Source organism: Cajanus cajan, chromosome 9, assembly GCF_000230855.2.
Source record: "Cajanus cajan strain Asha chromosome 9, NIPB_CcT2T_4, whole genome shotgun sequence".
Lineage (NCBI taxonomy): Eukaryota > Viridiplantae > Streptophyta > Magnoliopsida > Fabales > Fabaceae > Cajanus > Cajanus cajan.
The window spans coordinates 51,535,800-51,679,978 of NC_138525.1; the positions used below are offsets into that span (position 1 = coordinate 51,535,800).

The following is a 144,179-nucleotide window of genomic DNA, read 5'->3' on the forward strand; positions in this document are numbered from 1 at the left end:
ACCCAGCTCATGAGCTAAATAAGATAAAAATATTGACTCACTTTTTCGCAAGTTCTTTTGACCCAACTCATTTAACCAACAAGTTGTACCAAGCTATGTTGATGCATTTTTATATTTTTTTTAAAAATTATTTGTTTCCTTAGGAGAGCCAGGGAAGGAAGGGTTGGGGAAAAACAAGAAAAAGAAGGCACTTCTTTACTCACACATGTATTCCCAAAGATGGTTGAAGAAAGAGATCATGACAGGTGCCCTTACATCAACCGTACACTCAACGAACTCAATCAAGTATTGTGTAATCCACCATTGCTTCCAATAATTTTGAGATAAGTCAGCACTACTCTGATTCAACAAAATTTGTTTGAAGACTGTTGTAAGCGGAACCAAATAACCAACTTGCATTGTCGACCAAAAACAAAAAAAAAATGTAACCAATTACATTTACGATCACAGATTTGGAGCAAATGTAATACGTGAGGACTAACTGAGTCTTAAACCCGCGCAGGAATGCTGAGTTTGGTTAGTTCATGCACTATATATGACCATTGACCAATCTGGATTAGACCAAAGTAAGTTCTGTTTATAAATTTGTATCACTCCACGGGTATCTATTCGACATACAAGATGCAACTGCAAGAAAATCTTGCTCTTATAAGTCACAAAAGAGAAATTGAATCCCTTTGTACCTTAGCACTTAATCATTATGTTTTGACATTAGTGATAAGGAATGCACTGAGACAACCAATAATTACAAGTTTTTTTGACAAATGAGAGGTTATTTGTTTATTACTTTATTATAATAAAAAGTGTCGCAGGCTAAGTACTATTATTCAGACAGAGAACCAGATATTACCACACAAATGGTTCCTCAGAAGCACACCTCGGAGCTTGGTAAGTTCAGATATTAGATTTGCCGCCCTCTGTGTACACAACAGAATTCCAAGATGGGTTCCGGGGAAGAAATGTGTCCTGCCATTGCCAACAGTATAAAATGTTACAACTTACAACAGCACAACACTAAAACAAAAGCACCGAAAAGATCAATAGTTGTGAGTTGTGAGTAATTTGTTTCTAGGCATAGAGATTACTAAAGTAGTTTTGTCTGTCCTAATAAAGTTATGTCTATACATAGTTAGGGTTTAGAAGAGTAGTATGATTTAAATAGTGGAAAAGTGGGAATGAACTATGAAGCATGAGAGATGAGAAGGGAGTTACAGAGACATAGGAGCAGGAGGGGACGATGGATAAGGAGCGGGATTGGGCGTGGTGAAAGGCGGCGACGCAGAGGAGGGAAGCCAAGCCGAGACCTCTCTTGGAAGGGGGAACGAAGGTGTGGACCAAATCCATCACCTTTCCCTTCTCTCTCAACACGTACTGCACGAACGCCTCCTTGTCCTCCGTCTCGAATCTCTGCTCCGCTTCCTTCCATACGATCTTATTGCCACCACCTTCTCCTTCTCCTTCTCCTTCTCCCTCTGCTTCTGCTTCTGCTTTGCTCCTCGTCGCCATTTCCCCTCTGCCTCCTTAGTCCCAACCAATCTGCTTAATGTCTTTGCAAACCACTCTTTAACTTAACCACTCATTTTGATCATGTCAAAGTTACAAAATCTATATGCCATATACAATTTAGTTTTGTAAAAATAATGAATCGTTTTTATATATTATTATAAATATTTTTTTATTAGTTTAAATTCGTTGAAAATATAAAAATATTAATAATTTAAAACCAATCACATTTATTAATAATATAGATCATAAATATTGTGTACAATTATTTTATTTTTTATTTTTATATTTTTTATATAATCATCCAAATTTTTAAAAAAAAATATATATCTTTTATTTATTAGTATTTAATTTGTGCATTTCACATATTAAATATTTATTATATATAATTAAAATTTATAATTATATATACACAAATAAATTATGTTTTAAATTTAATATAAATAGCTTATCTTATAACAAAAAATTATTTTTAATTATTGATATTATTTTTAAAATATTAAAATTTAATTTATAAATAAATATGATAAATAAGAAAATTAAATTAAATAAGAAATTAAAAGAGTTTTTACAAATATTTTTGTCAAAACATAGCTCTTAAAATATTTTTGCACAAAATAACCATTCGCATTTAATGTACCGGAGTTATTTTATTAAAAAAAACTATTTTATTTTGAGGCAAACAAAATATATTTAAATAAATTTGTGTAGAATTGAGAGTCTCACACCTATTAAAAATTACCTTTTATGATAGGGAATTGTTGTGGAATTCACTCGAAAGATAAATGTAACCCTCAACATAATGTATTATGTTAGGTGGGTAATGCATTATCTTACTAATTATATTTGGATATACTACTATATTATTTTAATTGACGTTAGTTACTGAGCTCACAAATATGTCAATATTTGATTTGTTTGCTTTATTTGCATCAGTTACTGTAGACTTGGAAAAATGCAAGTTGTAATATCTGCAAAACACGTTAACTCATATCTAGAGTACACGGGCGATATGCATGTGAATACATGCACAGTGGCATGATGACAACAGATGCTAAACAAGCTAGTTAAGCTAATAATAATCAAAGCTCAGTTAACAAGAATGAAAGCACCATGTTTGAAGCTTTTACACAAGTTTGGAAAAACTTGTCAATAAATACACAGAAGAGGAAAATATAAGTGAAAAAAATTAAGTTTCTCCCACAACTTCAAATTAACTCATGCATTTCAACTTTAATAAAAATTCTCTTATTTAGCTTTTCTAAAAACTTGATTCATGCATAAGTTAATTTTATCTCATGAAAAAACCTCAATTCACTTAAAATGTGTTTTACTGAGACATTTATCTAAACATGACCCATATCATTATGCAGTCATTCAAATAAGTAATCCGAAGGAAAATGCTTCATAGAACATATAGAATTCTGAGACAGGGATCTGTGTACGAAAACAAATGAAATAATAGTAATAAACTAAGGACAAGTATCCCCCATTTCAAATACAAGCGTGATATTAAAATATACTGGACTACCAAGTATCGCCAAGTTGGCTTCATTTCAATCAGCACGAGATTGGCCTGCCCGAGATGAGAGGATGATACCCACAATGAGGCCATACAGAGCAAGAGCTTCGGCGAAAATCAAGATAAGAATCATACCAACAAACAGCTTCGGTTGCTGGGCATTAGCTCTGAAAAAAAAAAAATGAAAAAAAAAGGGAATCATCTCACTCAGCATCCAAGTATTCAGTTAACAAAAACATATATATGCATAGATCTATGAAACAAACTAAAATTTAGTGAGAAAAGCAAGTTTCTGAACATATGCACACAACTTGAAGACGGGAAGGCATAAAACTACTAAAGCAACATGGCGAAACAGCCCAAGAGAATATATATCAAATGGACAAATCTCATGAAGAGAAGAACCAAACAAGTATTAAGCATCTGAAAATGGTCGCAGAGTTATTTACATCATCCTTCCATTGTCAACATTTATATAAAAAGAGTTGGGCAGCTGTTTACAGTCAATACTCAATATTTCTTTTATCAAAATAACATGAAATAAAGTGTAAAATCCAAAATGAGATTATAAAATAGAGAAATTATCTCCAGCGCTAACAGTCTAACACATAATGGTATGAATTTGCCTTTCTAATAACAATCACTGGAAAAAGGCAAATGTAGGTCCTCGTTCACGTAACACAAGTGATGTAACAAAAGTCAACCTAGCCGTCGACCTTCCTCATTAGGTTGATTAGCATTTTTACCCTTTCCACCTAAGAAAATGTTGACTAGGGAGAGACACAGCATATTTTTTAAAACAAAAAAACTATAACAAAACTAAAAGGAAGCGTTTTACAAATAAATTTCATTAGCTCAATCTACGTTATCAACACAAGGAACATGCATAAATTTTTTTCAAGTCCAAGACAACATACGTTCAGACATATTACACTCCAACAACATACAGTGAACACGCAAATACACAACATTGGCAGCAGGAATTGAACTGAGCAGCAACTTTCACAAACAGATATTTTGAAAAGGTTAAATATGCCTATTTATCCAGCATTAGCTATCACTCGTTTCCACATCACCAAAAGTATGCTCCACAGCGCCAGTGCAAACATGTATATAAATGATTGTACAAAATTCATAATAAATAACATAATATGTGCAATGCAGCTAACCTTAGTGGTGAAGAACACTGCAAATTTTTCACATAAGTAAAATAGCACTCTTGAAAACGTTTCTCACTCACAGTTTAGTCCCTGATTTTAATTAAGTTTATGATTCAACACCTAAATAACACAAACAAAATTGTGGTGGTAGACCATTCTTTAAACCTTGAATTGGAGAACAACATTCATAATACCTAACATGTAGGTTTTTACTAATTTTTTTCAGTTTAAATATGTTTTTAGTCCCTCAAATTTAAAGTAAATTAGTTTTTAGTCTCTCAAATTTAAAATTGGTCTGTTTAGCCCAAGTAATTTCAAAAAATCTTGTTTTAGTTTTTATACTCAATTCTTTTAGAAAAATTGTCAAATACTATTACATAAAATCTAACTATTAGTGTTCCTGTTAGTAAAAACATTACATTAAACCTAACTAATACTACGTAACTGTCTCAATTTAATATTTTCAAATATGTTATTGGACTTTTAGATACATTATTAATGACTGAAGGACTAAAACAAGATTTTTTATTTATCCTAAATTTGAGGAACTAAAAACATATTTAAACATTTTTTTTATAATCAACCTATTGAAACAAAGTATCCACCAATTTCGCTAATCTCTCAGAACCAAACTGACCACTTTTAGTGGAGTCTCTCATCCCAACTACATTTTTTCAATCCAGAGACTCCAACCTCCAAAACCTTACTTACGAGTATCAAGTTTGGTACCAATCAGACACCAACGACATGTACTATCTTAAGGCCTTACTCCAGTTTGGCCATAGCATAGGCATGAAGGATGATGCTATGAACCACAAGGCAACACATGGGGACTTATGTTGGATCATAATTATCTCTCTGAATGATAAAAAAAAATAACAGCATAGGCAATGGCATGATGATGAGTTAATACCTGACACCAGCATCACCAACAATTCCAATGGCCATTCCAGCAGAAAGACCAGCAAGGCCACAGGCAAGGCCAGAGGACAAGTGAGCATATCCATCAAAGAGATAGTAAGACTTAGCCTTGGGGTTTATCCCAGTGCTGATGATAACCGCAATAATCAACCCATAGATTCCAAGCACGCCAGCCATAACCACCGGCACAATCGACTTCATCACAAGCTCCGGCCTCATCACACCCATCGACGCCACTCCCACCCCACTCTTCGCTGTTCCGTACGCTGCTCCCATACCTGTCATCAAAATTCAAAAATCATATTATTATTATTATTATTAAATTGGATAAATATTTTTTAACGATTGAGATTGAGAGTGTGGCGCGAACAGGAGAAGACCAGCGCCGCCGCGGCACCGAGGAAGCCGAAGAAAGGAGCGGTTTCGTCGCCACTGAAGCCTGCCATCGTTGATGAGATTTTTTTTTTTTCTCTCTCTCTCTTCTTTGTTCTCGCGGAGCAAAGAGAATGGAATTGATTGGGTTGTTGTGAGATCAGATCAAAGCGAAATGTGGAAATGGAAAAAAAAATTAAATTATTTGGATTGGTACAGAAGGAGACAGGTTGCAGTGTGAGAGAGAAGGATCGTGTTGCGTCATTTTACCATAATGCCCTTTTTCTCTTCCCAGGGTTTCCTTTAGGTTTTCTGTTGGGCCCGCTTAATGCACTTGCCAGGCTGGGCTTTGGCTGGGCTTGGCCCTTTTCTTTTTCTTTGGACTAATTATTGTGCAAACTAACTTATCATTCCCATATGACAAAAGCAAGCAAACAAAGTAAATTATATTTTTCTTTTCTTTTACACCATTAAATTTTTCTTTTTTGGAGGGACTTTTAAAATAGAAAATATATTATTTTATTAAAGGAGAAATATGTGTTATATTTGAATTTTTTAAAAAATAAATGTTTTTTTTGATGATATTATTATGTTCTTTGTAATTTTTTAACATTGTTAATAACTAGTTTCAAATTTTCACTATTCAGTTTTTGGATTTACTTAGATAAAATGAAATTTTAAGTTTTAAAAATTGTCTCAAACAAATAATACGAGAGTATGAACCACTGTATCACCGAGAATTAGGTAGAATCACGAGAACTCAAGTTTCATTCTCAATCTTTCTTACCGATTAAAAAAATAATACGGGAGTTTAAAATTTTGTCATTTTGTGAAGTCATAAGAATAATAAGAGTAAATTACAATATTATCTTTTGAGATTATGATATTTTTTAAATAGCTTAAAATAATGTACTAATTATATGAAACAATTTTACATGGTCAATTAATTATATGTTATTGTTGTTATGATTTTTTTTTTTTATCTATTTCTAATAAAGTCAACACTTTGTCATGATAGTTGTTTGTAAAATTATTTTGCATTATTAGTGCATCACTTATTTTTTATTTATAAAATACATGAATTTTACATTTAAATATTCTCTTGTGTTAACAATTACACTTTCTCTTTTCATAATTCAGAATATATAATATTTTATTCTTTCAAAATTAATATATAAAAGAATACAAGCAGAACGGATCGTTTTAGTCTCAGAACGGACCGTTCTGATTTCAGAATGTGTCGTTTCAGATCATTAAAGAAGGGGATGAGGAGTCATGCCACCTATACATCTACGTGGCATTCACGTCATCACATTTAACATCATTTGTGAAATTTAGACAGAAAATCTCACATTGACATTTTTTAAATTATTAGAGATCAAATTAAAACAAAAAATTATAGAAAAACGAAATTAAAACTATTAATTATTATAAGAGACTAAATTAAGTATTATACATTTAAATATTTTCTTGTGTTAACAATTACACTTTCTCTTATTCTGAATATATAATATTTTATTCTTTCAAAATTAACACATAAAAACTGCTTTTAGAATGGGCCGTTCCAGATCATTAAAGAAGGGGGTGAGGAGGCATGTCACCTATGCATCTACGTGACATCCACGTAATCACATTTAACACTAATTATGAAATTTGGACAGAAAGTCTCACATTAACATTTTTTAAATTATTGGAAACTAAATTAAAATAAAAAATTATAGAAGAACGAAATTAAAATTATTAATTATTATAAGAAATCAAATTAGTTATTTTGCCATATTAATTTGATAATATAAGAAAAGTAATAAATTTGAGTGACAGTATGAGAAGAAATGCATAAAATATATGCATAGATTAAAGGCAACGATGAATGGCTTTAGAAAGTTGGATGGTTTTGAAGTAAGATGCTTTTAGACACAGTCCAACCCTGGTCTCTCTCCTGTGTGTCGCGCGAGTGTGGTTGATTACCCTTCTTCGCTCTCCTTAATTTCCCAATACCCACTATCCCACATGGCCGATTCGAAGGTGGAGACGATTGCCAGATTAGCCCAATGGAAAATCGACAACTTCGGACCCTGTTCCTACAAGAAATCAGACCCCTTCAAGCTCGGAATTTGGAACTGGTACACCTCCCTCTACGCTACCTTTGTTAATGCCTTTGTCTTTTCAGTGGTTGTGCCTCAATGAATTGTTATCTATGCGCAGGTACATATCCATTGAACGGAACAGGTACCTCTACATACACATCTTTCCAGAACCTTCCAGGGTTTCTAAGGAACAGCCACCTGTCGCTCGTTTCATTCTCCGAGTCTCCAGTAACACCGGATCTTCCCGCAAATTTTACATTTCCCCTGGTCCCTACTACTTCTCTTTCCTCTTTTCTTTTCTGTTGCTGTTATTGAATCTTAATATTCAGACCTTGGGAATGTGTGTGTGGAATAGTATTTGTTAGGAGAGCTGAGTTTCTTAATGGTAATTTGGGGAATTGGGTTCTGATCTTGGGCACAAAAAAAGAATCTTTGTATTCAGATAGTGAGACTTCGATTGATCGTGTGAAATTATGTCATTTTGAAGTCCTTTGAGTTGATCATGTGTTTTTGTTTGAGTTGTGAGTGAAAGAGAGGGAACTTGGGGATGTTGATTGTGGGGAGATATGACGGAACATTTGATGGAGGCTATACTTTTAGGATAAGATTTTGAATTTTGAATTTTGTTTTTAAGTAGTCATTATGATGTGGCTATTATTAAGGAATGGAATCCTTGGTTTTATGTAAGTTTAGGCTCCAAGAGAAGAGGTGAAAGTTTTGGGTGATGTGATTTAAGAAAATAGTATATGCACTTTATATTGTTAATCAATAAAAAGTGAGTTAATCACCTATACACTGTCAGTGTAAAGTTTTTTTACACTGGCAACCAATTATATCCTTTAATTGTGTCATGTCACTGATAAAAGTAAATTTGCTTATAATGACATGGCACAATTAAATGATATAATTAATTGTCAGCGTAAAAAAACTTTACACTGACGGTATATAGGTGATTAATTCATAAAAAATTATTGTGTATGGCAAGTTTGTTGATTTTTAATAGAGTTAATCACCTATACACTGTCAGTGTAAAGTTTTTTTACATTGACAACCAATCATATCTTTTAATAGTGTCATGTCAATTGCTCATTTAATGAAATAAAAATAAAATAAAATAATTTAAAAGATATGATTGGTTGCCAGTATAAAAAATTTTATACTTACTTAATAACTACTTAAAATGTGATGCCAGTATGATTTCTGATTGGCTGACAATGCATATAAGTCAATCTCAAGTGATTTGATGTTGTATGGGTATTATATTACAGAAAGTTGTAGGTGATTACAGAATGCTGTAAGGAATAGTAACTAGCTTTTAACAAACTACTGCATCATCTCACTGCTCATGTAATGCATTCTGCTACACATGACACAACTATGCTTCCTCTCCTCTATTCAAATTTTGGGCAATATTGGTATGAATCTGTTTAATCAAGATTGGACATAAGAATCCAAATCTTTTGGCTCGCTCTTAGTGTGCTTAGGCCTTGTGTTGTGCTGCTTTGTTGGGCTTTTTCTTCTAGGTCTATCAGTCTGATATCATAGGCAGACAGGGACCAGCGGGTGGGAAATGCTTGAAACTTGAAAGGTGATTTGGTTATTTTTGCTTTAGATAAATTGCCATGATTCTTTTTTTGGAGATTGGATTATTTGGTAATGGAGGACTGTGGTAGACAAAATAATAATGAACAGTTCCAACAAATTAGATAAGTGGCTTGGAAATTATGTGGTTATTATAAAAGAAGGGTAGTTGGGAAATCTACAAAAATAAAAAATAAAAAAAATTGTTAGCTGTAGTAAAGTTTAGGTCTATGCAATATTCAAGTTAGCAACACAACCTTGAAGTTTGCTTCCCCCAATTTTGGTTATTTGTTCATGGGGGATTTCCCTTATAGCAGAAGTTCCATTTTTGACATCACTGCATCAGCTGTTTTGTACGCATACACTCCACTTCTGTTTACCAACAAGAAATAGGGTTCGATTTGCATTGCCACCTCAAAATGGCAACCATGAAGATTAAAATTGCATTTACCTGTAGCAACTTCAGGATTGTATGATGAAATGCTGACACAGGTTATGCCTTCATTTGTATGTGCTTGTAATTTTCAGTTCATGAAAGGGTGCTTAGGACATGTGATGACTTTGTTTGGCCTGTTGATACTACATTCCTTGGTCGCTTCATTATTGATGTTGAATTTCTTGACCTGAAGACCTGCCCCGCCAATGTGAGTCCCTAATTGTTATAATCATTATTCAATGTAAATAAATGATTTTATAATTTATTCTTAAATATAATGGTGCATTTTTTCCCTCTAAATATCCATCTGTTTATAAATATATTGGTCAATGGTTTGTATAAGTTATTAGATTGTTGCTTCTTAACCTTTGATCATTTCTTTTGAAAATCAGGGCGGAGAAGCCAGGTCTGTATGGCCATCTGATGGAAAACTGCAAACTGTTGCAGCTCAAAGTGCTCTTCGATGCCTGTCTCGCATGCTTGATGAGGCTATACATGCTGACCTCACCATTATCACTGCAGATGGTACCCTGAGGGCTCATAAGGCAGTTTTGTCTGCCAGTTCTGCTGTATTCCATGGCTTGTATATTCACAATGGTGATGAAAAAGAGACGTCTACGATCCACATGGAAGATATGTCTCAAGAATCCTGCATGTCCCTTCTGAGTTACTTGTACGGAACTATAAAACAAGAAGATTTCTGGAACCACAGGCTTGCATTGCTTGGAGCGGCCAATAAATATGAGATCGGTGATCTCAAAGATGCCTGTGAGGAAAGCCTGCTGGAAGATCTCAATTTTGGAAATGTTCTGGAGAGGCTAAATGATGCTTGGCTCTACCAGTTGCACAAGTTAAAGAAAGGATGTTTCACATACTTGTTCGATTTTGGTAAGATATATGATGTTAGAGAAGAAATCAACACCTTTTTCCGTCATGCAGATAGGGAGCTAATGCTGGAGATGTTTCAGGAAGTGCTTACAATTTGGAAATAGGTTGCCATGGAACACTTGGCACTCTTGTATCTTGCTAATGATGGATCTTTTTGTATAATCCTGTTTTTGCTTTTTAGTACTATGTAATATCATGTAGATAATACCAATCTACCCTCTTTAACAACCTAGTTGTTAAAATGTCAAGTGAGGTGGTACATTATTCTGTATATAATGGCAAGTTGAGTTTGATGGTTTTTCTATTTCTGGTTTTCTGCTTTGTTCATTAATCGAATCCTATCTTGGGACCCATAACTACTTGTAACTCTAAAAGAGGACACATCTATGGCTCCAAGATCGGGACGCTCGGGCTAACCTAGTCGAATTGCTGTTGAAGAACAAGTGGCATACATGTTTAGGAAGTTAGATGTTGCTGATATCAATGAACATGGTCTGAAATAAGATTAACACAGAAAAATAATGAAGGGAGTTGCCCATCAACTGAGAACGGTTTTCATTTTAAGAATAGTTTTTTTTTCTTTCATTTGTATAACCACCTAGTGGATAGTAGTTTTGACCTCAAGATTTTCAACCACATATGTTGTTGGTTACTCATTTGATAGTCATAAAAGGGTCATTTCTTATCTATCATTTTATTAAAATAAATAAATAAGAAAACCTAAGATGAAATCTGGATCTTAGTACTGGGGAGAGTGGTCAAATTCTTTTTCTTCCACTTTAATTACTTAAATATTAAACATTAAACAATGTGTCTGTAGATTAAACCTTACAAATGATAAACATTTATGAAAACTTCATAATGTTATTCTTTATATGTTTATTGAAATTTTTCGTTACATGTTTTCAATTAATTTTTTTTCAAACAATTTTATACTAAGCTACCAACAAATAGATGAAATGTCTATTACTTGCCCTCCTCTAACTTAGTTTTCGTAACCGTGGCTTTGATATCATGACAAAATCATATGTGAAGAGAGATTGAATATCTGAATTGTATTTGTATATTTGACATGTGTTTGCAGAAAGATTTTACATAGATTTCAACTCATGAAATAAAGGAAATCAGATCACATTAAATCTGTCTAATTCTAATCAACATAGAAATAAATCCTCTGTAATTATAGAAACAAGTCTATTTAATAACAGAATCTACACTAAATATAAACAATAAGAACTAATGATATTCTTGTAAGCTAGTGAAATAGAAAAAAAAAGGAAACAAAATCAACAAGATAATTTTTAACAGAAAGGTAAAACATGTAATGAAATCTGAATTATTTTGCCTGAGTATAGATTATAAAACACCAATTACATTCACTGAGGAAAAACAAAAAGAAAAAAGAAAGAAAAAAGCGTAGCAAAAGGTTAAGTGAGGTTTTATCTTATTTTAGGCATGTCAATGTCGATGTTATTCTTGTCGGTAATTGCGGTGGGCGCGTGCTGAAATACAGCGTGTGCGAGTGCACGCGCTGCGGTGAGCGCGTGAACTTGGTGGACTACGACATGGTTCACAAACTCTTCTACTTGGTTCCCGTGTGGCGCTGGCCGGCGAGAGACCCTTTCTTTTATTGCGCCAATTGCCACCGCTCTCTGCCGTCCTATTACTCCCCGCCGCCCGCCGCTCCCCGCCGCCGATCCAGCCACTCTCAACTGTTGACACGTGTATGTGGAAAGGTTTTGGAAGTGAGAGTTTGTTAATTACTTGTTATTTTTTGGTACTATAATTACTTTGTTTTGATAAGTACTGTACCATGATTATTATTATTATTTTTTTTTTTTTTACTTTAGTGACAATTTATTTTTACGTTAGTGATGTTAGAATATAGAAATTCATGTATACTGTTCCAATCTTATCCTGATTGATTCTGATAGTTATTATTATTTTTTTATTTCTTTAGAATTTGCTGTGAAGTTTGACTCAATTTATTTTTAAATATAATCGTTTCGTTTATTTGTATTCATTTATTGAAATAAAGCAGTTATTTTTATTTTTTATTTGCACTAAATATGTACGAATGTATGAAATGTGGGAGTACCTCTTTTACACCAGTATATAATTATTTATATATAATTTTTATTTCTCTTTATGACATAGTTTTTTTATATATTTTTATTCATTTTTATTTCGGGATATACAGATCAGTTTGATTTTTTTTTTCAAAAAAAAATTTGATCCAATTCAATAAAATGTGGTTTGGGCTCAATTATATTTTTCAATTTTTACTAATAAAATGCGGTGTGCCACTCACATTTAGAACAACATGGTGATGAAAAATAGGGGTGATTGTATATTAGATTAGAACGGAAGAAAAAAATCATTCGATCTAATTTTTTGATTTTTTTATTAATTATTCAATTAATTTGATATAAAATTAAATTTAATTCAATTCAAATATATTTTGAGAGTGGTTTTTTTATTTTTTAAACATAACTATAATATTTTCATAGGTAAAAAAATTAAATATTTTATAAGCAAAAATGATTATTAATATCATTATCATTAATAATAAAAATAAAAATAATATAAGTCATAATATACAAAATTACGAATTGAAATAATATATTAATATTTAATAACATGATAAAATTACTAACTTAAAAAAAAAAATAAGTAAATCAATTTTTAATTACTCAACTCAATAGTCAATATATTATTTATTAAAATATAAAATATCAAACGAAATCAAAAAAAGTATCAACTAAAAAAGAGGGTAAAAGACAACATAAATATTATTAGAGAGAAAAGTTGTGAATGATCTTTACATTGTCACAAGTCTTCGTCACTTATACTTATAAAGTGAGATGAAAGATGTTTCATTTAATGACCAAAAGGTTAAGAATAACTTTAAGAAGAAGAATCCGTTTACTTTAAGAGTACGTCTAGTTAAACTTATTTTATTCAATAATTCATATTTTACATTAAATTTTAATGATCTAACTGTTAAATTTAAAGTTCTTAATACATTAATGAAATCTGCAAATTAAAAAAATTTGAAAACTATTTGATACTTTGTTTCATTAATTCAAATTAATGTATAAAATGATTTTATGATTACCCGTTAATTTGAATTAATGAAATGAAGTAATAAATGATTTTCAAAATTTTTAAAAATATACAGATTTGATCTATGCATTAAGAACTTTATATTCAACGGTTAGATAATTGAAATTTAATGTAAAACATGAGTTATTGAATGGAGTAAAGTTGGCAAATGTGTCATATCTTGATAGACCAATGAATCAAAATTGTTCAATTCAAAGTATCATAATAGTTCAGTTTAATGACACAAAAAATAGTTCAATTCAGTTCATGTGAACTAATATTCAGTTTAGTTCAATTCATGAGAACTACTTTTAAGTTCAATTTTTATAAATTCAATTCAGTTCATTTTGCCCACCCTTATAGAGAATAACATTTATTTATATATTCTTGTAAAAAGAATTATATATATATATATATATAGGAAGGATCCTTTTACTTCAGGAGTAAGTCTACCTAGACTTATTCCATTCAATAACTCATGTTCTACATCAAATTTCAACGATCCAACCGTTCAATTTCAAGTTCTTAATACATAGATCAAATCTGTAAATTTTTAGAAAATTTAAAAATCATTTGATACTTCGTTTCATTAATTTGAATCAATGTATAAAATAATTTTATGATTATCCGTCAATTTGAATTAATAAAATGAAGTATCAAATGATTTTTAAATTTTTTAAAAATTTGCACATCTGATCTATGCATTAAGAACTTGAAATTGAACGGTTGAATCGTTGAAATTTGATGTAGAATATGAGTAATTGAACGGAGTAAGTCTAGGTAAACTTACTCCTAGAGTAAAAGGATCCCTCCTCATATTCATATATATATTATTTAACATATAGTTTATTTTGCAGCTATGTACGGTTATTTTGTTGATAGTTAATTAGAAGATGAAATGAAAAAATAAATTGTCAACATAAAAATTGATTTTTTATTATTATTAATATAGATATAAATATATAATATTGATATCGATAATAATGTGGTATTATTGATTCAATTTCAGAAATACTAAAAAAAAATGGAACTGTATAGACGGGTTATTTAAAGATCGTCTAAAATAATCGAATTGGATAGGTCTTTGATTATTTTGGTTGGATTTGCACTTCTTTTGGATTGAATCTGAACACGCCTATTTCTTCCCTCATCTTATGTATAATAAATTGTAAAAATATAATAATAATAATAATAATAATAATAATAATAATATATAAGAGAAAGAAGCATAGAAAAAATTGGCTTGACTTGTTATTAGAGTTTGAAACCCATGGCAGTATGCGCATCATCTGATCGCCCATTGTTGTAACTACTACATTGTTTTTAAGTCGATTGTACAAAACAAATCACTACAAAATAAAAATAACACTTATTTAATTCATTCATAAAAGAGTGGCATTATTTTACCCTAATTTTATTTTATTTTTATTTCTCTTATTATTTTATTTTATTTTTTAAAACGTACGACATATCTATTGTTCAGATTTAAATGTGAGGATACTCGTGGTGACTTCGCTAGCCATCTTCATGTTGCTCTATGCAGAAACAACATCGAAACATACATAGACTACGGGATGCAGAAAGGAGATGAGGTTTGGTTAGAACTATTGAAAACCATTAAAAGTAGATATATTACAAAATAAAAAATAAAAAATAAATAAAAAGATAAATGACTCGATTGCAATTATTTTTTTTTAGAGATCTAATTAAAAATTTTCAAAAAATTCACAGACCAAACAATACATTAAACTTTTAATCGAAAATAATATGTTTTATTTCATTAAAGAAATAACAATGTTAACAAATTTAAAGTAGATATATTATATTTTTTATCTAATTTACTTTTATACTATCATTTATTATAAAGTATTATATAAATATTAAGGATCAAAAGTAATGCATCTTCAAATTAGAAGGATAAAAATACATTGAGAAACTAGAACCAAATTCAAAATTTTTTAGAAAGATTAAAAATATATTATCATTTTATAAATATAATACTTAAAAAATTAACAATAAAGATAACAAGATATTATAATCATATCATTTTATATTTAAAATGAAAAATAAATATAAGAAATGATAATTTTAATTTATTTTTAAAAATAAAAATATATAAAAAACTATAACACAATTGTATAGTTTAAAAAAAAAAAAGATAGGTCCTTATTGATCATGGGCCCTGGATAGTTGTCCCTGCAATTAAGGGCCAGTCCTGTTGCTACTTCCACCACTATGCTCATCACTCCCACCATTCTTTTTGCTTCTAAACCATCACATTATCAAAGCTAAAGAAAAAGGAAAAGGTAACAGAACTAGGAAAAAAAAACACAAAATGAAATATGAAAGTAAAAGTGGAAAATAATTTTTTTGAATGCGCAATGAAGAAGGGAACAAAGAAAAGGAAAAGGTAACAAAATCAAAAACAAAAGCCTGGTGTTGAAACACACAAATTGCATTCTATGAAATTTTAAACCATTTTTTATCTTGTGATAATTTTTTTTTCTATTTTGAGTGTTATTCACTCGTTAAAAAGTTAATCTTTTTCAACATATTCTATAACGGATGTTGACTTTAATATAAAAAATTTATTAAATTTTTTTTAATCATATTTAAAACTCTCTCGACATAAAATCTCTGTCATAAAAATTTTAGAGTTTATTTATTAACTTTTTTTATTAGTAAAAAATAATTTAAGATGACAATTTTCGAATTTATTTATTAACTTTTTTTATTAGTATAAAATAATTTAAGATGAAACTATGGAATAGAGGGAGTAATGTTTATTTGCTAAGTTACTCTAAGTAATTTTATTCTTCTGTATAATCTTTGTATAGGACTGAATCTGACTTGATTGAAGACATTATCAAAGTTATTTTTCCAAAGCTAGATCAGAAGTACCCGCATGACTTTAGAGGCCCTTTCATATATGATGAAAATTATACAAACATTTTTAAAAGAGGGGAGGGTTTAAATAGTAAAATAGGGGGTGTGAATATTAACTTACATTGATGGAACTTTGCGAAGCCCATATAACGGAAGCCCAAATCTGAAGAAATCGCAAGAAAGCTCCAGAGATTCGGAAAAGAGAAGAAAGCGAATTTTTAACCGACTTTATTATATTAGACAAAAGAAAACGCAGAAGAAGGTTGAGAGAGAGGTTACAGGTTAGAGATATACCGTTTAAGAGATGTTCTTTTTCTTTGTGGGAGGGTTACAGAACGAGGTGCGGCAGGTGGTGAAATCCGGTGTGGGCGGCTGCACGTACTGCGGTAGGCGCGCGGATCTCGTGAACTACGATAAGGTTCTCAAGCTCTTCTTCGTTCCCGTCTGGCGCTGGCCGGCCAAGGATCCTCTCTTGTATTGCGCCAATTGTAGGAACTTCTTTCCGCCCGCCGCCGCCGATTCCACAGCGCCGCCGCTTTACGACGCCTTGCGCTGCCGCTTCTGCGACCGCGCCGTGGACGCCGATTTCCGATTCTGCCCTTTCTGCGGCTCCGAACTCTGAAGACATATCACAAATGAAATTGAGAGTGCGGTGTAGAACTCTTCCGGCTTAATCAAGTATGTCTTATAACTTATAATGATCATGCTTTTTTTTTTTTGTTGTGAAATTGAAAAATAATTTCAGAGCTTGTACTTGAATTGAGTGCAACATGACTTAAATACGTGTGAAATCACTGTAAAGTTTGGCTCACTTTATTCGTTGAATAAAAAACAATCGTTTATTTCTTTCTAATCAAAATATTTATAGTTAGGTTTAATTAATTATTTGTGTCTATAATTTTTTTAAAATTTGCGTTTTTGCATTTAAAACGTTTCATTTTAATATATATATATATAATGTTTTATTTTAATTTTTTATATATCAATTTTTTATTTTTACTTTCTATTATTACATGAATTAAAAGTAAAAACTTAATTAAAATTAACATGTTTAAAAATTAAAATATAATATTTTAATAATAAAAATTAAATGATAAAATTATAGGAAATAAAGATATAATTAAACCTTATATTTACTAGCAGAGAAGAGACTTCATGCGTCTTTCTATATTTATTTTTGAAAATTTTTATATGAAGATGATTGAAGTCTTATAATATTAAGAATGAATGTAAAGTTTGACTAGTTTTTTGGTTTAAATTCTAAATCTACTTTTTTTTAACTGATTAATTCTAAAGTTTTGTTAAATATAAGCAAATAGTAATATATAATAGATTTAAATATATTTTTAAATTTTCAAATTTAAAATTATTTTTAGTCTTTTAAATTTAAAATAATAATTTTTAGTCTTTATAATTTTTAAAAATTTTACTTTAATCTCTCAATAATATATCTAAAAATCTAAAAATGACATAGATAATTATATTATATTAACATAAAAATAGTAGATAAATTTTATATATCATTATTTAGTAAATTATTTAACAAAATTTGAGTATAAAAATTAAAATATTTATTAAAATTATAAAAACTAAAAAAATCGATTATTAAAACTTAAAATATATTTAGATCTACATAATAAATATTTAGTTAGATCAGATTAAATTAGATTTTCAACATTTAAATCCGAAATCTAATACGAACTTATGCAATTTGCATTTTTCAATTTGACATGAGCTAATTCAATTTTTTTTTGGGTTTGGAATCATCAGTTATTTGAATTTTTTTATATTTTTATTGATGCTGATTCGTACCCACCCATAGCGTGTAGTAAAAATTTAAGAGTAAAATCTTAATAAAAGATGGGGGGGAAAATTTGTTACTAAAACATATATCTTTTTTTTATAACGTGTATAGATAATATACTTGTAGTCAGACATTTATGGGTGTGATGATACCTATTACTACTTCTATGAGAATATTTGAAAAAAATATTTATCATTTATTAAACTCTTTAAATTACTTTTTATTAAAATATAATTATTTTAGAATGCTTTTAGTCAATAAACAATGAGTATTGGAAACTACTAAGATAATTTACATAAACTCTATTTTCTCTCCAATATAAAATAATTATATAGAAAAAATAAGATGACAAGTCCCAATTATATTATGTTGAATTGGGAACTCCAAACTAACATTGTAAACCTAACATCCCATTCTTATTGCAATCTATGGTGGGCATATATACAAGCCAGGTCTTAAATAACTGTCGTGCTTTTATTGCAAGCCTTGATGTTGTCAAAAATTGAAGACAAATGCAACCAACGTGATCGCAAGTTGCAGTTTCAGAAATTCTAAAATCTTTGAAGTTGCTGGTGCACACCAATTTTTAAAACCTAGCATTCGCAATAAAAGCAATTAAGGGAAAAAAGAATATAAAAGTATTCAAGTTGTAGTAAGTTGTAACCCAAACCAATCAGGAATTCTGAATTAACATTGCCCTGAATGTTGTGTCATACAATACACATGCCCCTTTGTTTAAGGGTGAGGTTAAGGCACCAGGTGAGCGGTGCAGACATCACAAGGGGAAAAAAATGATTTGACACTGTACAAAAATTATTAAAAAAAATAATAATGAAAAAAGGGTGAAGGTGTCAAGACTCTAGTATTTTTGGGAAAGGAACACAGCCTCTGATGAATACAACAGTTCCCGGATGGTCTTGTAATGATGAAGCCTTGAGTTGAAAAAGAAAAATTCCTTATTGGATTTAAGAAGCATCACTGACTGACAAAAAGGAAAGAAAAAAAACAGCATCTTTTACTGTGTACTCGAATCTATGAAGTGAAGGGTAGTTGCTTATCTCCTCGCTCCAATGCATCTCTCCAAAGTCTGTATCTCACCCCAAGCTTGTCATATGATACAGGCAAATTCCATACGTTTGCACCATTGTTCATTCGTTCTTGCTGCCCCACCACTAGCCGTAGATCCTCATTTAAAACCTTATGTAGGACAACATTAAACACATCAATTAACACAAGTTGGAGAAGACAATTATACAGAGATCTCATTTATTTGAGTACAAAACATACATCAAATTTTTCATGTCCTTGTTATTAATTTCTCGAATTAAATTATGAATTCAACTTGATTATCTTAAGCAAAGTCTCAAGTTTAAATATTGTGAATGAAAATAGTGTAATTTGGAGGAGAGAACTGACAGTGAACATAAAGAGAACATAATCACTTAAAGTTAATTTTTGTCTTTTATTTCACTGAAGAATAGAAATTTAGTATAAATCAAAACTAAAAATTTAAACCATATTGAATTATAGTCTGAATTATGTCTTAGGTTTTCAAGACTTCCTAGTTCCTATTAGTGTTTATTTATCCTCTCTGCATGTTAAAATACCCGAAATCTATGAGGATATCTACAACAAAACTAGTATGCCTTTTGAGGCATAATTTAATTTTTTACTTCTGTTCTTCCTCCATAGTTCACAGTTAATTATGAATTCATGATTCGGAAAACACCCTACCTGTTCTGCGAAATGCTTCCACAGATATTGCATTAAAGGTATATGCTTAAGCAGAGGAGCGAAATCCAGTGACATTCGGTATAGCAATCTTGTCTTTTGTTTTGAAGATGGTAGGCAGACATGAAGCTGGTGCAGGTGTGTTGAACATTCACGGGTATTTTGTCCCTCCAATTTCCCAGGCTTTGAAATTCCAATGGTTGATAGCACCATGCACGGCGGTCGAAACTCCATATCGATAGGATAAGGATCCCAGTATCCTTGCAGGCCAGATGAAGGTGTCAAGAATTTCACCAAGCTGCAAGTTCAAATTCATGAAAAGAGACTAAGTGAGCTAGAAACTTATTATTTCATAAAGCTAAGACTTGTAACAAAGTTGCTGAACTACTCCATTCATGCACAATTCAAATATGAAACTCTGATGCACATCATGCACTGACTACTTTATTATATTTGAACCATCAACCCCAGAAAAATATCACTCCTGAATGCCTTTACCATAAAATGGTCAATATAAAAAGGCTTCTAAGAGTGCATTGTTAAAACATTAACTATTTTCAAGAACATGAATGAATTTAACTTATTGAATCCTCCGTGTGACAAAATTCCAACTCTATATTGAGTATTACTTTTTGCCTTGTCTGAAGAGTGTATTCTAGAAGCAAAAAAATTTCAAGTGAGATTGGAGGAAGGGGGAAGAAGTTTTCAGTCAATTCAAAACAGCTGAACTGCAACATCCCAAAAGGCATTTTGATACCCTTGCCACAAGTTACCGCTTAATGACAATTGCTTTCAGTTTTAAGGGAATAAACCAAACAAACCTGGGAACACTCCATCCCTTTGCGAATGTTGAAGTGTGAGTAAAAGGGGCATGTGCAAGATCCAAAAGATTGTCCAAAAGTAAACCATGTTCAATTGGAAGTTCCATCACAATCTGTCACAAGTGAAAGAGCCACCGAGTAAGAACACAGGTTTCTTTATCTTTCAATCACTCATATAATTATAATTCTTTTATCTTGCATCGAACACAATACCTAATGGAACAGATTATATTCATAACATACCTCGGCATGGATTTCAAATCCAGAAGGAGGTAGTAAAGATGGAAGTGTGGCTGTTGGTGCGTCATTGCCAGGCCAAATCCAGATCATCCCCTCTTTTTCAAAACATGGAACTGACTTTATTTTCACATTTAGCAGTCGAGTAGATGGCATTTTCTCACATTTTCCATCTGTGGTATATTCCCAGCCTGATATCCAACCATTTGGTAATTTTAGAGTCTTTCAATTTTAGTGTACAAAAATATGTAGGTTGTGTCATGTGTAATTACACAAGTACCAAAAGTGCATAAAACCCATTGCTACGACATAATCATTTGTTTCGGCAACTACTAACCATGGTAAGGGCATTGGATACGACCCTCGTTTACTGAACCAAGGTGCAGAGGACAGGCTCTGTGTGCACATGTATTCTGGACACATCCAGGCTTCCCATCTTTCCCTCTGAAGATGACCCAAGGTTCCTCGAAACATTCTATTGGAATCTGAGATAGAAAAGGAGTAACACATCAGAATTCATTCTTAGCTTAGAGTATGTCCATCTTTTCAACAAGCTAATTCAAATAAAAATTCATTTTGATTATATAACAATAATCAATAATACATATAATTGATTATTGAAATAATTTAACTTAGCTTTCTCAAACACACTCTTAAGTATATGATAGATACTTTTTTAGAGAAAGACTCGTATTGACTTACCATGGTATCATCCTTTAGGTCACTAGAGAAAGCAACAGGGTACCAGAAATTCTTCAAGAGGGGATGGTATGACTGAACCGGGCCTGATACGTTCAAGCTTTTCCGTGGCTGCCTTTTCTTTTCTGTATCTAAATATTTCGCAGAAGTACTGGGAGAAGAGGATGTTTGAGCAACTTCAGCAGTGCTTCTGTCTTGCAACAGCCTATCGCTCACCAACTCTTCCATGTAAGCAAGTTTATCTAAAGCAGTAGTAACCCTTGCTTCAGATATGTGAACCTGTGGTTATTCATTAAGTTACATAAATATAGTGACAGATTAATAACATATTGACAAGTTTCTTCCAAGTTATATGCATGTTTGGTTTCTCTTGTGACGACAGTAGATTCACATCAAAACAGAAGTAGCTAGTATTTGCTTCTTCAATCATTTTATAATTTGACATGTATCTCAGATCAATTGACAAGTATCCAAACGCAGCATAGATCAATTAATACCACTGCTAAAATTCTATACCTGTCTGTGTGCTTGGGCCAATTCATCCTGCAACTCAGCTAGCTCCTTCTTCAGGGTGCCAATAGATTTATATTCGCGAGCTAGAGGATTAAGAACTTCAACCACCTACACCCATAATTTTTGGAGGTATAAATCAACACATGATTAGATGCATAGCTCAATGAGTAAAAGGGGGTAGTAAAACAAAAACTATATTGTTGTGAGACTCTAATCTGATCCATTGACCAAGTTTGTATAAATCAGGAAAATTCACAAGGGCTAAACTAAACATCAACAAACACCATAATGCATTCCAGCATCAAAATAACAGTTACTAGAATCAGTTGAAACCTTTTCATGGAGGAGCATGATTGTAAGCACATCTTGCCGAGCTCGCCAATCTAAGTATTGAATATCATATCTGGCCACTTCAAGGGCTTGATATACATCCAAAAACTTCCCTTTATTCTGTGGAATCTTAGATCTCGGATCCTCTACATCAAACAGCGCACCCCATGCATTTTTCTTCTCTACTTCGCCAAATACAGCAAACACTCTAAATCTACCTTTCAAATCCTGAAATTTAACATGCCCAAAAAAATGTGAGCTACAGAGAACAAACCTCACTCCTTTAGCATTGTAATTACCCGAAAATGTAGCTCCAACAAAGGAGAAACTTTCTATATATTATTAACCACTCATACACAAAGGTTTAACAAGCGACAGACGTAGGAAACTACTAACTAATAAAACCTGCAAGAAAAATTTTAAATTTAAGTCATAGACCAAGCATTGTACCGCATGCCACAATTGAGATAAAAACTAAATCCACGTGTCCAATTTTCATTTTGAACTCAATTGCATGGACAAAAAATAATCTAAAGTGCACTAGAATCAACAAATTTCCCACCATGCTAGTATATGTAAATGCCCTTTTAAGTTCAAGCAGTTAAACTAAGTAACAAACACCAATTAGCAATAGCAACTAACTTCATGACATTAAATAACACAAATAAAATTTAATTTTACAATTAATTTAAAAAAAAAAAGTGAAGCATGCAGAACAAAAAAAGGTTACCCTTTTGGTGTCGAGTTTGGAAGCTCTAAGGAAAATGGGAAGAGAGAGAGCTGAGGCAGTGGCAATGGCATGCATGGCTTTGAAGAGGTGACAGTGAGTGTGAAGAGAGGAGAAACGTGAGAGAACATTGACGAGGAGGATTTATTGCGAGGATTTTGTTGATAAGAGGTTGGTGTTGCGCGCGATCTCGGTTGTCCTTCCTCAGAGCGCCACGTGGAGTCGTTGGGTTGACACGTGGCCCGTGTTTCCTCCACATGGTTGGTTAAGGGCTGTGAGAGTATCTGGCGCGTGTGCCACGTCGGAGTGGAAGATATGTTGTCTATCCTCTCGGCGCTGTGTCTTTTGTCCGTTGGTGGGAATTTTGATTTTTTGAAAAAAGGGTGTGTGGGCATTAATTGCGGCTTCAGATTTTTGTGTAAAAGTCCTTCATCTATGGGTGTGGTTGATGCAGATATTTTTTTAAAATTATATTATTTTAATTTTTTTTTTCGTCCCTGGAGTATCCACCGTTGATAGTAGTAATTAATCTTCTCGCTACGTTGGAGGCACCTCAAACGGTGTGATAGCTGTAGGGGTAGCAAAAAAAACTAAACTGAACTGAACTGAACTGGTGATGAACTGAACTGTACTATAAAAAACTGAGCTCTTTGTAAAAAAACTGAACTGAACTGTTTAAAAAAAACTGAACTGAACTGAACTGTTGAAAAGTTAACTATACTGAACTATAAAACTGAACTGAATTATAAATGGATTAACTCGATAGTCTAATAACCAAAACTTTAAAAAAAAAGTGATAAAAAAATTGTATCAATTTTATCGAACCTAACGGATTAATTGAGCTATGTTGGATTACTTATTTTTACGCTTAAAATCACTGAGTTTGTTTGACTTAATTTTATATTTTTTTTCTTTGAAAAATTTAAATAAAATGGAAAATAAAGTAAAGTTGGCAAACGTGTCCTATTTTGATAGATCAATGAGTCAAAATTGTTCAATTCAAAATATCATAATAGTTCAGTGCAATTTAAATTGCAGTTCAGTTCAAGTTTTTATAATATAGTTAAATTCAGTTCAATGACACAAAAAAATAGTTCAGTTCGTCTGAACTAATATTAAGTTCAGTATAGTTTTTATAAGTTCAATTCAGTTCAGTTCATTTTGCCCACTCCTAGATAGCTGACCCCAAGATTTAACGCGGCTGCATATACAAGGCAGGATTCGAACCCCTGACCTTGCTTAAGCGTGGATCAACCCCTCTTGCTGAATCACACGCTTGGGATTTATATTATTTCAATGTTTGATGATGGTTATAATCAATTACAATAAAAAAATAAATATGGATTTTGTTGATGAAAGATTTTAAGATGCTTATTTTATATACCAGGAGGGTTTAAATAACACCGATGTAACTTTTACTTAGTATTATACTGTTCAATAATTTTATATTATATGTGAATTTTATAAATCTAACTGTTAAATTGAAAGTTCTTTACTTTTATATTTTATATACAAAATTTTATATTAATCCAAGATGATTTGATACTTCATTCTTATAAAACAAAATTGACATAATATATAAATTTCAAAATATAATAAAATATGAACATTTTAATTACCTTCAAGTTATTGTTCAATTTTAACAAAATTTGATATAAATATAAAAAGTGATATGAACTTTCAATCTAACGGTTGAATTTATAAAATTTGCATTTAATATAAAGTTATTGAACGATGTAATACTTAATAAAAGTTACATCAGTATCATTTAAACTCTTCTCTTATATATATATATATATATATATATATATATATATATATATATATATATATATATATAACAAAACAATTAGTTTTTATGTAGTAAATCAGATAAAGAAAGAAATAAAAAATTGTTATAAAAAATCATAAACTTTAAACTTTCAGCTTCTTAAAAATAATTTATATTTTAAAAAAATTGAAAATTTAGGTTATTATTCCAAACATACAACTTATTTTGTAAATATTTTTCTTCCTAAAAAGAATTTGAAACCGAAAATAGTAATATTACTCAAACATGCTCTAAGTTCTTAATATCATTTTGGTTAAAAATATATATCAATATTATTATTTTAATAATACATTTTTTTTTATTTTGGTTTAACTTTTAAATATGTATTTAACAATTTTTTAGTTTCACACACTAATATGACAATGTTGCAACATCTCTCAAATTCAAAGACCAATTTAATTATTTACTCTTTAAAAATGAGATTGGTTTTTTTGTTTTGTTTTTTTATCCGTCAAAAAATAAAAAGTAAATTACATTATTTTCTTCTACGACATATTCTAATATATGACATAAAACATATTTTTTAAAAATTTTATTAAAATTTTGTTAACTTATGTTAAAAAAAAGTTAAGGTTAAATAAATTTTCAATCCTCCAACTTTTTAAGAATTCGATTTTTAATGTCTCTCAAATGTTTTTGTCAATTTGAAGTCTTCCATTAATTTTTTATCACATAAATTAGTTCTTATAGTTAAGTTTTTTATATTAATTGATAATGTATGCTAATAAATCATGACTGACTCAACTATTGATGTTCACATGATTATCTACTAGATATCAAATCATTTGACTCATAATTTTTCTATCTACTCATGGTTAGACATGATTTTTTTGAAAATAAAAGACGTTATTAAAATAAATCTTCATTCATATAACCATGATTGAATATTAAAATTACACTTGTCATATGATTTGACATTTAATAAACAGTCCTGCAAAATATTAATAGTTGAATCAGTCATAATTTATTAAGATACATCATTACTTGGCAAACAAGAGTAAATTTCAAGGACTAATTTATGTAACAGAAAATTAATGGAAGACTAAAAATTGACAAATTTTTTTAAGAAGGACTAATAGAATTCTTAAATATTAAGGGACTAAAAACTTATGTAACCCATAATGTTATAACCAAAACATCTTTTATATATACTAACATCTCAAAGTTGTAAATATTACATTACTCCTCCTTTTGTATTAAAACAAACAATTTCCTCCTCAACAAATACATTACACTTGAACAATTTATTTATTGTTTTACATATTCAATTATTATTTTAATAATTATTATGAATTTTGTCAAAATTAATTATATGTTTAAAATAATTTTTAATTATGATTTTTACAAAATATTTTCAAAGTTATCAAAATAAAAATAATATATATACAATGACAAATCCAAAAATTTTAAGAAGTGAAAACATAACTCATTCATAAACTTGTAACATTAAACATGTAACTTCACATTTATTTTAAAATATAAATATGCATCATAATTATTCCAATTTTATATTTTAAAAATATTGAATATTTCTTTTCATTCTTAACACTTTTAAAAATACATCTCTCTACATAAGCAACTAAATAACCATTTATCTCTCACATCAAAATTTTAACATTTTTAAGGTCGGCCTAATAATCATAAAGACCTAAAATAAAATTTGAGAAAAATTTATATATTTAAAATAAAAGATCTATATAGGTTGAGCCTTTCTTACCATTATATGTGGCCTCTTTTGGTTTACAAGATCTAATAGTAAATAATTTAGTTAGTAGACCTAAAACTTGATCTTTACTAGCTTTAGTCTTTAGTCACTCTTGAAAATTCTTTACTAATTTAACTTAATATTTATTTTTTTGTAAAGATAGAAAAGATTATAAAAATAATCTTATTTAGAATTGAACCTAGGTCCCATGCTTTTAATTACATCAATCATTCCTCATCCAATTACTAGGCTAATAACAATTAATAAAATATATACTAAAACAATTAAAAATTAATGTTGACATTTTTTACAAAATTAAAACACGTAGGTAATGACACTTAGTTTTTAACAATTTTTTCGTTATACTTAAGTTTTAGCATAATAATTGAAAAAAAATAATTACAATATGTGTATATAATAATAATTAAACACCAAAATATTAGTGGGAGCATTTGTACCACAATTTTCAACGTGAATATGTCGCTGTATATATAAGTACATGAGATCAAATACAAATATTATAACTAATGTAATATTTTTATAAATGTTTAAATAAAATAATATTTTCAGTATATAGCATTAATTATATATATATATATATATATATATATATATATATATATATATATATATATATATATTGTTCTTACCGGGAATCCGATGTAGAGATGGTCCGCTGGGTAAGATCGGTGAGCCTCCTTCGCTTGTATGTTGGTTGCTCCAAGATGGGGTGGTACCTGCAAAAGAGACTCTGATGCCAAAGTTAGTGTTTGTGGGAGTATCAGTCTCGTATAAGTAATGCACGTACCTTTGTGTGGATTAGGGTTTCGTTGGGCCTTGGGTCTGAGATCAGTTATGACCTAATTAGATAGCGGACCTCGTCTTGGCCGAGGTCTCCCAGCGCGTGTCCGAGGTCGTCCTGCGCTATGATGCTGAGTTTGAGCTCGGCTTAGCGGTACGGATAGTACACTAGCCCCCCGAGCTTCGAAGACCGTAGGTCGAGGAGTTAAGGCCGAGCTCAAAAACTTGTTGAGAATTCCGTTGAAACACTTTTGTTATAATTGTAAATCAGTTTAATTATATCAGCGGTCTCAAACACGGCAAGTATATCGGCCGTTCAAGTAGTAAAATTATCGTATCCACAGGGATTAGAAGGTAACATAAGCATTTATTGACTATTCGTGACTAAAGAATAATTCTAATTTCATAGTTTGTCATGTGAATTCAAGGTTATGACTATTAGAATGAAAGCTATAAAAATATTTGTTTGTGAGTGGACAAGGGTAGAAATGGTATAATGGTTTTGTGAGGTTGTGGGGGTCAGACTTCACCAAACGTTACACTAATGAATCCTTAATCTATTGTTACATACATTGCTCAGTCAACCCATAAGTTTACTCAAACCTAATCCCTTAGAGCAAGAGCCTAGATGCGGACATTGAATATCAATCCCTTGAGTACCCAATATCTACACCCGCATTACGGGCTAGGGTTTAAGACTACTAATGGGCTAAGCTCCATTCCTAGATACATCTCCCACTAGGCATTTGTTTCAGAGCTAGTTTCAATGGTTATTTTCCAACACCCAATGGAACCCATATCATGCAAAGGAGGATCAATCCAAAGCAAGCATTAAGAATAGAAACAACACAACAATGAATGAACAACATATATATATATATATATATATATATATATATATCATTGAAAACATAAGGATTACACTAGAATTCGTTGGCTACATCTAACCCCACAAAAATGGGTAGAACCACTCAACAATGAGGGTAAATACAAAATAGAGATGAAGGGAGAAATGAAGAACCGAAGGAAAGACCCACACACGAACGGCTCCAAGCTCCGGGAATCCCTTCCACAGCTCCTAAAACGCGCCTAATGTGTGAATGAGGGAGAAACCCTCGAAAATGGCTTCATATACGAGCTTGGGGAGATCAGATTAGGGTTTCGCGCCCGTCGCGTAAGTCTTCACACCCGGCGCGGGGTCTTCCAAATACTCTCTGTTGAAGATTGAAGAATCTACATCTGGAAGATGTTCCCTAGAAGTTTTAGTTTTGATGTTTTGCTCATGTTGCTTTTTATTTTAAGCCTATGTCAAAAGGATAATGTATTGATTGTTTAAAAGATTAGGCTTGTATGTGTTTGTTTGTTATGTGTTAAAAATTAGTAATTAACATGAAGGTGAAAATATCATAATACTCATTTTTCTTATTTCATTCATTGTTGAGAACATGAAGTATTAATTTACTGAGTGTTTGAGACTTTAAATGAAAACTTGAAAACATCAGAAATTTTCTGAGTTAAGGAATAGATTACCTGAACTGGTAATAGATTACCTGACTCATGTTGAAAAACTGATTGATACTGGAATAATCGATTACCATGTGTGGTAATAGATTACCAAACTGATTCTGATGATTTCAAGAGGAAAAAGGATCGTGTTAATCGATTACCTCTTTAAAGTAATCGATTACATCTGTTCCAAATGTGAGTTTTGTGTTATTTTGGCATCGTGTTAATCGATTACCATGTTAGGTAATAGATTAAAACAGGAGCTGAAACAATTAGTTCAGTTATTCAAACTCGTGGTAATAGATTACCATCACAGGTAATAGATTATCTCTGTTATGAATATAACTGAAATAACTGTTTCCTTGCACATGAAAATTGTCTTTAAATAAGATTAAAACTGAAGTTTTTTTTAAGAAGAGAAAAAAAAGAGAATTTTCACACACGGAAAGAAGAGAAATACTTACACGAACAAGAGAGACTTTTTTTTAGAATACACATTACTGCAAAAGAGAAAAAGATTTTCTGAAAAAGAAAGAAAGAACATATCTGCTGAAAATCAACTTTTGGAAAAAGAAGTGTGCAAGATCAATTCAAGAAGATGAAGTTCATATAGAAAATTCATTCTAAACTGGTTTACGTTGTTGAAGATCATATCTACACGAACAGGTGTACTCGTTTCTGATCTTTTATTGTTTGAATGGTTTTAACTCTTGAGATTAGAGAATCTCTGGAAGAGTTGTGTAAAGAGAAATCTTGAGATAGGTTTTTCTCAAGTAGGATATTGTGGGATCAATATTCTTGGGTTATATGTTTCTTGTGGAGTCAAGAAATGGTTTGTTAATCTTGTAGGTGTCAAGATTTGCTTGTTAAATTCATTGATTGGATATTGCTTGTGCAGGGTGCATGTAAAGAATATCAATAGTGGATTTGACTGGATTTAGAGGTGTATCTAAATCTGAAACTGGATGTAGGCCTTTGGATGGCTGAACCAGTATATATCTTGGTGCATGATTTTCTTAACTCTTACACTCTTTACATTCTGTATAAGTTTCTTGATTAATGTTGTATGAAGAAAAACATTATCTGCAGAAACTGAACTTTAAAGATTCTTGGTAATTGATAAATTCAATCTTTACATATCTTGTATTAATTGTGTTATTCAAATCTTGTTGGATAAGCTGTGCATATATAACTCTGAATTACTTTTTATGTTTAAAGGTTTGTTTTAAATCAAGATTTGTTTGGTAAAGATTTAGAAAGCAAACAAGAAAAGGAAAACTAACATAGAATCTATTCAACCCCCCCTTCTAGATTCTAACCGTAGGGACCAACAATTGGTACCAGAGCTGTATCTTGTAAAACATTCAAGACTAGATCTTTAGAAAGGTTAGATGGCTGGTAATCAATTACCGTTTGCTGAAGGTGCTTCTATAAACAGACCCCCATTGTTTTGTGGAGATAACTATCCCTTTTGGAAAGTTAGAATGAAAATTTTCATGGAATCTGTTCATAGAAATATTTGGCAGGCTGTAATCACAGATTACAAAATACCCACTAAGATAGAGGGAGGAAAAGAAATTGAGAAACCATATGATAGCTGGGATCAAAGTGAAATTAGAAGAGCAGAGAATGATGCAAAATCTTTAAATATCATACATTCTGCACTAAATTCTGATGAATTTTTTAGAATTTCAGCTTGTTCTACAACAAAGGAAGCTTGGGATTTAATCCAAGTAACACATGAAGGAACTCCAGAAGTGAGAAGAGCTAGAAAGAACACACTCATTCAGGAATATGAAACCTTCAGAATGAATCAAGGTGAAACTGTCATGGATATGCAAAAGAGGTTCATTCACATAATAAATCACCTAAAAGGATTAGGGAAAGACTTCGTGGAAGAAGAAGTAAATGTCAAAATCCTGAAGTCACTAAACAGAAGATGGCAACCAACTGTCACAGCAATTACAGAGTCAAAGAACTTAGCTCAGATGACAAGTGCTGAGTTATTTGGAAAGCTAAGAGAATATGAGATGGATCTGTCAAGGATTGCTGATGAAGAACAAAAAGATAAAAAGGCAAAAGGTCTGGCCTTAAAGGTAAAAGAATCCTCAAGTGATGAAGAGGATAGCAGCAATGAAAGTTCTGAACAAGAAGAATTAAATCTAATGGTGAAGAATTTCAGAAAATTCATGAGAAGGAAGAACAACAATAAGAGATTCTCCAGTCAGAAGAAATCCTTCAAGAAGAATGAAAACTCATCTCCAAAGTTCAAATGTTTTGAATGTGGAAAAGCTGGACACATGAGAGCTGACTGTCCAAGCCTGAAAAAGAATGAGGAGACGAAACAAAAGTTCAGATCAAAGAAAAAGAAAGCATACATAGCATGGGAAGAGAATGCCTCAACAACTTCAAGTGATAGTGATGAGGATCAGGAAGCAAATCTCTGTCTCATGACCAAACATAATTCAGATTATGAGGTATATGATTCTGACTCATCTATTGACTCGTATGATGAATTGCAAAATGCATTTGCTGAACTGTATGCTGAAGCAAAGAAATTAGAAAAATCAAATAATGTTTACAAAAAGAAAATGACACACATGAGAGATAAAATTTCTGATTTAGAGAATGATAACAGGAAACTACTTTCAGATATCTCTAAACTAAAGTCACCATGTGAGAACTGTGAAACATTGTATGCTGCATTAAAAGCAAAGGATAAAGAAAAACAGAATGTTAATGTTATGAAATCCATTAATTCCCACTCATGTAACTATTGTATGAAATCTGGTCATAACTACTACAGATGCATGATAAGGAAATTTGGCATTCCTAGTGGAAAATATAAATGGATTAAGAAATTCGATTATGTACTCACTGATTCTCCAGGACCCAAGATCCATTGGGTACCAAAATCAAATTGAATAACTTGTGTTGCAGGTGTGCTTGAGAGCAAAGCAATCAATGTGGTACTTAGACAGCGGCTGCTCAAGACACATGACAGGAGATAAAAGCAAATTTATCTCATTACAGGAAAAAGAAGGAGGATCTGTAACATATGGAGATAACAACAAAGGCAGAATACTAGGCTCAGGCAGTGTTGGTAACAATTCCAATACTCTCATTGAAAATGTCCTGTATGTAGAAGGTCTCAAATATAACCTGCTTAGTATTAGCCAGCTTTGTGACAAAAATTACAATATCTCTTTTAATAATCAATGCTGTATGGTTTGTGATAAGGAATCAAATGAAGTCTTGCTTATAGGAAAAAGAGTCAATAACATATACATCTTAGACTTAGAGCATTCATCATCCAATTCTTGTCTCACATCACATGATAATGTAACATGGTTATGGCATAGACGCATTGCACATATAAATGCAGATCAGTTAAATAGACTTGCATCTAAAGATCTTGTTAGTGGTCTTCCAAAGATCAAGTTCTCTAAACAAGGACTTTGTGATGCATGTCAAAAGGGAAAGCAGACTAGAGCTTCTTTTAAATCAAAGAAAGTTATGTCAACCTCTAGACCGCTGGAACTTTTGCACATGGATCTCTTTGGACCATCAAGAACCAAAAGTCTAGGTGGAAACACTTATGCTTTAGTTCTCATTGATGACTACTCCAGATTCACATGGGTTGCATTTATATCCCATAAAGACAATGCTTTTAAAGCCTTTAGAATCATTTCAAAAAGAATTCAGAATGAAAAGGACTTGAAAATTAAATCTTTGCGAAGTGATCATGGTGGTGAATTTCAAAATGAATCTTTTCAAACTTTTTGTGAAGAAAATGGTATTAATCACAATTTTTCTGTCCCTAGAACTCCTCAACAAAATGGAGTTGTAGAGAGGAAAAATAGATCTCTAATAGAGCTAGCAAGAGCCATGTTAAATGAAAATGGTTTACCAAAATACTTTTGGGCTGATGCAGTAAGCACTGCATGCTATGTTCTAAATAGAATCTTGATTAGACCTATTTTAAAGAAAACACCATATGAGCTTTACAAAGGAAGAAAGCCTGACATTTCACATTTTAAAGTGTTTGGCTGTAAGTGTTTTGTTCTGAATAATGGAAAAGACACTCTTGGAAAATTTGATGCTAAGGCTGATGAAGGAGTTTTTATTGGATATTCTGCAATTAGCAAAGCATATAGAGTCTTTAACAAAAGTACCTTATCTGTTGAAGAATCTATACATGTTACTTTTGATGAAACTAACATCCTTGAAAAAGGAAAATCTCTTAATGATGAAGATGAGATAGGTGACAGTATTACACAAGAAGAAGAAAAACTGGAACTACAGCAGAAAACACCATCTGAAGACACATCACTACCCAAAGAATGGAGGAAACCCAAAGATCTATCTCTGGATAACATTCTTGGAGATATAAATAAGGGAGTTTCTACTAGACACTCTTTTAATCTTCTAAGTGATGATATGGCATTTGTTTCTCAAATTGAACCATTATGTGTGGAACATGCATTAAAAGATGAATTCTAGATAATGGCCATGCATGATGAACTGAATCAATTCAAAAGAAATGATGTTTGGATTTTAGTTCCTTTCAATAAGAATATGAATGTCATTGGTACAAAATGGGTTTTCAGAAACAAACTAAATGAAGAAGGTGTTATAGTTAAAAATAAAGCTAGATTAGTAGCCAAAGGATACAATCAACAGGAAGGTATAGACTTTGGTGAAACATATGCTCCAGTTGCTAGATTAGAAGCTGTTAGGCTTTTACTTGCATTTGCTTGTGTGTTTGATTTCAAACTATATCAAATGGATGTGAAAAGTGCATTTTTAAATGGTTTAATTGATGAAGAAGTTTATGTAGCTCAACCACCTGGTTTTGTTGACTGCAAATTACCTAAGCATGTTTACAAGCTCAAGAAAGCTTTGTATGGACTGAAACAAGCTCCAAGGAAATGGTATGAAAGGCTGAGTAAGTTTCTACTAACTCATGACTTTCAAAGAGGTAATGTTGATAAAACTCTTTTCATAAAGAGAAAATCAAAAGATATTCTGCTGATTCAGATTTATGTTGATGATATAATATTTGGATCAACTAACCAATCTCTTTGTGGAGAATTTGTTTCCAATATGCAGAAGGAGTTTGATATGTCTATGATGGGAGAATTAAGCTTCTTCCTAGGACTACAAGTCAAACAAATGGAAAATGGAATTTTTCTACATCAAACTAAATATAGCAAAGAACTGTTAAAGAAATTTGATATGGAGAATTGTAAGATATCAAATACTCCTATGTCTACTAATTGTTATCTAGATAGTGATATTGCAGGAAAAGATGTTGAAGAATCAATGTATAGAGGGATCATTGGATCTCTTCTGTATCTAACAGCTAGCAGACCTGACATCATGTACAGTGTATGTGTATGTGCTAGATTCCAATCAAAACCAAAGGAATCACATCTGAAGGCTGTAAAGAAAATACTGAAGTATTTGAAAGGCACAATCAATGTCGGATTGTGGTATCCTAAAGGTACTTCTCCATCTTTAACTGGTTACTCTGACTCCGATTTTGCTGGTTGTAAATTGGATAGGAAAAGTACAAGTGGAACGTGCCACACGTTTGGAGAATGTCTCATATCGTGGCAGAGCAAGAAACAAGCTTGTGTAGCACTCTCAACTGCTGAAGCTGAGTATATAGCTGCTGGAAGCTGCTGTGCTCAGTCAATTTGGTTTAAACATCAACTTCAAGACTTTGGATTGAAGATTGATCACATACCACTGAAGTGTGACAACACAAGTGCAATTAACATTTCAAGGAATCCTATTCTACACTCAAGAACTAAGCACATTGAAGTTAGACATCACTTTATCAGAGATCATGTAGAGAAAGGAGACTGTGACATCAAATTCATAATGTCAGAAGATCAACTTGCTGACATCTTTACAAAGCCTCTACCAAAGGAAAGATTTTTCAAGCTAAGAACCAATCTTGGTATCATTAGTGAGTCCAATCTATCCTAAATCTCATAATTAAAGTATGATTGTGTGAATATGCATGAAATTGCTAAGCACTTATAGGTTTAAACTTGATGTATGTGCACTCATAATAGGAAATCACACAAAACACAGTATGCCCTGTATCTGCACATATTTCTCTGTGATAATCGATTACCTATCGGGTTAATCGATTACCATTGGAAGAAATGAAGAAATTGCTGAAAAATCAACAGCAGTAATCGATTATCAATTTTCAGTAATCGACTACCTCTGCTACTTTGATGCAATTTCTGATGCATACCCACTGTGATAATCGATTACCATGAGGGTTAATCGATTACCACTCACTCACTTGCATAATTACCCTGTTTCAGTTGCGAGATAATCGATTACCAACTGGGTTAATCGATTACCTGACGCGAACCCCTGTGTTTTTTATTAAGTACTCAAAAACCCTCTTTAAATCTGTTTCGAATTCAAATTAATTCAAAACTCTCTCCATTTTTTGCTTCAAACTAAAACGAACGAAACCCCTGGTTCCCTTTTCTATCTCAAAATCTCTTTCAAAACCTAACCCTAAGCCCCATTCATGGAAAGTCTTGGCAAAGGAAAGCGTGTAAAGCACAAAGCCAACAGAGATTACCCTCGTCCTACTACTCAAGGTCAAGGTACATCTAAAAAGAAAAAACAAGAGTCCTCTCGTCCAGAACCTGAAGAAGAATATTCTCATTCGTGGTTCACAAGGAAGTCTCAAGAGGAAACTTTCAATGAGTCTTTTGCTTGCAAAGACATTGTGGCTCCAAAGGTACTCTACTCGTCTTGGCTTATAGAGCAAGGTTTTACGTTTCCTACTCTGTTATCTTGTCAAGGAGTTAGCAAATTTGTTGGGTTAAGTGGACTGTACTACCCTGATCTTGTTAGGGTCTTTTACTCAAATTTGGGAAGAGATGAAAATGGTGCTTTGGTTTCAGAAGTTAAAGGAATAAAAGTTACTCTATCTGCTGATGTATTTTTGAAGATTGGTGGATTAACCAAAAATGGTATTAAACCTACCTTCAATGAATTAAAGATGAAAAATTTCTCAATAGGTAAAGATACGTTTTTTATGAGTATGCTGAGGGATGTTTCAGCCTGGGAGGCTAATAAAGAATACAAAAGAAAAGAAAAGAGGAAAATTACATATAATGCTGGAGGTCTACGAGTGGAAGATAGACTCCTACATTATGTAATTGTTTGGATTCTGGCAGCAAGGGGGAGCAATCACGCACAAATCAGTGAAAAAGATATGGCACTGCTCGCAGCTTTTAAGAACAACATTCAAGTTGATTGGGTATATGTGGTAGAAGACATAATGCTAAAGACAAGGAGGTTAATGGACTGCAAGTGTCCATATGCTGTGTTCATAAGCAAGGTATTGGTGTTCTATAAAGTTCCCTTAACTGGTGAAGCAAGAGAGGTCACCAGAGATGTTCATGATATCAAGGATAGAGCTCTGAAAATGATGAAGCTAGTGAAAACAGATGCTGGTTGGATAGCAAAGGAAGATGTTCCTACTGCTGAGACTACAGAGCCGTCTCAACCTGAAGTTCAAACTGAAGAAGAGGAAGGTGCTGAAGAGCCCAAGCCTCTTTCTACTTTTGAGCTATCTGTTCTGGCAAAGCTAGATGACATCAGAGAAACTCAGAGAAGAGATTATCAAGAGCTGAAGGCTTGTTTTGAATCTATATCTGAACGACTGGATGCGATGAACATACCCTACCCTGAAGAACTTTAGTTATGCATTACATTTTAGGCACTGCATTTTAATTTGTTCTGCATAAATACTTTGATTTATATTTCAGACTTAAAGTTTGTAATAGTTGTAGTATTTGTATGCTTCTGAACATTTTTAATGCTTATATGATGAAAGTCTTATTAAGTGCTTGTTGTTTTTGTTGCATAAGTATCATGTTATTTCTCTGTTTACTCTGTTTTTTTTGGTTTGGTTAAGCCAAACAGGGGGAGAAATTCATGAGAAACTGATTAAATGTTTATATGGTTGTTTATGTATTGTATAAGAAAGAAATGGAAATAGAACTGCATAATGCTTTGTATGGAAGTTTTTGTTCTAGACATATGCAGGTTCAAATTCAAGTTCAAATTTCAAACAAACAAGTGAAACAAAACAACATGATGATCGTGAAAGTCAACATGAAGAGTTTGGCTCATCAAAACCAAAAAGGGGGAGATTGTTGAAGATTGAAGAATCTACATCTGGAAGATGTTCCCTAGAAGTTTTAGTTTTGATGTTTTGCTCATGTTGCTTTTTATTTTAAGCCTATGTCAAAAGGATAATGTATTGATTGTTTAAAAGATTAGGCTTGTATGTGTTTGTTTGTTATGTGTTAAAAATTAGTAATTAACATGAAGGTGAAAATATCATAATACTCATTTTTCTTATTTCATTCATTGTTGAGAACATGAAGTATTAATTTACTGAGTGTTTGAGACTTTAAATGAAAACTTGAAAACATCAGAAATTTTCTGAGTTAAGGAATAGATTACCTGAACTGGTAATAGATTACCTGACTCATGTTGAAAAACTGATTGATACTGGAATAATCGATTACCATGTGTGGTAATAGATTACCAAACTGATTCTGATGATTTCAAGAGGAAAAAGGATCGTGTTAATCGATTACCTCTTTAAAGTAATCGATTACCTCTGTTCCAAATGTGAGTTTTGTGTTATTTTGGCATCGTGTTAATCGATTACCATGTTAGGTAATAGATTAAAACAGGAGCTGAAACAATTAGTTCAGTTATTCTAACTCGTGGTAATAGATTACCATCACAGGTAATAGATTATCTCTGTTATGAATATAACTGAAATAACTGTTTCCTTGCACATGAAAATTGTCTTTAAATAAGATTAAAACTGAAGTTTTTTTTAAGAAGAGAAAAAAAAGAGAATTTTCACACACGGAAAGAAGAGAAATACTTACACGAACAAGAGAGACTTTTTTTAGAATACACATTACTGCAAAAGAGAAAAAGATTTTCTGAAAAAGAAAGAAAGAACATATCTGCTGAAAATCAACTTTTGGAAAAAGAAGTGTGCAAGATCAATTCAAGAAGATGAAGTTCATATAGAAAATTCATTCTAAACTGGTTTACGTTGTTGAAGATCATATCTACACGAACAGGTGTACTCGTTTCTGATCTTTTATTGTTTGAATGGTTTTAACTCTTGAGATTAGAGAATCTCTGGAAGAGTTGTGTAAAGAGAAATCTTGAGATAGGTTTTTCTCAAGTAGGATATTGTGGGATCAATATTCTTGGGTTATATGTTTCTTGTGGAGTCAAGAAATGGTTTGTTAATCTTGTAGGTGTCAAGATTTGCTTGTTAAATTCATTGATTGGATATTGCTTGTGCAGGGTGCATGTAAAGAATATCAATAGTGGATTTGACTGGATTTAGAGGTGTATCTAAATCTGAAACTGGATGTAGGCCTTTGGATGGCTGAACCAGTATATATCTTGGTGCATGATTTTCTTAACTCTTACACTCTTTACATTCTGTATAAGTTTCTTGATTAATGTTGTATGAAGAAAAACATTATCTGCAGAAACTGAACTTTAAAGATTCTTGGTAATTGATAAATTCAATCTTTACATATCTTGTATTAATTGTGTTATTCAAATCTTGTTGGATAAGCTGTGCATATATAACTCTGAATTACTTTTTATGTTTAAAGGTTTGTTTTAAATCAAGATTTGTTTGGTAAAGATTTAGAAAGCAAACAAGAAAAGGAAAACTAACATAGAATCTATTCAACCCCCCTTCTAGATTCTAACCGTAGGGACCAACACTCTCTGCCTTAGGACACGCCCGGCGCAATTAATTTTACGCCCGGCGCAGATGTGACTTTGCAGAGGTGAGACTCTGTTTTGATCAAGCCTGACGCGGGTCATGTGGCGCCCGGCGCATTCACTCTTCTCTGCTCCTTAGCTTCTTAGATTTCCAATCCAAAGGATCTTCAACTTTCCACTCTTCACTCAATACCTGCACAAAAAATAAGGTGGATTAAGGTATTGTTAGATGAATTTGGGTTAGTTATATCTGCACACAAAAGGAACCAAAAAGAGAACAATTATATTGCAATGGTTCAGAGGATGAGTGGAATTGTTCAATAAGTCTCATCCAAAAAGAAATAAAATTGAGACTTAACACTCGTCGAGGGGCCGTGACTTTTCGCGTATGCTTACCTGTCAAGATGCCATGTGTCACAATCGTTGCCTTGTTCTTGAAGACGTGCAGGCAGCGTGTGACGGTTATATAATGCTGGTTTGCCTCGCCATAATGGGCTTCATTAAGTGTGTCAGGTGATCTCTCTCTCTCCGACACGTGTCGTGACCGTTTGAATTTCGGGGAGCCCTTTTCTCTCTCTCGCGCCTCTTCCCGTTCTCGCTTTCTCTGTCTCCGTTCTCCTTCGTCGCCTTCTCCGGTAACCGAGTTTTCATTCTCTATTTTCTATTCTTTCTTTGTCCAAGGAGTACCAGGTACTTCTATTTCCTTATCTTCTTCTTCTTCTAATGGGCAGGAACAAGTGGCATGAGTTGAAGCATCGCTACAACGTCGCCGAGATTGAGGTCCCAGAGCCTCAAGAGGAGGATGTGGCCCTCCTGAAGACACACAGGAAAAGACAGAGGGGAGAGAAGGAGGTCGGGGGGACCTTTGCCCCTCGGGAGGCTGAGGAGGTTACTTCTAAGGCCGCTGACGCTGACGCAGTCGACCTTACGGGGAGTCCTCCGCCGGAGGGGGCTCCCCAAGTGGCCGCCGAGGAGGTTGCTCCAGCTGCCGAACAGGTCGTCCAGGCCACCGAGGTTGGTGCTATGGTTTGTGGCTTTTCTTTTATATTTTCACTTCTTGGTTTTCTGACTTAAGAACGTCTTTTACAGGCTAGGGACGCTGCCGAGGTCCCGGTGGCCCCGAGCTCGGAGGTACCCGTGGTGGGTGTCCCCGTTGCCGAGCAAGGGACGTCGGCTGCTGCTAAAGCTCATGGCAAGGGGCCGAGCTCCGAGGTCCCAACATCTACTCCCGCAACCTCGGCGCCGCCATCAGGCTCGTCAAAGGAGGGTCCCAGAAGCCAGTACCTCGCCCATCGCTTCGGGAAGGATCGTTCTCGGGTGTGGATGGATCATGTCAGCGCTTCGGAGGGCATAGATTCTCTGTGGAGTGCGGGGGTGACCTTGGAGAAGTTCTTCTCCAAGGAGTCGCTGAGTTCAGCCGATCAAGCCATGATCGAGACGGTCGGGCCGGTGGAAGGCCTTGATTCTGCTGAGATCTTTCTGCAGAGGGCAATGGCCATTGTGGACCATTGGCAGCACAAGTGGGCCAAGCATCAGAAGGACCTTGAGAAGATGAGGGACCAAGTCCAGCCGCTGGAGGAGGAGAACAGGGCTCTGGTGGCCGCCCTCGACGAGGCCAAAAGGCAGAATGAGGCTGAGCTTCGAGCTACAAGGGGAGATCTCGCAAGGGTTCAGAAGTCTCTGGAGATTGCCTTGCGGTCTAATGAGACTTATGCTTCCCAAGTGGGTGAACTGCAGGAGCTCGCCACCTCTTCCCGGGGTCGAGTGCGTTCCTTAGAAGATGAGGTGACGTCTCTGAAGGCTGATTTGGTGGCGGCGGCCGAGAAGTGTCTTTGTGACGAGGTGCTTCTTGGCGGGAAAGAAGAGGAGGTTGCCGCTTGAGGGTGGACCTTGCGAAGATGGCAGCGGAGAGGTTCGAGTTGGAGAAGAAGCTCGTTGACACTGAGTGAGCCATCTTGTTTGAGCATAAGAGGGGATTTCTGAAGGCAGCTCGCCAGGCGAGGTTACTTGCTCTCGGGATCGACTTCTCGGCAATGCATGTGGAGAAGGAGATGCGCTTCGGGGAGCTGGTAAGAGAAGATGACCCTGACGACAGCTCGAGCGACAATGCCTCCGCCTAGGCCATCTTTGTAATAGTTTTGTTTATTTTTGTCTGGATTCATGTTTTGAACCTGCGAACTTGGTCTTGTATATGTTGTTTTCTTTGAGCTTTCCATAGTTCTTCTGTTTTTGAATTTGTGTGTTTTGCGTTTGTGCGTTTTGCGCTTTTCCGGGGCTCAAACTTGGCCTCATGTGGATAATTTGTCCCGAGGTTCAAACTCGACCTTTAGCTTAGAATGAAATAAATCGTGCCAAGGTTCGGACTCGACCTCGGCGTAAAGTAGAATAAATTGTACCAAGGTTCGAACTCGACCTTGGCTTTAGAGTTAAATAGATCGTGCCAAGGTTCGAATTTGACCTCGGCTTTATGGTGAGATAAGTCGCGCCAAGGTTCGAACTCGACCTCGGCGTAAAGTAGAATAAATTGTACCAAGGTTCGAACTTGACGTCAGTTTTATAGTGAAATAAGTCGTGCCAAGGTTCGAACTCGACCTCGGCGTAAAGTAGAATAAATTATACCAAGGTTCGAACTCAACCTCGGTTTTAAGCGAAACGTTTTAAGGTTCGAACTCGACCTTGTCTAAGAGCGAGATACGTCGGCGTAAAGTGAAGTAGATCATGCTAAGGTTCGGATTCGACCTCGGATTCTGCATAAACCATCTTATGGTAAAATAATGTAAAATTAAGCAAATATGAATGGAAAGGAACGAGTTATTTTATTGATTGTATATATGTGCCTCGTTAAAAACCCTCTCAGCCAAAACCCATTTTTCTGTTTTTTGGGACAAAAAGCTGAGGCGGGAAAAGAGTGCACAACTCATTCTTACAAGTTCAGCTGAAATAGAGTTTAAGATGTGTGGTGTTCCAAGTCCGCGAAATGACTTTGCCGCTGAGTTCTTCTAGCCTGTATACCCCATTTTCTAAGTCTTCTACAACTCGAAATGGGCCACCCCAGTTGGGTGCAAGCTTTCCGTCTGATGTGTCTTTCCGTGCTTCGCCTAACAGTCGCCATACCAAGTCACCAACTCGGAAAGAGCAAGGTCGTACTCGCGTATTGTATCTTCTGGAAGCTCGGAGTTTGCAGGCTTCTTCATGAATCCGAGCTTCGTCTTTGAGCTCGTCAATGAAGTCGAGGTCGGCTGCTAACTCTTGAGCGTTCTGCTCCTCGTTGAAGGCCTAGTGTCGGTGAGATGTTTCTCCGATTTCCACTGGGATCATTGCGTCAGCTCTGTAGGTCAGCCTGTAGGGCGTTTCTTGCGTTGTTGACTGGGGGGTGCAATGGTATGCCCAAAGGATGCTAGGGAGTTCGTCGGCCCATTGTCCTTTAGCGTTCCCTAGTCGCTTCTTAAGTTCTCGGAGGATGACCTTGTTGGCGGCTTCGGCCTGGCCATTGGTCTGGGGGTGTTCCACCGAGGTTAGAAGGTGTTTGATACCGAGCTCTCGGAGGAAGTTCTCGAAGCTTTGTGCGATGAACTGCTTGCCGTTATCGGTGACGAGGGAATGAGGGATGCCGAATCTGCATATGATGTTTTTCCAAGTGAATTTTTGGACATTGTCGGTGGTGATCTTGGCGAGTGGGCATGCCTCGATCCACTTGGTGAAATAATCAACGGTTCAGGCTTGAGTGCCATGAGCATGGCGTGTAGGACGACCTCGGGATTCAAATTTCGAATTTTCACCGAGATGCCGGAAAAGCGTTCTATGAACGTTCGTAGTGGTTCGTCGTCGCTCTGTCTGAGACTGGCCAGGGCAGCTGACGTGATGTGATAGGTCGGCTCGTTGCATATTGCGCCGTGAACCATCTGAACAGAGTGCCGAAGCTGTCAATCGACTCGGAAGGTAGCTGGGTATACTAGTTGAGTGCAGCCCCCTTGAGCGAGGTTGGAAAAACCCTACACAGAATAGCATCCTCATTAGTGTAAAGGTTTACCTGTGTAGTGTACAGATCGATGTGCTCGTTTCCGTCGTGCCGTCGTAACGGTCGATGTGGAAAGGCTTCCATTCAAAAGGGAGAGGTGTTTCCATGATGCCATCCACAAAAGGGTGACGGCGGAAGGCCGCTTGATTTCCCGTGACGTGGGCAGGAGCATTGCTGACGTCATGGGCCGACCTGTTCGTCGATACGTGAGACCGATGTGTGGCAGGCCTGGGAGTCGGTGCCCTAGTTGCTGTCGGTGGTTGAGAAATCGAGTGCCCCTCTTCCTCGTGTAGGTTACTCGGTTGAGGGGGTTGATCAGAGGACGCCGAGGGAGCTGAGCACGAATACGCTCATTCTCGGCGCGTAGCGTCGCTAGGTCAGCTTCATTAGCGGTACGCATCGCTGCTAGGTCAATTTTGTGATTGGCACGCATGCTTTGCAGATCGGCGGTGTGTTGCTGCCGCATCTGCTCGACCTGTTCGATCAGTCTCCTCAATGTTGCTTCGTTTTCCATGCTAGTTACATGATCTAGGTCGTCTGTTGCGCGTCTGCTATGGCTTCTGGTGAAAACCATAAGCGTGGCCGATAAGAGCTGTCTTGATCGGCCCCACGGTGGGCGCCAAATGTTCTTACCGGGGATTTGATGTAGAGATGGTCCGCTGGGTAAGATCGGTGAGCCTCCTTCGCTGGTACGTTGGTTGCTCCAAGATGGGGGTGGTACCTGCAAAAGAGACTCTGATGCCAAAGTTAGTGTTTGTGGGAGTATCAGTCTCGTATAAGTAATGCACGTACCTTTGTGTGGATTAGGGTTTCGTTGGGCCTTGGGCCTGAGATCAGTTATGACCTAATTAGATATCGGACCTCGTCTTGGCTGAGGTCTCCCAGCGCGTGTCCGAGGTCGTCCTGCACTATGATGCCGAGTTCGAGCTCAGCTTAGCAGTACGGATAATATATAAAACACAAGTATCAAGTTATTATTTAATTTTTTAAAAATATAATAATTTTGGTAATTATGAAAATAATTATATGTGAAGGTCAACAATCTATAGAAGAACCCTCCTTACATTACATCCATCAATTTGTCACCAAAAAACACTAACAGTGTTTTTATATGATGGTATCCACACCCCCAAATTAAATAATATTAAATATTTTCCAACATCAATTTGTCACCAAAAGCACTAACAGTGTTTTTATATGATGGTATCCACACCCCCAAATTAAATAATATTAAATATTTTCCAACCCATCCAATTCATTTTGGCCAAAAGAAATCAATTTGTCACCAAAAAACACTAACAGTGTTTTTATATGATGGTATCCACACCCCCAAATTAAATAATATTAAATATTTTCCAACCCATCCAATTCATTTTGGCCAAAAGAAATTGCTTTAGTTTTTGTGATTAGTTCAGGGAAAAAATGAAATTGGTCTAATAATATCAAAATGAAAACAAAGGGAAAATATTGTAAAGACGGATAATCATTTTAAAAGGTCCTACCGGGAGTCGAACCCAGGTCGCTGGATTCAAAGTCCAGAGTGCTAACCACTACACCATAGAACCAACTTGTTAAAGATTTTCACAATTTTGTTGATATTAAGATTCCACCTTTGCACTTTAAACAACAAACTTGACCGTAACCCAATGATAATTCTTTATTCGTATGATATACCTTGAGCTTGTAATAATGTTACAATTATTTTTAATTACTAGACGCTTATGGACATATACCAACAAATTAGAAGACAATATATTTTTAATTTATCCATACAAAAAAAAAGCAAGATAAACTTTTGAAAGATAAAAGTATAATTTTGATACTTGATACAAAAGTATTCAATAACAATAAAAGACTGTGGATGAAGTGATGAAAGAGAAAATTTCATCCATTCTTTGAACTTTTGTCAGAATATAATATAGATGTTTACAGTGAAATTTGTTTTATGGATTCTTTTTACTTGAACTAGCACGAAAAATGTTTCAATTTAAATATGTGGTGTTTCTGAGTTTTAGTCTTATAAAACGAGAAGAGGAGTAGTAGGAAGATTTAGTAATTACTTGTTTCTAAAGATTCTTCAATAATTAACAAGCAATAATTTTCATACATATAAATTTTAAGATGAACAGAATGAATAATTGAGATACTTGCAATACAAATCATGGTTCAACTTGCATAATGTTCCAGAGTTACAATATCAAAGTGATATAACTACGTGATTAAAAGAAATAACTAAGAGAACTATGCTAATTCTACTCCTAAAAAGCAAAAGGAAAGTGGCCGAGAGTTAGTCATACCCAAAAACGATTCCTCGCACGAAAGCCATATGTGCAGGCAGAGAGTGCTTCAGAGTATAGTCTTAGTATGAGTTTTCCGAACTTTGTGAAGGTGCGTAGCTTCTGTATTTATAGAGCCAATCAAGAACGGTTAATTTCATGCATGTACGCCACTAGGGGATAACCGCTATCCACTATGCTTGTTACGTGACTCTAAATTGTAACTTCCCATAACCGTTCGCCTCACGCTTCAACTTTACTCGATTCGACCCTTAATAACCACTTTAGTGTGCCTTAACTGTTAAGATCCCTTCAATAACAACTCTACAATTTCGAGTTACTATTACATTCCCGAGTTGCTATCGAGACCGCGTTCTAGCTTAGCCCCTTAATGAACAACAGATAAATTTTCGAGCACTCCTTTGTTCAATTTAATTAATTCTATTCGAACACATTCACATGTGAACAAATAAGGCTCTCAATTTAATCTTGGTAGGTGTTTGACCTTTATCTTTTGTTTCGAGTAGTTTTCACACCCTTTTTCGAGTCACATGATTTTCGAGTAAGCCTAACAACAGTACAATCAATTTCCTGAAAAATAAATATTAACGGTAAATATCATCTACACACAAGTATCACAATAATATAAAAATCTTCGGGATGAGAAAGATGTGGGGGTTGGCGCTGTTGGCTAGCGCGTAGGTCTCATAGCTTCTGACTGATCCTGAGGTCGAGAGTTTGAGCCTCTCTCGCCCAACTCCCTATTACCTCTTTTCCTTATTTTTACATGCACTTTCTTAATTTTTTTTTGCCTACACCTATTTTAGTAGATAATTTTAATTCTTTTAGTTTTATATTATTCTTTTTTCTTTCTTCTTTCAGTTTTCTCACTGATTTCACTATCCACATAGTACTCTAGAATAGTAAAAATGTGTTGGAAGAAAAAATGTGTGTCTAGTTTGATAGAAATTATCGAAGAAGCTACACATACATACAATATTGTCGCCTACCAGTTCTATGATTTGAGTGCATGTGAAAAAGTAAAAAAGGTGAGAAAATAAGAGAGTAATATAAAAATCGAGAGAACTAAAATGACCTACTAAAATAGGTGAGGAATTAGAGGAAGACAAGAAGGTGCATGTGAAAACTGGAAAAAAGAAAGAAGGAGATGTGTGAAAAGAAAAAATAGTAAATTGAAAGTTAGAAATGTAAAATTAAAAATTAAAAAAAAAATTATGAATATTTTAGGATTTTTTTTAAAAATAAATAAATAAAGGAGGTGTACTTATAAATCAACAGAAGTGTATATATCATTAGCCTTTCATTTTTTCAAGGACTAAGAAAATAACCAAACTGGGCTTTAACAATTAAACAACTTAGCCCAAAACGTTTTTCATTTTTTCAAGGATCTAAGAAAATAACCAAACTGGGCTTTAACAAACAAACACTTAAACATCCTCAGCCCAAAACTTTTTTCATTTTTACAAGGACAAAGAAAGGCAGATGATAAACACACCTCCACTCTCGTATAAACACACCCCCTCTTTAAAAAAAATATATATATAATGTCTAAATTACCCTTTAAAAAAATGAAATTCTTAAATTTACACCTCCCCTCCCCCCACCCCACACTCCACACCCCTCTTCTTCCCAAAGCCCCACCATAACCAGCAGGCTCTTTCGGCAAATCGTGATTAAAATGCAAATGCGAATGCAAATTCAATTGCGATTCCTTCTTCCTCTTCTTCTCAACCTCTCTCTGCAGAACCATCCTTATGAGCTCCAATTGCTTCCTCCTACTGGCCAACGCCTCCGCCGATTTTCGCTTCCTCATGGCCCCAATCTCAACTGCAATGGCGTCGTTTTTCCTCTTCCTCTGAAGCTTGAGCGACTCCGGAACCTTCTCCTTGTGCTACCGATGCCGACCTTGCAGGTAGTGAATCTCGCACAGCTTTAGGTTTCCCATCACTCAACGCCGGCACGACCATTGTTGCCCGTCCGTCCGGCTGCACCGCAGATGCTCCGGCAACGCTTCTTTTTCCTCCGCCGGCGTCGATTTTTTGGGAATAAGAGTGGTGTGGAGTGTGGGGTGCGGGGAAGGGGGTGCGGGGAAGGGAGGTGTAAATTTAGGAATTTAATTTTTTTTAAAAGGGTAATTTAGATATTTTATATTTTTTTTAAAAAAAAAAAAGGTGTGTTTATACGAGAGTGGAGGTGTGTTTATCATCTGCCACAAAGAAAATAACCAAACTGGGCTTTAAAAATTAAACAACCTGAGCTCAAAACATTTTTCATTTTTCAAGGATCTAAGAAAATAACAAAAATGGGCTTTAACAATCAAACACCCTCAGCCCAAAACATTTTTCAGTTTTTCAAAGATAACAAAATAACCAAACTGGGCTTTAACAATTAAACACCCTCAGCCCAAAACGTTTTTCACTTTTTCAAGGATCTAAGAAACCCTAAATCCTAAACCCTAAACCCTAAATCCTAAACACTAAACCCTAAATTCGAGCATTTTTTTCCTTTTCTTTTTCTTATTCTAAACCTTAGAGCAACTTCAATAAAAAAAAATTAGTGCAACCATTATAAATAACAAGAGATTACCTTATTAATAATTGACACCATGCAACTAAAAAGCAACATTTCACTTCACATCCATGAGATCATGAGGAACCCACAAAGACCTGATTAGAGCAGATTACAAACTGATGGCATTACTTGGTAAATACTCAATTATGTTTTACATTATAGTGTTGATACAATATTGGCTAGGAACTCTTATAATAATTGAATCTATTTAAATACAAACTTAGAAGTGTTTTTAAAAACTTGTCTACTGAAAATATCTCTATTTTCAATAGTTAAACTCTCAAAAGTATTTCTAACTTGAATTCAAACAGTCTTTTTGCAGAACTGTAAAGTCTCTTTGCAGAATTTTAGCTTATGAGTTAGATCAGTGGTACCATAAGAAAACAGAGAGGCATTCAAAAATTGATTTTTTTAATCAAATGTCAGAAGACATAAACCCTGCACAAGATTAGTAAAAATGATATAATTGAAGCCGATTGAGTGCTGTCAAATCTTTCCTTTGAATGACAAAATCAATCTGTTTTGCAACTAGAGAAAAGAATGAAAAATGTTAAGGTTCTCACTATATCCTCACTAAATTTCTAGCCGGATTCCACTCTTGGTTCTAGAGAAAAATTTTGCAAAGCCATTTCGACTCCTCTCAAAACTGCCATAATTTGGCAAGGCCGTGGATGAAGTTGATGAAGTCAACAAAAGCGGCGAGGTTTCCTTATTTTTGTTGAAGAATGGTGGACAAGAGCTAGCCAACCTTGAAGAAGTGGAATCTCTTTTTGGTGAATATGTGCCATTTGAATGCAACTTCCACATGTCCCCACCAGCTTGACCAACGAGTGATGGACTTGTAGGAATGCTAGTAGTGCCAATAAGGAAATCTTCTAGTGTGGCCAGTGATGGAATAACACTAAGGCCAAGAATTTCAAGAGGTGATGTATTGAAGGAGGCAAAAGGAATGGATTAGTGTTGAAAAAAAAAACCATAGGAGGAGTGAGCCCATTTTTGGGCCTTAGCTCCTAAGATTTTCTTAGCATAACATTTATTCCTATTTTGTCCTTGTATTTGATTTCCTATTTTACCCTTGTATTTTGGGGTATTTTAGTCTTAGAATTTATTTTACTTGTATTTCCAATTTTACCCTTGTATTTTAGGGTATCTTAGTCATAGGATTTATTTTCTTTTGTATTTCCCATTTTACCCTTGTATTATGGGGTGCTTTAGATCATAGGATTTTATTTTTGGGCTAAGGTATTTGATTAGGGTGGGAACAAAAGCCTAGACATATTTTTGTGGCTATTGGCCCTATTTTTGGTGTTAGATAGGCTTAGGCCCAAGTGGAGGGCAAAGGTTGCATGGTCTTATCATGCACCTAGATGTAGCCTAACTAAACTCAAAGATTCCATCCTTGGCTACCAAGTTGCATCTAGGGTTAATTTGGGTTTCATTTGGTGTGCATTTGGCACCCTAAATGCAACCCTAGATGCCTTCCACTCCTATAAATACCCTAGGCACCACACCTTATAAATACTTTGGATATTGAATATAAAGAGAGCCTTTTGTGCCTTTATATCTTTCCTTAGTCACCCTTGGCTAATTCGGCCACCTCCCTCTCATCTCCACCTTGAGAGAAACAACCCTAGAAGTGGCCTTCATCATCATGAAGTGAGCCAACCCTAGAGTACCCTTCTCAAGCATTTCCTCAAACACCTTCTACCCAACCTCCATTTTCGTCTATTCCATCATCATCCACCCTAAAACTAGAGCTGTCAAAACGGGCCAACCCGGCTCATGTGGGCCGGCCCACCTTGACCCACTTTAAAAACGAGCCAACCCAACCCGGCCCACTTGTAATTTTTTCAAAAAAAATTTGGCCCGGCCCGGCCCACCACGGGTTGGTGGGTTATACGGGCCAGCCCACCAGCCCACCAAAAATTAAAAAAAAATTATTAACAAAATTCAAAATTTTAAATTAATTATAAATTAACATAATAGTCATAAAATTAACATCATTAATAGTTATAAGTCATAATTCATCATACAAAATTAAATACAAATCATGATAAAAATTTAAAATAAAAATTTTCAATATATCATCATACAAAATAAACTACAAATCATATTCAAATTTTTATTAAAAAAAAATAGTGGGTTGGTGGGCAACCCGGCCCACCACGGGTTTAGCCCGGGTGGGCCGGGTCAAAGTGGGCCGGGTTGAAATATACCCACCTACTATAAAACTTCAATTTTTTTTGGCCCGCCCCGGCCCGTTTTCAAGGTGGGCCGGGTTGGCTCACGGGTCCCGGCCCACTTTGACAGCTCTACCTAAAACCTTGTGCCACCTTTGAAGAACTTGAACCTTGGAGAAGGCGTCCTATTCTTTGTTGATCATCTCAAGTTCATGCAAGCTAGGATGCCATCAGCCAGGGATTTCAAACGATTCCCCAAAGATGCTATTGTTTTCTGGCACTCAGCAAATTTTCCAACAATCAGTGCTAGGTCCTCCTAGCATAGAAAAGATAACATGCATTACATGAGTTAGGAATAAAGTATATAACCAGTTCCTTACTATTTTGCACATGGATCAATAAAAAAAATTCAAGGGTTAAACATTTTTTCCTTTGCCATAAATATGTAAAAGTTCGTTTTTAATCTCTCATTTTTAAAATATCAACTTTTGATCCTCCTTTTTTAAAATGTGTCAAAGTTTACCTATATCACGTAACTAACTTCATTAAGCCAATTTAATGATAATGTGTAATCAACAGCAGACACATCATCACACATTGTTTATTGACCTACATAGATGTTTATGAGTACACAAAAGATGTTTAACCCAACATTTAATGTACATGTCAATGCTGACTAACCTGCTTAATCTTCTTTTCTCCATATGAGCTAGTTGTTGACTTGAGTAATTCTTCCTCCAATTCTCTACACTTCATTGCAATTTCTTCTAAAGTAGCCCTCTCCTTGTGAACCACTTCTTCTAACAAGTCAACCTTTGCATATTTGCTTTCTAGCTTCTCCTCTAGGTCCTTACAATTCTTTGAAATTTCGTCTGAGACAACCCTCTCCTTACCAACTTCTACTTCTAATAACTCAACCTTTCCAGATTTTCTCTCTAACTCTTCCTCTAGATTCTTACACTTTTTTGCAATTTCATCTGACACAGCCTTCTCTTTATCAACCTCAGATTCTAATAAACCAACCTTTGCAGACTTTCTTTCTAGCTCTTCCTCCATGTCCTTACACTTTTTTGCAATTTTATCTGACACATCCTTCTCCTTAGCCACATCTGCTTCTAACAAGTCAATCTTTGGGGATTTGCTTTCTTGCTCTTTCTCCAGGTTCTTACACTTAATTGCAATTTCATTCGACTCATCCTTCTTCTTATCAAGCTCTGCTTCTAGTATGTCAACCTTCGCAGATTTTCTTTCTAACTCTTCCTCCTGCTCCCTATACTTCATTGCAATTTCACTTGACATAACCCTCTCCTTATCAACCTTAGCTTCTAAATACTCAACTTTCACAGATAATGTTTGAGCCTCAGTTACTATGTCCATTAAGTGATTTTCTACCCTTTGCTTTGATTCGTAGGCAAATTCTAACTCTCTTTGAAACTCCTCCAATTTCTCTTTTGCCTCCCTCAACTGAAGTTGTGAATCCTCAATACACTCTTCACTTTTCATCAAAGCTATCTCTAGTTCAGCTTTATCATCTTCCACCTTCTCTAACTTTTCTTTTAGCTCATTCATTTGCTGATTCATGATCTCAAACTCTACTCTGAGAGAGTCTTCTTTGTTTATGCATTGATTGGAAACAACTGACTCCTGGACAAAGCTTTCATTCTTAGTTTCAGGCAATGCTACAAGTCGTTCCATTTCAAGAAAATCATCCATGAGATCAATTTTAAAAAAATTGCATGGAGTTTATCTGCATTTCTCATTCTTGAACTGATCAAGCTCGACAATTAGAGCAGATGCCCATGAGTCAGAACAAATTGGCTTGCACTTGTTTGGCTCTGAGCCTTTCATCTTGTGTGCATCAATCTCCACTGCAGTAAGCCGCTCCCCGTTGTCAGAGTGACTATCTGTTAGAGATTCAGCACTAAATGAGGACTGAGCAATGGTCTTGTGATCTAAGGAAGCTCTGGAAGCCATGCTTCTCAGTCGCCAACACTCGGCCTCAAGCTTAGCTACTTTCTTGATGCTTTCTAAATGCTACTTGCTAGTTGTCTTAGCCGTTTGAGTGTTTAGATCCCTCTCTATTGTCTTGATTTCCAGCTGTTCTGATTTAACTATGATCTCATGCCTAAGAGCCTTGATTTATATAATTTTTAAATATGATTTATATATTCAAACATAATATTTATTTGTATATAATTTATTATAAATTTTAGTTACATATATAATAAATATTTTTGCATGCACATTGTACAAGATAAAATTCGTGTGTATATATATATATATATAAAGGTTTCAATATTTTCATATTTTTTTGTGTGCTAGATTAGTCATAATAGCCTAATTCACAAATATTAGGGATTAATGTAGTTAACTACTTTATTTAAACTTCTAATTTATTCAACAAATGTAATATTCAGTTGATTGTTTTCTGTCCTACTCTTGTTGCTTATTTTAGGATCTTAATGTTTATTTTGGGATTGTCCAATCGTAATATGAACCTATAAATTTCATTTTTGTTGAGAAACACTTTTAGGCTAAAGAGCTCTTAAATAGTTTAGTGTTAAATAATAATGCATTTTATATACGCAATACTAGCTAAGGTTGATTCAAAAAATGGTCATAAAATAGTATTTCCCAAGATTGGAAAATTATTCATTTGCCAAGAGTGGGTCATACCATAGTTGATGCAGCGATAATGATAACAAACATGCTAGTATGTGATTTAGATGATGCTTAGTGTTCAATAAGAATAGTTCACATATCCCTTTTGCTTTAAGTTATAATGGATTTATAAATACACAGTTGTCTCCACTGATAAAAGAGATATTTTGAGTGATAATCAATAGCAAAATCATGAAGGCTTAAATATATATTGGATAATATTTTACCAATGTGAAGACATATGTGAATTTTAACATATAATAAGTGATATCAAAGCTAATGATTTTGACTAGTGACTAATTTAGGCAAGTATAATGAAATTAGCATGTGGGTTTAGGCATATGATCCCTTATATCGAAAGTCTTCCTCATAGCAGGTTCATGTATGGAGGGAAGTTTTTCTAGTAACATAGAGAATTAAGAGACATGTCCCGCTATCATGAGTTAATAATGGAGCGGTGACACAAATACTTAAAGTAGAACTGAGTTTTATGAATCAACATTACATATACTCGTGATCTATTTTTAGTTATAAAGAGGGTTAAACAAAGATCATTTTTTTGAGGGAAGAATTATTATGATACAACCAAAGTCCCCACATCAGTAGAACAAGAAGATGGATATAAGTTTATAAATATACAATTGTCTCTATTTATAATTTTTTTTAAATAATGATAAAAAAAATAAAATAATAAAAATTTAAGTTTAAAATAAATAATATCTGCATAAACTTTGTGTGCACAAACATATCTCAATGTGTAGCGTTGTTGTATGAAATAGAAAGAGTGAAAGATGGCTATGTACGCAGCTACAACTTTCTTGCTTGTAAACTGAAAAGATCCATAAATCAAATGTCGGGTGTGACCCACCATAGGATGACCTTTTATTATTCACAGAAATCATCTTTGCCATCAAATATGACCATGCCCATCTATGGTACCATGTTCATTAAAATTATTTATATTGTGTCCCAGTTGGGAGTCTACAAATCTCTACATTTTTTTTTGATCGAAGTGTTTTTTTATTTTTATTTTTTTTATTGAGGTTAGAAGACACCGATAGGTCCAATACAGTTTCAACACAACTGTGATGCTGTGAACAAGAATGAATATCTATAAAAGAAATTTTGATGTTAAAGTCATCAAGTACTATTTTACTTGATTGATAGTAAAATATACAATAAATACAATGACATTAATATTTATACAAATTTGAAATGGACTGAATTTCTTGGCACGATGTCTATTTTAATCAAGTAGTAATGAAATAATTTTGCTCCGAGTTAGTTTGCATTTTCTATTCACATGTGTATATATATAGTAGGAATTTTGTAGCCGATGAGTAGTAATATTGACTTGAATCGATGCTTGCCAAGTTGGATTGATCCATTACTTTGAGTTAAAGTGATATTTTGTGGGGATTGAATTTTGAGTCAAAGATCATAAATAATTTATTTGTTTATAATAACATAAAATATTTATAGTCATTCTTATATAGAAGATTGGGAATTGTGAATATGTTATTATAACTATTTTGATGTGTATGAAAATCTAACATTATTTAAGAAAAAAATTAACAATAATTTATAAATAATCTCATTCTTTAACCCTAATAAACATCTTTATCAAGAACAAAACTATAACATATTAACAATCGTCAAAATAAATAATATTTTGGATGCATTAAAATATATTTAATAATAAATCAAACTTTTAAAAGTTATTAGGATCTTGTATAGTGTCTTTCTTGAACAGCCTCATGCATGCTTCTATACACTTTCCTAAATCTCCCTAATATGAAATTTGATGCCATTATTCTTTTTAGATTTGAGGTTGGGTTGGGCACATGGTAGCTAATATATATCTTTAGACACGATCGTCTACTTGAAGCAACTGCATCTACATTTATATTCTTAAAGTGTTTCTATGGTCACTTATTTGGATTGGCGTGAAGGTAACACTTATGCATTCAATTCACAACTTTGGATTCTAAGAAAACAAATACTATAAACCACACTGAATTGCCCTCAAAGCAATTAAAAAGATAACACACATACATATCCTCTTTTTTTTTAAGCTACTATAAAGTTTTTTACATTAGTAACCAATCATAACTTTTAAATTATTTTATTTATTATTATTTCATTAAAAAAGTAACTGACATGACATTATTAAAAGATATGATTGATTGTCAGTGTAAAAAAACTTTATACTGATAATGTATAAGTGATTAACTCATTTTTTCCCCCTCAAAATAGAGAATATATAGGTCCATAAACTACTACATACAAGTAATGATGAGTCATGACCATGGTTCGTTCTATGCTCTTTGGGCTTTATATATGTTTAATTTGAGTTTCATATGGGCTTTAGTTACAATTTTGGTTTGGGTACATCGTACATCCCTACGTGTATGTGAGCTTGGTTTGGAATTCGACTTGAGGATGTGTGAAAGTATGGTGTTGAAGAATGTGTATCCAAAAGCTATGAAAATTAGATTATTTTAATAATTAGTTATTATCAAAATTAAAAATTTTAATTAGATAAATTTTATATTTAAATAATTTTAAGCTTGTTTAATTTCATTATGATATAATAAAGAAAATAATTTTATATAGTAAATCAGCTAAAAAAAAATTGTTGATAATCATAAGTTTTGAATTTCCAACTTTATAAAAATAATTATTATTTTAAAAAACTGTTTAAAAATTTCAGCTAGTTCCTCCAAAAAAGAAAAACTAGCACTTTTTACAAATTATATATATTAAAAGACATAATTAATTGTCAGTGTAAAAAAATTTTACACTAGTAGTGTATAAGTAATTAACTCTAATTAATTTGTGTCTATACATTTTTTTACACTCTGAATTGGTGCCACGTGTGTACACTACAGAGGTTGTAAAGTCGAAGCCAAAGCCAAAAGTTGAAGATGGCTTTTTTGTGACCTCTGGAGGGTTTGGTTTCGAGACCTTTTATTTTAAACAATTACAAATATTTATACTTTTAATATAATTTTTTTTTCTTTTAATAAAATCAGTTGTAAATTACCATAGTTAGCTTAGTGATCGGAGAAAAGGGTTACAGTAAAAGACTGAAAATTTAAGTCTCATCTTTATTGCAGTCCGTTTTTATAATTTTTTTTTGTAAATTTAAAAAAATCTCAATCCTAAAATATTAAAAAACTAATAAATTATTTGATACAAAAGTCATTATAAATCGATAAAAAAAAAACTCAAATACAATAAAGATTTTAATAAATATATACCATCAATTTAAAAAAATTTACACTATTAATTAATTAAGAATTCTTAAAAAAAAACTAATTAAGAATTAACTTTAGTATAAATAATAATTTAGTATATGTATTTTAAAGATTAAATAACTAATATTTAGTTCCTGCATTTCATAGACTTAAAATGTTTATTATATATAGTTAAAATTAACAATAAAGTATATATAAATAAATCATGTATAATTAGATATTTTTAAACATATAAATTATATTTTTATATATAATAAATAATTTATATTACAACATAAAATTATTTTTAATTATTTATATTTTATCTTTAAATTATTAAAATTTGATTTATAAATAAATATGATAAATAAAAAATAAATTAAATAAAAATTTAAATTCTTTAAAACACTTTGGTAAAAGAAATTCCTAAAAATATTCTTATACAAGATAGTTATTCATATTTGATATGTTATAAGAATTTCACTTAAGAAAGTGGAATGTGAATCTAATTTGTATGAAATTTTTGACAATCCCTATAAATACTCTTATTAAAGAATAATTTCTAAAAATACAATTACGTAAGATAAGTGCAATTTGCATTTAATATATAAGAATTGACTATTAACTAATTAAGAATTAGCTATAATACAACTAGTATTTTTATTATATTCATTTCATATGTTAAATATTTATTTTATATGACTAAAATTTATAATAAATTACAATTATTTTTTATAATAATTATAAGTAACAAATAATTATCTTTTTAACTATAAACAATATTCACTAATTTTTAAAGTTACTCCAGATTAAATTTCTTTTATATCATTCAATTATTATTAATTTTATTTCCTATATTTTTATTTATAATTGACATTAAATATAACAGTTACTTAAAATAAAGAATATATTTAGAATAAAACTTAAAATTATGATATAATTAATTAAAATTAATAATATTAATTATTTTTTTTATCTTGATGATTTATCTTTATGTTACTTATAATTAGAAAAGGAAATAATATACCTATACTTACCTATACTATTGATACTATTAATAAAGAAAATATCTTTTCTTGATATATACAAAATTTAAACTAATTTATCCTTATAATTATTTTTAAATTAGTTTTTATTTATTTATTATCTTATTTTTAATTGATTGTGATATTTAGCGGTTTCTACTTTCTAAACCTTTCACACTTTCAGCATTATTAATATTTTAATCTATATAATACGTAATAATTAAAATTGATAATAAATTACATAAATAAATATTATGTTTAAGTATATAAATTATATTTAAAATTTATATAAATAAATATTTTAAAATGTATAAATTATATATTAAATTTTTGATAAATAATTTATATTATAGTAGAAAAATATTATTATTTATTGATAATTTATTTTAGAATAATTTTCATGTCTTTTTAAAAGACATTATGTTTGGTAGTTAGCGTTGCTTTTTTTTTCCTGTAAAAAAATTAATCTAAATTTTTTAAAAAATGATCAAAATGATTTTTTATAAAATAAAAATTTAAAATAATATAAAAAAAGATAAATTACAATGTATAACTTTAACTTCTTTCTCTTTTTCTTTTTAATATATACACACACATTTCTTAACGAATTCATTATTCATATATGGTTAGAAGATCTAAAAATAAACATAAAGTTCTTCAGCCCAAAACAATTTTCATTTTTTCAAGGATCTACGAATATAACAAAACAGGGCTTTAACAATTAAAAGCCCTCAGCTCAAAACATTTTTCATTTTTTCAAGGATCTAAGAAAATAACCTAACTAGGCTTTAACAATCAAACACCCTCAGCCCAAAACATTTTTCATTTTTACAAGAATCTAAGAAAATAACCAAACTGAGCTTTAACAATCAAACACCCTCAACCCAAAACGTTTTTCAATTTTTCAAGGATCTAAGAAACCCTAAATATTTTTTCCTTTTCTTTTTCTTATTCTAAACCTTAGAGCAACTTCAATCAAAAATTTCAATGCAACCATTATAAATAACAATAGATTACCTTATTAATAATTGACACCATGCAACTAAAATGTAACATTTCACTTCACATCCATGAGATCATCAAGAACCCTCAGAGACCTAATTAGAGCAAATTACAAACTGATGGCGTTACTTGGTAAATATTCAATTATGTTTTACATTATAGTGCTGATACAGTGTTGGCTTGGAACTCTTATAATAATTGAATCTGTTTAAATACAAACTTAGAAGTGTTTTTAAAAACTTGTCTACTGAAAATATCTCTATCTTCAATAGTTAAACTCTCAAAAGTATTTCTAACTTGAATTCAAAAAGTCTTTTTGCATAACTGTAGAGTCTCTTTGCAGAATTGTAGCTTATAAGTTAGATCAGTGATACCATAAGAAAACAGAGAGACATTCAAAAATTGATTTTTTTTAATCAAATGTCAGAAGACATAAACCCTGCACAAGATTAGTAAAAATGATACAATTGAAGCCGATTGAGTGCTGTCAAATCTTTCCTTTGAATGACAAAATCAATCTATTTTGCAACTAGAGAAAAGAATGACAAATGTTAAGGTTCTCACTATATTCTCACTAAATTTCTAGCCGGATTCCACTCTTGGTTCTAGAGAAAAATTTTGCAAAGCCATTTCGACTCCTCTCAGAACTGCCATGATTTGGCAAGGCCGTGGATGAAGTTGATGAAGTCAACGAAAGCTGCGAGGTTTCCTCATTTTTGTTGAAGAATGGTGGACAAGAGCTACCATCAGCCAACCTTGAAGTAGTGGAATCTCTTTTTGGTGAATATGTGCCATTTGAATGCAACTTCCACATGTCCCCACTAGCCTGACCAACGAGTGATGGACTTGCAGGAATGCTAGCAGTGTCAATAAGGAAATCTTCCAGCGTGGCCAGGGATTTCAACTGATTCCCCAAAGATGCTATTGTTTTCTGGCACTCAACAAGTTTTCTAGCAGCTAGTGCTAGGTCCTCCTGGCATAGAAAAGATCACATGCATTACATGAGTTGGGAATAAAGTATATAACCAGTTCCTTACTATTTTGCACATGGATCAATAAAAAAAACACTCAAGGGTTAAACATTTTTTCCTAACCCAAAAATACGTAAAAGTTTGTTTTTAATCTCTCATTTTTAAAATATCAACTTTTGATCCTCCTTTTTTAAAATGTGTCAAAGTTTACCTATGTCACGTAACTAACTTCATTAAACCAATTTAATGATAATGTGTAATCAACAACAGACACATCATCACACATTGTTTATTGACCTACATAGATGTTTATGAATACAAAAAAGATGTTTAACCCAACATTTAATGTACATGTCAATGCTGACTAACCTGCTTAATCTTCTTTTCTCCATATGAGCTAGCTGTTGACTTGAGTAATTCTTCCTCCAATTCTCTACACTTCATTGCAATTTCTTCTGAAGTAGCCCTCTCCTTATGAACCTCTTCTTCTAACAAGTCAACCTTTGCAGATTTGCTTTCTAGCTTCTCCTCTAGGTCCTTACAATTCTTTGAAATTTCGTCCGAGACAGCCTTCTCCTTACCAACTTCTGCTTCTAATAACTCAACCTTTACAGATTTGCTCTCTAACTCTTCCTCCAGATTCTTACACTTTTTTGCAATTTCATCTAACACAGCCTTCTCTTTATCAACCTCAGATTCTAATAAACCAACCTTTATAGATTTGCTTTCTAGCTCTTCCTCCATGTCCTTACACTTTTTTGCAATTTTATCTGACACATCCTTCTCCTTAGCCACATCTGCTTCTAACAAGTCAATCTTTGTGGATTTTCTTTCTAACTCTTTCTCCAGGTTCTTACACTTAATTGCAATTTCATTCGACTCATCCTTCTTCTTATCAAGCTCTGCTTCTAGTATGTCAACCTTCACAGATTTTCTTTCTAACTCTTCCTCCTGCTCCCTATACTTCATTGCAATTTCACTTGACACAGCCCTCTCTTTATCAACCTCAGCTTCTAAATACTTAACTTTCACAGATAATGTTTGAGCCTCAGTTACTATGTCCATTAAGTGATTTTCTACCCTTTGCTTTGATTCGTAGGCAAATTCTAACTCTCTTTGAAACTCCTCCAATTTCTCTTTTGCCTCCCTCAACTGAAGTTGTGACTCCTCAATACACTCTTCACTTTTCATCAAAGCTATCTCTAGTTCAGCTTTATCAGCTTCCACCTTCTCTAACTTTTCTTTTAGCTCATCCATTTGCTGATTCATGATCTCAAACTCTGCTCTGAGAGAGTCTTCTTTGTTTATGCATTGATTGGAAACAACTGACTCCTGAACAAAGCTTTCATTCTTAGTTTCAGGCAATGCAACAAGTCGTTCCATTTCAAGAAAATCATCCATGAGATCAATTTTAACAGAACTGGATGGGGTTTTTCTGCATTTCTCATTCTTGAACTGATCAAGCTCGGCAATTAGAGCAGATGCCCACGAGTCAGAACAACTTGGCTCGCACTTGTTTAGCTCTGAGCCTCTCATCTTGTGTGCATCAATCTCCACTGCAGTAAGCCGCTCCCCGTTGTCTGAGTGACTATCTGTTAGAGATTCAGCACTAAATGAGGACTGAGCAATGGTCTTGTGATCTAAGGAAGCTCTGGAAGCCATGCTTCTCAGTCTCCGACACTCGGCCTCAAGCTTAGCTACTTTCTTGATGCTTTCTAAATGTTGCTTGCTAGTTGTCTCAGCAGTTTGAGTGCTTAGATCCCTCTCTATTGTCCTGATTTCCAGCTCTTCTGATTTAACTATGATCTCATACCTAAGAGCCATGTTTTCTTTCTCTAAACATTCAACCTTTTCACACAGATCAAATTCAATACAAGACCTGGCTTCTGAAGCATCTAACTTGTTCTGGAGCTCAGTGAGTTTATTCTCAAGTTTAATTTTTGTTGATACCAATTCCTGTGTCTTTTTTGCAATAGCATCATAAATATTCTCTTCCTGCTCTTCTCTTGTCTGTCTTAGCTGCCTAACACATTCCTTCAATGCTCCATCTAGATGAGTGACACGATCTTCAAGAACTGAATTCTTGAGAATGACAGTGTCAAGTTGCTTCCTTAAAACTGCCACTTCATTTTTAGCCTTTTCCCAACCTAAGTTAATGAAAATGGTCAAATTAATGGACAATCTAAAATTGTAGAAAGAGAAAAAAAAGGAAAATAAATATACCAAGCTAGAATGAATTTTTTTCATAGGCACATGTCACACAACATCAATGCATATCGAAGAAAGGATGGAATCATAATCAAGAAATAAGGTATAATCAGCAGTTTTCCCTGAAAAATTACAAGAACCAATAGAGGAATGTACCTGCAATAGCTTCTTCAGCAACTTTGGCATGCTGCTGAACCAAGACTTCTTTGACATTGACATTCACTAGTGCAGCAGATATCTTCTCTGACATGTTCTTCAACCCATCATTCAGATCACCTTCTTTTACATCTTTTATATTTTCATTGTCTCCATTTTCGTCTTTCTCTGATGAGACATCACTTGCAATGCCTGTAGAAGGTACATATTTAAAGGTGACTTCTTCAGGCAAATGTTCATTAATTAATGAACTATGGTTAACATCCTCAGCATAGGCCGTAGCTTTTGATGTGACATCAGGTGACTGATTGCTTCTACTAGGAGATTCCTTCAATGGCTCCTATTTTCAAGTTTCAAAGACACAAAAATACTAGACTTGTCATAAAAGAAAGGATAAAAAATGATGGTAAACTTCATTCTGATTGTGAAATATAACAAGGTCATTACATGTTGAGACACCAGGATCATGAGTTAATTTCCAGGAGAAGGCATAAAAGTCATTCATCCCAGTTTTGTGAATATAAGCACAGTTCTTATATGTATTGTTTTTCTATCTCAAATTATAACACCAAAACGCAGAAATCAGAGGAGAATGAAAAGCACAACCAGTGAAGACAATCTTAGCTGGCCAGTAGGTGAACAACTAACTTTATCCACTAACAAGTAAGGAATCTTATGTTTCACCACACAAAAATAGTCAAATTATAATTCAAATCTTTCTAACTACTGCTTGTGAGATACAAAAGAGAATCCAAATATTTTAAGATGAAACAAAATACTAGAAAAATCTTAGAATACGTACCCCATTTTGTTACTACGGATTGTTTATCATACCTGTTCATCTGAGTACCTCTCAGAATGAGAGGAAACAGATCCTGAACTTTCAGTTTCACCAGAGCTCTTCTCAGAAGACTTCCTCTTCCATAACCATCTCTTCTTATCCATCATTGGACCTAACAATCTAACATTAGCTTCAAACCTGTTGGGCGTTCATCTGCAGACAACAAACAGTATCCAAACTTTCAGAACCTCACACAAAAACCACCCCAAAATCCACTTGCAAAATGCCCAGTATTATGATGAAGAAAAAACGTGAAAAAGCTATAGCCAAGTCTTCAACTTGTTACACAACAGATGCTCCAACCTACATGCCATAGCATTCAGAAAGCAGAAACCCAGAAAAACACATTTCCCCTTTAACAACCTCAGTCATTCAAAAAAATTTTAAAAAAAATAAAGTAAAAAAAAATAAAATTGCTTGACATCCTCCTCCAGCCCTGCTCATAAATACAAACCTCATAAAATTAAAAGAAGAAATCTTTTAGCTCTATCATCACGAGCCAAATCCCACATAGTTCTTGGACCATCATTGAAACCCTTCTTTTCCTTCAGACTATTGAAAATTTAAAATCCAACAACTACACAACATTCTGCAACACATTTACTGACCCATGGTAATAAAACAGTAGCTAGCTCCAGAAAAAGGGTTAAAAAACTGAAGCGAATTACCCAATTCCCCAAATGAAAAATCATAGAACATGAGCTACCCATTTCAGCCAATGAACTAAAAATGCCTCAAACATTCCCAAAACTCTGATGTACACTGAAAAAAACAACTTTTTTAATCAGAGGAGTCTTTAAGTAAGTAAAAAAAAAAAACAAGAAATATCAAATACCCATATTACACAATTTCCCATATGAAAAAATTCAATAAACATGAGCTACCCATTTCAACCAATGAACTAAAAATGCCTCAAACATTCCCAAAATTCTAATGTAAACTGAAAACCCAAAAAAGAAAATTAATCAGAGAAGTCTTCATGTAAGAAAAAAAAAAAAAGGATCAAATACCTTTGACCAGAAAGGCCAACCTAACTGCAGAACTAGCTGGAAACAATAAATGGAGGCAAAAGAATGGCTGAGAGTACAAAATGGAGATTAAAGAGTATGGAAGCAAAGGAACAAAGGCATTAAATGACAACAATAAAAATAAAATAAAAAACGGTAGGCAAAAACTCTGTAGAATTTCGGTAACAGTCTCTTTGTAACAGATAATGAATAATGAATGGAGGGGCTTCTTCTATTTCTATTTCTATGTCTTGTTTTATTACTTACCTTTTACGTTTATTTATTTATGTCTGAATATTAAAATTAGAGGGCCACGTGATTGTAAATGCGTCAGAGTTGTGAAATTCAAGAGGTGGGTGGGGGTGTGTACTACTGTGAGTGCGGTTGTGTGTGTGACACTGTGAGACCACAAACAACTTTTTCAGCTTTTTATGGTAAAGCTTTTTTGTTTCGTTTTTAATGTACTCATTTGAATCAACCTCAGCTACTCTTGTTCCCGCCCATGCACCAAGACAAATCTTACCTTCTCCATTCCTCACTTTCTTTATTTCATCTTCATAATTAATAATTAATTTACACAATCAATCAAAATTACAATTTATATAATTTTTAAGATCCTCACTTTAAAGATCAAAATTTATGTTCAATTGCAATTTCAGTTTCTCATTTTAGGAAATTTACTTTTCTCATTTTTTTTATTAAAACTAATGCTAACATATCTACTACTACGTAGCATATTCATTCTAACATGACATTCTACAACATTATTACGTCAATATTTTATTAAATATTAAATTTCAAATTAACAGTAATTTAAATATATTTTCAATTATAGTTATTAATAAGTAACATAGCCCTCCATTTTCTTTGTTGTTTATAGTGGTGCCAATTTCTAATGCCAGCTACGTGTTTGTTTTGTTTTTATTTATGAATTTCGTTCTGTAAACGTCTCTTCTTGTTTGGGTCATTTCATTTCGGGTATGACCCTGTTCTTAACAGTATTGTAACTTTTTGAGGAATCCAATTACTACATTGTTGTCTTTTTTTTTTAGTCCTTGTTTGGTAGCTATGATGCATGGCCCAACTAGGGAAAGCTTGTTGTCCCTAAAAACAAAAAAGAAAGAAATTAATCAATTTCAGCGGTAGGGGTTAATCCACGCTTAAGCAAAGTCAGGGGTTCGAATCCTGCCTTGTGTATGCAGCCGCGTTAAATCTTGGGGCCAGCTATCCCATCCTTTGAGGTGCCTCCAACGTAGCGAGGAGATTAGTCACTGCTGTCAGCGATGGATACTCCAGGGACGAAACAAAAAAAAAATAATAATAAATTGTAACAGTAGGTCTTTGGGAGAAACTGTAGGGTCGGCATTGAGTTCATGTCATTTTCTTTGACAAATTTAGACATAACTTGTTATGACCTCTCTTCACTTCACTATACATACAAAATGCTGTCTCTTCTTCATATTATTGGGGTCGAATCTATCTTTTTTAGAAGTTTAAAATACTTCGAAAATAAAATAAAATAAATAAATAAAATTTAAATTTTTTATTTATAAAAATTACGATAACAACACAATTTAAATGTAAAATAATGTGTATATTATTATTATTATTATTATTCAATATTAAGACAGATGATAATGATTTAAAGTTTAACCTAACAAGCAAATTAATAACCTTATTTGATCTTAGAGAAAAAAAAGCATATTATTTGAAATTTATTTAATTTTGTGTTCAATGTCTTTGACAATAATGATATAAATATTAAAAAAAATTATGCATAAAGTTTATGTCATTAATTATTTTGGATTAAAGTTTTTTATTATTATTAAATTATTTAAATAAAAAATAATTTATTCAAGTTATAAATATATTTTTAATCAATATAATTTGAGTAATTTTTCTTTTGATCCCCATAAAATTATTTGGTCATTTTAATCCTATAATATTTTTTTAATAATTTTTTTAGTCATTTATAGATAAAGAAGTTTCATTGTACGATGACGGGAAAAATAAAATGTCACATCATTATGTTAAATATCATTCACTATACATATGTTTTAAGGACTAAAATAACTAAAATAAGTTTATGGAAACTTAAAAAAATAAAATATCAAATTATAATTATTGAAATTTCCAAAATAATTTTATGAGGTCTAAAAAAATAAAAAATTGTAAAAATTAAAAATAAATTCAAGTCAAATAAAAATAAATAATAACTCTCATTTACCACCACTGTTTGCAAACTTTTGGTTTTTTCCTTCCGCTATCTTAACCACCATTAAAAAAGTTCATCAAAAATCTAAACTCGTTTGAGCCAAACCATAAACTAAAAATCATGAGTTGTTTCAATTATAGGATTTCTATCTATATTATAAATGCTAAGCAAATGATAAGGTAAGACTTTAATCTCTGCATTTGCCAATTAGTAATAAAAATACAAGTCATGTGCTACTTTTTTTTAATGTGACACGACAATGACATCTCACCATTGGAACAATACTATCACCATTGCATAATTAGACAAATTATGAGAAGAAATAAAATATTACAACATCTTTTTCCCTAACCTTGATTTACCTAATTGTTCAAACATAATAGAAAATACTCATATAATCAACTACCTATTTGCAAGTTCATCAACTTTTTCACATTCAGTTTTGTATATCAATTTTGTACAATTGATACAATTCTAAAGATGCATTTATTAGACTTAGCCTTAGTAGCCAATCCTTTATTTGTATCATTATTTCGGTATAAAGATAATTTAGTCATTTTATTTATTGTATCGTTATAACATAGTAACGTTTTTAAAATAAAATATGTTTATAAATATATCAAGTGTAATTTGATTGTGAAATTCTTTAAATAAAGAACATTATTATTAAAGTATTTTGTAGTGAAGTATTGTTATTAACAAGGACGATAATTTATAATACATTAAAATTATTGTATAAGTTGACTGATGATCTCATCTTACATGTCATAAATATGAGATATCAAGTCACACATACAATTATAAATATTAAAAGTAATATTTATATTGGATGCACTCACTATAAAATGGCTTTATAATAATTATGCAAGTAACATAAGCACTTCTCATGACGATCATAGTTAAGTAATTATTTAACTTGAAGTCATAATAATTCTTACATGTAGGAGTTATAGGCTTTGGTGTTATCAAACATATACGTAACAGGTTAATTGTAAAGTTAGTTAATTAGACTTACAATAAATCAAGTGGACAATGTGAGTGATGTAAGAAGGATTTATCCTTCTTGTATAATGGGAATTATGTCTTTGACATTTCGATAAAGTGAGACGTGAAATATGTGTAGTCACACATATTAAAATAAGATTATATAATCTACCAAAATAAAGTTTAACTCACAATTACATTTTTAGTACTAAGTATTGAATTCATTAGACTCTCCAAATTATTATCTTTAACTTTTCTAAAATTTTCTCTAGTCAATAAGCCTTCGATCCATTACGAAGGATGCTTGAAATTATTAAACCTTGATAAATTATTATAAAATACCTCATTTTACAAAAGAGAAATACGTATTAGAATAATTATAGTCTCATTATCTATCAAAATACCAACTCTATGGATAAAGGATTTTTTGTTGTTTATATTAGATGCCACCCATAATCGGAGAACCCTAACCATCGCTTTCCATCTCAGGACAAATCTCATAAATGGCATGAAATTTGTTAGACATGCATGTTGCAACTAAACTTAAGCAATATCAAACACCCCAAAGTTAAAATAATTGAAACATGAATCTCTATATTATGTAAGAGTTTTTTTAAGAGTTTTTTTTTTTGACAAAAAAGTTTTTAATGTTTTTTATATAATTTTATTGTATCATAATTATTTATAAATTAAATTTTAATATTTTTAAAATAATTAATCAATAAATAAAAATAATATCATGTTATGATAAATATTTATTTATCATAAATTTAAAATATAATTTATATGTTTAAAATATTTATTTATATAATTTTAAATGTGTTTTATATATTTAAACATAATATCTATGTGTATATAATTTATTATAAAAATTTAGTTACATATATAATAAATATTTTTGCGTGCACATTGCACAAGATAAAATTCATCTCTCTCTCTATATATATATAGATAAAGGGTTTCAATATTTTGGTTACATACATAAAGGGTTTCAGCCACCACCCACGGTGGCGCCCAACACCACCGTCGCTGCCACCACTCCCACCATCTGGTTCCCACCCCCCGGCCCTGCATCGCCTTCCTCATCCACCGCCACCTTCTGATCCTCCACCGGCATAAAACTATTTAACATAAAGATTATTTTACAATTAATAATAAGTTGCAAAACTTGTTATTGCAGATCATTTTAATGACTCATGGATGAAGCATTGCTTTCAATACTTCATGTTAGAAGCGTTATTGGAATTCGGCTTGAAGATGTGTGAAAGTATGGTGTTTAAGGATGTGTATCCAAAAACTTTAAATTATATTATTTTAATAATTGATTATTATCAAATTAAATTTTAATTAGATAAATTTTATATTTAAATAATTTTAAGATGTTTAAATTATTTTGATATAATAAAGAAAATAATTTTATATAGTAAATCAGCTAGAAAAATTTGCTGATAATCATAAGTTTTGAATTTCCAACTTTATAAAAAAAATTATTATTTTAAAAAACTGTTTAAAAAATTCAGCTAGTTCCTCCAAAAAAAAAAACCTAGCACATTTTACAAATTATATATATATATATATATATATATATATATATATATATATATATATATTGAGAAAATAATCTTTTCCAAACACACATTAACTATTTTGTTTAAAAATTATTTTATATATTAAATTTAATAATATAATTGTTAAATATATTTTTGATATTATTTCAATGATAATTTATACTAAACTTTTGATTAATCAGAGATTTTATACTCAATATTTACTTATATATTAAAAAGTATATTATATCAAACAAATTTATAATTATATAAGAACTTGGCTGTCAATTATTTTTTATAAAATTTATAACTTGTACAATTTATTTAATAATAATAATATTTAATTTAAAGTTAAATTATAGAAATTTAATAAACATAAATTATTCTTAGAATAAGTTGATCATTGTCATTTTTAAGAGAATTCGAATGGAAAATGTTATTTCTTTTTCTATTTATAAGATTCTAACTTAAAAAGTTTATTTGTTTTTTTTTATTATATAAATCCAATTCATGTTATTTCATATATTATTTATTTTTTGATTAAATTATCTTTGATTAAAATTTGTTCTCTTGATAAAATATATTAATTATAAATTTTTTTAAAGAATACGCATTCTATTCAATTACGAAAAAGATGAGTATTAACTATAAGAGAAAAGTAGTATACTATAGTCTAATTAATTAGAAAATATATGACTATTAATTAAAAAAGATAAACAGAATAATTTATATATATATATATATATAATAAATTTGTTATCATCAATTAATTTATTTTTTTTTGAATTAGGTATCGTAAATGGGAAGCATTAAATAATTAAATTAATACAGAATCTCTGTAACTTTGGCAATTAAATTAATACAAAACAATTCGATTGTCATAATTCGTACTTCATCAAGCATTAATTTGGAAGCATTGAAGAGCGATCTCAAAGTTATAAGTTTGGGTACATCTCTCCTCTCTTTTTCAATCCTTCACATTCTTATTCATTCACAACTTTGCCTATTTTCAAAACAGAGACCAAACACCCTCCCACCAAGGTACTCATTTCATTTTCCATATATATATTCTTTTTGAGTTAATCATTAATATACTGTTAGTATAAAGTTTTTTTTACATCGACAACCAATCAGATCTTTTAAATTATTTTCTTTTATTTTTATTTCATTAAATAAGCAATTGACATGAAACTATTAAAAGATCTGATTGGTTGTCAGTATAAAAAATTTTTACACCGATAATGTATAGGTGATTAACTCTATTTTTTATTATAATAATTAATTTGTGTCCATATATTTTTTTACACTCTGAATTGGTGCCACGTGTGTACACTACAGAGGTTGTAAAGTCGAAGCCAAAGCCAAAAGTTGAAGATGGCTTTTTTGTGACCCCTGGAGGGTTTGGTTTCGAGACCTTTTATTTTAAACAATTACAAATATTTATACTTTTAATATAATTTTTTTTTCTTTTAATAAAATCAGTTGTAAAGTACCATAGTTAGCTTAGTGATCGGAGAAAAGGGTTACAGTAAAAGACTGAAAATTTAAGTCTCATCTTTATTGCAGTCCGTTTTTGTAACTTTTTTTTTTGTAAATTAAAAAAAATCTCTATCCTAAAATATTAAAAAACTAATAAATTATTTGATACAAAAGTCATTATAAATCGATAAAAAAAAAACTCAAATACAATAAAGAGTTTAATAAATATATACCATCAATTAAAATTTTTTTACACTATTAATTAATTAATAATTCTTAAAAAAAAAGAAGAAAAACTAATTAAGAATTAACTTTAATATAAATAATATTTTAGTATAACTAATATTTAGTTCCTGCATTTCATAGACTTAAAATGTTTATTATATATAGAGTTAAAATTAACAATAAAGTATATATAAATAAATCATGTATAATTAGATATTTTTAAACATATAAATTATATTTTTATATATAATAAATAATTTATATTACAACATAAAATTATTTTTAATTATTTATATTTTATCTTTAAATTATTAAAATTTGATTTATAAATAAATATGATAAATAAAAAATAAGTTAAATAAAAAGTTAAATTCTTTAAAACACTTTGGTAAAAAAAAATTCCTACAAGATAGTTATCCATATTTGATATGTTATAAGAATTTCACTTAAGAAAGTGGAATGTGAATCTAATTTGTATGAAATTTTTGACAATCCCTATAAATACTCTTATTAAAGAATAATTTCTAAAAATACAATTACATAAGATAAGTGCAATTTGCATTTAATATATAAGAATTGACTATTAACTAATTAAGAATTAACTCTAATACAACTAGTATTTTTATTATATTTATTTTATATGTTAAATATTTGTTTTATATGACTAAAATTTATAATAAATTACAATTATCTCTGTTAATAATTAGAAGTAACAAATAATTATCTTTTTAACTATAAAAAATATTCACTAATTTTTAAAGTTACTCCAGATTAAATTTCCTTTATATCATTCAATTATTATTAATTTTATTTCCTATACTTTCATTTATAATTGACATTAAATATAACAGTTACTTAAAATAAAGAATATATTTAGAATAAAACTTAAACTTATGATATAATTAACTAAAAGTAATAATATTAATTTTTTTTTATTTTGATGATTTATCTTTATGTTACTTATAATTAGAAAAGGAAATAATATACCTATATACTTACCTATACTATTAATACTATTTAATAAAGAAAATACTTTTTCTTGATATATACAAAATTTAAACTAATTTATCCTTATAATTATTTCTAAATTAGTTTTTATTTATTTATTATCTTATTTTTAATTAATTGTGATATTTAGCAGTTTCTACTTTTTAAACCTTTCACACTTTAAGCATTATTAATATTTTAATCTATATAATACGTAATAATTAAATTTTATAAATAAAATATTATATTTAAATATATAAATTATATTTAAAATTTATATAAATAAATATTTTAAAATGTATAAATTATATATTAAATTTTTGATAAATAATTTATATTATAGTAAAAAAATATTATTATTTATTAATAATTTATTTTAGAATAATTTTCATGTCTTTTTAAAAGACACTATGTTTGGTAGTTAGCGTCGCTTTTTTTTTTCCTGTAAAAAATATTAATATAATTTTTTAAAAAATGATCAAAATGATTTTTTATAAAATAAAAAAATAAAAAAAAATAAAAAATTAGATAAATTGCAAAAGTATAACTTTAGTTTCTTTTTCTCTTTCTTTTTAATATATACACACACATTTCTTAACGAACTCATCATTCATAAATGGTTAGAAAATCTAAAAATAAACATAAAGTTCCAAATCAAACAAAAACGTAAAGTAAGAAATAAAACGGAATCACACAATAATAATAATATTATTATTAATAAAAAGTTGGAAAATAAAATGGAAATCCCACTTGCATAGAGTTAAGTTTCCTCATCTAACATCTTCTTCTCCTAGCTCGGATCCTTACCCAAACCTCTCAGTTCCACGTAAAACGGTGTCGTTCGGTCAAACTTGCGATTCCGAATAATCGGGGACACGTTTTGTTCACACAACAACTATTTTCCTATAATTGACTTGTCTTTCATCGGTGCCTCGCCGCCAAGGTGGCTCTTCCACATTCCACCGCCGCCGGAAAACGCTGACACATGGATGATTCGCTCTTCAGAAGAGAATTGCACTGTAACCGCACTCACTCCTACCACTCTTGCTCTTCCCAGAGAGATGTTCGTTACGGGTTCGCTTTCTATCTCTCCTCAAATTTTACTTAAATTCCTTTTTTTTTCTTCTTTTCTTCAGGTTAAACAATTCAAGACTTCTCTTTTGTAATTTGCAATCCAATTGTTAGGTTGGGGCGCGGGGGTGGTTTTTCTGTGTTGTCGATCATCATAGTGATATTTTGTTTTCTATTTTTTTTTTATGTTTATAAATATAGATTCATTGTTAATTTTTTACCCTAGGTGAATTAGTTGTGGTGTGATTACTAAATTAGCATGATCGTGATCATCATAAATTGCATTATTAAAGGGGTGATTTTTTTTTATTTATAATTTTTTTAATGATTGTGAGTGAAATAGGGACTTGTGATAGAGCAATTGATTGGGTGTTTTGAGTCACTTTCACGAGTATGAATTACTTGATCGTTCTAGAGAGATTGAAACGTGAAAATGAGATTGGAAGTTACTCGGTGATCACAATTTGCATCTGGTAACGGCTGTTTGAGATAGTTTGTCTTTTTCCCCTTCTCATGAAAAGAGATCGTTCTAATAAATTGTTGCTATCTGGAGAGTTGTGGACCATTTGAAAATTGGAATATAGCCCTTTCTTTGAGTTATAACTGGGTTTAAGATGGTATTGGATTGAGATTGTGGATCCCCTTTCAATGGGAAAGGAATGGTTGTTTGCTCTCTATCACATAGCATTTAAAAACAATTATTTAGTTGCTTCTCTTAGGTTATGTGAGTAACAGATTAACACTTTGAAATAGAAAAGCAAAGAAGACAAAAAGGGTAGATGCAGTTTGCTTTTGTTATATGAAGTTTATCAACACATGTTGGGTCAAGTAGTACATGCTTGATTCCTCCTTATGATTTTGGGTTCAAGTCTTGTATACGAAAAAAAATCCTTATCATGAGAGTTAGCCTTACCGTTTTATAGGTTTTCAAACATGTTGGTTCACATCAAGAATCCCTATCGTATAGAGAAAATGAAGAAAATGAAGTTTGAATGATGCCAAAGGTTTTTAATGTGATTTTCATGGAATATATGTTTCTGAAAAATGATAGGAACATGACCGGTTTTTAAATTGTCATCATATTGCCGCAAATAACTTGCTCAAGTTCTGGTTGGGTCTTAATTGGCCAAGTTCTGACCAATGAAACACCTTGAATTGAAACGGAGTTGGTTAGCTTCCACTCGTAAGTTCCAAGTCTTTTTAGTGATTTCTTTTACTCATTTTCCAAGACTTGATCAATGACTGGATGTTTGATGCTTTGGATAGCATGGGATGGTGAGTGTTGTAGTTTGAGCTTGTTGAACTTAAAATTGGAAGACAAATGTTCCAATCCAGTTTCCTTTTGTTGTAACAAGCCATATATTTATAAACACGTTTTGTTGTAATGATAACCACACCTTCTTCCAAATGCATTATTTACCTTAGTCATTATAATTGTTTTAAGTCAATAAATTGAAGACTAAGCTTGTTATTCCGAGTATGACTTGCATGTGACGAATCCTGGTTCTTTATTTTCGATTTTGCAATTACAGTATCTTTTCTTTATATATTTCGCAGCTGTGGCACTTGTGGTTACGAGCTGAACCTATCCTCCTCAAACCGGAACACCTCATCAATCGGATCTAAATATGGGAAGTCCATAAAGCGAGGTATTATATCATTCTTCAGTATTGATCTTAGCAGATTTACTCAGGTTGATGAAATTCAATGCATACCCCACTTCGATAAGCACTCGTGGGGCTTGTTCCGCCGAAGAACCCGGCTTCTTTGCCGCAAGTGTGGCAACCACATTGGAAACGCATACAATGGTTTCACTTCATCCTTCCGTCTCGTGTCAGATGGAGCAGAATCATCTCCTAGCTCCAAAGCGGTCAGTCATACAAAATATGACATTCGCATTCGTGCTTTACAGCCTTCATCTTCTGAAGAATCTGGAATCCCTGTGTTTGATTGAAATGCCTGGTAAAAATTGTACTTCTAACACATTCAAAGGGATAGGGAGGTTAGAAGTTCATTAATATATTCAGATGGTTTGACAAGGTTTTTATGCTTTCCCTGATGAAAATGTGATTAATAGCCGTATGAAAGAGTTGTAAGTTAAAATTACTATAGGTGTGGGATTATATAAAGTTTGCTAAACTGTCAAAACTTCTGAAGTAAAATATTATATTATATTACTGGGAAGAAAAAAGAAACTAAGGAAAAGAAGAATGAAAGTTACTTTTAAATGAATTGTTTGATTAGTATGTTACAAGGGTGCATCTTAACATCATATTTGCATTGTGACATTGACTTATTTGACAAGAAATATTGGTTGGTTATGAATATTTCTACCAAACTTTTTAGATTAGGCAAGCAATTAATACGAAGTAGATGTTAAGAATCAACATATATTGCTTGTGGGCAAGAGTTACGGACAAATTAGTAGTCTAATCTATAATATCTTAGCCTAACATGGACAAGAACAACTTTCTTTTGAGGGTGTTTTGTTCAAAGGTTTAGCTTGAAATTTTGTTTTTGTTTATTGGGAAAAAGGGGTCGCCGGGTGGTTTTGAGATCTCATACTCTCAATATCTCTTGCAATGTTACATTTTCACATGACAGTTTTTATTAAGAATTAAAAAATCTCACCATATTCGTTAAGAATCACAAATGTTAGTCATATCAGTCCATTTTAGGGATTATAATATCAAGAAAAAATGCTGTGCATCTTTCATGATAAGCAGTTTTACATAGTCTACTAATCATAAATCTTTATGTTGAGTTTGTTTATTTTTAAAATAATTATATCTTAAAGGTCATAACAATCATAATTTTTCATTAATTGATAATAATTTTTTATACTGATAATATATGACTAAAGTGCATACATCCTGTGTGAGAATAAGAGTATTTTAACAGTTAAAAAGTAAGATCTATCGTGGATCACCTGTCCATCCTAGCCTTAGTCACGCGTTATTATTAGTAAATTTAAACAGATTTATAAGTTATATTTGTTAGTTTTGTAAACACAGATTTATAAATTAAATATGACAGTTTTAAACAAAAACAGATTACAGTTTAATAAAACTGTTCAGTTTTATAATTTTTATTTATTAAATCTGTTACTTCTATAAAGCATATTTATCAACTAAAATCTCATTTTTTATATAAAAAAAATATAAATTAAATTCTATTAAAAAAAAGTCTGTTGGATTTTATGGAGCAAACTTATAAAGTAATTCTGTTAAAACAGATTTATCATTTGAATGATTGAATCTACCATGTTTTATTAAAAATAGTGGTAGCTCATTTTAATGATAAGGGTTTAAATTTTGATAGTTGGTCAAGGAATACAAATATTAAATCATCTGTGCTAATGATTTTTTAGTTAATATCATATTTATTAAATTTCTTAATTTTAGTCAATATAGATTGTAATAAATCTGTTAGTTTTATAATAACATTTGATATGACAATTTTAATAAAATTAGCTTATAACAGGTTCAATCCACTCTTAGTAAATAAATTACACAAATCTGTTAGTTTTATAATAACATATTTAATCAGTTAATTTTAATAAAAAAGTTATGATGAATATGTCACGAATAGATTATATGAAAATATAATTATATATTACTTTTATGGTTGAATAAAATAAATTTTACAAAATTAAATTATAATTAGATAAATAAGAGAATAATACCCCGTTGCAGTAGTTAACAATGCTTCAGGATTTGAAAATAGCTTAAAGAATAATTTTTTTTGTCAATAGTTTGTTACTCTGACTCAGGGTACGTGTTATATATCTTTGATTAATCAGTCATGTTCTGTCTATTACAGCTATGCAACCATTATTGATAATATTAAAGAGTTGATAGAGAAACCTTGGAATATTATTTTTAGGCATATTCTTAAGGGAGATAATGACTATATTGACTTTTTGGAGAGAATGCTAGAAGCATACTTTTTCACTCTCTTTTGAACACATTTTCTCTTGCTAGTTAAATTTTATTGAAAATTATACAATTAAGTGAATTTAACATCTTATTTAATGAATCTTGCATAATTTCGTTATTTCTAACGATTTTAAACAATATTAAAGTGTGTTGCTATTTATATATAGGTTTAAATACATTTTAAGTTGTTTTTAATGATTTTATTGTGAAGGTTTGTTTTCATCCTATATTTTTTTAAAGATTTATTTTTATTTTTTAACTTTAAAATTTGAGTTAATATTGTCTTTCTTGAGTAATGACCATTTTTAATTTTATTAAAAAAAATTGATTTTTTTTTAAATTTAAAATATGAAACTTGTATACATTATATCTTATATTCATTCACTTAAAAAAAACATTACGAAATTAGTTATCAAAAACAGTATTAAAAGAAAAAGAAAAAAAGGCGAGAAAATTGATAATGAAGGAAGGCTAAAGAGTCTGTCATACAAAGTATATACAAGACAAAGAGAAAAATAATTCGAATTATGTTATTTCCAAAATGCTCCCAATTTCCCTTTTCTATGATTTGTTGGTCCAATCAAGGTAGCCTTATTTCCACCATACATTTCTTTGCACCATTTTGAATTTATTGGCCTTCTTCCACTATCCTTAGGAATGAGGACCCTTAAATAGGGATTCTTTAAAACTTAAAAAAGTTAGATTCAGATTCTTTTAAAATCTTATTTATTTAAAATCACTAAGTTTAAATTTAGGATATTTGATACACATTTTTATATTCTTGAGAATTTTAAAGTTCAGAAATGTAATTTCTTAAAATTCATTTTTATCTCACTTTTTTTATAAAAATATTTCGATAAGAATGAGAATTTAACTTTATGGAATTATGGAGAAAATTTAATATATATAAAATGATTATAATATTTTTTTTTTAAAACATAAAACTTCTTTCTCTCTCTTCTTTTATTTTTCTCTTTCTTCTTTTCGCTCTCTTCTTTTATTTTTATTTATATTTCTCTTTTCTTTCTCATTTTGTTTCTTTTTCTCCTTCCCTCTCATATCTTTATTTATTTTTCTTTTTTGTACTTCATTATTTTTTAACCTTATCAATTTTAATAATATATATTACACTCTTTTAAAAAAATTACATTATTAATAATATAATTAATTAAAATATTTATAATACAAAAGGTTTAAGCTATAATAAAGTTTCATACTTCAGTTTTTTTTATGCTACATTAAGGTTTGATTGTATTTTAAGAGTTTTTTTTTAAATTAATAAGAAAAGTAAAACAAATACAGAAAAGGAAATTAGGTTTTCATAATATACACGATGTCTATGGCATCAACTAGTAGCAGATAGTTTAACTATGGCGGATATGATTGTTCGGTGAACACTTAAAACATTTTCGTCTAATAGACCCTTTGTTTACCAACTAAACTATATATGCATGCGTTTCTCTTCCTAAAGTTTGATTATATCTTCTTACATTAGTTTTTTTTTTTAATTCTTTTAAAAGTTAAATTTTAATTTTTTTATCATACAAATTAAAAAAAAAAAAACATGTTGACTTATTTAGACAGTGAAGACAATACTTATTTGAAAGTATAAATGTATATCATAATTATTTTTTTTACAAGTTTTTATATCTACGATTATAATTAAGGATGAAAATAAATTAGGTCAGACTAGATTATATTATAATTTAGTAGATTTGAATCTAACTTTTTTTTTAAAATACATATTTTATATATGACTTATTTATTTGTCATAGACATATTTTAAATATTTGGGTAGAACTACAATCATAAAGGTCTACTTTATAATAATTTAACACTAATAAAAACATAAAAATAATAAATATGTTAAATTGTATAAAATCAAGTTTAATTTATTTATGATATAAACATGTTTTTAATATCTAATATAAATTTTTAGAAGATAATTTATTTCAAAACATATTTTATAATAAAAATTCTAAATAAAACATAAATCTTTGAATCTATCCTATTTTGATTTTTTTAATCAATGTATACAATCTTACAATCTTTACTATTTTGATTTTTTTAATCAATATATACAATAAATAGAAAACACAGATGGTAAACATATATGCTGCAAATTTTATTTTATCAAAAATTATTTTTTTAATATATTATATTATATATGTGAGCATTAAAAATATATATATATATATATATTAAACTTTTTAAATAAATTGATTTGTTATTAAATAGTATTCTTTATCACATTCGAAAATTAATCTCTTTCAAAAGTTTGACAAATATCAAATAAATGAACAATTTTTATAAATTTATATTTTATACATATGATAACTTAAATATATATATTTATTTTATTAAAATATAACTTTCATTTTTTAAAATATATTATTTTTTTATAAAAAAAATATGTATATGTAAAATGGTTGTGAGGCAAGTCACTCTCCATCCGTACCTGCACAAAAATATTAGAACAAAAGCATGACTAAACCGTGTCCATGTTATAAGATGTAACTTTACCTTCATGTCTGATGAATTGTGTTGTGGGTTTGAACTTTTGGAATTGAGTATACTGAACATCAAGGTAGAAGGGACTGTATCCATCCTGAGGTAAAACAATAGTTGGGAGTCTAATTTCTGATAAAGATGTTGCAAAGTTTGCACCATGTGAAAAGTTGGTATCCAAGGAATCAAGATATGCACTTAGATAAGGGAGTCCGAAACTGTTGGCTAAAATTACAAAATTAAAGATCAAAATTGGCTTTTGAAAGCTTCTTATACCGTATGGTGGCCGACCCGTCTGAATACCCGAGACCGTTACTTAGGCCGAATACCCGAACCCTCGAACACATATTCCGATCACCCCGAACCCGCCGACCACTCCTAATGGAATCATACTTGGGAATGCAAGAGGTGACACACTCAAAGATCCAAGAGGAGTTGGCTAGACATGAAGGTTTGGGTCAGTCAGGGCCCAATGGGCCTGGGAAGGCCCAAGTTGAATTTTTCATGGGCCATATTTTGTTATAGCTATTTTCATATGTTTTGTATACATCATGTTAGTATAGGTATCATATATTTTGGTCTTGTATTTTGGACCACATAGAGTAGCATTTTAGGTTTTAGGCTAGTTGGGCCTAGTTTTGGGCTTCATGGGCCTTTGGGTTTTTGGTACCCAATATTGGGCTCATTTTCATTCTTGTAATTTTTCCTTTCCATTGTAATTGTTTGACCAATGTAATTAGGTCATTAGAATAGGAAAATACAAGGAATACTAAAGTATGCTAATTAGGTTAAACTAAGTTTAATTTGGAAGCCATTTAAGTTACATTTGAGTCACATGTTTTGCACCATTGGTGGCTGAACATGTGACACTCAAATTAACCCTAAATGACTCTCAAATTAGACCTAAATGCACCTTGGTACCTAAATTTTCGGACTTACACATGTGCACCAAAGTTTGAATTCAAATTTCAAATTTGAATTCAAACTTTAGGCGCCAATTTGTGTAGCTTTGGTTTAGGTGCCTATGTGCTTCATTTCCGTGCATACTTAAGTCCTCCCTTCACATTTTTGTATTCACTTTTGAGAATAATGAAATTTGAGAGCTTATTCAGCCAAATTTCGTTCAAGAGTCACCATGAGAGAAAGCTTCACCTTAGGAACCCTACTAGGTTTTCCTCCTCTTTGAAGTGAGCTTTCCCTTGCACCTTAAGCTTGGATGCTTCCATCCAAGGCTTAAGCCTCTTCTATATCCGAGATTCTTCCTCCATCTAGTGTTCATCTTTGTGGTTTCCATCTCCTTGAAGAAGATCCGAGCAAAAGAGAAGCTAAGGAGAAGTCATCTACCACTCCTCCTAAACTTTTTCTATCAACTCCTAGATGGGGGCGAAACGTGTCGGCGGGGTCGGTAAAGCTTACAGGTACCTTGGTGAGTATTTATAGAGTAAAGCTTACTTTTCAACTAAATAATAATTATAATTAGGGATGATAAGTAAACTCATACTTATAAATATATTTTAATTCACTTTGACGTTGATGAAAAATACTAGATTATATTGAGTATAGATACGAGTACGAGTAATATCTAATTTATTAAATCAAATACAAGGATGTGATGAATATATATAAAATTGACAACTTCTTCACCTAAAAAAGAGAGAATATGAAAAAAAAAATATTATGTAAACTTGACTTTTTTTATTTCTCGTTATTTACAGATAAAAAAATATTAATTGTTGTAACTATAATTAAGTATGAAAATAAAAAATAATAATTTTAAAATATTTAATAATTAAAATTAATCAAAACTACAATAATCAGTGTATTCTAATTCATTAGAATTAATATTAATTATATTTTAAAATTTATAATTAATAAAATAATTATTTTTAATTTAAATTTACACTCAAAATAATTTTGTAAATAAATTAATTTTTTTGAAATATCTCAATATATACAATGATATATATGAAGATATATATATATATAGCATCCCATTTTTTATTGTTAAGAATCCGATTGATGGAGGAAAATTACCACTACACAAATTTTATCTGTTCTTCTGAATTGAATTTCTTTTATATTTTTTTAATAAAATAATACTTGATCCATATTTTTTTGAGTATAAATTAATTTCAATTATTAATTCTAAATCTGGATAATGTTTGTAAAAAAAAGAATTATGTTCAAACATTTCTCACTGCCCCACAATCACTTCCTAATTCCTATATACTCTTCATTTTCTTCTTCCACTTGTGATTTCGTACACAACTTAAATGGTCCAAATACAAAATTCAACTTTAAAATCTTGAAACTTCCAAAAATCTGAGTATAATTTTCTATCATCTCTCCCATCTATGACAGCACATTACTTAAAATCAAACTTAAAGATGTACACGTAATTTTTTTTTATGGAAGTAACTATGGCACCTTTACAAATTGAAGTATTTTAGAGCAATGAAAATATAAATAGAATCATATCGTATAAGCGATTTTTGTTTTTTGTTTTACAATTACAACATTATACTAGTCACCTTACAAATAAAATAACTTGGGCATTTAAAATTAACTTTTAAGTCAAAATAAATCTAATATGACAAAAATTTAAATATTGTTGCTCAAAAGACTAACTGTACCAAAACCTCTCTTATTTATAAGAATACGGTTAAATATATCTCATCAACATCTCTCATTTCTTATTATATCATATATATCACTTATCATATTTTTACTCTCTTTTTTAATATATTTTTCTCTCTCACTTTTGGATTGTTATTTATTTATTTTTGCAGAGACAGATACGGTCCCTCAAAAAGTAAATTATAAAAAAGTATTTAAGAGATTTAATAATGAAAAATAATATTAATAATAGAGTTAAATACGTTTTTAGTTCTTTAAAACTTAAGTTGAATTTATTTTTAATTTTTTAAATTAAAATTAGGTTTTTTAGCTCTTATAATTTTAAAATATTTTATTTAAGTTGTTGTATAAAATTTATTTACTAGTATTTTTATTAGTAAAAAATTATATTAAGTCTTGTTGATTCTATATAATTATTTTAATTTATCAATTTTAAATATATTATTAGTGATTTGATGGACTAAAATAAATTTTTTAAGAATTATAGAAATAAAAATAAAAATTTTAAATTTATGAAAAAAGAATATATTTAAATCTTAATATTATAATTCGATTGAAAAAATCTACCTTTACAGTATAAAGACCCACCATTCATCAAAGTGCCTTTTCATGTCCCCCTATGATCTTTGGCAGCTTTGCCGACTTACTCACCATTCATCAATGGATTTTCGTAGCCCTGTTAAGTTTCATACCCCTCAAGTGTCTCTTTTTGTGATTTTATCTATTGCTACAATTGTACCAAACATTGTATTTGCAACCAAAGAATGTGTTTTCCCGGCCATCTTCAACTTTGGTGACTCAAACTCAGACACTGGTGGCTTGGCAGCTTCACTTATTGCACCAACACCACCTTATGGAGAAACCTATTTCCACAGACCTGTTGGAAGATTCTCTGATGGACGTCTTATCATTGATTTCATAGGTACTCATTATTTCATTTTCCACTTTTTATTAAATGTACATGCCTAACTTACCATAATATCCTTTTTGGTTGTGCCAAATTAAGATTCATCCCTCATCCTATACTTACCACAATAGGAATTTAGCATTAATCAATTTAACACTAAAGAAAAGTTTTAAAACGCCAATTTTGATCTTTAATTTTGCTATTTCAGCCAACAGTTTTGGACTGCCTTATCTAAGTGCATATCTTGATTCCCTGGGGACCAACTTTTCACGTGGTGCAAACTTTGCAACAGCTGCATCAACTATAAGACTCCCACCTAGTGTTATACCTCTTGGTGGATTCAGTCCCTTCTACCTTGGTATTCAGTATACTCAATTCAAAGACCTCATACCTAGAACACAATTTATTAGACATGAAGGTAAAGTTGCAAATTATAATATGGACATGGTTTAGTTTGATTTTGTTCTAATATTTTTCTGTGTAGGAGGAGTGTTTGCAAGCTTGATGCCAAAAGAAGAGTATTTTCATAAAGCTTTGTACACATTTGATATCGGTCAAAATGATCTTGGTGCTGGCTTTTTTGAAAACATGACTATACAACAAGTCAATGCTTCTGTACCTGATATAGTCAATGCCTTCACAAAAAATGTTAAGGTGGTTCAATAATCAATACCCTTGTTAGATACTTTATTGTGTAGTCAGTTTATTAATTTATTATTATTATTTTAAATTAATTATTGTGGTGATGAAGGACATATATGATCTGGGAGCAAGATCATTTTGGATACACAACACAGGACCCATTGGCTGCCTCTCATACATTTTGGCCAATTTTCTATCAGCTGAAAGGGATGATTATGGTTGTGCAAAGCCATATAACGAAGTAGCCAAATATTTCAACCAAAAGTTAAAGGAAGCTGTGGTTCAACTTCGGAAAGACCTTCCTCAAGCTGCAATCACATATGTAGATATCTACTCTGTTAAGTACTCTCTTTTCAGCAATCCAAAGAAATACGGTAAGCCAAATTAAACTTGTCATGTTATACAAATTTTGTGGCAAAATTTCCCATAATGTTTGTTAGTGTCTTAGTGTTTTATTGATGTGCATTGTGCAGGATTTGAGCTACCACTTGTTGCTTGTTGTGGCTATGGAGGGGAATATAACTATAGCAGTAGTGTTGGATGTGGAGGAACCATAGATGTCAATGGCACTAAAATTTTTGTGAGTTCATGTGAAAGGCCATCAGTTAGAGTGAATTGGGATGGGATCCATTACACTGAGGCTGCTAACAAGTTCATCTTTGATCAAATTTCTACTGGGGCTTTCTCAGAGCCACCCCTTCCTTTGAGTATGGCATGTCACAAAAATTAGAGCTGTAGTTGCTTTTATCAATGCAACAACTATTATGAATAAAGTGAATTCCATATCAAGTCTGAATATGATTAGAGCTTTAGTTGCTTTTATTGGATAAGTTATTCTCTACTCGCCTGGTAAATACTTAATTAAATAATACTATTGTTTCTTCTGTTTAAAAAAAAAATTGCAATATTTTTTATTCTAAGGAATTATATGGATTATTTTCATATCAATGAGTCGTATATAGATAAGTTTTTCTCTTTTTATGATTCTTGGCATCACTAACATAGTAACATCCAGTTTCAAACTCTTAGTAATAATATCCAGCTGTAAGAATTAGGGTAGATCCATGAAAATTTTGATTTAATCTCCATTATTTTCATTGTTTAAAAAAAAAAACTCAAACTTTCGATTTTATGTTTTTAAAATATGAAGTGAAATTTTGAATTAAGTTTCAAAGACTAATAAAAAAGCGTTTAAAATTTCATTTCATATTTGAGTTTAAAATCAATAATAAAGCATGAAAAATGTAGGCTAGAGAAAAATGTTTATAATAGATTAGATTGTGATTATCCATCACATTCATTGATTTATTTATGTTAAAATAAATTAAAGTATGATACATTTCATTGCTCGAATAAATAAATGTTATAAATTTTAAAAAGGTTAAATTACATTTTTAATCCTTTTATAATATTTAATCTACAAATTTTAGTTTATTAATTTTTAATTTCATAATTTTAATCTTCAATTTTAATAAATTTATAATTTTGGTTCAACTATCGAATAATTTTATTGATAAAATGATAATGTTAAACATAACTTGACATTAAATAAATGTAATAAATAATATTTAAGTTAAATTGTTCTTTTAATCCTTATTTTAATCTTATAAAAGTGATGATAGGAAGTAAAATAAAGATAAAAAAGTATAATTTAAACTAAATAATAATATTATCAAATATTAATTATCAAAAGTGAACTATTATAATTTTTTTATAGTTAATAGATAAACATTTACCTATTAAACTAATATTGCATATTGTACAAAATTAAAAGACTAAAACTTTGGAATTAAAAGTAAGATGAAAATTGCAGATTGAATATTAAAAAGGATCAAAAGTACGATTTAATTTTTAAAAAAATAATGTAATTCAATGCATATAATTAGAAAATTAAATTTACACTAACTTATAATCACATTAATATCAGGGAATCTTATAATAAAATTTAAACCAAATGTTTGATTTCAATATCACTCAAGACCAATTCTCTCTCTCTCTCTCTTTTTTACTAAAGGGGTATAACTTGAGTTAAATGAGATGTATGAGTCATTGTAATATTCTTAACGTTGAGTTTGATTCCTACATATTAAAAGAAAGAATCTATCTTTTTCTCCTATGCTTAGAAAAATTTGGTTTCTCAAATTAATCATGTAAATACGGTTAACTAAAAATCTGGTTGAAAGCGGAACAAAATTCAATTATGCAACTACACATGATATAATCAATGGTTTTCTCAAAAAATGTTATGGTAGTTCAATACTCTTCTTAGATATTTTATTTTGTAATTAATTTATTATTAATTTAAATTCATTATCCCGGTGGTAAAGGACATATGATTGGGTGCAAGATCATTTTGGACACACAATACACGACAAGTAGCTCAGTATTTCAACCAAAAGTTAAAGAAAGCTATGGTTCAGCTTTGCAAAGACCTTCCTCTAGCTACAATCACATTGTAGATAGCTAATCTGTTAAGTACACTCTCTTTTCAGCAAAACCCAAGGAATATGATGAGCCAAGTTAAAAGGATCCTCTTCTCCAAATTTTGTGGACAAACTTGCCTACAATGTTTATTACTGAATGAGTGTTTCATTGATGTACAGGATTTACCGACCTACAATGTTTAATTATATCATTCATAAAAATGATCAATTAGTTTACATAACTAGTCTACAACCAGAACATATTGGCTTAACATTTGAAACGAGTATGACCAATCAATTTATAAATACGATTCTCATGAATTAAGTAGCATGTACTGTACAAAGATACAATAACATTATAAACCTACCTTCTGCTTCATTGTTGAGAAGACATGCTATACCTTTATCTCTTTCGTGCTTTCCTCCTTCTGGACTCTGCCTTTTGCCATTTCTTTCTAGAAACCAGTTTACTCTTTGGTTTCAGTTTTAACTCAGGTGAGAACTTATAATTTGAATCTCTCATACGTGCTTGTATGTCCTTGAAAAACTGAATGTTTAGTTGCTTAGGCCCTCCTTGTCTAAGCTCTGCATACTCTGGTCCAGAAACAACATTTTCAAATGCTCCAATTAGAATATCTAAATCACTCATAACCTCCCACACATTTGTATACCTCCCGTCAGGACCTTTCTTTAATTTCTTTAGAGCATTCTCAACTGCAACCTTTCTAGCTTGCTTTCCCGGTGACAACTCCTCGGGTTCTTCTTCAGCTTTCAACATCTCAGAGATGGTTCTATATTTGGGCATTTCATCAAACTCAAACAATTTATCTATGTACTTGTCACTACTTTCATTTGGGAAAGCTTCTGTAGGAATATCATCATCACTATCCATTTCATCACCAGTCCACAGTGTCTTCTCCTCATCACTGCCAGACCAGACACTTTTTAACTCATCACTGTCATCAGCATCAATCAGGTCTGAATGTTTTTTAGCTTCCAGTCTTGCTTTCCTTATCTCCTTATCAAGATGACCCTTTGGACCCATTTCTTCATCACTTTCATCTTCACTTCCTGTCCATAGAGTGTTATCTTCACCCATCTCCTTTGTCCAGGCTTTTTTGAACTCTTCATCCCCTGGTCTTCCACGGCCAAAGAGATCATAGCCTTTGCGTGCATCATGTGCATATGATCTCAATGCTGCAAATCCAGTTCATTAGTTCAAAGGAACTGATACCATATAACCCATATTAATTGTATGTATGAAGTGTATGAAGATTGAAGACTACAAAAGAAGCCTGCTGCCTGAAGATTAATTTTTATATTTAAATTAAATCAATTGCCATAAGGTCATCAACGCAATAAAAGAGTAGAATCTTGAACTTTGGCATTAAATCACATAATCGAGAAAAGAAATGAAAAAGAATGCCCCTTTCTTTTTTTATTTGGTTCTTCACTTTCTACCAAAGTTTGACCAATGAAAAACATGCCAAATGACAATGAAACCAAATTTTACATGGAAAGAAACAGGGATAATTTCCAATGTCCAACGAATCTAAGGGTCTGTTTGGTTTAAAAGAGAGAAAAAGATGAGTTAGAAATTTTGTTTGATTGAGTGGAGAAGATGAGAGATACTTTAATTTTCAAGAAGGGAGAGATTTAAAAAATCAATTAACCTTTGTGCTCTTAAAATTTTGAATTTAAAAATATTTTAGACTTTATACTACAAATGTTTTAAAAAAGTTCCCCTCCCCTTCATATCCCTCAAATATTGCAAGGGAGTTAAAATCAGATAAGAAATGAGGGGTTTTGTTCCACTCCATTCCCCACTACTCCCCCCACTAAAAATTGAACCAAAAAATTACTCCCATCCTCTTCCCCACTATTTTTCTCCAAACAAACACTATGGAAAAGAAATATATAGATGCATTTGATTTAGTGCAAAAAAATTAATAAAGAAAAAAAATGGTTCCTGTGATTAGATTAAATCAGGATTTTTGTCTTCTATCAAAAACTCAGAAATGAATACATCAAATGGCTACTTCTAATTAATAAACAAGCATAACCAGTTCAAGCCAACAGGTATTAACAAAAAATCCTAACCAAAGATTACCTTGAAAATTCAAGGGAGAAAGACTATCGCAACAATTTGGTAGTACAGTTGTAGCTGAACCATAAAATAGTTTTGACCTGAAAAGAGCAACACGCAGAGAGAGACGAGGCATTTCATTTCAGGTATTGCAATATTTAAAGAAAATAAAAATGATAATGTGAGAAGAAAAGTGAGAATAACGGTAACCTTTGAGAATGTGAGTTAGCGAGCCTTAGAAGAGATGGAAAGTAGGAGAACGACCTAGATCCCATTAACAACAACTGCTTCATCTACCTTCAACTATCGCGGCGGTGCCACGTCCCACTTTTCAGTTGCAGCGATTTGCAGCGGCTCTGAGAGCTACAACTGGTTTTCGTCCCTTAAGACTCTAACAGACAACGGAGGAACTTATTATCTATCACAATTTTTTACATTAACAATCAAATTAACTTAATCGCTCCCTTATATGTTAAACCCAATTTCAAAATTTAATATTTTAAAATATGTTAATTATAATTAAAAATAATAGTGTTATGAAATAAATTATTTATTTAAAATTAAAAATATAATTTATATATTTAAAAAAAAACTACATTTCTAACAAAAATATGCACAACCTATCAAGCATATCAATTGCATAAATATGTGACCTATCAACCTATTGCAATAGTAGCTAAAAATGGGACCGATAAGGAAAATCCTAGGAGAAAAATCTGTGTACTCTATAATCATATAATTGTCTCGTGTCATGAAAATATTTGTTACAAATCTAATCTAATCATGTTCAACTTTACTATTAGATTATTAATTAGTTATATAGAGAGACCCAACCAAGCAAGGCTCCTTCTTATCGATCTACTGCAATGGAGTACTTTCCTTTAAGCATTGCCACGTTTCACATTTCACTTGTAATGCATTTATTTGTTATATTGAACCCTGCATTTGCCACAAAATATTGTGATTTCCCTGCGATCTTTCACATTTCTGATGGCGGTCTCACTATTGATTTCATAGGTAATAACTTTTTATTACTTCAATTATTGTTGTAATTGTTCAATGTCTTATATGGGCCTTTTTCTATTAAACATGCTCCGGGATAATTTGGGATTTTAGAGTGTTTAGATAAAATTCAACTTATCTAAGTTGAACTTGATGTTCTTTGGATTAGAAATTGGATTTTAACACTGAAAATTCAACTCAATCTAATATATCGAACAAATTGGATTTTTAGCTAATATATATTTTGGATTCATTTAGTCCTTTCTATTTGGACGTCCAGTACACTCAGTTCAAATATTTCAAATTAAGATGAATAAATTATTTATGTTCCTTAGTATCTATTGGGATGCAAACAAAGTCTCACATCATTCAAATAAGAGGATGAACATGGGTTTATACTTTATATACACACAGTTGTCTCTATTGGTAAAGAGGCCTTTTGGATGGTATCCAAAAGCAAATATGTGAGAATTGGACCCAAAGTGGTGCTTGTGAGGGGGGTTATGAAGAAATAGAATATTATGGTATAAATGATTGCACTGTTTTATTGAATGGCAGTAGGAAAATCAACTTTCCACCATCATGGTTGAAAGGAATAGTACAATCGCAAGAGAAGCAGAAAACATCAGAGAAGAATTAAGAAACGTCAGAGAGAATATGCAAGTCATACCTTCCACACCCTCTTTCACACTCCCTCTCCCTATATGAATGGTCCCTCATACAAATTCCCTCAACATGCTATTGCGGGTCCGTGTCCTAGTCCCACGTCTCACTCCCTGAATTTCCGGGTTGTTAGTAACTACCCCATCATTTTCCCCATTTTGCCCTTCTCCTTGTAAACTTTCTACATTATTATTTTCCATGTAATACGGTTCCACTGGCCTCTTCATTACATTGCCTTCCCCTTTAAGAACAACCTTGTCCTCAAGGTTGAGATAAGGAAAATGAGTTTTAATAAATGTGACATCCTCCCAGGAATTGGGAACATTGCTGCTAGGATCCCATTGAACCAAGACTTGAGAAAGCAACTTAGAACCTTGTAAAATTGTGCGAGCATGCAGGATGGCCACCGGCTGCAAAAAGGGACCTAATTCAGAAGTTGTTAGTGGCAATGGCATGTAAGGCGCATTACTGATTCCTTTGAATGGCTTCAACTGAGAAATGTGAAAAACCGGATGAATGCGGGCAGTCTCGGGAAGTTCCAACTTATAAGCAACAACACCAACTTTACCAAGCACCTTAAATGGGCCAAAATAACGCATAGATAATTTCTGGTGCTTGCGTAATACCACCGAATGTTGGCGATAAGGCTGTAATTTGACCAAGACCTGATCGCCAACCTGAAATTGCATATCAGACCTCTTTTTATCTGCTTGATGCTTCATACGCTGCTGAGCTTTAGTCAAATTACATTTGAGTTGATCTAAGAGTTGGTCCCGCTCAGTGAGCTGATCCTGAACATCACGCGGGTCTGTTGGGCTACGCTGATAACGAGTCAAAGTAGGTGGATCGCGGCCATACAAGGCTTTGAAAGGGGTCATACCCAAGCTCGTATGAAAAGAGGTGTTATACCAATACTCTGCCCACGTCAAACCTTTGGACCAAGACTTGGGATTGTCGAAAGTAAAACAGCGCAAAAACATCTCTAAACATTTATTCAAGACCTCAGATTGACCATCAGTTTGCGGATGGTAGGCAGAGCTCATAGCTAGCGTGGTTCCCTGCAACTTAAATAAATGTTGCCAAAAGTTACTAGTGAAAACTTTGTCACGATCAGACACGATTGACTTCGGCAGACCGTGTAACTTGACGATATGCAACGTGAATGCTTCAGCCACCACTTTGCTACTAAAATCCGATTTTAAAGGCACAAAATGACTATATTTAGACAGTCGATCGATCACCACCATAATAACTGTGAAGCCACAAGAGTTTGGCAAACCTGTGATGAAATCCATGGCAACATCATCCCACACTTGTTGCGGTATGGGAAGCGGTTGTAACAACCCTGCAGGGAGGGAGTGACTCACTTTGGCCTGCTGACATATAATGCATTGCTGCACAAACCGAGTAACATCCTCTCGCATTTTAGGCCAATAAAATTGAGAGGAAATTCGAGCCAACGTTCGGGCAATACCGGCATGGCCCCCAATAGGCGAACTGTGATATTCAAGAAGCACCTTCTGAATCAAAGGACTCGGGGATGGTAACACGAGGCGATCCTTCCAATAAAGCAACCCATCGTGCAATTTGTAACGCGCATCTGGATTGGCATTGGCGAAACATAATTGCATGAGGTCGTATAAGTGAGCATCATTTTCAAGTGCTTGCTTTAACTCGTGTAAGAACAGTGACTTAGGCGCGGACCAAGCCATAAAAAAAACACGTGACAACGCATCCGCAGCAATGTTCTCTTTTCCCGGTTTGTATTCGATTGTGAAGTCATAACCCAAGAATTTGTGAAGCCAAGCTTGTTGCTCAGGGGTTTGCAAAGATTGGTCCAACAAACTTTTCAAACTTTTGTGATCTGTTCTGATAACAAAGGTATGCCCCAATAAATAATGGCGAAATTTTGCCAAAGCTTGGGTGATAGCGAATAATTCTCTAATATAGGCAGATTGTTTCTGCATCCTGGGCGCCAGCTTTTTGGAGAAAAAAGCAATTGGATGATCATTTTGACTCAGCACTGCACCAATACCAGACCCTGAAGCATCAGTTTCAAGTGTAAAAGGCTGATGAAAGTTAGAGAGAGACAAGACAGGGGCAGTAGTAATGGCCTGTTTTAATGATAGAAACGCGTCCTCTGCAGCCAGGGTCCAAGAAAAAGCTTCTTTCTTTAGCAAATCAGTAAGGGGAGTCGCAATATTAGCATAAGACTTGATAAAACGTCGATAATAGCCGGTCAGGCCAAGGAAACCTCGAAGTTTCTTGACATTCTCTGGACGAGGCCACTCCAAGACGGCTTGGACTTTACTCTTATCCATCGCGACCCCAGATCCCGACACCACATGGCCCAAATAATCTACTTCCAACAAGCCAAAAGAACACTTTGAAAGTCGAGCATACAACAAATGGTGTTGTAAGGTCTGCAAAACCGTTTCCAAATGAGTCAAATGTGCCACCCAAGAGGGGCTATAAATGAGAATATCATCAAAAAACACCAGCACATATTTGCGCAAAACATTTTGAAAAATTTGATTCATTAAGCTTTGAAAAGTTGCCGGGGCATTGGTGAGCCCGAAAGGCATGACCAGCCATTCGTAATGACCATGATGCGTACGAAATGCTGTCTTATGACGATCGGCAGGCTGAACCAAAATCTGATGATACCCGGATCGAAGATCCAACTTCGAAAAATATTTGGCTCCATATAGCTCATCCAATAATTCATCCACAGTTGGCATGGGAAAACTATCCTTGATAGTTATTGCATTCAAAGCTCTATAATCAGTACAAAACCTCCATGAGCCATCCTTTTTTTTTACTAACAAAACAGGGGAGGAGAATGGACTCGTGCTGGGTTGTATAAGGCCTTGCTCAAGCATTTCTCGAACCAATTTTTCAATTTGTTCCTTCTGGCTATGCGGATAGCGATAAGGGCGAACTTTGATTGGTTTAGCGCCTGCTGGTACAGGAATAGCATGGTCGTGAGTTCTTGTAGGTGGCAATCCCGAAGGTGGCTGAAAAATGTTTTGATATTTGTGCAGTAAAGCCGCCAAGTCAGGGTGCAAGTTCGCCGGAATTTGGAATGAAGAATCACCTGGAAGCTCAGGCTGCACCAGTTGAATTGAAAAACATTCAGCAATAGCTTGTGTCTGCTGCATCCGACGCATATGATGTAACTGTGCTTGCTGAGGCTGGATCGGATATTCTCCCTGCAAAACAACAAATTTATCATGCTGAAAAAATTTAAGAGTGGAAGTGGCATAGTCTGCAATGTGTGGCCCAAGAGTGGCTAGCCAAGAAGACCCCAAAACAAGGTCGGCGCCTGAAACCGGAAGTAAATACACTGGAACAACCAACTGATGACCCTGAATTGTCACAGCTAGCTGCTGTATCACCCCCTCAGTAGTCATGGATTGACCATTCCCAACAAAAACTTGAAAGCCTCGAACAAGTTCGATTGGTAACTTTAAAAAATGAGCAATGCGAGGTTGGAGAAAGCTGTCCGAGCTGCCACCATCAACCAAAACCTTAATGGCAATAGGCCCAATATGACCTGTGAACCCAATGGTGCCCACCCCACCAACACCCTTCATGGCATTAAGTGAAAGATGATGTTCGGGGTTACCCACTTCAATATCAGGTTGTGGTAAATCAGGGGGATCTGGCTCCCGTGAATCCACCAATTCGTCATCAATTAATTGTAGCATCATCATATGGCGATTTGGGCACTTGTGATTGAATGAAAATTTCTCATCACAAAAGTAACATAGACCCTTTTCTCTTCTAATTTGCATTTCAGCAGGGGAAATTTTTTTGACTTGGTTTTGGTAGGTTTGGGAAAAAGGTTTAGTGCTGGGATTGGGAAGTAAAGGCGGTAAGTTGGATTTGGGTAGGCTATGAGGGATATCTGGTTTGGGATTAGAGGAGTGGCGGTTAGGGTAAAAGGTGGGTGCTCTGGGCTGGTACGAAGGGTTCCTGGGTGCACTAGAAGGGGTATATTTCGCCTCAAATAATTTGGCTAATGCTACTGCCTTGACCAAGCTAGGCGGAGATAGTGCCACAACATCCCTGCGAAGCTCATCCTTAAGGCCACTCAAAAAACAGTCCAATAAAGCCTCATTGTCGATTCCAGACACACGATTAGCCAAAGCAAAAAATGCTTTGTAATACTCAGCAACAGAATCAGTTTGGTTAAGCTTGAATAAAGAAGCCCGAGGGCACTCATAAGCTGTTGGCCCAAAAGCAAGTTCCAATGCTTCAGTAAAAGCATGCCAAGAGTGGAAAGGAGAAGAACGTTGCATCATTTGGAACCACGGCACCACATCATTATCTAAATGTACCGAGGCAATAGACAATCTATCGACCTCGGAGGTCGCATAATAGTCAAAAAATTGTTCAGCCTTAAAGATCCAGTCCAGGACATGGTTACCATCAAAGCGAGGAAAATCAAGCTTCACGTTTCGTACCTGGAAGGGCGGCTTAAACGAGTTCGAAGAACCATGAAAGGACCCTTGAGAGGAAGAATTGTGTTGCAACAGAGTCTCCAACGCAACAGAAATTTGATTGAATTTGTCATCATTCGCTTGAATCACATTCTCCAGACGTTCAAAACGAGAAGAATTCACCGATTCAAGCTTTGCAATCTGAGCTTGTAGGTCTGAGTAATATTGCTCCAATTTATCTGAGGTTTGTTTAACATCGGCCTGGAGATCCTTCAACCGGGTGTGGTCCGCCATGGGTTAATGAAAGCACCAATGTGAGGGGGGTTATGAAGAAATAGAATATTATGGTATAAATGATTGCACTGTTTTATTGAATGGCAGTAGGAAAATCAACTTTCCACCATCATGGTTGAAAGGAATAGTACAATCGCAAGAGAAGCAGAAAACATCAGAGAAGAATTAAGAAACGTCAGAGAGAATATGCAAGTCATACCTTCCACACCCTCTTTCACACTCCCTCTCCCTATATGAATGGTCCCTCATACAAATTCCCTCAACATGCTATTGCGGGTCCGTGTCCTAGTCCCACGTCTCACTCCCTGAATTTCCGGGTTGTTAGTAACTACCCCATCATTTTCCCCATTTTGCCCTTCTCCTTGTAAACTTTCTACATTATTATTTTCCATGTAATACGGTTCCACTGGCCTCTTCATTACAGTGCTCAACCCTATCTTAGGAGATTCTTTCTTCTAAATAAAGACATAATTTTCCTTGTTTGTTATATTTTATTGGCAGGAACTCAAATCTTCGATACCTAATATTATCAACAATTTCTCAAAACCCTTGTTAGTTAGATATTTCATAACTTGGTGATTAAGAAAATACACAATTTGGGAGCAAGATCATTTTGGATACACAATACAGGACCCATTGGCTGTCTCTCCTACATTTTGACCAAATTTCTATCAGCTGAAAGGGATGGTTATGGTTGTGCAAAGCCATATAATGAAGTAGCTAAATATTTCAAATTTTTGTATCCCTCATACAGTGTTGGTGAAACAGCAACATATATGATTTTTGTATCTCAATAATATATAGACTAACGACAGATGTATTAATTATACAAGTAATAATAAGTAATACATACAAAAATTTGTATCTAGGTACAAAAGTTCATAATGTATTTCTATTTGAAGTCACAATTAACACAAAGTCAATAAAATAAATGATGTGAAATTATGGAGTAATTAGAATTCAGAAAACGACTAACACAATTCAATATATAATATAATAATGTGAATAAAATTGAATAAGTTCCAAAATCATTTTTAATTATTCTCTAATGTAATGTCATTTCACTATCAACTTTATTTAATTTGAAATTCATTAAATTAAATTATCCCTAATTCTTTGATTATAAAAACTATCTTTTATATTCTCAATTATAGGCCTTTCTTCTTTAGGTAATTCTACTTTGAAAAGACTTTATGAGTGAGACATAAAGATACATATGTTGCAAATCCATTACTGTGACGAACTATGAAGTACATATATAATTAGAATTTTAATTTCTCAATTATCAATAAGTACAAAGACAATAAGTACGTACATAGCAAAACTGTTGTTAACTTGCACCAAGTAATTAATAGCAGATTCACTTTTATCAATTAATTAATGGAAAAAGAAGCACAAAGTTGTGGGATACTCTAATTAAATTACTTTACAATAGAATGTTCTTAAAAAGGAGATTATACACTCTTTGTACTAGGGAATTGACTTTAATAAATAATCACATCAACTACCTAAACACATTATTTGATCATCTAATGATATCAAGTTTCTACGTAACGAAAAAATGAATGTGCCGATAGAGGACCTTTCGGCTTGGTTCATTTTACATTTCTAAACATCAATTTTTTAATATTTAATTTTAAACATCTTTATACATTATCAATATCTTGAATGATTAATGAAGAAGTTTACATTAGGTTTGACAATTAACATTCTCTAATGAATTAAATTATATGTTTGGTGATCCATTTTATTAGGTGATTCAATTCAGATTGTGAATTGAGATCCATTTTTCAATTAATTCAAGATCATAAATCATGTCACAAACAATCAAGATGAGACAAACATTAAGTGTAGAGGAGAATCACTAACGAAAGTAAATAAAGATAAGCATATATATATATATTTTGATCAAAAGAAATACATAACATTGATTGATTACATTTAATCTCAAGAAAGAGAAAGTTAGCTACTCATACTAAAGAGTGTCAATTTAAGATTAAAAAATGATTCCATCACTTGATTGAACTTCCATTCTTTAAGATCAAGAACAATGGGAGCAAGTTCTCTCCTAGCACCAAGCTTAAATTCCAAATCAAGAGAGAGAGTTTGAGTTTAGAGAGAGAGAGAGTCCATTCAAATCTAAATCATTTTCCTTTTATAATAGAAGAAAAATGCCCTAGTTTTACATCAAAAATCGCCCATCCAAGGAAATTTGCTAGGCTAATTGAGGTTTCTTTAAGGTAATAAACTCACCTAGCCAAAAGCTTTCACCTACCATTTCATGTTTGAGCTGGATTTTAGGATTTGTTGGGCTAATTTGGGTGTGCAACTCGGCTATAAATTATTAGCTAGGCCAAAATTTCACACTTCTAATTCTCCATCTTACAGTGCCTCCAACATACAGGATGAGTTTCAAAAACTACATCCACATTCATAGTCTTATACACAAACTTCATGACAATCTTTTAATTTCTACATAGTAAGTCGATAAAAAATTAAAAATATAGTAAAATCAACATGTTAAAATCTATATCAAGATTCATGTAATTATTTCTGATGTGATTTTAACAGACTCTGAATTTGAGGACAGATGGTCTCCTAAAAGAGAATAATAGGGAAGAAAATGACTGAATTCTCATTGCCTGTGTCAAACATACAACACTACATAGAAACCTCACAATGCTCACGCATAACCCACAACAAACAATAAAGCAATAGCAGAATCGTAACAAATTGTTTCCGGAAGCTGCTGAATCATTTGATTTTCCTTTATATTTATAAAAGATAAAATCTGACCACTTCTTGGGTTTGTTGGTAACTCTCTTGGGCCTAGCATTAGTGGAAATAGCTTGTACTGGATCTTCTGTATTGAGCTTGGGCATATCAGTTTCTCTATTTTTCAAATCAGAAAAGTTCTTAAGCTTCCTCACTATACACACTCTGTTGTTTAGTATATGATGTTTTATTTAGTAATTTGAGCAAATAAAACATCATTTTCTTCCCGTCCTTTACTTAAAAAATACACCAACCACTCCAACAAATACAATGACAATCAAGGTCGTCAAACACAAAGTCCAACTTAGTGCCACAAGTGTAAGTAACACGAGTAACAAAATTCAAACACACAAGTTGATAGGTCCCCCGTAACAGTAAAAACATGAAGTAACAGAAAATAAATAATAGAAGATAGAATCAGAGTTTATTGCTCTGCCAAGGGAAGAGTCCCCTTCAAACAACTTTAAAACAGTTCTCATACAATCACTTCTCATGCCTTTCAATCTACTCCAAATCATCTATTTACAGGTCCCACTAAAACAATAACTAGCATTTACTTGAACTCAAACTGAAATTGCACAAGTAACAATCACAATTTTCTCTAACAGTTACTTACATTGTTCACTTTCATTGAAAATACAAAAAGAAAAAAGAGTCTCATGTTGTTCCGGTATGAAAAAATGCACTAGAAAACAACTAACCTTTCAAGTCCAAAACGAGGTTTCTAGTCCCAGATTTCCCGATTTCATAACGAGGTTTCCATCTCATAAGCGTAACGCATAAGTAGGTATGTTCGTAAATCAATCGTTAGAAAAGGGTCTTGAGAAGAATGAGTTTAAATAAATAAAAGTATAAAAAGTAGGGAAGAATGAAAGCGAGAAACAGAGCAGAGAAGCGATGAAATACCTAACAGAGAAGGAGGTGTCGTCGCCGGCGACGGAGCAGATTTCCCGAATGTCTGCTGGGGCAAGAGCCGGAGGAAGGAGCTGTGTTGTTTTAACTTAGCCCACTGTTGAGCTACCTGGGTTGGGCTTCGTCTCTGATAATGGGTTTATGAGCCCTAAACCCATAAGCTCATCCATGCCAACTTCAATCAATATTAAATTAAAAAATTATAAAAATTATAACTCAAATCATAATAAATATTTTGATACTAAACTTATTATATATTAAAATTAATTAAATATTTTTATAAAAATTGATACGAATTTTATATTTTATTTACTATATTTTATAATCAAAAGAAATCCAATATTAAATCAAAAGATAATAAAAATTATAACTAAAATCATAATAAATTTTTTGATATTAAATTTATTATATATTAAAATTAATTAAATATTTTTATTTAAGAAATTATTACAAATTTTAGATATATTTTAAAGTTTTTATTTTATTAAATTAATTATATTTTTATCACTTTTTAATAAAGTGAGTGAATGATAATGAATTAATTAAAATTTTAAAATACATTTTAATTAAAAATAATTTTTTGATCAATATAGAGACTAAAAATATTATAATAAACAATGAAATTAAATAAATTAAATTTTATAATGGTTATTTTTTTAATGATGCTAAATTAAATATTTTAATTATTTTACAATAAATTAAAATGAAAAGATAATAAAATATGTTAATTGATATTTCAAATAAAATATATTAAAATATTATAATCAAAAGAAATCTAATATTTTTTTTTGTAAAGATAAAAAAGATTACAAAGATGGTCACAATGAGAATTGAACTTAGGCCACCATGTTCCTAATTACTCCAATCCCTCCCCACCTAACTACTAGGCTAACCTTAGTAGTCAAAGAATGTGTTTTCCCGACCATCTTCAACTTTGGTGACTCAAACTCAGACGCTGGTGGCTTGGCAGCTTCACTTATTGCACCAACACCACCTTATGGAGAAACCTATTTCCACAGACCTGTTGGAAGATTCTCTGATGGACGTCTTATCATTGATTTCATAGGTACTCATTATTTCATTTTCCACTTTTTATTAAATGTACATGCCTAACTTACCATAATATCCTTTTTGGTTGTGCCAAATTAAGATTCATCCCTCATCCTATACTTACCACAATAGGAATTTAGCATTAATCAATTTAACACCAAAGAAAAGTTTTAAAACGCCAATTTTGATCTTTAATTTTGCTATTTCAGCCAATAGTTTTGGACTGCCTTATCTAAGTGCATATCTTGATTCCCTGGGGACCAACTTTTCACGTGGTGCAAACTTTGCAACAGCTGCATCAACTATAAGACTCCCACCTAGTGTTATACCTCTTGGTGGATTCAGTCCCTTCTACCTTGGTATTCAGTATACTCAATTCAAAGACCTCATACCCATAACACAATTTATTAGACATGAAGGTAAAGTTGCAAATTATAATATGGACATGGTTTAGTTTGATTTTGTTCTAATATTTTTCTGTGTAGGAGGAGTGTTTGCAAGCTTGATGCCAAAAGAAGAGTATTTTCATAAAGCTTTGTACACATTTGATATCGGTCAAAATGATCTTGGTGCTGGCTTTTTTGGAAACATGACTATACAACAAGTCAATGCTTCTGTACCTGATATAGTCAATGCCTTCACACAAAAATGTTAAGGTGGTTCAATAATCAATACCCTTGTTAGATACTTTATTGTGTAGTCAATTTATTAATTTATTATTGTGAAGAAGAGAGAAAAAGATAGAGGTGGTAATATGTGTGTTGAATAATTGTGTATATTACCAAGAAGGGGAGAAGGGGTATATATATACATATTGTAACATCCCCCCTCAAACTCAAGTAGGTAAGGAAGATACCAACTTGAGTTTGGAAACTAATGTGCGAAAACGACCAGGATGATGTGCTTTAGTAAGCAAGTCAGCTGGTTGATCAACAGTGCTAATCGGAATGAGATTAAGAGTACCACGAACAACGTGTTGTCTAGTAATATGACAATCAATCTCAATGTGCTTGGTGCGCTCATGAAAAACATCATTGTGAGCAATCTGAAGAGCACTACGATTGTCGCAAAAAAAATCAGTAGGAGAAGATTGGGGAAACCCAAGATCACCTAAAAGCCAACGAATCCAGACAATCTCAGAAGTGGTATCAGCCATAGCACGATATTCGGCCTCAGTGCTAGAACGTGCAACAAGTTGTTGCTTCTTGCTACGCCAAGAAATAAGGGAGTCACCAAGAAAAATGCAAAAACCAGTAACAGAACGGCGGTCAGTGGGATCACCACCCCAATCAGCATCGGAGTAAGCACGAAGGATCAATGGGGTAATATGTGTGTTGAATAATTGTGTATATTACCAAGAAGGGGAGAAGGGGAGAAGGGGTATATATATACATATTGTAACAATTATTATTATTTTAAATTAATTATTATGGTGATGAAGGACATATATGATCTGGGAGCAAGATCATTTTGGATACACAACACAGGACCCATTGGCTGTCTCTCATACATTTTGGCCAATTTTCTATCAGAAAGGGATGATTATGGTTGTGCAAAGCCATATAACGAAGTAGCCAAATATTTCAACCAAAAGTTAAAGGAAGCTGTGGTTCAACTTCGGAAAGACATTCCTCAAGCTGCAATCACATATGTAGATATCTACTCTGTTAAGTACTCAGCAATCCAAAGAAATACGGTAAGCGAAATTAAACTTGTCATGTTATACAAATTTTGTGGCAAAATTTCCCATAATGTTTGTTAGTGTCTTAGTGTTTTATTGATGTGCATTGTGCAGGATTTGAGCTACCAATTGTTGCTTGTTGTGGCTATGGAGGGGAATATAACTATAGTAGTAGTGTTGGATGTGGAGGAACCATAGATGTCAATGGCACTGAAATTTTTGTGAGTTCATGTGAAAGGCCATCAGTTAGAGTGAATTGGGATAGGATCCATTACACTGAGGCTGCTAACAAGTTCATCTTTGATCAAATTTCTACTGGGGCTTTCTCAGAGCCACCCCTTCCTTTGAGTATGGAATGTCACAAAAATTAGAGCTGTAGTTGCTTTTATCAATGCAACAACTTGTATTATGAATAAAGTGAATTCCATATCAAGTCTGAATATGATTAGATCTTTAGTTGCTTTTATTGGATAAGTTATTCTCTACTCGCCTGGTAAATACTTAATTAAATAATACTATTGTTTCTTCTGTTTAAAAAAAAAATTGTAATATTTTTTATTCTAAAGAATTATATGGATTATTTTCATATCAATGAGTCGTATATAGATAAGTTTTTTCTCTTTTTATGATTCTTGGCATCACTAACGGGTATAAAGGGTGTCAACCCCTTACAAGTCATGACAATATCAGTAATTTGAGCTTATTAAATCTAGGTGGCTGAGTGATGTATTCAGTTTCATAGATGGTGATATGTTACTTAGTGGTTTGAGAGGAGAAAAAATGAAGAGTCTAGATGGTTTTTGGAACAATCAATATTTACTAGATCTACATGCGCAGTCAAAATTTTGATGACTCAATAATAAACTATTAAGTGATACATTGTTATCTAAAAAATCAAATACATTATCACTATCTAGATTTAATAAGTTCACGTCATCATACAGAAATAACTTTACAAAAAAACAATATCAACTAAAAAAATTAAAAAAATGTAAGTATAAAAACTAAAATAAAAATCTATTTAAAATTGTATAGAATAAAAAGTAAAGTGAAATTACACGAACTAAAGAGATATTTTAACCTTCAAAATTGAATTTGAGTCTCGTTAAAAAAGTTCTGATTTTTCTTTTCCTTTTCACATAAAATCCATTCAACAAAAACTTGCATAAAAAATGGATTTATATTCTTACGTAAGTAACTCAATGTGATAATGTCATGTAATGTGAGTCAGAAAAGCACATATTAATTATAATAAAAACCATTATAATTCATGTAGCTAGGTCCCATTAATTTTATATTTGTGTCCTTTTGGTAATGTCACGTTAATCACTCACTAACATTTCAATGTTAAAATATTGTGAATGGGTAAAGGGGAGAGTAGCTGAAAATTTCTATATAAGGCTTTGATATTTGGTCACATACCACAACCCAAACCAACTGAAATTTCCAAAGGCAAAAAATACAAGAAGATGAAGAGCGAGTTCCTTTTGGTTTTCCTATTCTTGGGAATTCTTAATTGTGAAGCCCAATCTTTGAATCTCAACTCATATGACTATTTAGAACTAGCCTTAAGGTGGCCAAATTCCTATTGCTTGACACATGAAGGTGGTTGCAGGGACATAGTGCCCCAATATTTCACTATTTACTACCTTCGTCCCAGGAAAAGGGGAGGGCCTGATCTGCAAAACTGTCCCACACCATTTGCTCTGCCAAATAGCACTGTTAGTATCTCTTCCATTATTGCATTCCCATACGTTGGAATTACTGTTTAAATATTACAGTCTTAAATATCTTCTTTCTTTATAATATATTTTCACTTTTGATCTCCAAGATATTTTTGTTTAACTTTTGGTTCCCGCAAGTTTTTTTTTTTCTTTTCTCGTTACTTTATCACCGTTTTTGCATGACGTGTCTATTAAATAGAAAATGTTTTAAGTGAATTTAAATCTTTTAATGTTTAACCAAGTCTCTTAATTCAATAGTTGCAAAGTCTGTTCTATAATACAAGAGATCAAAATGGTGATTCCAAGTTAAATTTCCATCAATATTAAAATAATACATGGCTACCAAGTCCTACGAACGTTAATAATTGTCAATTTTGAGACACTGCATAAATCATATTCATAAACAAAAAGAACCTTGATGTTTAACACGTCATGCAAAAATTTTAAAAAGTAACAAAAAAGATGAAAAACAATAATAAAAGAAAGTACGAGAACCAAAAGTTAAACAAAAATAATTTAGAAACTTAAAGTGAAAATTAGGAGACCAAAAAGATATTTAAGTTTTCTTCAAGGGAATTGTCCTTGAAATTTGATTATACTAAGACACTATTTGAATAAGTTAGATAAAAAAGGTTTCATAAAAGTTTACGTGATAACTTGATTTTAACTCAAGAAACTCTACCTTCTTATTATCTTCTAGTACGTAGGAAGAAGTTTATCAAAATATGTCACTTGAAGTTTGTGCCGCTAAATAATTCTATAATTTGAATACATGCAGATTGAAGCGAACAAAAATGACTTACTCAAGTTTTGGCCAGATTTAAGAACTGATAATTTCATAGAGAGCAAGTCATTATGGAGGGACCAATGGAATAGGTTTGGTTCATGCTATAATATGATGCCAGATGACTATATTGCTTATGCACTCAACAACAGAAAGAGAAATGACCTGAAGAAAATCTTGACCAGTGCAGGTAAATATGAAATTCAAATTCGTATAGTACACAAAATGTTAGAGGAAAAATAAAGAAAACTTGGTATCGTAATGAGGTTGAGATTTTATGTTAGGAAAATGAGTTATTATGTTAATATTATTCATAAAAATTTAACTCCTAATTAAGGAACATTAAAGTGATCCTAAATATGGCTATCTTATTGTGATCTCATTTTTAGGTATTGTTGCAAGTGGAAATCCATATCCATCACGTAGAATACTACAAGCTTTCAGGAAAGCTTTGGGTGTGAATGTGGACATAGTCTGTGAGCCAGATAGAAATGGATATGTTTATCTTGCAGAGGTTCATCAATGTTTTGATGTTCAAGGAACAACCCCTATAGACTGCGACAATAAGGCAAGAGGATGTGATGATGACCCCATCTTTCCATATATGGGATTCCAACAAGATGAAGATCCCAAGTAATAACGCCATGCAATCATGCATAAGCTCCTATATAATTGTATTACCCGGCCCTAGAACATATATGTATTCAAAATAAGGGGTTCTAAGTGTATGCTAAGAAAATAATTAATAAAAATTTTAAAAAAAATGTTTAACCAAATATGTGCAAAACAAAAAAAATTTGTCGCCTGTTGATATCTACTACTTTTACATATGTAAAAAATTGTTAAGATGTTGAAATCCCACTATTTTTACTTGTCATGATAGCATCCCTAGCTTTTGCCTAGATATAGATCGCAGGGAGGCAAACACAAATCTATCTACTAAATTACATCTAAGATTTAAAAGTAAAAAAATAGAAAGATTTTTTTCATTATTGCCTTAATTTAACTAATAAGATCTTATACAATTGATTAATAATTAAAGCATGTTTGATTTTCTTCTTACTTATTTAGTTTAAAAATTATTTTCTAAAACAGTTCTATATTACTTATTGTAAACATCGGATTTCGTCTGGGACACACAAACAAAGAAATGGACTTTCAGCATAAAGAAGGATCTCATGAAGGCCCGAAAACAGCACTAGAGTAGGACAAAAAAACATCCAAGGATCCAAAAAACAAATGCCAGAATTAGTAGTCCGAAATGGTTCATTCCCAAACCAAAATGGGTCGTTCGAAGCTTAAAACAAGGCATTTAATCCTAGGTCAAAACACCCCATTCTAACCTAGTCTGTTATGGGTAAAACTCAAATCCAGAACGGGCAGTTCCGCTTTAGGAATGGGCCTTTCAAGATTCAAATTTTACACATAACAGAAAAGTCCAAAACGGCCCGTTTTGGAATTGGAACGGCCCGTTATGGTGAATTTTCGTGCCTATAAATAGTAGGCTCGAGCAAAAGGCTAAGGGCCGAAATTTTTTATATTTGATTAGTCTCTCTAAAATCTAGTACTCTTCTTTCTCTCTTTTATTGTATTTCTTGAGATTTGTGAGGTATTGTGGAGTGTGAAAGGTAGCCACAAATCACCTTAAATTTTCTACATTCGGAAGTATCTACAAAAGCTCATTTTAAGAGGTACCTTTCTCTACTATCTATCTTTTCTGTCATCAACAAAAACAATCATGTAGATGTTTCAAGGCAAACCATGTAAATATGTAAATAGTTATTAATAAAAGAGAACCTAATATTTAAATTATTGTTTGCAATCGTGCTAGTTTCATCATAGGGTATCAATTCAGGGCGTAATAGGATGCCTAACACCTTCCCTACACATAATCGACCCTCGAATCCAATTCTGGTTGTAAAGGCCATTTTGGAATTTTAAAACTCTTTTCTTCTTTTTCTGATGTTTTGAGTAAAATATCGGTGGCGACTCCATGAACTCTTTTCAAAATCATTAGTTAGGGATTAGTCTGGTGTTTGAGCATTCTCTAACTGATGATATTTTTAAAAAAGAAGGTCTAAACCATCTGTGGGCAAGATCAGAATCTTTCACGTTTTGATAGATGGCAACTCCACTAGGGAAAAACTTAAAGAGGGTCAGGCCTAAATAAATGATGTAGCTAGCGAAACAAGAACAATAATTTGAATATTTAGTTCCCTTTACTTTGTTTGTTTTGCATTATTTACTTTAATGGCTTTATATCTACTTGTTTCAAAAAAAATAATTGCACACAATAGTTCCCTCTATACTCGAGGGCATGAGAGCATAAATACAAGGAGTGGTTGACGTACGATCGACCCAAGTATGGCCTTAGAGCTTGTAAGCCTTGTCAAAAATCACACTCAAGGTGATAACTGGTTACTCTAGCCCGAAATACTACGACAGATCTTAGAGTTTGTCAGGTGACAGCGATAGAGGTATTGGGTCCCTATAATGGGGGCACCATGGGAGCCTTTGAAGACTAGTGAGGACAATTGGAACCTTCCTATACAAAGCACATTCTTTGATAGGGACCATAGACCATAGATTTGTGAGCGTTCGTGGATTACTTTATGTGAGCATATGTTTGTTGTATTTGTTGTTTCATTTTTTAAAATGGATAAGGGTTATGAGGAAATGAAAATTAATACCCTTTCCGAATGCCCTATTTAAGTATCATATAGGTTAGCTTGTTTTAAAATTGGTAAAAATAATCATCATAGCCTTTAGTCAAACAAAACATGATAATACTTAGGCAGAAAGTCACATGTCATGCATTTCTTTAGGATAATGATTAATAAACATTCATTTAGAATATGGTAGGCATAAATAGTAGCATGCATGGACCGTTAAGGAAGGTGAACATTCTGAATTATGCAATGCCAAGAGTCAAAAGTTTATGCACTCTAATACCAAGAGAAGTTAAGGCTGACTTCAAAAAGCACAATGGAAGAATCCTCGACCTACTAAGGATATCCTTTGACCCCTCCTTCATGAGAGCTTTGGTGCACTTCTGGAAGTTAGAGTTTCGTTGTTTTCTATTCCCACATTTCCACATAGTACCCACTGTACAAGAGTACGACCTAATGGTTAGGTGGTCCAAGTCTGAAGGGGTCTACGTTATGATGGAAGGACATGTCTCCATGGATAAGGTAACTGAACTAATCAGGCTACCCCCTCATTTATCCACATTTTGATGGAAATGGAACAATCAAAGGTTGGAAGCTCTCTATTATAGAAGGACACCTATGCCTTCTAGCCAATTAGGAAGACTGGATAATTTTCAACAAGACTCTAGCTTTAATCTTGTTTTCGATAATCTTTTTCCCTTTTCACAAGAAGGTAATAGATCACGCTGCAATTGATGCCTTCTTTGCTTGGGATGTGCACCTAACGAGCCTTGTGCTTGCCATTCTTGTCGATACCTTGATCACTATTGACTTCTATAATAAAAAATCAGGGAGACAAATGAGATACTACAGCCCGTTCCTTTATGTGTGGGCATATACACACTTTTTTGCGAAGGACAATATGGGAAATCTACCTGACCCGTTAATAAGCTTTCTTAGAATCCATGCACCAAGGAAGTATGTTATGGCTTGGAAAGCCGAAATGAAGAACTGTACCGAACACACCTTCATGTTGATGTGTCCATGGTTCTGGCCAAGTCAAGTGTTGATCCAATGTGGCAAATTCCCTAATCTACCATTGATGGGATTAAGAGGATGGATAGCCTATTCCTCGAGGCTGGTATTAAGGTAGCTTGGGAGAATACAAACTTTGCCAAACCTAGAAGAACTTGGAGGGATTTTTTTCTTCTACGCCTCCAGGAAACAGTCGCTGATTGGCACCATCAAGGAAGCTTAGAGAAAGCCACTCTACATTGGAGACAATGAACTTGGTAGATCTCGAATAGGTACAACCAAATTAGTGAACCAAGGTGAGCAGCAACGAGTTAGTTTCTTGACTAAGAGAATGGAAATTTTGGAAGCCCAAATAAAAACCTTGGAAGAAAAGGATGAGGAATCCAAACTTTACATTGACAACCTACAAAGGAAATGCAAGAAAAAGGAAATGGAGATCAAGTGCTTAAAAGATGAATGTGCTGACAGAAATACACAGCCAGCAAAAACACCAAAAGTTGATCTAGATAAGAAACTCGCGAAAGCCTTATCAAGGGTACCACAACTCGAAATCAAACTCTGGGGGCAGACACAAGAAAAAGAAGAAGCATATGAGGACCTATCTAGGGCCAAATCTAAGGTACAAGTTTGGTGGGAGATCACCCAAGAACGAGCCACAACCATTTTTGACTCTTGACAAAAGGAAGAAAAAGGGCTCGATCTTCTCAAAGAGCTTACCCACCAAAGAGACCAAGCTCTAGAAGAAGTTCAAGAGTTGAAAGTAATGATGAGATATTATCAAGAGAAGGCCAAGGAAGCACGATTGACTTGCCACAACATGGGCAAAGTAGTCCATGAACAGTCAGAAGAAATGAGGGGACACGTCTTAGAAGCTGAAGATGACTTATCTATGTATCAGCCAAGCTTAAGTTTCTTTAGACTTCTACGATATTGTCAAAGCATATTGAAAAGCATTGTATAAAGAATGTTCTCTAAACAAACAAATCAATAAGAATGATATTTGGTGAATTCCTCAATTGTCTTTGCATCCTATATCGCATTTCATTTAGAACATACATCTTCCCTATAATTAATAAAGAATGAATAAAGGAAATCTAATATGTGCATGATAATTAGATAATGAAATCGCTGCCTGACACATCAAATCGGGGAACGCTTCACATAAAACCAGTAAGCGCACAAAAGGACGAGGGGCAAAGCATGCCCAAGTTGATAATTTGAGCACTAAGTCCTTTCCTATATGAAAGTGAGAAAGTAGTGCCATGGATCTATGATGTGCAAAGCCTACCATTAACAAATTCATCAAACGTTACTAGGATCGGGGGATTGACTAAGACCGGGCGAATCTATACTCCTAAGGATTCAGAAACTAAGGCCCCCAAAGAGAAAGATAAGGAGGAGGGGAGAGGAGAACTCAACAAAGAAGATGAACTCCTCAAATTCATTCGACAAAGCAAATATTCTATCGTTGATCAACTTAACCATACCTCGGCGAAGATTATGCTACTTCATTGATCATGAGCTCAAAGCCACATCGAAAGACCCTATTAAGGGTTTTAAATGAAGCCTACGCCGCATGTCACATTTTACAAGACAAGTTTGAAGGGATTGTAAGCCATACATGACTAATGATCACTTGACCTTCACCGATGATAAGATACCAAATGGACAAATAAACCATAATAAATCCTTACATATCTTTGTAAAATGTAAGGAGTTTCTCATCGCCAAGGTTTTGGTAGACACTGGGTCTTCCTTGAACATGCTATCAAAGAACACCTTTGACAAGATAAATCAAAGGATCTATACGTGCTCAAAGGCGTAAAACAGTTACTTGGAAATTTTTTCAAAAAAGTGTGCATTCCCCTCTTTTTTTTGATAAAATTCAAAAACCTTTATTGTTTTCTTTTGAGAGTTTCAAATCCATGAAAATACAAATATTTTTTATCTTAAAAAATTGGATGCGAAAAAAGACAGAATTCAAAATTTCGTATTATAGAGTGGAAAAGGCAAAAGAAAGTTCGAAAAAAGAGGAAGAAAAAAAAAAAGAAATTGAGCAAAAAAAACGTATAGAAATAGCAGAAGCCTGGGATAGCATTATATTTGCTCAAGTAATAAGAGGTGTTTTATTAATAACCCTTTCGATGGATCTTGAAGGGAAGTAATGATAGAAGATCTTAAAGGAGGTGATAGATGTTCCTCTCCAAGCTCCACCTTCAACGTCCTTCTTCTGTTGTGGCTTGATTCAACAATGGCAGAACCAAAGGTTTCAAGCTTCAAAGCTTGAGAAGCAACTTGAGGTGGTTCATTTTCTTCCTTGAAAAGGAAGAAACTTGAGGAACCAAGAACAAAAGAGGAATTCCTTTGTAGAGATGCGTAGGGAGAAAGCTATTCTCCACGGTCTATGAATCTTGAGAGAGAATTTTAGAGAAAATTCTGATTTCATTAAACTCAAAAGTAATTACAAATGTAGAAGGAAGGTTTAGATAAATGAAGGAAGCTTGTGGAGCAAGCTAAGCTAACCATGGTTCAAGAGAACAATGGTTGGCTTAACTTGGTCATCCACCATGGTTTGGAAGGCTTGTGGAGCAAGCTTCTAAGTTAGAAGCTTGGAAAGCAAGCTAAGTTAGAAGCTTGTAGCACAAGCTTCACAAGTGTGACATGCAATCTTAAGGAATCCGGCCAAGAGAAACTTGTGTAGCAAGCTAATCTAACCATGGTTCAAGAGAACCATGGTTGGCTTAACTTGGCCGTCCACCATGGTTTGGAAGGCTTGTGAAGCAAGCTTCTAACTTAGAAGCTTGGGAAGCAAGCTAAGTTAGAAGCTTGTAGCACAAGCTTCCCAAGTGTGCCATGTAAGCTAAGTAATCCGACCAAGAGAAGGGATGGGCGGCCAAGGTGCTTGGTTCCATAATTTTCCAATTCCAAAAAGTTGGATTTGGTTTAGTTAGGTTCACCAAATGATGGTGAGACCTAGCTAAATCAATTCCTTGTAAAATATGGAACAAAACAAGCCTAATATGTAAAATTTGGCCTAGGCCCAACTCTGGCCCAATTACTAGTGGCACCCACATTCCTTACTATATGTCACCCCACTTCTACTACTGAAAATACAAAAATGAATGACCTTTAATACAAGGTCAAATGGAGCAAAAGTCTCCAAGTAGCCTACCCTAAATTCTTCAAGGAATGTCATATATCAAGTGAAAGAAAGTGGCTCACAAATACAAAGGCAAAATGAACCTATACAAGAAATATTATATACAAATGATATGAAAGGTCTTCAAAATCAACCCATTCCTCTTGGGTACTTCAATGTATCACCTCTTGGTCTTCTTGGCCTAGGCATGATTCCATCAAGTAATCGGAAAGGTCATCTTACCTATCCAGGTAGGACCCAACATTTTCAACATAGAGTTCCAAGTGATGGATATTGTTTTTGCTTATAGTTGTCTCCTTAGAAGGTCGTGGATACATCAAGCAAAGGTGGTACCATCCATGGTTCATCAGAAGGTGAAATTCATAGTTGATAATAAGTCGATAGTAGTGCAAGCAAAAGAAGCTAAGATTATCAATAAACCATTAACCATCAAATACGTAGACCAACTGAAAAAGCTTTAGAGATAGCCTTCCAAGCGTTGGAGATTGCCCATGTCAAGAAAATCTCGAGCAAGAGGAATCTAGTAGCCCAGATTTTATTTAGAAACGGCTACCGACCAGGATGACGGGGTTTAGGATATGAACCGACGAAAAACCTCAAAAAGGAAAAGCCAAACGCTTTTGCTTTGTATGAGATTTTTCAAAGCGCTGGTATCCAAGTAAGCGAGGAAATAGTCTTGGTGGTTAGATCAACTAGGCCCTTTTCAGGAATAATCTTTTCCATATTTTTGTGTGTGAATCACGAATTCGGGGCATGCCTAAGCCCACGAGCTACAACAAGAGGGCACGTGTTAATCGAAGTTTTCTCTTAATGCCATGATTCCTATCTCACTTCTTCTTCGTCTTTACGAATCCAAACCCCATTAATTAACCTGAAATAAGCAAGGCACATTCGAAACAAGGACATCACTCAAACGATAGCCCAACATACAGCCTAACAAAAGAATAATTACATGCAATTTAAAACATGACTGGGGTTAATAAAATCAAATTAAGAAAGTTTCACATCCCCAAATGAACATTGCAAAACCAAAAGCTCGGCAAGAAACCCACTAAAGGGGGTTGCCCAAAAACTAGGGCAAGGTTTGATGGGGACCCACAAGCAAAAAGGGTAACTTAGGCAAAAGTAAGGATCAAAAGAAAAATGTCTGCTAGGGAACACATCTCAGGTAACCTAGGCAAAAGTTGGGATGCCAAAGCAGCAATCTGAGTTGAAATATGAAAGGCAGCTGAAAGGGGATCATTAATTAAAAAAAAGGGTATAATCCCAAGTCATCGCTTGATCTATAAAAAAAGGTGTTTTAGGTACAACGATATTTTTCCCTACAACAAAGGTGCCTTATTTATTAGCCTAAACACCAACCTACCCTCACTAGCCATGCTTCTAAAAACCATTTTAAAAAATCCTTTAAAACTTTTTGCAAAAAATGTACATCTCTTTTCTTTTTCCTTGACTCTCATGGCATTAAAAAATAAAACCTATAGGTACACAGAGAATGCACAGTGAATACTCACAAGAAATGGATTAAGGCATTTCCAAAGAAGGATCTAGAAGCATCTAACCAAGATATGACCAAGACATGGTACAGAGGAAGATGTCCCAGTAAACAACCAAACGAAGGCACTGTAGACACCCAATTTCATCTGGGGGCATACAAATAAGGAGATGGACCTCTGTTATGAAGGGAAGGAGCTCCCGAAGCAAGCAAACAACAGGACAGTGCATTAGAAGGCCCAAAAGCCCAAACAAGATGGTTCTAGAAGCCTGGAACGACCTGTTGCAAAATCGGAATGGGTCGTTCCAAGTTCCTAAAAGGGCCTAAAACCCTAGTTTGGAACGGGCCATTCCTAAATTGAAACGGGACGTTCCAAACTCCTAAAAAAAGGTCAAAACCTACACTAGAACGGGTCGTTCCCAAACTGGAACGAGTTGTTCCAAGTAATTAAAAAGGCCTAAAAATCATTGTTTGGAATGGTCAATCCAGCCTAGCCAATTATGTGTTAATATTATCTCTGGAACAGGCCGTTCCAATTTCAGAACGGGCCGTTCCAGTTACAAAATTAACACACAACATTCAGATCCAGAACAGGCCGTTCCGGTTTTGGAACGGGCCGTTCTGGAAACCCTTCTGATGCCTATAAATAGACAGCTTGGGCACAATTCTCAGGGCTCAAAATTTCGTCCAGACTCCTTAGAGCTCGAAATTTCTCTCTTTTTCTCTCTCTCTTTTGTATTTCTTGAGATTTTGTGAGGCATATTGTAGTGTGAAAGGTTACCACAAAACACCTAAAATCTTTCTAGATTCAATAGAGCTCATTCAAGAGGTATTTTAGTTAATCTTTTTTTTTATTTCTTATCTATAATAAATATTGTTATAATAAAAATAATCATGTAGACATTTTAGGGTTAATTGTATAATTTAAATTTCAAGCATGTAAATAGTTATTAATAAAAGGGGATTTAATATTTCTATTATTATCATTTATAATGATAACTTCATCATAGGGTACCGATTAAGGGCATTGTAGGGGTGCTTAATACCTTCCCTACACGTAACCGACTCCCGAACCCAATTCTGGTTATCAAGGCCATTATTGGACTTTTAAAAACCTTTTCTTTTTCCAATGTTTTGAGTAAGACATTGGTGACGACTCCATGAACCTATTTTCAAAACCATTAATTAAGGATTAATCTGGTGTCCGGGCATTCCTTAATTGATGAGATTTTCAAAAGGATGTCTAAACCATAGGTCGCAAGATTAGAAATTTTTGGGTTGCGATAGATGGCGACTCTACTAGGGACGTTTTAAGAGGGCCAGGCCCATATATATGATGAAATTAGCATTATAAAAAATAATAATTTAAATATTTTTTCCCTTTATTTTGTTTGTTTTATTTGTTTGGCTTTCATATCTGTTTTCTTGTTTAAATTCAACACTTGTTTGGAATAAAAATTTTACACAAACCTTTGCACACAACAGTTCCCCCTACACCTGAGGGCATGAGGGTATTAAACATAGGGAGTGGTTGACGTACGACCGGCCCAAGTTTGGCCTTGGAGCCTGCGAGCCTTGTCGGAAATCACACTCAAGGTGATAACTGGTTACTCTAGCCCGAAATACTGCGACAGACCTTAGAGATTGCCAGGTGACGGGGACAGAGATACTGGGTCCCTATAATGGGGGCACCTTGGGGACCTTAAGACCAGTGAGATTAGAACTGTCCTATACAACGCACTTTTCTTCCAGGGACCATAGACCAAAGATTTGAACATGATCGTTCGTGGGTGTACGTTGATTGAGCATGTGTGTGTGCATTTATTTATATTATTTTGTTCTAATAAGATGTATTGGAATTTTAAAATATGCAAACAGATAATAAAAAAAATAATAAAAATTTTATACCCCTTTGTACATTCTTAGGTCAGCATCCCATTAACATCATATAGGTAGTTTGTTTTTAAAAAAAGAAATGAATAAAGGAAATCTCATCTCCATCATGCATCATTCCCCTTTAGATAATAGAAACATGATAAAGATTAGGCAAAAAAAAATGACATGCATTCTAGATTAGCTCATTAATTTCATTCATTTTATTTTATAAGCTAAGGAGGATTAGGTTGCAGTACGTATAAAAAGTTAAGAAAAGTGAATGCTCTAATATACGACAGTATCTGCGCTATAAAGAAAAGCCCAAATCAATTTTTAAAAAAATACTATGGTTGGGCCCTTGCTTTGATATGTTTGTTAAAGTAAGTCTTATTAGAACCTAATATAGATTCTCGTTTAATACTGTCAAAATCTATTTGAGCATTCACAGATAAACAAATCAATGAGACTGATATTTATTTTTCTCAACTTTCTCTACATTCTGCATTACATTCATTTAGAACAAATCCCTCCTTGTAAAAGAATAAATGAGAATAAAAAGGGAAATCAACCTATGTGCGGTAGTCGGAAGTAATGGAAAGTAAGTCGCTAGTAGCAAGCCCACACGATGGAACGGGGCACGCTCAATGGTGAAACTAGTTATTATCCAAGGGGGCAAAGGGAAAGGAATGCCAAAATTAACTATCAAGAAGTCGGGCCTTTCCCCAAACAACAAAGATGAAGCCGTGTCGGGGGTCCACGAGAATCCAAGCATCATTATTAAAGGACCCATTCAACATTACTAAGGAGGAGACAAATCTCAAACGTGTAGGGCAAGTGGATAGAATTTTCTTATCAAGATAATTTCAATATGGAAAAGGAGTATCATGTTTGAAGACATTGTTTGTCAAAAGCCCGATAGGACGAAAACCCGCAAAGGGCAGCCTAGGTAAAAATTAAGGTTCAAAGAAAAAAATATAAAAATAAAGAAAATCAAAAGTCCCGATAGGATACGTCCTATGCAAAAGTTAGGGATACAAAAAAGGTAATGTCTTCCAGAGTTGAAAGTCGAAAGTTAGTATTCCTTTCAAAAAATAAAGAGAAACAAGACTCCATGAAAATTCTATGCCAAAACTCTATTGTCGCTCCTACCTACAACCACCTCCTATGAAAGGCCATAGATACATCAAGCAAGTGGAGGACTAACTCTATAGTCAAATCACCTAGGCCTCCCTAAGGGGCAACCTCCTTCTACTTCTCTGTGTGTGAATCACGAACTCAGGGCATGCCCGGGCCTTTGAGCCACATTAAAAGGGCACGTGTAAATCAAAAAATATTATCTTTAATGCCATATATCTTTTTACTTCAATTCTTTTCCTCCTTCAACATTCTGAGCCTTGTCAACAAACCTTAAATGAACAAGCACATTTGAAATAGGGATGTCATTAAAAACAATGGCTTAAAACCCGATAAGGAACATATAAAGATCAATCAAATTTGGCATGACTTGTGGATAAAAGTCCAAACTAAATCAGTGCAAGGGGCACACCCCTTTAATGAAGGAATGAAAGATGATCACAAATGCTGCAAAGAGAAAAGCCTAGCAGGAAACCCACTAAGGGGGTTGCGCAAAAAGGGCAAGGTCCGCTAGGAGACTCGCAAACAAAAAGGGTAGCCTAGGCAAAAGCAAGGATAAAAAAAAATGTTCGCTAGGGAACACACCTCAAGTAACCTAGGCAAAAGTTAGGACAAAGCAGCATCCGGAGCTAAAAATCGAAAGACGGCTTGGGAAGATCATTTAATCAATATGCAATCCCAAGTCATCGCTTAACTTTGAAGAAATAATAAGCCAACGCAAAAAATGATTTCCTCACTTTGAATGTGCTTGTTCATCAGCCTAAACCACTAGCCTACTTCGGCCAACCATTCTTCTAAAAATCATTTTTGGAAAAATCCTTTCTAAGAAAAATTCTACAAAATATATATATATATATATATATGTATGTATATATCCCCTTCGTCTCTTTCCTCTTGACCTATATGGCATTAAGATAAATTTGAGAGATACACGAAGTATGCACAGTGAACATTCACAAGGAGAAGATGGAGGTGTCCTAGAACAGAGTCTAGGTACACCTGATCTAAGGGCTAACATATCATATTCAGTACAAGCGAGAGGGCCAAACTACACAAACCTCAGGTTCAAAAAGAAACACTAAATTCGACACGGCTAAAGGCTAACAATCCATGTCATTGATCAATGCGCATAGATTAATTTCTTGAAAGTAAAATCAATCTGCATTTAAGCGTTAGCATAGAGGCATCATTGCATAGCATGCATAGGGTACAAGTGTGCACAAAAGGGTATAACTTCACTTTTTTTAAATAAATAAAAATCCAATCCATTCCTGCTTTGCATTTTCTTTTGCATTCTTGCATTCTTTGTGTGTTTCTATCCATCACTTGTTAGAGGAATCAAGAGGCTGAAGCACTCGTAAAAAAGATCAATAGCTAGACAGTGCCTTAAGAGCCGAGATCATGTCAAAAGGCATAACCCCAACAAGGGCATTCCATACAAGTGGTTTCATATAACCACAAAGAAAAGAAAGAGGTGTCAACAGCAAGATGGGATAGAAGTGGAATAGACTGAATAAGCAAGCCCACAAGCATGAAGAGGCCATCATGCCCTACTCCTCAATTGAATGAAGGATGATTCAAGAGAATGTCAAGATCAGGAATGGTTTCCTTACCAAAGCCAAGAATGGCTTCCAAAATAATATTCATCAATAAATATTAAGTAAATAACATCATCATGCGATGGGATCCCTCCACCAATGATGATAAAAAAAGATAAAATAGAAAAAAGCAAGCTTCGTACATGTTGAAAAAGCCGAAGCATCTAGAAAAATAGCAGAAAAAGGCAACCTTCAAATGTGAAAAAGCCGAAGCTAAACAAAGAAATGAAAAAAAACCTACCACAAGAAGACACCTGGAGAGACATCACAATAATCACCTTGACAAAAACAACACCAAACTCTTATCAACCATCCCACAATGAAGGCGCTTGGAGGGGCATCACAATACTCACTTGGTAGGGGCAACACTAGAATCCCTGCCAGCCATCCACTTCTCTGCCCACCAACACAGGGGCACATCAAACATCTCCTGCCCATCCACCTAGGGGCAGTCTTTCATCCCACAACACCAATGAGAAGACATCAAATACAAGAAAAAAAAGGGTTACCTGACCTTAGTGAAAGGGTTGCTAGATCCCCAAAACTAGTACAAAGTGGGTTACCTAACCTTAGTGAAAGGGTTGCTAGATCCCTAAAACTAGAACAAAAAGGGTTACCTGACCTTAGTGAAAGGGTTTCTAGATCCCCAAAACTAGTACAAAGTGGGTTACCTGACCTTAGGGAAAGGGTTGCTAGATCCCCAAAACTAGTACAAAGTGGGTTACTTGACCTTAGAGGAGGCCGGCTGAAGCCTTAAAATATCAGTCCAGCTTGGAGAGGCTGAGCTATGAAACTACTTCAACAACAAAGAGGGTTACCTGACCTTAGAGGAGGTCGGCTGAAGCCTTAAAATATCAGTCCAGCTTGGAGAGGCTGAGCTACGAAACTACTTCAACAACAAAGAGGGTTACCTGACCTTAGAGGAGGCCAGCTGAAGCCTTAAAATATCAGTCCAGCTTGGAGAGGCTGAGCTACGAAACTACTTCAACAACAAAGAGGGTTACCTGACCTTAGAGGAGGCCAACTGAAGCCTTAAAATATCAGTCCAGCTTGGAGAGGCTGAGCTACGAAACTACTTCAACAACAAAGAGGGTTACCTGAGCTTAGAGGAGGTCGGCTGAAGCCTTAAAATATCAGTCCAGCTTGGAGAGGCTGAGCTACGAAACTACTTCAAAGAGGGTTACCTGACCTTAGAGGAGGTCGGCTAAAGCCTTAAAATATCAGTCTAGCTTGGAGAGGCTGAGCTACAAAACTACTTCAACAACAAAGAGGGTTACCTGACCTTAGAGTGGGCCGGCTAAAGCCTTAAAATATCAGTCCAGCTTGGAGAGGCTGAACTAACAAATTACTTCAACAATAAAGAGGGTTATCTGACCTTAGAGTGGGCTGGCTGAAGCCCTAAATATCAGTCCAGCCTGGAGAGGTTGAGCTACAAAAATACTCCCTCTTCAACAAGCTACAAATAAAGGAACACATTATCCCAAGAGAGACAATGGAGCTTCTACTCGAAGACTGAATATCAGGTGTATAGTTTGTCAGTCTTGTTACCCAATAGAGTACGCAACTGCTCTAAAGGGCGAGGATACAAACAAATACACCTATCCAAGGGAAACAACGCAGAAGCGCCAACACCAAAGAGATAAAGAGAAGACCCAGACGAAATGTCTACGTCTTTACTTGCCTTTGGAAAAGCAACACATTAATATTTCAAAGGACAAGTAAAGAGGGGCAGCTGTAGACACCCAAAGCATGCAAACAACAGGACAGGACATTGGAAGAGCGTCGAACAACACAAACCTCAGGTTTAAAAAGCAACACTAAATTCGACACGGCTAAAGGCTAACAATCCATGTCATTGATCAATGCGCATAGATTAATTTCTTGAAAGTAAAATCAATCTGCATTTAAGCGTTAGCATAGAGGCATCATTGCATAGCATGCATAGGGCACAAGTGTGCACAAAAGGGTATAACTTCACTTTTAAAAAAAAAATCCAATCCATTCGTGCTTTACATTTTCTTTTGCATTCTTGCATTCTTTGTGTATGTCTATCCATCACTTGTTGGAGGAATCAAGAGGCCGAAGCACTCATAAAAAAGATCAATAGCTAGACAGTGCCTTAAGATCCAAGATCATGTCAAAAGGCATAACCCCAACAAGGGCATTCCATACAAGTGGTTTCATATAACCACTAAGAAAAGAAAGACGCGTCAACAACAAGATGGGATAGAACCGGAATCGACTGAATAAGCAAGCCCACAAGCATGAAGATGCCATCACGCCCTACTCCTCAATTGAATGAAGGATGATTCAAGAGAATGCCAAGACCAGGAATGGTTTCCTTACCAAAGCCAGGAGTGGCTTCCAAAATAATATTCATCAATAAATATTAAGCAAATAACATCATCATGCGATGGGATCCCTCCACCAATGATGATAAAAAAAGATAAAATAGAAAAAAGCAAGCTTCGTACATGTTGAAAAAACCGAAGCATCTAGAAAAATAGCAGAAAAAGGCAACCTTCAAATGTGAAAAAGCCAAAGCTAAACAAAGAAATGAAAAAAAACCTACCACAAGAAGATGCCTGGAGAGGCATCACAATACTCACCTTGACAAGAACAACACCAAACTCTTATCAACCATCCCACAATGAAGGCGCCTGGAGAGGCATCACAATACTCACTTGTTAGGGGCAACACTAGAATCCCTACCAGCCATCCACTTCTCTGCCTAACAACACAGGGGCACAACAAACATCTCCTACCCATCCACCTAAGCCCAGTCTTTCATCCCACAACACTAATGAGAAGACATCAAATACAAGAACAAAAAAGGTTACCTGACCTTAGTGAAATGGTTGCTAGATCTCCAAAACTAGTACAAAGTGGGTTACCTGACCTTAGTGAAAGGGTTGCTAAATCCCAAAAACTAGTAAAAAGTGGGTTACCTAACCTAAGAGGAGGCCGATTAAAGCCTTAAAATATCAGTCCAGCTTGGAGAGGTTGAGCTACGAAACTACTTCAACAACAAAGAGGGTTACCTGACCTTAGAGGAGGCCAGCTGAAGCCTTAAAATATCAGTCCAGCTTGGATAGGCTGAGCTACGAAACTACTTCAACAACAAAGAGGGTTACCTGACCTTAGAGGAGGTCGGCTGAAGCCTTAAAATATCAGTCTAGCTTGGAGAGGCTGAGCTACAAAACTACTTCAACAACAAAGAGGATTACCTGATCTTAGAGGAAGCCGACTGAAGCCTTAAAATATCAGTCCAACTTGGAGAGGCTGAGCTACGAAACTACTTCAAAGAGGGTTACCTGACCTTAGAGGAGGCCGGCTGAAGCCTTAAAATATCAGTCCAGCTTGGAGAGTCTGAGCTACGAAACTACTTCAACAACAAAGAGGGTTACTTGACCTTAGAGTGGGCCGGTTGAAGCCTTAAAATATCAGTCCAGCTTGGAGAGGCTGAGCTACGAAACTACTTCAACAATAAAGAGGGTTATCTGACCTTAGAGTGGGTCAGCTGAAGCCCTAAATATCAGTCCACCCTGGAGAGGCTAAGCTACGAAAAGACTCCCTCTTGAACAAGCTACAAATAAAGGAACACATTATGACAAGAGAGACAATGGAGCTTCTACTCGAAGACTGAAGATCAGGTGTATAGTTTGTCAGTCTTGTTACCCAATAGAGTACGCAACTGCTCTAAAGGGCGAGGATACGAGCAAATACACCTATCCAAGAGAAACAACGCAGACGCGCCAACACTAAAGAGATAAAGAGAAGATCCGGACGAAATGTTTATGTCTTTACTTGCCTTTAGAAAAAAAACACATTACTATTCCAAAGGACAAGTAAAGAGGGACAGCTGCAGACACCCAATTTCATCCGGGGGCATACAAACAAGGAGATGGACCGCTGTTATGAAGGAAAGGAACTCCCGAAGCATGCAAACAACAGGACAGGACATTAGAAGGTCCAAAAGCCCAAACAAGATGGTTCTAGAAGCCTAGAATGGCTTGTTGCAAAACCGGAACGGGCCGTTCCAAGTTCCTAAAAGGGCCTAAAACCCTAGTTTGGAACGGGCCGTTCCAAGATCGAAATGGGTCGTTCCAAGATTGGAACGGGATGTTCCAAACTCCTAAAAAAGGGTCAAAACCTACACTGGAACGAGCTGTTCCCAAACTGGAACGAGCCGTTCCAACTTATTAAAAAGGCCTAAAAATTATGGTTTGGAACTGCCGTTCCAGCCTAGCCAATTATGTGTTAATATTATATCTGGAACGAGCCGTTCTAATTTCAGAACGGGTCATTAAAATTAACACACAATGTTCGGATCCAGAACAGGTCATTCCAGTTTTGGAACGGGCCGTTCTGGAAACCTTTCTGATGCCTATAAATAGACATCTTGGGCACAATTCTCAAGGCTCCAAATTTTTTCCAGACTCCTTAGAGTTCGAAATTTCTCTTTTTCTCTCTCTCTTTTGTATTTCTTGAGATTTTGTGAGGCACATTGTAGTGTGAAAGATTGCCACAAAGCACCTAAAATCTTTCTATTTTGAAGATTCAATAGAGCTCATTCAAGAGGTATTTCAGTTAATCTCTTTCTCTTTTTTTATTTCTTATCTATAATAAATATTGTTATAATAAAAATAATCATGTAGACATTTGAGGGTTAATTGTATAATTTAAATTTCAAGCATGTAAATAGTTATTAATAAAAAGGGATTTAATATTTCTAATATTATCATTTATAATGCTAACTTCATTATAGGGTACCGATTAAGGGCGTTGTAAGGGTGCTTAATACCTTCCCTAACCGTAATCGACTCCTGAACCCAATTCTGGTTATCAAGGCCATTATTGGACTTTTAAAAACCTTTCTTTTTCCAATGTTTTGAATAAAACATTGGTGGCGACTCCATGAACCTATTTTCAAAACCATTAATTAAGGATTAGTCTGGTGTCCGGGCATTCCTTAATTGATGAGATTTTCAAAAGGATGTCTAAACCATAGGTCGCAAGATCAGAATTTTTTGGGTTGCGACAGGCACAAATAAAAGAACAAGTCGTCCATGCCGACAGATAAACATGCATAGATTAATTACCTGAAAGTGAAAAATGAATTTGCATTCTAGGATAAAACTCAAGTTGCATGACATGCATCAATAGGGCATTAAAAAAGGAGCAGAACTTGTCGTTTTCGAGGTGGAACGGGCCGTTCCAAAGTGCGTTTGCCAGAACAGGTCATTCCAAATTGAAAATGCCTCGTTCAGGTTGCATTAAAATGGAACGCCCCATTCCAAAAGCAGAACAGGCCATTCTAGTTCAACGTTTGTCAAAATTCCCCATTCCACTCGTAGAATAGGGCGTTCCACTTGTAGAACGGGTCATTCCGCGAGTATTTTGGCTATAAAATAGGTTGCTCCCCTCATAATACTTATCCATTTCCCAAAACCCCCATATTCATTCTAGAGCATTTTTAGGCATATTTCATCTCCCATCATGCATAGAGGGGGTGGTTCATCTCATGGCCGAGGAAAAAGGCTTCGAAGTCTTTCCCACCAGTATCACCAATACAGATAGCCCCATCACTACAGAAGCAATGTCTAGCCTTAGGGATGACCGACGAGGTGTGCAGAAGGAGACAGCACCTGCGTAACTTTGATTTTGAGTTTGGACAACAGTTAGGCTTCCCTATCTTGGAGCGGGTAAACCTTTAGGGAGAGTCTAGGATATACTCGCGACCATCAGATAGGAGTTCTTACTCGAGCTGCTAGGTCGAGTATATCAGGAGGAGGAGCCATGGTTATATTCTGGATGGGCGGAGTTCTTCACACCATCACCCTAGCAAAGTTCAACTGAAGTTAGCGAAATTACACATAGAATGGGGGGGTTGAATATGTGTGTTTGTGTGAACAAGGAATTTTAAAGCATTTTTGCAAGAGTGATGTTCTTCATCCAGTGCACTTTTGAACATCAGACGCTTATGCATATTTTGCTTAACCAAGATTACTACGTCTGAAAGATCTATCGTCTGCTGTAGGAAAATATTTCATATAACAAAAATGATTAAGGTTTTTCTATTTTCCTTTTCAAGATAGTTTTGGTTAAGAATAATCAACAGATGAAACTTCTAGTATAATATGTTTGTTAAACAAAATTTGTGTCTTCGTCTGAAAAATGGTTTTAATGAGAATTATACAGTAGACAAAGTTTTCAACAAGATTTGTCAATTAGGAAGTGTTCGCGTCTGAGGAATACATAAAGTAGTGCAATCATTTTTATATTGGTTCGATCAACTAAGCTATGTCCAGTCTCCTTCAACTGAGGGGTTCCACTAGATATGCAATTCAATACAAAAAGTATTATCGACCACTTTTGGCCCGTTGACTTCACTCATCAACGCTAGTATCTTCTTATCAACCTCTTCAGGCTAGCATTGAGATTATCGTCCACTCCTGGACCTGAGTATTCTCGACCACTCCTGGCCCGTCGACTTCACTCACCAACGCTAGTATTCTTAAACTATTTCTGGTTCAAGTATTCTCGACCACTTCTGACCCGCTAGCTTCACTCACCAGTGCTAGTATTCTTTAATCACTTTTGGTTCTCCATGTATTCTCGACCACTCCTGGCTCATCGATCGGCTTCACTCACCAATGCTAGTATTCTTTTATCAGCCACTTCTGGCTAGTAGTGAGTATTCTTTGACAAGCCCCTTCGGGCTTTACAAATATTCTTTTCTTAGCCTACATCTAGTTTTCCTTGATTTAACACCTTACAAGTATACTAGTTCAACCATCCACTTGGCCTACATCTAGTTTTCCTTGATTTAACACCCCACCAAATCAAAGATCATTAACTATAATATTGTTTACAAACACCTTGCACACACAATGTTACAAGAATTCAAACACACATCAATCTTGACACCACAAGATTGAAAACATTCAAAAAATTTGTACCCCACAGAAATTACTTGAGAAACCCTACTCAAGATTTCACCATCTCTTGTTGAGACACCCTATCTCAAGAGATACATCAGTCAAAATGAAAATACAAGTTTAAAGATCAGAGTAATATCACTTAATTTTGTGAATATGTTGATCTTTCACTCTTGAATACAGTTCTTGAATTTCTTCCTTCAAGAATTCATGTTCTATCTTTGCACTTCTTGAAATTTCAGAAAATTTCTTAGGTAACACTTGAATCTTGCTTATGAAATTATTTCTTTTCTAAAAGGTTTCTAAAATTTCTCTTGATTCTTCTTTTTAAATTTCAAAAATATTGATTTTATAGAGTGCAAGACATGATTCAGTTATAAAGAGTAATAACAGAAGTAATCTATTACCTGTGATGGTAATTTGTTACTTGCTCTTTAAAATTGAATCAGAACATAAAACTGTCCAAGGTAATCGATTATCTCAAGTGGTAATCGATTAACCCGAGCTTGAAAAGTCCCAGCATTGCATTTCATTGTGTGGTAATCGATTATTTATATTGGTAACCGATTAACACGATGAAAACTTCATTTTTTCAACCTAATTCCAAGCAAGAGACTCTGTTTTAATCTATTACCAACTATGGTAATCTGTTACCTCAGAGAGTTCTTTAAAAACATGTTTAGTAATAGACTTGGTAATCTATTAACACAGAGGACATTTGAATATCCTTTTCTAGTAACAGGTTTGGTAATCTATTACCCTGAATGGTAATTTGATTAACAAAGTTACCTTGAAAACTCTTGTTTAAATCAAGTTCTATTTATATGTTTAAACACTTGGTAGTAAATTACCCTTTTCAAGATAATCTATTACTTCATGTTTACTCATGGAAATACTTAAAAAACAAATTCTAGGATTCTTTAAAAGCTTGACAGGTTCTTGAATTAAGCATTCATTATCATCATCAAACATAAACAAACACACACACAAGCCTATATCCATTACAATCAATACAATATCCTTTTGCATAGGCTCAAACATCATTTATACAATATCATCAAAACTAAAACTTTTTGAGGAGTCTTCTTGTCATCTCAATGATCTCCATCATCTTCGACATAAGGATCATCGCCGAATATCCGCCATAGGTTCCGACTTCCACCTTCAAAAAAGGCGTCAACACTCATCTGAATTTGAAGACACTATCGAGTTCCTCAAATTAGTGAGCGACAATGAGGGCACTACCAAGTACCTCAAGTCAAAACCAAGGATCATTTCCTAGTATCCACCACCATAAGTCGATTGAAGCCTTAATATTAGTCTAGCTGGTTGAAGGCTCATAATATACTCCCTCTTTAGCGAGCAACAAATAAAGTCACACTATCACAAAATAAGTAGAAGCAGCATAGAGCCTCTACATTAGGACGGACGCCTAGATGGTATAATTTACCATCCTTGTCACCCAATGGAGCACGCAACTCAACACTCAGCTATTCCAAAGAAACGACATGGAAGCACCTGTATGAAGAGACAAAGAGAAGACCCAGACAAAATGTCTATGTCTTTACTTGCCTTTGGAAAAACAACACATGGCTATCCAAAAGGACAAGTAAAGAAGGGCATTCGTAGACACCATATTTTCTCTAGGACATGCAAACAAAGAAATGGAGTTTCAACATGAAGAATGAGCTCCTGAAGGCCTAAAAACAACACTAGAGTAGGCCAACAAGACATCCAAGGATCAAAAAAATAGGTCCAGAATTAGTAGCCTAGAACGGGTCGTTTCCAAATCGGAATGGGCCATTCTAAGCTTAAAACAAGGCTTGTAACCCTAGGTCAAAATGCCCCGTTCTAACCCAGTCTATTATGGGTAAAATTCAAATCCAGAACGGGTCGTTCCGCTTTAGTAACGCGCTGTTCCATATTCAAATTTTACACATAATAGAAAAGTCCAGAACGGCCCGTTCTGAAATCAGAACGGCCCGTTCCGGAATTGAAACGGCCTGTTCTAGTGAATTTTCATGCCTATAAATAGTAGGCTCGGGAACAATGGTAAGGGTTAGAAATTTTTAGATCTGGTTAGTCTTTCTAAAATCTACTACTTTTCTTTTCCTCTTTTATTGTATTTCTTGAGATTTGTGAGACATTGTAAAGTGTGAAAGGTAGCTAAAAAGCAGTTTTGGCAATTCTGGTTGTAAAGGCCATTATGGCATTTTAAAACTCTTTCCTTCCTTTTCCGATGTTTTGAGTAAAATATTGATGGAGACTTCATGAACTCTTTTCAAAACTATTAATTAGGGACTAGTCTGGTATCCGGGTATTTCCCAACTAATGAGATATTAAAAAAAGGAGGTCTAAATCATCTATGGGCAAGATCAGGATCTTTCGAATTTAAACAATCATCAATCAATTTATCATTGGAAATATATTTAGTTTTGAAAGTTATTTTCAAAATAAGCGTTTAAAAAAAAAACAGGTGTGCTATGTTTTCTAAACATCTTCAAGTGTATGTACTTTAAGATCTTAAAGGAATGGTTGATCCACAAAATTGTTAAATGCATGCTTACATGACTTTTTTTTTGTCACATGTAACAAGACTAAATGAGGTGTAGAGCTAGTACAAGAGAGGCACTAGGTTGGCTCTCCTTATCACATGAAGAATAGAGACGATAGCTAAGGGATTACTTTCGGCTTTTTGGTGGAGAGGTGGCATGTTGAGACTCGATATTGGATAGATGATGTGTTTTCTTTGTTACTCCTCCCCATTAATAGAGCATTCTTTTCATATGAACGCATGACTACAAACTCAAAGCCATTAAATTGTTAACACAATTGTTGGGTTTTAGTGAAAGATATTTATGATAGCAAGTGTATCTAGTTACAGTCAATAGAGGCGGTTAGGGCATACGTGTTACACTTAGCTAGTTGCACTACTTTTTGCTGAAAACAGAACATGAAAATCAGGCGTGACTAAATAAAATATAGAGATTCTGATTAAAAAAAAACCTGCAACATCATACATATAAAAGGAGTAAAAATTAATTTGATATATTTGAGTTATGAACTTAATTTTGCACACTTTAAAAGTGTTTATAACAAGTACTTAAATACTAAAAATTAATTTCTGATTGAGTTAGAAAACAACAAAAATATGATTAAGTTAACAAGTAAACATCACTTACCTGCACAATTTATTATTTTTTGAATATAAATAACATTTAACCAAACTTACAAGTAAAAAACAAAATTACAAAGATTTTAAAATATTTAATTATGACAGCGAAAAAATATTACCTCCCAACACTTTTGCTGCCAAAAGTTCCACATTTGTTAGTGTGTTATTTTTTAACTTTTTCGTGACCTCCGAGGTTCAGATGTTATCCATGGGATGCAGTTACGTTGACATACATGTTAAACCAACTCTCTAAAGGCTATATATATGTCTAGCAGCAAGCAGTTGACTAATTTTGTGACCTTGCTTCAGGTAGATAACTCCAAACTTTGATAGTTGTTGTGTTAAAAAATAAACAAATTCAATTCACAGACTTAAATTTATGAGCATTTTCCATATGTTGGTTTGAGGAGTCATGTTACCAATTACATTGAGCAAGATCCAAAATCAAATGGTAGACTAATGAAATGATATTACAGCTAGTTATCACATATTGAATGACCTCACTAGAAATGATGTTTGTTGGATGACGTAACATGACCATGGAACAGGACGACCATTTGAGACTGTTTCTTTTGGTTACCTTAAATGGGACCTGCACTTGCCAGAGAGAGTCTTGCATCAGTATGGATATAAAATACCACCTAACGGTTACTAACGCACGGGAAGTGCACCCGTTCAATGTTGTTGGAGGGTACATGGAATAGAACCAGAGGATATCCCACCCATACCTGATGCCACTTCCTGAGGGACAATCACATGGAGTCTCATTTGGGACAAATGTCCCATCATCCAGTGCTAGCAGTCAACACTATCCTCATGTAGTGGTGTTACATGGTTTACAATGTTTTGTTTTTATATTATCTTTTCGTATTAAGGCTATTTTTATGTTTTACTAGCTTTCTGGTCTATGTAGGCCACATGTCTCGGAGGATTGCCCAACTCTTGTAGACTATGATTGATTTGAGGATGATATTTGATGATAATGTATTCACTTAATTAAGTATTCAGTTTTATAATTTTGGGTTGAGAAAAGTCGTTCCAAAACACCTTATTCGAAATGGTATGTGTTCCAAAACAATAATTTCGGAAAGATTTAATGTGTTCCACAATACCCAAATTGTAACTGTGTTCTAAATTTTGCAACCTGAAATGTGTATGATTGGTATTCCAAAGGATGTGAAAGGTAGTTTAGGCATTTTAATTAAATGATGGGTACGAAAAGAAATTCCCATCATTTCCACTATTTTTTCACTGACACGGCCACTCCTTTCTCCTTTCACCCATCAAACAAGTTTTATTTTACCACTTTTGAAAACATATTGAAAATAGAAATCAAACACTTGTTAGATCTTTTAAATACAAAGGAGATGATAGTGACACTCTTCTAATATTCTCTCTAATATTAAAAAAAATATTTTGTAAATTTCACCGATAAATTAAGAGAAACTCACTAAATTAAATGCGTGGATCCACTAAAATTTCTTGTTAGCAAGTGTTGCTTACATTTCTTTTTAACCTTATTGTAAACTAGTACGTATTTGGAAACAATATTGTTAAAAAATCACTCACTTTGGGAATCTCTTTATCTCGAGATTATTAGTTTATTACTATTCAAGTATGGTCTAAATACACTCACTGCATACTAAAAAAAATCAAAAAGAAATGGCAAAAGGCGAGATTTCCACCGTAGCACACCCACCACTGTCACAAACAAAGAAATTGCTTGGAAATTCATGAGTGGCCAAAAGTATATTACAAGTGGATACACTATGTCGTCTACCACAATAGTTTAATAAGATTCGCTAAAAAGAGAATTTTATCAACATTAGCATTTTCCCTATTTTATCTGACAATAGTTCAATCCCAATACTGGCCAAATATGACATATATGCTAGTTTCCACTATCATTATACTCTCATATAGTATCACTGAATCATTAGTTCCACAAGAGTTTTTATTCTTATATGATACGAAGACACGCAATAAAAATCATAACTATTATCATTCAGTAGCACAAAAAGTATGGTCAAGCAAACGTTCGATTATGCAAGGATGCGGTAGGCCATAGTGAAATGATACCTGAGCATAACATTAAACATTGGTAGAGAAAACCCTGAATTAAACTTCAGGGTTGTGTATGGTTCGGGATCTTGCATAACCCAAAACTGCCAATACTTAAAAATAGAAGCATGATTGGATAAACTTTTTCAAAAGTAAATCTAAGAAGAAAAAATAGAAAAATAAAATAAAATAAGTCTTTTATATGTTAATTTATAAAAATTTTCTCATATAACTTTTCTAAAATATTACAAATTAACTTATTAATAAGCTAATTTTAGCTTACGGAAAATTTTATTTCATTTTTCTTTCTTTTGTTTTTCTCTCAAAAGTATTTTTTGAAAAAGTTATCCAAAACATCTTCCATGTTCAAGAACTTGGATGGACAGCTAATGACATGTTAACTCCCTTATTCATGCAATTACATGATAACGTGTCTTAATATGGGGGGACATTGGGACAACAATCGCAATATTCTTTAGATTCTATATATTTGATAAAGTACAGAATAAAGTAGATTTTATATGACAGAGAAAGAGAAACCTTTGGTTTTGTAAAGATCATAATCCAAGGCAAAATGCACATTAAAATATTCCTTCATCTAAACCAAAATTTCTAATTACTGTACGACCTTTGAAAATATCACTCCTAATAGTTTCATATTGGCTGAACTGATCCGAATTTACAAAAGCTGGGGAATTATACATTTTCCTCAGCTTCTCTTTGCAACTCACGTCGCGCAGCAGCCAACCTCTCTGCAGCCAATCGTTCTTCCAGCGCTCGAGCACCTCTTTCTCTGCATGAACAGTACCAGTGGCCAAGTAAAATTATTTTATACGGTACAGTATATACAAGAACGATGCAACAGTTTTTATTGTTGTTCGTAATATCTGAAAATGCTAAAAAATGAAGAAAAGGAATTTTAAAATAATCACCCCACACACAAAAAAAAAAAGAACAAAAAAACTGCCATTTGGAATAGTATTGTGATATTTTATCAAAATATTAAAGAAAAAGAAAATCTCGGTCAAATAATGCTCCACTAATGATCTGAAATAATGCTCCACTATTAGTTAGATAAGATAAGATTGATTTAGTTAGTTAGTATTGCAATAGCACATGGAAAAGCTCATAATATGCTTCTCGAGTTGATGAACAACTAATAAAATCAATTACACATCCAGATTCTGGTACAACTTTGATCTCCCTAGGTTTTCAAACCAAAAGAAAAGGTTGTATTTAGCCACCATGATTAAGAGTTGAAGTATTAATAGACCAGAAGCCAGGCTTTTGTTTCCAATTCCTTTCCTTTCCTTCTATATAAGATTATTTGCTTTCTGTGGAGAGCAGTAAGATAACATGGCAACTAGAAAATTAAGAATAAAAAGCAAATAGTATGCACTCAGAACATTTGCAAACAACTTATCTGTTCTTTCTTTGAGCTTATCAATTTTTATAAAAGAAAGCCAATAAAGCAACCAAACATGACAAAAGAAAAATAATAATTATTGGTCACTTGCACCTCTCTATTGTCGTTGTTGATTTATTTGATTTTTCCCCCATGACATGCTTCATAGAAGGCAATTTCTACGTGTCTACATATATAACTGACTGCAATTAAAACTAACAACTGCTATGTAGAATTACCGTCTCCTAGATGCCTCAATTGAGTCTGAACCTAGCAAAGGCTCACTTTCCACAGTGTAGCCTTGACCGTCATTAGAAGTATCAGATCTTCCACACAGCATTCTGTGAAATATTGATGCAATAGGGTCTATGACCGGTCTACAAGGAAGCAAAAACAAAAATTAACAGTTTCATAATACTATAACTAATCACTTTTACTGCAAACTAAAAGCTGAAATTACCTTAAAAATTCTGGGAAAAATGTGGAGAATGCAAAATCCTCACTTGGGTCACCCCTATGTTTTGTTTCTGGTTTCCTCTGCCAGTATCTAAGGTAAATCCAGCTTATATATGTGCCAGATATAATGGTTGGAAGATATGCCGTAGCCTCTAGTGTCCAGAAGCTAATAGCAATGGAAAGCAATAAAGTGATAGATGGCAACCACTGAAGACGTAAGTAGCAACAAATTTAGGGCATTTTGCAAAAAATTATTGTCACTGATAAGTAATAAATTAAAAAGAAAGAATGTAAGAGTATCAAACCTTTGTTTTTATCTTGATAAAAGGAAGCTCTTGATCTGGTATAATTTGCTTGATGCCAACCAAGAAACCAGATATAACTCCATGAAATCCGGAAATTGGAAAGTAACTAAAACATTGAAAGAGAGTATTAAGATCAAAAGAATTTGTTCAAGGTAGAAATAGAAAATTGAATGCCTCTTAAGATTCAACGAATAAGCCTAGAAAACAAGTAACTTGCAAATCTTGGGGACCACCAAAACGAAACTTCTGTTTCAATTATTACTATAGGTTTTAGCTGATATCCAGAACCACAATGTTTTCTTTGAGTCAAATCCAACAGAGCACAAGTAATCAAACTTAAAATGGACCTTCATTTAGCTTTTAATTTAAAAATAAATAAATAAATAAATAAAATAAAATTGGAGAGTTAAAGTGCAGCACAAGGTGTGGGAAAGGGAGAACTCAAATACAGTGAAAGATAAAAAAGATAAAATCATCATGAGCAGTAGAGAGAAAATATCATCTTCAATTTTGATGGATTTGATATACATACAGGTAAGTCTCCAGCCTCGTAATGTAGTACAAGGCAATAGCAGTGATGAATACACATACTGAAGTTAGAAGATTAACCACAAAGATGAATTTAAAGAACTCCCTGGAACCCCATATTGGCTCAAGCAGCTTCCCAATAAACAGGAGACCGAGTGTGTTGACCACTACCTATAAAATTGTACAAACCATGTTAATTGTGAAGTTTTCTTAAAAGAAAGATTTACTACTCAGGTAATACAATAAATAGTGAGTTCAAAAAAACAGCGCGTGCATACCCCATATACAGATTGTTCAACATAACCAGCTGTAATGAGATTCCAGGCAAATGGGATTGTCCTGCAAAATGAACAGAACAGGAAAATAAGTTATAAAACAAAAAGGAATTTTGAAATATGATGGTAAGGTAAGCTACATAATCACACTTGTATGGAGAACTGAACAAGCATGGTAGTCAAAAGAACGTGTTTTGTATTGAATCAGTTATATATACTAACAATCTAGCAAAACTTGAGTTTGATATCTTTGTGGTCAGCAAAGATGTTAAGGTTGAGGTTCTTCTTAGGATTGGGAAGGGATTGCAAAATTGTAAAATGTAAGATTGTAACAAGGATCGTAAAATCTTACCAAAATATAAAATTATACTAATATACACACAGAAAGAAAATAGGGGAAAATTCCTACAAATAACAGCATTAGCGCAAACTTAAAACTGAAATAACATGAACATAATATCAAAAACAACTCATTATTAGTCAGATAAATAACCACCAGCCACTGCACTACAACCACAAGCCCCTGCCCATTATCACCTTGTGCAGCAGAAGCCATTTTTTCAGTGATTACTGATTAAAAAGTAAATCAAAACACTAAAGCAGCACCAAAGATGGGGAAGATGTGCAAAGATATGCAGGGAATAAGCAAGACAGCTAAAGAGATTTTCAAGAGATACAGGGAAGGATGGTCCAAGAAAGCAAGGCAGATTTGTTAGAGAGATAGTGATGCAATCATGACTAAGGATCAAGTCCAAAAAGAACCAAGAGGAGTGAGCTAAGCATAAGGGAGGAAGGCCCAAGTTCATGTTGAGCTTTGAGTTACCTTTTGTAGTTCATATATTCTTTGTAAATAACTCTTTTATTTTGACCTTGTATTTTTATTAATTAGAATAGGAATTTATTTCCTTGTAATTTTTTTTCTTTAGGAGTGTTTTTAATATTTTAGGGGGAGTACAACTAGAAATTGGAAAATGTATTAATTGGGCTTATTTGGGCCAAGATATAGTAGAGAGTATTTTCCTAGAAGTGGATGTCCACTTCTAAGTCCACCACACTCTTATTGGCTTCACACAACACCTACCTAGTCACATATTTAATCCCTAGTCACACTTTTTGCATGTTTGCTTCTCCACCCCCTTTCTTAATTCCACACCCATCATCACACCATCCACACAATGCCACTTGTATAGCTCTCAATGGATGGTTTAGATCTCATGATTGTGGCGCCTAGAATTTGAATTTCAAATTTTGAGAACCATAGTTAGTTGACTTAAGTACAAGTTAACCTAACCTTGGTTCACCTAACCTTGATTAGCTTAACTTGCACCACAAGTTAACAAACTCTATATATAGATGAGAGCATCCATATATGTCACTTTTGAACATTTATGAGAATGAGTGAGTTTTCTCTCAACTCCAAGAGTTTGAGTTCCTCTCATAGAGTGCAACTCCATATGTAACTCTTATCAAAGATTCTTTCCTTGTGGTGAGTCACTTTCTTGCCTTATTTTCTCCTTGAGAATTGGTGCCACCATTCCTTGCCTTCTCCATCATTTTCAAGTTTCTTCTCCAACAATGCACCTCATGGATGAAAGATCTTGGGAGACAAAGAAGGTTTGAAGAGTTATCTATCACTCTTTTTGTTAGGATATAGAATAAAGGAAATTAGAATAGTTATTAGTTAGAAAGATATCATGGGCTAGGCCCATCACATCTATAAATAGGAGGTTACTTGGTAGAGGGGAGGATTCAGATTTGTTCACATTTGTAAATTGAGCATTAGCTCTTTGTGAAAGGAGAAATCCTTTGTGAAGGGGAAACCCTTGGAGGAGATATGTCTCTCCTATTTTTTGTTCTTTTCAACATATTCAATAAAATCTTTCTTTTCTTTCTCTTTCAAAATTCTTGGTTCCTAACAGGATCGACAAACTCGCATGCTTTCACTACAATCTTACCTATTTGTGACTTTGTGAGATCCAAATTTAGAGTGGGCAACAAGATCATAAGATCATGCAATCTTACTATCTAGATCACGAGTTTAACAACACAGCAAAACAACTCTTTACCTAAAAACTAGGAAACTTTGATAGCAAGTAGATAGTACAAGTTTAAAACTTAATATATATATATATATATATATATATATATATATATAGAGAGAGAGAGAGAGAGTACGATCCCACTCAGTTGTTCCACTCACCACCTGCGAATTCTTTTTCTGAAAAACTTAAGTATGGGTGAGCCTTGTTGAGTGCAACCTATCCCAAGTGAGTTTGAAGGCATCAACCTTTCCACATGCCGGTTCTTTGAAAAGCATTGTTGATGGAAGAGCATGAACCAAGGGTCCAACCAACAGAGCCATGGTCAGGAGATTACAGGAAGATTTGATTGCATCAAAGCTTGGTGGGCCCAGGGTACTCTTCATATGGGCTTTACAGTGATCCACCTTATTTGTACATAACATAGTAGTGTAGGAATTATATGTTTTGGTCTTGTATTTTTGGGCCACCTAGATTAGGGTTTTAGGCCATAGGCTTAGTGGGCTTGTTTTTGGGCTTAATGGGCCTTGGGTATTTTGGCACCCAATAATGGGTTCATTTTGTTCCTTTTATTATTTCCTATTGTTTGAATTTGATAGGCCATTGTATTTAGGCCATTAGAATAGGAAAAGAGAGAAAACTTAATTAGGCAAGATTGCTAAATTAAAGTTACATTTAGAGGAAATTTGAGTTGCATTTGGTTCACATGTGTTAAGCCAAGGGTGGTTGCACATGGGTCGTCCCAAATCAACTCCGAATTACATCTAAATACAGCTTTGATGCACAATGGAACCAACCACATGGCCTAGCACATGGAGTGACCGAGAAATTTGAATTCAAATGCCATTTGAATTCAAATTTCCGGAGCCAAAGCATGGCATGAGATTGGCACCAATTGTGCTAGCTTCTTTTCCTATAAATTAAGTCATTCTCTCCCATTTCACTCACTTTTGAATATATGAGAGTTTCAGCATATTTTGCTCAGAAAATTCTCTTCCCAAAAGTCCCAAATATTTGCTTAGACTTAGAGAAACCAAGAGACTTCTAAGCTAATCCGTGAGCAATCCTTTGCTCTTCTTGCTTAGGTGCTTCCTTCTCTAATCTTGGCATGTCTTCAATCCATCATTTCAGGAGTTTCAAGTCCAAAATCTAATCTCAAGGAGAAGATCTTTGCATTGGAGTAAGGAAAAGGAGGTTCCATCTTCACTTTACTTACCTCACTCCATCAATTGTCAAGTATGTGCAATACACGCGCCGTCTTCTAGTTGCCAAAACTTCGTCACACAACCTCCATATTGTTCATCGATGCCTCTTAGGTCCATTCTAGACCTTGGTTTCTTCATCTTGCAAGTGTTTTGTTGTGGGCCTCTTTTTCACATTTCCTTTTGGTTCTCTCCTTGGTATTTTGTTGTATGGCTTCTCCAGGCCCTGTTTTTTCTTTTTTGGGACTTCCACCATTACCACATAGAAGCTCAATGGTAAAACCTATTTCTTATGGGCTGCCACTATGAAACTTTGGCTATTGAACGATCAACGGAAAGTTACACTCAATTGAAGAAACTTGATTTTCAATTGTGTGTTGTCTTGTGGCTGTATGTAGAATCAAATATTTTAGGAACTCTCAAAACCTTCAAACTACTTATTCTTTTTGAAATAAGACTCAAAGCATCTATGCAATTGAAATTCAATGCATGTATGATGCTGCCCAAAAATAGCTTCTCTCAAACAGGCTAGTCATGATATGGTTTCTGATTTTGTTGAAGCTCAAGCTGCAATGGAGAGAATAAACAAGAAACTTGATAGGATATATAATGTGCTGATTTAACAGAATCTCAACTTAGATTTTAATCATGTTTGTAGCCAAATTTTGGTCGGTCATGAAATTCCTTCAATGGACAGCCTATTTATTATACTTATTCGTGTTCCCATCGAAATGAAAAGTGAAAATTCAACTAGAGTTGTTGAGGCTTCTGCCAAGGTTTCTACTCGAGGGGTTTGTCGAAATTTTGGAGAAAGAGAAGGTAAAAGTGGATGTCCTCAATGTTCCTATTGTAAGAGGATGGGCAATACCCAAGAAAATTGTTACTCCCTTCATGACTTTCCAGATAAGATAGCAAATATAAGTCTAAAAATATTGCTATAAAGGTCCTTGAAGATGATTATCAAGAATATATTTTATGGGCAGCTACATATTGATCTTACTCATCCTCTGCTTCAAATGTTTCAACAGCTTGTGTTTCTCAAACAACTATAGATCAAAGTCCATGGTTTATTGCCTCAGGTGCTTCTAACCAAATAGTTGATAATAATTCTCTATTTGATTCGATGTCTCCTCTTATTCCTCCTCTTATTACCCTAGCAAACAGGTCAAGAATTTCTTCCAAAGGAATTCATCAAGTTTCTCCCTCATTGAATCTAAATTTTGTTCGATTTATCTCTACGTGTCCTTTTAATCTAGCCTCTTTATGTCAATTAACTAAGTCCTTAAAGTTTTAACTAAAATTTTTATTGTTGACTCCTTTGTCATCCAGGAATGTGGTACAAACCAAATGATTGATGTAGGACATGAATCCCAAGGTCAACTATTTCGCAACACGACCGTTTGTATCTTTTGTTGTTTTTATCAAAGCTTCTTCTCATTTAGGTCACCCAACTTTGTTCAAGTTAAAATTTTTGGTTTCAAATCTCAAAAAATTAGAGGTGTTAGGTTGTGAATCATGTCAATTAGGCAAGAATGTTAGGTCTACCTTTCCCAAGAAGAATTAAAAAAGATGTAACATGGTTTTTACTACCATTCATTTAGATAATTAGGGTTCAAGTCATGTAACATCTTTGGGTTTCAAATATTTTGTTACATGTATTGATGAATATTCTCAATGTACATGGGTATAATTAATGTAAAATACATCTAAACTTTTCGTCTTCAATAAGATCAAGAACTAGTTTAGCAAAATAACTAAATTTTTTAGTTATTTCATACCAAAGAATATTTCTCCTCTATATTCTCTTCTTTCTTAATTAACTTCACAAGGACTTTTACATCAATCTACATGTTCTCACACACATCAACAAAATGGAAGAGCAGAAAGAAAAAACACACATTTAGTGGAAACTACATGCACCCTAATGCTCAAAGCAAATGTTCTTGTACATCATTGGGGTCATACAATTCTGACTGCTTTTTTTTAATAAATAGGATGTCCTCATCCTCTCTTGAAAATAAAATTCCTCATTTGATCATTTTTCCAAATGAACCCTTGTTTCATGTCTTCAGCTCAAGTCTTTGAATGTACATGTTTTGTGCATGATGTTTCTCTAGGTTTCGCTTCTACTAGAGGTATTCAATGTGTTTTTGTATAGAGAGAAACGAAAGTATATTATGAAAATGAGAAAATGTACAAAGACATTGAGACGCCTATTACAATGATATATTTAGGCTTAGCTACTAGTTAATTACAATTGTGTAACCAAATAACCAAAGTTATTCTATTGTAATTCAAGCCAAACTAAACAGATATGGCTTAGTAAGAATATTAGCCCACTGATCTTATCCTATGATGTGTTGAACCACCAATTGTTTAGCAAAACCTTTATCTCGAACAAAGAAAACATCAAGCTCCATGTGCTTTGTTCTTTCATGAAGTACATGATGGTGTAAGCCCTAGAGGCCAATATTTTCTATGTGGTTTACATTTGTATCAAGTCAATAACAAATAACGGTCTATGGCGGTAAGCCAAAAATCCGCCATAAATATATGGCGGATGGCGTGGCAGCATATGGCGGACGTCATGGCAGACAAAAATAATATATACATATATATATATATATTAAAAACAAAACCAAAAATTAAAAAAATAAAAATAAAAAAATAACAGACTTTTTGGATGCATGACTTTAGTGTTGGGTGCTTACTGCTTACCATTGTGCTATAAGTGAAACAAAATTGGGAACAACATTATAGGTTTAATATAGAAAACAACATAATAGAACATGATAATGAAATTCTAAAATATAGATAACTAAATTCCAAAATTTTGAAAAACTGAGAACAAAAACATTGAACAAATGAAGAACAAGAACAATCACACAAAATAAGAGAGAGAGAGAGAGAGATGAACATCTGAAGAAATGAAAAATAGATGGAAAAAAAAAAGAAAAATAAAGAAATGGAAGGAAGAAGAAAAAACAAACAGAAAACAAAAAGAACTCTTATGGGTCACCGGATTTGTTAACCGAAAAACTTTTTGGAGCTCAAGTCGCTATGGTTCAGGTCGCTGGTGAGGCTGGTGGCCTAAGAAGGCTCACCATAGTTGTTTGTTCGCAATTTAGGAGCTTCACAAGAGAAAAGATGAGAAAAAAAAAAGGATGAGGAGGAATTCCGCCATGAGCACTATGAAGCCATGGCCATGGTGGATATAGCAAGCGCCATGGAGGATAAGGCGGGTTCCATGGCGGATATGGCGGACGCCGCTATATAATGGGAAATAACGGATAGCGAATGGCGGAGGGGTTCAAAAACGTCACGTTATACCTTTATGGCGGCACCATAACGGTTATTTGATAACATTGATGTTATGCATCAAGGATGAAAGTGTTCAAGAAAGGTGAGAAATGAAAAAAAGAGTGTTTTAGGACCTTGCATGAAGGCAATAATGCTAAAAATTGGACAAAGTATTGGAAGGTTAAAAATAAGAGAAGTTGCGAGTGGGGCACAACCCAAAGCTTTTGAGGAATTTTACCAAGATAATGGGACAAAGAATGGAGTGTGAAGGATATATAAGCTTTCCAAAAATAAGGATTGGAAATCAAGAGATTGTACTAAGATGCATTAAGGATGAATAAAGAAAAGTTTTGGTTATAGATCGTGATATCAAAAATAGAAGAGAGAACTATTTTTATAAGTTTCTTAATTAAGGAGAATGATCAGACCATATTATGAAAGGATTAGAAATCCAAGAAGCAAACAAAATTTGGCTAACTATTACAAAATTCAAATTGTAGAGGTAAAAGAATCTCTTAAGAGGATGGGTAATGGTAAAGTTTTTAGTCCTAATGATATTTCTATTGAAAATTTATAAATGTATAGGAGAAGAAGGTATCATTTGACTTACTAAGCTATTTGTGGGTGTTACAGATATTGTGAATATATTACAGATATTGTGGATATATATATTATGGCTATTATCCTCACTATTAATTAGGGATATGATTAGATTAGTTTCCATAATATTAGAGATTAGTATCTCTATCATTTATTGTATTCACTCTATAAATAAGATTGGTATGTATACAACAATACACACAATTCCTGAATCACAACATGGTATCTGAGCTTAGATTTTTCTTTTAGAATATATTTTTCTCTCTTCTTGCAAAGTCCCTTGCTGCCACCTCCGGCTGCCGCCGGCCGCCGGCGCGCCTCCGATCGCTGCGCCGCCGACCACCTCTTCCGGTCGCCCACGTTGACTGTCGTCGGCCACTGCGTCGGCGGCTACCACCTCGGGTCGTCGCACCGCCGACCGCTGCCTCCAGTTGCTACCTCTGACTGCAGCCTCCGGGCGTCATGCCGCCAGTTGCCACGCCGCCAACCGTCGCCTCTGGTCGCTGCCTTTAGTTGTCGCCTCCGACCACCACCTTGGGTCGTCACACCGCCGCCACTGGTCGCTTCCTGTCGCCGCCTCCAACTGCAGCTTCCGATTGCCACCTCTGACTACCACTTCCAGTCGCCAACTCCGACCGTCGCCTCCGGTCATCGCCTCCGGTCGTCGACTCCGACCGTCGCTTCCAATCGCCGACTCCGATCGCCGCTTCCGGTCGCCACTTCTGGTCGCCAACTCTGACCGCCGCTTCCTGTCGCCACCTACAACCGCTTCCAGTCGCTGACTCCGACCGTCGCTTCAGGTGGTCGTCGCCTCCGATCCCTGCTTCTGGTCGCTGCCTCCGATCGCCGCCTCTGACCGCTGCCTCCGGTGACCAGTTAGCAGATATGTTCACAAAATCGCTTAAAGGACCTCGGATTGATTACATTTGTAACAAGCTTGGTGCATATGATATATATGCTCCAGCTTGAGGGGGAGTGTTACAGATATTGTGAATATATTACAGATATTGTGGATATATATATTATGGCTATTATCCTCACTATCAATTAGGGATATGATTAGATTAGTTTCCATAATATTAGAGATTAGTATCTCTATCATTTATTGTATTCACTCTATAAATAAGATTGGTATGTGTACAACAATACACACAATTCCTGAATCACAACAGTGGGATTTTAAGATCTAAGAAAATGTCAAATGAGTGGAGGGGGAGCACTTTAGTTCCTATATTTTTATTTATATTTTTGGTGAATTTTTAGTTCCTGTATATAAGAACAAGGAAAATATTCAGAATTGTATAAGCTACAAAAAAAATAACACTTACATACACACTGGTATTATGGTAAGAGGTGATTGAACATATATTGAAAGGAGAGACTAGGATGGTAGAGAATCAATTTGAATTTATGAAAGAAGGTCTACAACATGTAGTTTTTATTGACTTGGGCAAAGCATACGATCAAGTGCCAACCAAAGTGTTGTAGAAGGCTTTTGAAAACGAGGTGAATCCATAGAGCTTATATATAGGCTATACAAGACATGTATGAGAATGAGATAACTAATAGTGTGAAAATTTGTGGAGGAAAAAGTTTCCTGTAAAGATAGATTAACTTCATGACTCAACCTTGAATCCTTACTTGTTTAATCTAGTTTTAGATGTGCTTATCAAGGGCATATAAAATACCATCTTTAAAGGCGTCTTGCTTGGCACAAAGGCTGCTGATTCAAGGGTAGGGTATGGTACTAAAGGTCCTCAGACTACCCTGAAGTTTTTCTTTTGGACAGTTGTCCACCGTTCGAGCTCACCAATACAGCCCCCATAGTTTTCTTTACCAGGATATCTTTATTTTTTTTTCATTGTTCCCAGGGAACTTTTTGGTAATCCACTTTCATGCTGCAAAAAGTCAAATTTGAACTAAAACCTTGTAGCTCTTCTTTCCTTGCGGGCAGGAAGCACACCAGCAGCATGCGTTGCATGATTCTACTGTGTTTTTAAAAGAAATCAAGGAAAGAAGTTAACTTTAAACTTGAGCTTTGGAGATAGATGTTGGAAGCAAAGGCCTTTCACTTGTGTAGGAATAAGACACGGTATCTGTTCAATTTTAACAAGAAACAAGAGGAAAATGACTGGGATCGATATAAAAAAAATGATGGGGAATATTAAATAACATTTTTACTTATTTTGCACATGTTAATATTTGTAGATGTCAATTATTTTAACTTAGGGATTTGAATGATTCTCTTTGTATTTATTATCATACCTTATTTACTCATTATAAATTACATACATGGGTGTAGCTACAAGACACACAACATTCAGATATCCCTTTTTTCTATATGGTATTAGTATAATAGGTTCTGATTCCATTCTCTCTTTCCTTTATTTCCTGACTGTCACCAAGAAGGGTCTTAATCAGTACCAATGCACTGTTTTTAAACCAGATCTCCACTAGTGCTCCTTTCACCGGCACACCACAATGGCCAGAAGCAAGCCCTTTTAGTGATTCAAACCCAACCAGCCACCACCACACAGCTAAAGCTCAAATCAAGAACTTTTTAACCGCAAAATGCCTACCAAGCTAAGAGAAGTTTTATTCAAGATTTTAAATTGCAATCCCAGTTGCAGTCATGTTAAGGTTTTAGTAGTTATAGGTATTGTGGATCCTTCGATGTATGTTGCAGTGAAAATTGAGCACACCTTAACACAAAATTATATTAAAAAATTATGTATTATTATATAATAATACATAATAATATAATAATATTTTTCATTATTATGAGAAATACAAGGTCAAAAAAATAATTAAAAAATAATTAAATATGAGTAAATCACTACTAATATATTTAACAAATTTAGCTTCAATTAATTAGTTATTTTCAAGTATAGTAATTAAATCATATTACTTGCTTCTTACTAGTCAAGACCTCTCAAACAATAAATATATAAACATAAAAAATAAAACTCAAAAAAATTATTAAATTTATCACTGAAAAGTATTTTTTTTCACACCCACCCAATTAGTTTTCCCCACAAAATTATCTATTTCATTTTCCCAATGCCCACCGCACAAAACCACATGCCTCCCCCACACACATGTTGAGATCAGCCCATTCAGCTCATTTCCCACCCCACCCTCCACACAAACACCAAATCCACGCACACACAAAATCCAAGCCCTTAATTCTCAAATCGTCCCCACAAGAACTTACCCACCCAAGTCGCACACCTAACCACCCTAGTCCCACACAGTCAACTCTTCCCCTACCCCCCTCCCCAACACACACAAAGACACACATGCTCACACACAGAAGTCATATCAATCACGGTTGAGCAGAAATTGGGTAGACAGGAATGGTGGTGTCCTGATGGGTGAATGACAAACTGTGCTTGTGAATCTTAATGGAGAGCAAAGCCGTTAAGTATAAAGACTTCAATTTTGGAGACGCAAAGAGCTTTTCAAGATCTGTTTCTGAGTGTTATAGATATGATATATGATATGATTTCATCAAAAATAGGTTTTTTTTGTAACAAACATTTTATCTCTCCATTATTGATTTACAGTTTCAAATGGGAAGAAATTTCTGATATGGACATAACAGCATTTTCCAAGTTGCATTGCTGCAACACCATTTCATTGCCACCTAAATGAGACATTTTTGTTCATTCTGCAATGTCTTTCAGTAACAGTATCATTCAGGGCCAAAATCATTTTTTTGCAGCCAATTTGTGTATGTAATGATATTTGAAACCTTGGTTCTATTGTACTGCTATACAAATAGCTATACTCTATGATAGTGAATATTTTGGGCTTTAAAGGGACAAAAGAAAAAAAAAATAGTAGCATAAAAGAGAATGTTAGGATAGATGTGTAATAACACGAGAACACAGGATATAAAATGTTTGTATAGGTGATATTGGTGTGACAGCTATCAAGGATAAAATGATAGAAAATCGGTTAAGGTGATTTAGACATGTGCAAATATGGCCACAAAAAGCACCATTGAGGAGATTTGATCAAATGATTTTTCACCTTGTGAAAAGGGATAGCGGGAAACCATGAAGGACATTGGAAGAAACTATAAAAGAGAATTTCATTGTTAATAATATCCCCCAAGAAATTTGTTTTTAATCAAGCCCAATGATATCATGTGATCCATGTATTTCTAAAACTAAGTTTTCTATACTTTAGCTTCTACACATTAAATTCTAAATTTCAAAGAGTGTTTCTATAACACAACATGAAAGTTTTCAGTTTGTTCAATCTATTCATTATATTCGACTAAGTTGAGAAAAGTGGTCAGCAAATCTTCTCAACAATATCCTGCATCAGATAACCCTTCTCAATTATATTATGTATTTGTGGTAGGTAATCCTTTTTAACTCCAAGTTAAGAAACTTGAGAATGGTTAGAGAAAGGAACAATTAAATCCTCTTCTTGTGCACTTGCCAACATCAATAGTTTTACATCATAACTTTATGTATTGGGGTATTATTTTAGTACTTTTCCTATTGGCATTCACTATAACAAAATGAGAAGCGCAACTTCCCCAAGGGTCCCTGATTTCACATTCTTCAATCAGCATTTAGAGGCAAATAGTAACTGTAATAACAGAAGTAGCCACTGTAAAATCAGCAAAAGCAGGCTATACAAAGGACTTGGCTGGACACTTTCATTATATTTATAAACAAGAAATCAAAAACAAACTCCACCACATCACTGTCATTAGACTCATAATGTTACAAAATAGCTCCTAGATTTACCCTAGAAAAAGTTACATACTAGATATCATTTATTTATGAAATATGACAAATCAAGCAGACAGGATTTAAGAAACTTGACTGGCTGCACCCAAATCTTGTGCATATGCAAATCACAATATGCATCTGTCTAAATAAACTTCTCCAGAAATACTTAAAGGAGAAAAAATATAAAGGAAAAACAAAATAAGCTTCTTCACAAATTAAAACTGACTTATGCATGAGTTATAAATATGATTTTGGAAATTTGGAGAAGCTGATAGGAGAGAGATTATATAAATTAGTAAATGCATAATCAAATTTTAGCTCATGGTGAAGCTTATTTCACTTTTGCTTACTATTTTTCTCTCTTAGAAGTATTTCTGAAGAACATTACCCAAACAGATCCTGAACCTTTTATACCTAATACCATACAAATGTCACATACTTCCCTTAAGAAGGGGTTACTGGTTTGAGTTTGATCTGTGGTGGTGACAAGGTGAGTGATTTGCATTCAACTCATCTGCTCCACAGTTTTTTGCTATAGCGAAAATGTCATCAAGTGGAACTACTGCTAGTGTTGATACAGTACTGATGGAGTCATTAACTTGTAACTTTAGCTTAAATTTTGTTTGGCGAATTATAGGCAACCACCTTTAAGCATTTCCAACTTTCTTTTTTCCATGGACATGGTTTATGCAGTGTCTCAAAACTGATAATCAATAACTAATCTGCATTCGCGGGTGTGGCTACCGCTGGCCAAACATTATTAATTTTCCAATTTAAGTTTACTTATTGGTTACATGTCATTTAAAAGTATTAATTTTCTAATAATTGTCATTTACAAGCACCCATACACACACATATATATGTTCCAATACAAATCTAGAATTTGAGCAGGATCCCACAATGCTCATCACAATCACGCAATTCTAAGCGTCTCCCCACTCAATTTTGACAACCTTATCTTCCAAATTTGAACAGGAAAAAACTATGGACTATAGGAGTCACAGATGCAAATCAAATAGATTAAACAGATAATCATAAACACATACTTCAATTACGCATCGTGTAAGATGCAATTGAGAAGTTGGGGCATGGTACCTGGCGGGAATAAGGGCGAGGTAGGTAACAACCGAAGGAAAAAAGTGAACCGCAATGTGACCACCAACCAGCACCACCGCAAGGCCCTTGCATAGGCGAGTGAACCCGGAGAAGAGGCCCGTGCCCTGCCACCAGAAAAAGAAAAATAAAAAGAAATGGAAATGAGGAAGGTTCGAGAAGCTTCTAGAATGTAATGGGAGAAGCGGTGAGAGTTACTACCCCTGAAAGCGCTGGCGTGCTCATGGACTCGGCGTGATGGGATCCCAATCTGGAGAGGATCGGATCTGACGGGGTTTGTTAAGAACCAAAAAAAAAAAAGTGACGTTTTAATGTCGAGGTCTGGAAGCGTGGACGAGGCTACGTGACATTTACGATACACGATCTGATCTTGGTTCTTGAGAGACTCGCTACACCCAAAACACTGATGAAAAAAAACACGTTTTGTATTATTTTTTATTAAAAAAAACAAAAAATATATATATATATTTTTAAGTTTAATACATCAGCTCTTTAAATTCTTTAGAATTTTTAATTAGGAAGTAAAATTTAAAATATTTATAATTAATATTTCGTCTTTAATATTTTTATAATTTAGTATATATAGTTAGAAATTTATTTATAATTTATGAAATTTCACAAAATATTTTTATATCTTAGATTGTATAGCTTGTTTTAATCTATCTCTCTAAAAATTTCTTATTATTACATAATTCATATGATTAGAGAAATTCCAAGAAAGTTATATGAATAGGATTGGATCTTAATACATATAAATAATCACATGAAATAATAATATGATATAATTATTCGAGGATATAAAGTATATTTTGTAAAATTTTACAAATTAAAAATGAATTTTTAATTTTAATGACTAAATTAAAAAATATAAAAATATGAAGATTTAATTATAATTTTTTTAGTTTAGAGAATTAATTAAATATTTTTAGAATTTTAA

General features: G+C 33.4%; 12 protein-coding genes, 1 long non-coding RNA gene and 1 other non-coding gene across 29 annotated transcripts; 5 read left to right on the forward strand and 9 right to left on the reverse strand.

Annotated features, from left to right (window-relative positions):
- Positions 1-653: 653 nt before the first annotated feature.
- LOC109816081 (acetyltransferase At1g77540) lies at positions 654-1,575 on the reverse strand. Its single transcript, XM_020380951.3, has 2 exons — positions 1,213-1,575; positions 654-966 (listed from the first exon to the last, which is right to left on the reverse strand). The coding sequence occupies exons 1-2, from the start codon at positions 1,504-1,506 to the stop codon at positions 895-897; spliced, it is 366 nt and encodes a 121-aa protein (XP_020236540.1). The 5' UTR covers positions 1,507-1,575; the 3' UTR covers positions 654-894.
- A 1,310-nt stretch (positions 1,576-2,885) lies between these two features.
- On the reverse strand, positions 2,886-5,712 carry LOC109816082 (V-type proton ATPase 16 kDa proteolipid subunit). The gene is made up of 3 exons (XM_020380953.3): positions 5,477-5,712; positions 5,099-5,384; positions 2,886-3,192 (listed from the first exon to the last, which is right to left on the reverse strand). The coding sequence occupies exons 1-3, from the start codon at positions 5,550-5,552 to the stop codon at positions 3,060-3,062; spliced, it is 495 nt and encodes a 164-aa protein (XP_020236542.1). The 5' UTR covers positions 5,553-5,712; the 3' UTR covers positions 2,886-3,059.
- A 1,624-nt stretch (positions 5,713-7,336) lies between these two features.
- LOC109816080 (BTB/POZ domain-containing protein At1g21780) lies at positions 7,337-10,774 on the forward strand. Its single transcript, XM_020380950.3, has 4 exons — positions 7,337-7,601; positions 7,684-7,832; positions 9,675-9,790; positions 9,975-10,774. Exons 1-4 carry the CDS (start codon positions 7,489-7,491, stop codon positions 10,572-10,574), a joined length of 978 nt encoding a protein of 325 aa, XP_020236539.1. The 5' UTR covers positions 7,337-7,488; the 3' UTR covers positions 10,575-10,774.
- A 5,583-nt stretch (positions 10,775-16,357) lies between these two features.
- LOC145952217 (uncharacterized) lies at positions 16,358-16,898 on the reverse strand. The gene is made up of 2 exons (XR_014429894.1): positions 16,756-16,898; positions 16,358-16,644 (listed from the first exon to the last, which is right to left on the reverse strand). It is a non-coding gene; the product is annotated as an uncharacterized LOC145952217 (long non-coding RNA).
- Positions 16,685-22,110, forward strand: LOC109816059 (zinc-ribbon domain protein). 4 transcript variants are annotated; one of them, XM_083064527.1, is made up of 3 exons: positions 16,685-17,139; positions 20,644-20,955; positions 21,775-22,110. In XM_083064527.1, the coding sequence occupies exon 1, from the start codon at positions 16,766-16,768 to the stop codon at positions 17,081-17,083; it is 318 nt and encodes a 105-aa protein (XP_082920653.1). In that variant the 5' UTR covers positions 16,685-16,765; the 3' UTR covers positions 17,084-17,139; positions 20,644-20,955; positions 21,775-22,110. The 4 variants fall into 4 exon arrangements, with proteins under 4 accessions (XP_082920653.1, XP_029130754.1, XP_020236514.1 ...); XM_029274921.2 differs by lacking the exons at positions 20,644-20,955; positions 21,775-22,110 and adding an exon at positions 19,958-20,427; XM_020380925.3 differs by lacking the exon at positions 20,644-20,955 and having other exon boundaries at positions 16,686-17,139.
- Positions 18,923-23,475, reverse strand: LOC109816058 (chlorophyllide a oxygenase, chloroplastic). Its single transcript, XM_020380923.3, has 9 exons — positions 23,327-23,475; positions 22,600-22,824; positions 22,270-22,374; positions 21,757-22,032; positions 21,392-21,539; positions 21,061-21,245; positions 20,818-20,930; positions 20,000-20,294; positions 18,923-19,462 (listed from the first exon to the last, which is right to left on the reverse strand). The coding sequence occupies exons 1-9, from the start codon at positions 23,399-23,401 to the stop codon at positions 19,298-19,300; spliced, it is 1,587 nt and encodes a 528-aa protein (XP_020236512.1). The 5' UTR covers positions 23,402-23,475; the 3' UTR covers positions 18,923-19,297.
- A 21,027-nt stretch (positions 23,476-44,502) lies between these two features.
- On the reverse strand, positions 44,503-44,574 carry TRNAQ-UUG (transfer RNA glutamine (anticodon UUG)). The gene has a single exon. It is a non-coding gene; the product is annotated as a tRNA-Gln (tRNA).
- A 1,218-nt stretch (positions 44,575-45,792) lies between these two features.
- Positions 45,793-51,776, reverse strand: LOC145949269 (uncharacterized). The gene is made up of 3 exons (XM_083064386.1): positions 50,739-51,776; positions 46,925-47,197; positions 45,793-45,876 (listed from the first exon to the last, which is right to left on the reverse strand). Exons 1-3 carry the CDS (start codon positions 51,768-51,770, stop codon positions 45,793-45,795), a joined length of 1,389 nt encoding a protein of 462 aa, XP_082920512.1. The 5' UTR covers positions 51,771-51,776.
- A 6,584-nt stretch (positions 51,777-58,360) lies between these two features.
- On the reverse strand, positions 58,361-63,407 carry LOC109816065 (filament-like protein (DUF869)). 4 transcript variants are annotated; one of them, XM_083063293.1, is made up of 5 exons: positions 63,171-63,407; positions 62,154-62,313; positions 61,320-61,659; positions 59,325-61,102; positions 58,361-58,957 (listed from the first exon to the last, which is right to left on the reverse strand). In XM_083063293.1, the coding sequence occupies exons 2-5, from the start codon at positions 62,265-62,267 to the stop codon at positions 58,559-58,561; spliced, it is 2,631 nt and encodes an 876-aa protein (XP_082919419.1). In that variant the 5' UTR covers positions 62,268-62,313; positions 63,171-63,407; the 3' UTR covers positions 58,361-58,558. The 4 variants fall into 4 exon arrangements, with proteins under 4 accessions (XP_082919419.1, XP_082919422.1, XP_082919420.1 ...); XM_083063296.1 differs by lacking the exon at positions 63,171-63,407 and adding an exon at positions 62,615-63,122 and having other exon boundaries at positions 61,320-61,511; XM_083063294.1 differs by lacking the exon at positions 63,171-63,407 and adding an exon at positions 62,615-63,122.
- Positions 63,408-71,352: 7,945 nt separating this feature from the next.
- LOC109816074 (uncharacterized protein At4g08330, chloroplastic) lies at positions 71,353-73,907 on the forward strand. Its single transcript, XM_020380941.3, has 2 exons — positions 71,353-71,678; positions 73,233-73,907. Exons 1-2 carry the CDS (start codon positions 71,590-71,592, stop codon positions 73,627-73,629), a joined length of 486 nt encoding a protein of 161 aa, XP_020236530.1. The 5' UTR covers positions 71,353-71,589; the 3' UTR covers positions 73,630-73,907.
- Positions 73,908-81,353: 7,446 nt separating this feature from the next.
- Positions 81,354-100,024, forward strand: LOC109816079 (uncharacterized). The gene is given in 11 exon segments (XM_083064387.1): positions 81,354-81,680; positions 81,874-82,083; positions 82,150-82,319; positions 82,417-82,681; positions 82,781-83,034; positions 97,748-97,973; positions 98,167-98,376; positions 98,443-98,607; positions 99,394-99,633; positions 99,636-99,653; positions 99,753-100,024. Coding segments are annotated over 11 exon segments (2,328 nt in total). The 5' UTR covers positions 81,354-81,367; the 3' UTR covers positions 100,010-100,024.
- LOC109810348 (glutamyl-tRNA (Gln) amidotransferase subunit C) lies at positions 84,913-97,080 on the reverse strand. Of its 10 annotated transcripts, none has more exons than XM_083063681.1 (5): positions 96,902-97,021; positions 96,697-96,814; positions 87,027-87,207; positions 86,841-86,917; positions 84,913-85,927 (listed from the first exon to the last, which is right to left on the reverse strand). In XM_083063681.1, exons 3-5 carry the CDS (start codon positions 87,107-87,109, stop codon positions 85,134-85,136), a joined length of 954 nt encoding a protein of 317 aa, XP_082919807.1. In that variant the 5' UTR covers positions 87,110-87,207; positions 96,697-96,814; positions 96,902-97,021; the 3' UTR covers positions 84,913-85,133. The 10 variants fall into 10 exon arrangements, with proteins under 10 accessions (XP_082919807.1, XP_082919808.1, XP_082919806.1 ...); XM_083063682.1 differs by having other exon boundaries at positions 96,697-96,758; positions 96,902-96,971; XM_083063680.1 differs by having other exon boundaries at positions 96,697-96,981.
- A 1,025-nt stretch (positions 100,025-101,049) lies between the features above and the next one.
- On the forward strand, positions 101,050-102,922 carry LOC109791930 (ribonuclease S-2). Its single transcript, XM_020351295.3, has 3 exons — positions 101,050-101,359; positions 102,141-102,336; positions 102,536-102,922. The coding sequence occupies exons 1-3, from the start codon at positions 101,108-101,110 to the stop codon at positions 102,781-102,783; spliced, it is 696 nt and encodes a 231-aa protein (XP_020206884.1). The 5' UTR covers positions 101,050-101,107; the 3' UTR covers positions 102,784-102,922.
- A 24,797-nt stretch (positions 102,923-127,719) lies between these two features.
- Positions 127,720-143,630, reverse strand: LOC109790196 (rhomboid protein-like protein). The gene is made up of 8 exons (XM_083063044.1): positions 143,444-143,630; positions 143,225-143,349; positions 130,241-130,301; positions 129,967-130,133; positions 129,435-129,540; positions 129,134-129,336; positions 128,913-129,050; positions 127,720-128,061 (listed from the first exon to the last, which is right to left on the reverse strand). The coding sequence occupies exons 1-8, from the start codon at positions 143,465-143,467 to the stop codon at positions 127,965-127,967; spliced, it is 921 nt and encodes a 306-aa protein (XP_082919170.1). The 5' UTR covers positions 143,468-143,630; the 3' UTR covers positions 127,720-127,964.
- Between the last annotated feature and the right edge of the window lie 549 nt (positions 143,631-144,179).

Excerpts from the sequence above, each read along its gene's own strand:
- LOC109816081 (XM_020380951.3), bottom strand. The coding sequence starts at position 1,506 with ATGGCGACGAGGAGCAAAGCAGAAGCAGAAGCAGAGGGAGAAGGAGAA. Across the intron at positions 967-1,212 it reads CCTCCTGCTCCTATGTCTCT|GACACATTTCTTCCCCGGAA; the intron begins GTAACTCCCTTC and ends TGGCAATGGCAG.
- LOC109816082 (XM_020380953.3), bottom strand. The coding sequence starts at position 5,552 with ATGGCAGGCTTCAGTGGCGACGAAACCGCTCCTTTCTTCGGCTTCCTC. Across the intron at positions 5,385-5,476 it reads GGCGGCGCTGGTCTTCTCCT|GTATGGGAGCAGCGTACGGA; the intron begins GTTCGCGCCACA and ends TTTTGATGACAG. Across the intron at positions 3,193-5,098 it reads GTTGGTGATGCTGGTGTCAG|AGCTAATGCCCAGCAACCGA; the intron begins GTATTAACTCAT and ends TTTTTTTTTCAG.
- LOC109816080 (XM_020380950.3), top strand. The coding sequence starts at position 7,489 with ATGGCCGATTCGAAGGTGGAGACGATTGCCAGATTAGCCCAATGGAAA. Across the intron at positions 7,602-7,683 it reads AAGCTCGGAATTTGGAACTG|GTACATATCCATTGAACGGA; the intron begins GTACACCTCCCT and ends ATCTATGCGCAG. Across the intron at positions 7,833-9,674 it reads CAAATTTTACATTTCCCCTG|TTCATGAAAGGGTGCTTAGG; the intron begins GTCCCTACTACT and ends TGTAATTTTCAG.
- LOC109816059 (XM_083064527.1), top strand. The coding sequence starts at position 16,766 with ATGTTCTTTTTCTTTGTGGGAGGGTTACAGAACGAGGTGCGGCAGGTG.
- LOC109816058 (XM_020380923.3), bottom strand. The coding sequence starts at position 23,401 with ATGCATGCCATTGCCACTGCCTCAGCTCTCTCTCTTCCCATTTTCCTT. Across the intron at positions 21,246-21,391 it reads TATCCAATGCCCTTACCATG|GCTGGGAATATACCACAGAT; the intron begins GTTAGTAGTTGC and ends GTTGGATATCAG. Across the intron at positions 20,295-20,817 it reads AAGGGATGGAGTGTTCCCAG|CTTGGTGAAATTCTTGACAC; the intron begins GTTTGTTTGGTT and ends TTGAACTTGCAG.
- LOC145949269 (XM_083064386.1), bottom strand. The coding sequence starts at position 51,770 with ATGGATGATTTTCTTGAAATGGAACGACTTGTAGCATTGCCTGAAACT. Across the intron at positions 47,198-50,738 it reads GAGAAAAGAAGATTAAGCAG|CACAAGGAGAAGGTTCCGGA; the intron begins GTTAGTCAGCAT and ends CGGCATCGGTAG. Across the intron at positions 45,877-46,924 it reads GGGCTTTGGGAAGAAGAGGG|GAAATTGATTGTACTGTTGT; the intron begins GTGTGGAGTGTG and ends TTTATTTTTCAG.
- LOC109816065 (XM_083063293.1), bottom strand. The coding sequence starts at position 62,267 with ATGATGGATAAGAAGAGATGGTTATGGAAGAGGAAGTCTTCTGAGAAG. Across the intron at positions 61,660-62,153 it reads AGAGGTACTCAGATGAACAG|GAGCCATTGAAGGAATCTCC; the intron begins GTATGATAAACA and ends ACTTGAAAATAG. Across the intron at positions 58,958-59,324 it reads GAGAAAAGAAGATTAAGCAG|GAGGACCTAGCACTAGCTGC; the intron begins GTTAGTCAGCAT and ends TTTCTATGCCAG.
- LOC109816074 (XM_020380941.3), top strand. The coding sequence starts at position 71,590 with ATGGATGATTCGCTCTTCAGAAGAGAATTGCACTGTAACCGCACTCAC. Across the intron at positions 71,679-73,232 it reads CAGAGAGATGTTCGTTACGG|CTGTGGCACTTGTGGTTACG; the intron begins GTTCGCTTTCTA and ends TATATTTCGCAG.
- LOC109810348 (XM_083063678.1), bottom strand. The coding sequence starts at position 91,651 with ATGCGTCGGATGCAGCAGACACAAGCTATTGCTGAATGTTTTTCAATT.
- LOC109791930 (XM_020351295.3), top strand. The coding sequence starts at position 101,108 with ATGAAGAGCGAGTTCCTTTTGGTTTTCCTATTCTTGGGAATTCTTAAT. Across the intron at positions 101,360-102,140 it reads TTGCTCTGCCAAATAGCACT|ATTGAAGCGAACAAAAATGA; the intron begins GTTAGTATCTCT and ends GAATACATGCAG. Across the intron at positions 102,337-102,535 it reads GAAAATCTTGACCAGTGCAG|GTATTGTTGCAAGTGGAAAT; the intron begins GTAAATATGAAA and ends TCTCATTTTTAG.
- LOC109790196 (XM_083063044.1), bottom strand. The coding sequence starts at position 143,467 with ATGAGCACGCCAGCGCTTTCAGGG. Across the intron at positions 130,302-143,224 it reads CTCGCCCTTATTCCCGCCAG|GACAATCCCATTTGCCTGGA; the intron begins GTACCATGCCCC and ends TTCATTTTGCAG. Across the intron at positions 128,062-128,912 it reads ATTGAGGCATCTAGGAGACG|AGAAAGAGGTGCTCGAGCGC; the intron begins GTAATTCTACAT and ends CTGTTCATGCAG.